This window comes from Falco cherrug, chromosome 3 (assembly GCF_023634085.1).
Source record: "Falco cherrug isolate bFalChe1 chromosome 3, bFalChe1.pri, whole genome shotgun sequence".
NCBI lineage: Eukaryota > Metazoa > Chordata > Aves > Falconiformes > Falconidae > Falco > Falco cherrug.
This window is the reverse complement of record NC_073699.1, coordinates 33,833,465-33,977,643: the sequence shown is the minus strand read 5'-3', so window position 1 is coordinate 33,977,643 and position 144,179 is coordinate 33,833,465. Positions and strand designations below refer to the sequence as shown.

Sequence of the window (144,179 nt, the reverse complement as noted above, 5' to 3'; positions counted from 1 at the left end):
GTCCCATGCTCACTTTAATTTCTCAGCTTGGACCCTGATCCTGCAACTGGATCCTCCTCAGCAATAAGCATTAATATATGAGAGAGGACCACTGCAGGTCCTCTCCCCTCTGCTCCTTTCCTCCCAGACTCCCTGCACATCAGAGCTCTCCTATGTGAGGCTGGCAGCCCTACTCCCCTGGTCATTACTGAGGCTGTAACCTTCAACAGGACAGACCGTGGTGCTCCACTGGCACATATGCAGCAGCTCCTTCGCTAGTCCCACCTGGCACAAAGCAGGACAGCCTGGCTATTTGGAACCAGGGAAGAGGGGGAAAAGTATTTTGCTGGTCATTCAGATCTAGGAGGGACTATAAGGACCTGAGGGAAGAATTCCCTTCCACTGTTCCCTGAGGGTAGTCATCCCTCTGCTATACACAGACCCTTGTGTACGAGAATAAAACCCCTTGCACATGGAATAGGAAACCACAGCCTCTGGTCCAGCAGTCATGTCTGTCTGCCAGATTTCTGACCCCAGACATTTCAGAGCAGGACTGAAATCCTTCATCCTTGGAAGATGACTTTTTCTCTTTTTTTTCATTAGACTTGTATTAGCCGGCCATATATTCCAGACTGCCTGAACAGTTTGTTTAAAATCCGTAGAGACCAATGAGTCAAATATCAGCTCAAAAATGCACAACCTGAAAGCAGAGGCTTAAAATGGAGACAGTTTGTCAGCAGTCTCTTCACTTCCTTTGGCTAATAATATGATTGCATTGTAGTACTCATAGCATAAAGTCTTGTAATGACATTACCGGAATTGCTGTAGAGGCTTAATATATCAAAAGGTATATTTATTTTAATGCTAACATTTCTGCTACCCATACAATTGTCTGTCAAAGTTTTCATAATGAACCTATTTTTCTGCTAGCATATGAGGGAAAAGTAGTAATTTGCTAGTTTATTTTTGTGTTTCCATATCTCAGAATCAGATTAAAATTCACTCTTGTACTATAGGATTTGAATTAATGCATGAGCCCTTAATTTACCTTTCCCATGTGCAAAATAGGAATATTTAGCTATGATACATTTAATATCCATCTTTCAAAAATGCTGCTATAAAAATATACAACAATTTGGAAAAAGAAAACATAAGAGGCTCCAAACTGTATTTCAATTAGAGGATTATGCCAAAACACATAATATCATATCACTAACAGTGCTACACTAAAAAAAATAAATCAGATTAACTGCAAAACCAGATAAAAAGTACTTCACTGGCCCGTATTGTGGTGCTTGAGTTGGATGGCATTCGGAAATCATGCTTGCTAAATGATTGAATAATACAAAAAAAATCTTTGTTGGTAAAGAACTAAATTTACATTAATCTTCTAGAAAACCAGAGGCCATACCAAAATGGTGATGAATGAATATTAAAGAAAAAGTTCAAATTAAATACTTTAAGTAACTGATACTTCTGTGTGTTAGTGGGATACAGCTCATCTGTCTTCAGCTCACTCAAAGTTACTCTCAATCTGTAGCAACTCAGGTACCACCAGATTGCCATTTACCTCCCTTGTACCTTAGGACGGGCTGAACTGCCTCTGAGACCCATAAAGAGGGAACCCAGCAAACTAGTTCAGAGTAGTTTAGACCCGTGCTTAAAGTGGGTAGAAAAAAAGATTAATTGTATCTAAAGTCCTCTACATGGTAACACTGATGGGAGCTTTGTCAGCGGCTTCCAGGGGGACCTGACCGTCATAGTGTGGTATGACCAAATCAGTGAACTTATGGGAAAGGAGACTGGTCTAGACTTCAGATATGTTTTTCATTACATGGCAAAATTCCTCTGGTTCTCAAAGTGACAACTGCTGCCAGGAGTGATTTTTAGTTTTCAAATTATATCTGGCAACATCTTTGCCCAGATTTCAACTAATCATACAGTGGATGTTTAAAGGTAGTTTTTAATTCTGTAATGGATCTACCACAAGACTTTTTTTGCTATGAAAAGTGCTGAATATAGACCACATGCCACTTTCCCAGACAGATGAGTGTACAAAAGACTATAGGTATCACAAAGCATCTTAACTTTACCCAAAGTAGTAACTGGCTATATTGAGTCTGGCTGAACCCCATAGAAGCCCTCATAGCGCTGCGCTTGTATTGGTGTCTAGAAAGGTGATGATAGCAAGCCAGTGTTTTGGCTGCTGCTAAGCAGTGCTCACACAGCATCAAGGTTGCCTCTCCATCTTCCTAGCCCCCCCCCCCCCCTCCCACCTCAGTAGGCTGGTGGTGGGCAAAATCATGGGAGGGGACATAGTCAGGACAGCTGACCCAAACTGTCCAAAGGGATATTCCATATCATATGGTGTCTGCCCAGATATAAAAGCTAGGAGAAAGGAGGAGGAAGAGGAAAGGGGGGGGGGGGGGCGAGGGCGGGGGGTGGTGGCATTCATAATTTATGACGCTTGTCTTCTGGAGCAACCACTACACATCCTGAAGGCCTGCTTCCTGGGAAGTAGCCAAACATCGCTTGCTGATAGGAAGTAGAGAATAACATCTTTTTCTTTCCTTTGCTTCCACATATGTGACTTTTGCTGTTGCTTCATTAAACTGCCGTTATCTTGACCCACAAGTCTTTTTTCATCTTATTTTCTCGCCTCCCCATTCTGCTGAGAAGGGGAGTGGTAGAGTGGCTTGGTGAGCACCTGGTGTTCAGCCAAGGTCAACTCACCACAGTAGTCAAATTCAATTTACCTGCAATAAGAATTTTTCCAGAAGTGCTAGTAAATTTTGAGGGAAGAACTTTGTAAGGAAAGCACACACCCAGGTACACCCGTATGCATAACACACAGCTATAGGTGCTTCTTGGAAACTATGCACTAAGCTATACAAACACACTCAAAACAGAATATACTCTTCTGGATGAGCTGCTGGCCAAGCTGGACAAAATATCCTCAAGTAGTTGAGTTTCATGAAGCAGATTATATGCTTCCACCGTTAATTCAGCATGTGTAGCAAAACCATCCAGAGACAGCACAATCTTACCTTTTGTTCAACAGTGGTATCTGGAGGCCAGTTCTTAGCCTTCACCCTCTGCCCCCACCAGGTACCTTATCCATAGTGCAAACTTGCTTCTTCCGTGTTCTCATTGTTATGCCTATAGCAGCTTTACCCAGCTCTCCAAGCTGAATTTCTTCAAGGACTGTGAACCTGTTTGCAGACTGTGTTTATATTTCCATTTTCCTGTGCTGTTTTTTGGAGGTTCTGCTTCACAGGAGAGCAGAGAACGTCCACCTCCAGGTTCCAGTTCTCACAAATAGCTCTTGCAAGCTCAGCCTGATAGCATGTCTGACCAGTCATGGTCCCAACATCCTACTAAGGTGGGGGCTGTGAGCAGCAATGACCACTATTACTGGACCATGGGGTAGCAAGAGCATTTCTCTTATTCCTACAATGCCCTTCTCTCTGCAACTAAACCTGAATCAAGAGAAGGGAATGAGAAAGCACACAGCTAAGGACAACAATTTGGCCACGACTCTACTGCTGGGTTTTAGTCCTTTTTTCCTCCCAGAAAGCTATATCATGTTTGTGCGCAAAGGAGAGGAGGTCTGTCTTTACATTACTGCCACATCAGATTGATGGATATCTATTTGCCCCTTTTCATGTCATCTGAACATGGGGGTCCGTGAGCATCATGGCCTTTGCAGAGCCTGTACTGGGTCCTGATGCTCTTTATGAACCATCCATTCTGCTATCCCAGTAAGACATTCCCTCAAACAGGCCTGTAGAGAACCAGTGCTGTTTTGGAAACCTGGAAGTTTCTGTAAAAGAACTCGGTACTTTAATTACTTGTATCTGAGGCAGTTCCTGAGCCAGGGCTTCATTTTCTTACACAATAAGGGGTGGAGAAAGTTTTCAGAGTGGAAGTCATGAGCCTCTCCCTTTCCCTGTCAGGGTCTGAAAGATGCCCAATAGCCTCTGTGACTCACTGTAATATTATAAATCAGTGGGCTGTCATGATATTTTCAGATGCCTGCTGTCAGTAACAGAAGAAATCTGTATCCTGCCTGCAAGCCAGGAAAATAATTCAGGAAATGCATGGTGCATTTATGGAGAGTAGAAAATGTTGTAGAGTCAAAATTTTCATTTCAAGCACATCCTTAATTAACATTCATACATCAGGTATTAACACGCACATCCAAGCTATTCACATATTTTTTAATCTTTCCAGTGCAGGTGCACCAAAATCAGTCTGGTTCCTCTTCCCAGCTCTGATACTATTACAGAGAATATGCAATTCCCTTAGGCAGCTAACAGGAGCCAATGACACTTGCCTCATGTTAAGGTGCTCTTTTAAAAAGAATACCCTAGGAATAAATGGATGCCATCAGAGCTGGGAGCTTCCTTTAGGGAAAAATTATTATAATGACACTGTATGTACCTAAACATACCAAAAAATACATGTGTAGACAGGCATAGACCAGAGAATTCTTTGAGCAGATCTTCAGGTAGTCTGTGGACTACCTTCCAAATTACACATTTAGGATTCCTGGGCAATCCAGAATGCAGAAAATGTACTGGTTTTTCTTTCTTACTTGATAGAAATACATATCAGAACACAAACATATTTCAGTTCCTTCATTTACATAATGCGGTCATTTGGAAATGGTTTCTTTCATTCATCTGTAATCTTTATAGAGGTTATGAAGTATAATTTGGAATGCTAAATCAATCTAGAATTTATAACTATCAAAATTAAAATCTCCCACTGTGTACTGAGAAGCAGGACCTTAAACTCAGAGATATTTTAAACCATAAAGCCCTTACAAGTGTGCACAGGATCTCGTCCAAGTCAAGTCCTCCTACAATTCCTCAGAAAAGTTCATAGAAAAGAAGACCTGAGACATTCCATATATTCTTTCTGACAAGAAGCCTGCTGCAGTTCTAAATTCAGTAGCAAGACATATAATATGGATTTTCTACTCCCGTCAGAATTAGTGGGATAAGATGTCCCTTGACACACAAGTTCTGTGCAGTGGTCTCCCTTGTCTGGAGCTTGGGGAAAGCAACCCTATGGCATCTAGTGAAGTTGATGGGAGTTTTGACCCCAACATCACTGTTAAATATCTTGAGTTTACTGCCACTGATACATTCCATGGCCTAAGCGAAGCTCATGAAGTCTGAAAACTTTTTAAGCGAAGTGTGTGCAAACATGTTTATATCCTCAGCATATATATGTTTGCAAAACATATATATATGTTTGCTTACAACATACGTCCCAGCAAAACAAGTGTTTATGTAGAGAGATGACTCATCAAATACCTGAAGGGTTAATATGTAGGTTTGAATTTTGTATTTAATCTTAAGAAGTCTTCTGTGCAACTATTACTGTTAATAGTTGTTATTAACATCAGTAGATGTTATTAACATCCAGCTACAGGGGACTAAATTTGCTGCTTCTGGCAGCAGAGAGAAGCATCTACTGTTGTCAGTGTTTCTGGGAACTGTATTCCTGCTTCTGAGCAGGGTTTTGTTTTGTTTTGTTATGCTTTGCTTCACATCTTTACCCCCTGCTGCATCCTGTAGTTTGTTTTACTTTATTCTTTCCTTCTTTTTTAGTTTAATTAAGTGAATTGAAGTGAACAAACAAAGCCTCAGATACTTGTAAATTCCCAGCTACCACAATACTGAGCATTCCAAGTCCTTGGAAATTGCTTTTTACATCTTTAATTTGCTGGCTGCATGTAATAGAAGTGTAAGCAGGGTCTGTCCCACAGGATTATTTGACAGATGAAAAATGTGATGCAATAATAGTGGAATAAGTAAAATAACAAAGCAATGAAAGAACAGCTAGAGAGAGCAGATTATTTGGGAATGGTTTTATGTCATGTAGCAAGGAACACTATTCTGATCCCTTCTAGTTGGCAGACGTTCTGGTAGGAGAGAAAGGTATTTATATACATTTGACACCTGAATTTTCAATGCACCAGGAAAATGATTAAGATAAATACATGGAGCCAAGCATGTCCAATTAGTGATTAGTCACATCCACTGTTTTTTTCAGCAGTCATCATTGTGCTAACAAAATCCAAACCAAAATTTACTATTGAGTAACAGAATGGACAACCCTGGATATTATATGACCATTGTAATGATGACCAAATGAAGGAAATTATTTTCATCTTCCATATATGGATTAGAAAATACAAAAAGCCCCTAATTCAGTCATTAAGTATGCAAGGGACTTTTAGTATGACAATGGTTAGAGGGAACAAGAAGCTGGAGGGCTGTTCCACAGACAAGGGTCAATAAAGTCATATATTTGTGCTGACAAGGAACATCTGAAGCAGTATCTGCACAAGCAGACAAACCACTAAGATGCAATCTTAAAAAACATGAGTGTTGCATAGGTCTGTCCTTAGGAATTGGCAGTACTGACCCGGGATTTCACATGCTACTCTGTCTGCTGCTCAAGCTGTAGCACTCACAGAGAGGGGCTTCACAGCCATGCACATTTTGAAATGCTAAGTAAACAACGTCAGAGACTTGAGAGTCTCCAAAATAGGTCAAAATGTGACTGTGTTGAAAAAAAAGGGGCTACATTAATCAAGGAATATTTATTAGCCCCAGACAGCTCCTGTCTGGTAAATTGGTTAGGAAAGATAAACTGAAAAAGAGACCTGATAAAAAAGAATAAAAAAATCTTAAACATGTCTCTATAACACTACTGATTTTAACTAAGGACAGGAATTTGTCTTGAAGAACTGAAACTCTGAACTTTGAGTTCAGAGTTTGGCAATCTGAAAGAAGAGAACAGAAGGTGAGAAGTGATGATTATTGGTAAAATGAAATAGATACAACATTTGAGATGGAACAGCAGAGGCTCTTTGAAGAAAAACTGAGGATGACTGAAAGCTGACAAGTTGGTAAAAACAACCTGTGAAGTAAATAATCTCCAGCATAGTAGATAAGAGATGGCCATAAGAGCATCAGCAATGTCAGTACTTTCTCAGACTGCAACATCTCAAGGTGACCTATGCAACAGCATGAACTGTTGTGATGGGGAGCTGATTTGACTTTGGACTTAATTATAGCATTTATATTAATTATTTTTCAATGATAAATAAGAGTCATTGAAAGAAAATATATAAGGTAAGAGTTTAGTCTGGGGGTTTTTTAACAGCTTTTTATTTGGTCAAAATAGAGCTTAGTGTGTATCTTAAGAAATGCCTTTAAAGCATTATATACATTCAAAAGAAAAGTAGCTAAAATTTGCTGTCTACACTATTATTATGTTTGATAGATTCAAAAGAAAATGCTAGAACAGAGAAGGTAAACCAAAAATTCTGCCTTTAGAAAGCACTCTGAGAAACACATAATAGGATGAGGACATGAACATCAATGAATCATCTTGAGCCGCCTTGGAAATGTAATGCCACGTGAGGGCTCATTTCAGCTCAAATGGCTCGAAAGGTGATTGCTGGTTCCTCAGCAGAAAGAGAATAATTTTGGAACAATAAAGCTTGCAAAAGCCTGAAGACCAAAAACTTATTTTCATGCCTGACATAATGAAACCTTTATCTAGTATCTGTTGTCTGACCTGCCCTACTCCTGCAGACAGCAACATAATAACGTTGTGGAAGACCCAACAGGAACTAAAAGCCATATGTATATGAGAGAAAATCAGAACATCTAGAGTCTTATAATTTTGATGCCATTTATTCATATTTCAGTAAACTGTTATTAGGCACTATGAACCTATTTAATATCTGAGGTCTGGCTCCAAGATCATTATTGTCCTTTCAAAATGTTATGCTGGTTTCAATACCCACTGAAACGCATAAGCAACCTTGTTCTTCACTTGGATCTTTTGACATCATTTTCTCGTGCCGGGTTATAAAACTTTGAGCTGTTACATTTTGGAAAATAAGATATTTTAATCATATCTCCTCAGAATTTCTACTGACAATCTATCTTCACTTCTATTAACACATTATTTCAAGACCAGACAGCTCTGCATCTGCTTGTTTTCTGAGACAATATACAGTGCATCCTCTCATTAAATCCCAGAAGTCCTATCCTTATTTAGAAGCTGATACTACCAATGTAGAGATCCTATTGTGAGACCTTTATTTCTTCCAAGATTGATTATGGTAACTTTTATTACATAAATTCCTAAAGCTGTCTGGCTCCATTTATAGTCCCGAATGACTCTTCTTGTCCTTAAAGCTGCAACACATTCCTACCTTGCTAGGGATTTCTGTTGTATAAAGAGAATGCTCTGGTGATATATGAGCACTTGAAAACCATACTATCTTTCCCAGGTTTTCATGTTAGTTTTCAGCCATTCACTGATTTCCAGCTCCTGGTCTGGCTTCTTGTCCCCAGATACCATTCTGCCTCAGGGTGCTACCTTCCTTTGTTTCACTCAAGCATGGAAAATACTTTCTGATAAGTCACCAGGTGTGTAACACCACACTATTAACACTTCAGCCCCAAAGACTCACCTGAATATATCAGCCTTGGTGCTAATACTTTGAAGGTCTAAAAAATACTGCTCGGACATTCTGGAGGCGGTCTGAAGTGTGACCTGGTACCTTTGACTAGGGCTGCATTATGAAGGTGTCTGGCCCAACAGGAGCGGATTGGTTTGGCAAAGCAGCTGCACTGAGAACCCTTTTCTGGGGAACTGAGAAACCTGCTTTCAAGGCAGTGGGAAGATACATTTGGAAATGGCTGGATTCCTTTCAACTGGCAACTGTTTAGGTCACTGATAATCATTCATGGCACTTTTCACTGGCAACTCTTCAAAACAGTTCTCTAGGGAAATCTTCCTGGTTGTCCCTGTTGCCAGGTGCGGTCTCTGAGAAACTTCCACCTCTGCAGATCTTCTATGTTTTTTTTGGCTTTTACTAGGTGGAAAAGTGTCAACAGAATATTTTTTTTTTCTTTGAAAGGTGCAAAATAGGTCATTAAGCTGGTGTTGAAAGAGTCCCTTGCCACCAGGTTTTGTAGCACACAGTCTCAGCTGTGTCTGTCTTTGTGGAAGAAAAGACACAAGTGTTCCAGATTCTCCCTGTGGAGAGGAGACAGGGCTTCAGACTGCTTCCTGTGAACCTGTTGTTGGTGGTTGTGTCAGAGTGGTTGCTTTGTGTGTTTGGGTTTTAGCAACAAATAGCACAAAAACTGTACTTCTGAGGCTCTGAGTTGGCTTTATCCATTGCAAAGACCGGGAGGACACTCCACCAGCATCCGGAAGCGGGAAGCCCAGCTCTCCCCATGGAGTCACTTATGTCAAAAGGAACTTGCGAGCAGGAAAAGCGCTGTGAAGGTGACGTGCCTGGGCTGGAAGATGTGCTGATTTACTCTCTCATTCACACTTAGTGTTCTAGCCCTGCCATGTTTTTCACCTGCTTTTCACCATGTCTAAACTGGTCTAAGGCTTCAGAGCAGAAACATCTACTTCACTGTTCTCTAATATGCAAATCAGATTGTGTTTACTTCAGCGTTTTCTAATACTGGATAATTTCTGCTTTAGCTCAACTGAGACTAGCACTTACCAGATTAATTTCTGAATTATAGATGTAACCAATGTAATACCCATGTAATTATACCAGAAATTAATTTGGACTATTATATTTAAATATTTATGTGAACATAGTCTCCATCCCCCTCATTTAAATATTTCCTTCTTTGACTTAGATATAAAAGATCCGAGGCTGAAAACAGCCTGATTGTCATTGTACTGGAGTACAGTATCAATTACACTTGGGCTCCCACAGAGAGGAAATCAGCCAGTGTAGGGGGTTCCTTTTCCAAATTAGATTTCTTGGAATACAGAAAATGGAAAAACACATGAAAATCCATTTATTTCAAACATCTGCCTGCATTAGAAAGCTTCCACCGAAATCATAGGATGTGTCATAATTAAATGGCTTGAAAATAATTTCTTGAGAGCAGAAATTTTATATTCAGTCATGCATAGCAGCCCATAGGAGTTTTTCCCTCAAAAAGCTTCTTTGCCTTATGTTGTTATACTCCCAAGAAAACAGGACCCGCCGTGAATCCACAACAGAGTTAAAACCAAAGAGCATCCTAAGGTTTTGTATATGCTGATGGAGGTAACTAATCCCTACATTTCCAGGTTCTAACCCCTGAGGATTTTTTTGGTTGCTTGGGGTTTTTTTGTTGGTTTTTTTCTGTACTATTGGTTAAGTCACATGTCTATAAAATGCTTGCTGGTCACCTGAGTACTGGAACAAAGAAGCACTCAAGTCATGGGGTTTGCCATGGCTCAGACCCTCCTGAGCACAGGTTTCTTCTATTTGAAAAGCAAGACCATGTCTTTCCTTGTGTACCCTTACCCACCATGCCGGAGGTGGTTGCAGTTGCAGAGAAAGTAGATGACCAAGCATTCCTGATATGAATCCCGATTGAGGGATGTAAATCAGGAGCCAGGTACACGTTTTGCAGGTAGTGCATGAGACTGAATGTCTGACACTTAACTGACAGTCCCACAGTCATCATTCCACAGTGCTCCCCTAAGAGAAAAAACACTGCCTTTCCATGTGAATCCCTGTGAAAATCAATATTTTCTTTTAACAAGATCCAGGCCTAAAACCAGAGGTAAAGGAATCAGGAGGAGCCAGGTAAAATGCTGTTTAAAACAACTTCTTGAAATTGCAGTTTACAGTGTTTAAGGATGGAGATTAGCTAAAAGTTTGGGCAGAACAACATTTAGTCTATTTAAATGAAGACACAACACTTTTATGGGTAAGAGGGGATATCACACCACAACTGTGCAACAACGTACTTAGACACTGAAGTTTCCCTCTGTTGCACAGAGATATTAATCAGAGCAGGAAAAAGGAATCTATTTGTCTGTCATCCTTAGAAAGAAGTGTTAAAATGTATAAAAGTTCAATAAACAACTTTGCATGACATCAACACTGTTCAGCTGAAAACCTTCAGATCTTTCAGTCCTGTATAAAGACATCAGCTTTTGAAATGTACATACTAAAAGAAATGCAGAGACATGATGGTTGTGAATACAGAAAACTATTTGTACACAATCAAGTTAGGTAATGGTGCAAAAAATTGCTCTATAAATCAATCAACCCTCTATACTTGTTTCATTAAGGGATAATATAACTCTGGTATCATTTCACTAAAGTTGGCTAAGCTTCTCATATTTGATTTCTATCCAATTTTTTTAGCAGAACTCAGCATTTTAGAAACAAAGGAAAGAAAAAAATCCAGTGCAGATGTACATTTTCATGATGTTTAATGCAGAACAGCAAGGTTGCAGTACATTAGTCATCATGGCAAGCAGCCTATATGGAATATTAACTAAACCTTGAAGAAAAGCTCTATTTGCTCTGAATGCCTATACCAGTGCTTGCAGAACATTTGAATATTCCAAAGTGAGTGTCGGAGTTATCATTAAGTCAGGGCATTACTAGCTAACTTCTCCCCATGGGGAAACTGGTGCAGCTCTGACAGCAATATGTAGCCATACAATCAGACTTTAAGTCAATTTTTGCCTCATATTGCCATCTAGATGTGTACAAGCTTATTCTGAAAAGCTGTGTACAGAACAAGACAGACAGCCATTGATGTTTCCTGGTTCACGGCAACACCTCATTCCTGATTCACGTCCTGCTCATTCTTCTCTTGATCCTGTTAACGACACAAGACTCTTACAGAAGGTGCTAAGCTCCCTCTGTTACCATATAGTTCAATGGGGTGACAGGAGATTTTAACCAAACATGTGATCCTGTCACATTCAAGATCACTTAGATTTTGAGAGATGAGATCATATGGCTCCTTATAATCAGCTTGTATCAAGTTTAAAAGGGTGCATATAACATTTCACGCATACAATCATTAGTCATCTGATATATTAAAAATAAACACACCCTCAAAAATATCAGCTTACCCCCAATCCTCTGCTTTGATAAGGTAAAGTAAAATACATCATACTATTACCCTGGAGGTTCTTTTCTGAAGGATAAGCCACAGCATCTGTTCTCAAGTGTTAAAAAATTGCACAGATACATAATGGATAATTTTCATTTCAACTCTTGGATATATGAAAAATCACGCAAATAAGCAATTGACATGATTATGTTTTTAGTGCTACACAATCTAACAGTTGTAAAGTAATTTTTGGCAATGATGCCATGTTAATTTTCAAGTTAAAGTAGTAAATTAGGTAAATGCATGTTTTTAAACACTGTTTTCTTTGTGTAATTGTATTTTCACTCTATTATGGGTCTTTTATGTCTGTATCCTTAATCCATTTCTACAACACAGTTGTATATATCTTTATTTTGTTCATTCTCCTATGTTTAGTCACTTGCATTCTGACTTACCTTCTCCCTCATGCTGTGATACATTTCTCTCTCTCTACATCATGATGTACTTTTATTCATTGATCTGCTGATCTGGACATAGCCTCTTCTCTATCCTGACTTGCTCTTATTTCAGCCCACAAATAATTAGGTCCCACTTAGTTTGAAGGCAGGTAAATCTCACCACAGAAGGGAGTTCTCCAAGTAGCAAGTAGATTACACAAAAGTTAGCGGGGTCCACCCTATCTGGTATCAGAGACTCCTGAACTGCTGATGAGCAATGCACTCCATCCCATGCTCTCCACCACATGATACAGCAAAATCTGGATAACTCTATTGTCAGAGGCCCATCTCCTACAGGCAAGGACCAATGTTATTTGTGTTTCATGCATTGGTTCATGTACCAGACACTCACATCCAGATTCCTTGCTCTGTGTCCACACTGGCTGGTTCGCATGGCACTCCCAGACTTACAATCTGTCCCATAAATCCTTACAGCTCTTTGAAGAATATGGCCCCAATCCTTAGACTTCAAAGCATATTCCAATCTGAATAAACACATACTGCCTAAATCAATCTCCCTGCACTCTGCAGTTTTACTGTAGTATGTTTGATTTTTTTTTTCTTCCCCCTCCCTCCTCCCTTACTGGAAGCCTTAGAAGCAGGTGTTTTGCTAACAGGAAGAGTGAAAAGACATTCCAGTTTTTCATCTCCTCTACGCCAGGTCAATCATCATCAGAGTTCAGCTAGCAGAATCATAGCTGCTAATGCAGCTACCAGAACAGCAGTGAAATATGTCTCAGGTTAGCTAGACAGGAGAAGGTTGGTATGCAGATGTAGACATGGCTTATAGGTAAATATGTCAAAAGAAGTGTGAAGCAGTAGCTGTTGTAAAATAAGGCAACTGGAGGGAACAGCTGACAACAGAACATAGACAATGAAAGTGAAAAAGGAGAGGAAGAGGGAAGCTATAAATCTGATGAGTTACAGCAGAATCAGTTTTTCTTCAGGTCTTATTCAAGTAGCAAACTTGTATCTTGTTGAATGGGAGGTGCACTGTGCCTTTTTCATACTAGGAAAAGTGGTAAATCTATAATCTTATCATCCATTTGGATAGTTAAGGTGCTGCCCTGTGTTTACACAAAAGCAGCTGGAGAAACAGCAGAAGATTAGATTGGTTCAAACCAGAACAGGGACAGCCTGTAATTATTCCAGTCCTCTGAGCCCAGGCTTTTACTTTCCACGGGCAGCTGCAGGATAGTGACACAGCTGCTTTCAGCCATTAACAGGCAAAAAAGTGATTTATTTTTGGTTTTGGTTTTCTTCTTTTTTTCCCATTTTCAAAACCAGATTGATCTTTGATTGACAAGCATCCAAACCCTTCTGTATCATCCTAGCTCTGTCAGAAAGGGAAAGCAATGAAGTTGACTGATGGGAAGGGAAAAAAAAAGGTACCTGTGATATATGCAACCCAGACAAATAATTAAATATTCTAATTTGCAGCCAGGCAATTTTAGAGCAGGCTGAAGATATTAGCACCCAGAGAGGATTGACAGCATGGGTGACTGCTTCATAAGGAAAGAACAAATCATATGGGTCTACCATTTAAATATCTTTCCAGGGCAACCTTTGAATCAAGAAGGCAATGGATTATCTTGTAGGCTAAAAACTGATATATGGGTTTGAAATATTCCATGAAGAGAAGAAATAGTTCAAGGTCTCTTACCTAAAGACAAGGGTTAACAACCTTTAGTATCACAAGAGACTGACTGTGCAGAAATAGTTTTAGATTGGGATGAAAAGAGTAATTGAAAGAGTCTTAATTTTTTTTTTTTTTTTTTTATGGGTTAACAGCCAGAGTTCATACAGACAAAACAGGTAAGGACAGTTAGAGAAAGAGGTTCTGGGTTTGTAAATGAAGTCAGTGTAGAAACCTTTTCTTACTATCCATTTTTTTTAAAGTGAACAGAAAGGACAAAGAACAGGATAAATGTGTTTTACAAATGCTAGAAACATATGTAACAAGACTGTTGTATTAGAAACATATGTTGAGGGAAAATTATGATTACATTGGAACGACAAAGACTTGGTTAAATCAAGCTATCAACTGGGTGATAAAATTACCAACATATAAAGTCTGCAGATGGGTGAGGTAAAACAAAAGTAACGAGGGAGGGAGCAATTTGCGTATAGGGAGAATACTGAATAAACAGAAATAAATGACACTAGGATTTTGGCTGAAGCAACAGGGAGTATTTGAAGTAAACTGAAGAATGAGATATGGAAAAAGTCCTTGGATCTTGCCAGACACTTTCAGAAGAGAATGAGAAAGCATATCAGGAAATGTTTTTACAGATGAAGGAAGTCTGTATCAGGCTTGGTGCAATGATCATGTTAGGAGTTCAGTTGCCTAGACATTTCCTAGGAAAATATTAGTGGGGGAAAGTAGGAAGGAAGCATGATTATGAAAGTAATACAAGATTGCTTCCTGCACAGGAAAAGGGTAATGTGGATATAGTGACTAGAAATAAAGCAGATATGATGAATACAGTCAAATCTGGGGAGAATAGTACAATAATTAGTGCAATACCCAATCTGAAATGCCAATAAGGCTGTAAAAAGGTAAGTAGCAAATTTATTTTAGTAAAATCAGACTCTGAATGAGCATTTATAAATAAAAAGTAGCCTGAAAGAATTCAGCTCTGCCAAAGAAAACTCAGAAATACTTCTGAGATATATTTAAGAAGGATATATTAAAAATAAAAGCTGTATATCAGGAATTAAGACAGAACAAACACGGCAGTTGTAGGGAAGTATAATGCAATATCTACTCCCATTCACAGAAGAAGTACAGAAAGATTTTGTGGCCAGGAATGCAAGTTTCTAACAACTTAAATGACCTGTGCGCTTGTGCCCATCTATTGTGTTACCCCTGCTGAAAGAAAAACAGAAGGGTCTGGAGTCAAAGAGAAGATAGTGGGCATGAGGAGGGAAATGATAAATGTATAAATGTATTCTCCCACATTTCCCTGCTTCTAGGGAATGAGGTTTACAAATGAGCTTGGGTGCCAGGCACAAAGCCTAGCAGTGATCCTCCACTGCACATCACAGCTAAGCACTCATATCAGGTGTGGGGAACCTGGGTTCAAGACCATGTTTTGTCTAATAGAGGTGGACTCGGTTCTCTGAACAACCGGGTAGCCTGGGGTAGCGTGTTCTTATCTTTTCATTCTGAAGATGATAAAATTGTATCAATGGTAGAGCATCTGCTGTTTGTTGAGTGTTGACTGGGATGTTGAGTATTGAGGATGGTAGGTGATTTGTCTGAGCAGTGACAGGACAATGTTTCAGTGCATGGAATGATTTCAACCAGAGATGTTGAGGAAGTCCTAAATTTCCTATTTCCCTGCAGCTAGTACCCTGTGTTCTTCTCTGGAGACAAGAAGATCAGTTCAAGTTGTTATTCCAACTCAAAGAAGAAATGTGAAGCTGTACCTGCTACACCTCGGTCATGCTCCTTAGCCTCCCAGCAAAGCTGTCCTTCTTCACCTTTGTCACTGGCTCCACAGGGCTATTGCTGAACCTCCCCCTTTGTTCATAGCTCTAGTTCTATTTAAACCAACAAATGCATTGCAAATTCCACTGGAACTAAGGTGTGTGTGGGGATTTACATCATCTGTGGTATAGTAATTTAATATGTACAAAACTCTTTTGTTTCACATTATCCCAGATTACTTCTTTCCCCTCAGAATTGCCACAAAATAAAATGGACAGAAATTATTTCCACCCTCCTGACTGTCATCACCTTTATGCAAGGAAACTACTTTTTTCCCATTTTTATAAAATGTTTGGAGCGAACACACTTGTGCTGATCAGCTCAGCCAAAATCACTTTGCATTCCTGTCTAGACACAGGACTAGATTCTGTCTGAGGCAACCATTCCTAGAGCCACAAGGGATCCAGAAGAGAGCTCCTGGAGTTGTCTAACAGAGGAGTGCATGGGTATTCTAATGATTTCTCCTGTGCAAGTACACTACTCCTTCAGAAATACAAACAGGAATCCTCAGCATAAAATTCTCCTAAATAAGCTGTCAACTTTGTGAAAAGTAATAACTTGGTTATCCAGAAGTTTAAGTACACGAGAATATTCACACATGCAAAGAGTAAAAGTCAGGTTGAATCTTTATTAAGTAACAGTCTTAGTCATAACTGTAGGAACCAAGATCATCTATCTCAAAATTCTTCATCATGCATTAATTTACTGCTATTAACACTCTTGTATGGCTCAGTTGTTAGCTGTTCTCCAGTTTTGAACAATTGGCCTCTTGGCAACTGATAATTTGCACTATTTGTACAATTGGCTGTTATACAGACCTCTAACCAAAAAAGCATATGTGACTTGTATTGACCTATTAAGTCAATTTCCATCCAGTTTCATCCCCACCTCTACTTTAGATCAGTGTATTTTGCATGTCCATTTAAATTCCACCTCACCACTTTTCAGTCAACATCTGTAATAATTTTTGTCTTCCTAAGCAGCTTCTGAAGGTCTCAAGCTGATATCAGGTTGAGGATTAAATACTATACAAATCCTAAACAGATGCTACCGAATACTACAGAAAAAGGAGTATGAAATAGCTTCCCTCTAAGGAAAAAATATCTTGGGGAAGAACAGAAAAGAGAAGACATACACAGATAGGCAACATGGGTCACACAGTCTGGATTCCTGTATTTGTGTGGTGTGAGGTGTGGGTGCATGTACTCTGTCTTGCATCTCCCTTTACGCAGCAAAAGCTCAGACATCCTCTCCCTGGAACAAGTTAAAAAAGAGTATCAGCAGTTTTCTTATACTGAGATGATTAGAACTAATGTTGAGTTTTGAAAGCTCACTGCTCTAAGGATTAAAGCATACTTTTAACATTTTGTATATTTCTTGACATTCATGGATCAGTGTTAGAAGGCTGGTCTCACAGCTGCTATCCTCCAGGTGTCTATTTCTCCTTTCATTTGTAGCAGCCTCACACTCATATGCAACAGACTGGTATTAGCAAGCATTGGTACCTGCTGTATAATTATCAAGACAGGAAAGATCTAAGAAACATTTTGAATGGGTGCTGAGTTTTGTAATGATTGCAAAAAAAAATCTGGAAACACTTAAGATTGTGCCTATGCAGGGAAAGGGATTAGTCCCGGTTTTAAGCACCTCGTAGCATAGAGCCAAAGCATCAAGAAAGAAAAAACCCCACAACTTTCAGGTTTATTTTTGATGATCTGGATAACTCATTATCTCTACTCATTTTATCACTTACAAGGGAGTGTTGTCATTCACTCACATTCCTCCAGCAATGAGAAAGAAAAATGGCAAAAACCATTGGAAAATAATCTCTATAAAATGCAAGTCTTGTCAGGGGTAGTTGGCTTGTCACGTGCCTGAAAACCATCAAATCTTGAAATACTGTCTTTAAAACTATTCCTTACCCCTGAAGAAGTATACAATAGTGACAAAGGCACTCCCCAGGCTCTGAACACCAGCGGGTTTAGCAGTGTCTGAAGTCAGCACTACTACTGCAGTTTGCCTGAGTAGACCTGTTCTCCCACATGGACCCTACTAAAGTTAACAGGGCTCGAAACACCTGCAAGAAAGTACATGAGGACATCAGAATCAGTCACTGCAGTATATTTATATTCTGAATTCAAACTAAGAACTTCATTTTCTGCTTACATTTAAGTGTGGAAATTAATCATTTGGGATTGTAATTATACATATGATGCTCGGGGAAATTATAATAACATCCAAAGTACCACATCTTTAGCCACGTTTTGTTTTAGACATGTTAGATAATGCTTAATGAAGTATTTTACATCCTAATAAAGCTTTATAGCACATACCACCTCCTACTAAAAAATGCTTAGAGTCAGTACCTAAGTGCAGCTTAAAATCAGATACACTCATAAAATATAAACATATTGCATAATTTTCCTACATGTTAGAGCTAATGCAACTTATCAGAAAGGACAGAGCTCTGTGTATTCAGTGCAGTATTCATAGTAATAACTGCTAGTCGTAAAATATGCAAGCTGGAGATCAGGTAATATTTGTGTACTGTGACATTACAGTTACCATAATTTTGATATATGACTAAAATAAATATACTTTAAAAAGATATTTATTTAATATAATGCACCTGCAGGCAATTTCTATTTCTAAATGATCATGGTGGGTTGACCCTGGCTGGGCACCAGGTGCCCACCATAGCTGCCCTATCACTCCCCTCCTCAGCTGCACAGGGAAGAAAAAATATAACGAAAGGGTCATGGGCTGAGATAAAGACAGGGAGAGATCACTCACCAATTACCATCACAGGCAAAACAGACTTGACCCAGGGAAAAAAATATAATTTAATTTATTCACAATCGCATCAGAGTAGGATAATGAGAAATAAAACCAAATCCAAAAATAATAATTAAAAAAAAACATCCAACCCCACCCCTCCCTTCTTCCTAGGCTTAGCTTCACTCCTGATTTTCTCTCCCTCCTCCCTCCAGCAGCGCAGGGGACAGGGAATGGGGCTGGGGTCAGTCCCTCACACGCTGTCCCTGCTGCTCCCACCCTCAGGGGGAGGCTCCTCACTCTCTGCCCCTGCTCCAGCCTGGGGTCCCTCCCACAGGAGACAGTTCTGCATGATCTTCTCCGACGTGAGTCCTTCCCACGGGCTGCAGTTCTTCACAAACTGCTCTGTCTTGGAGCTGGCTGGCATTGAGTCTATCAGACACCAGGGAAGCTGCCCCTGTAAGCACTCCCCATTACCAAAACCTTGCCATGCAATCCAGCTACAGTCTTTCTCTGAGCATTTAATGAGAGGCAGCCAGCTGAATCACTTCCATCAGCCCGAAGCTTTGATTCCTGAACTTTGCATGTAAGTGCTTCATTGCCGTTTTGCTTCAATTTCATAGCAGTGACACTGCAGATGAAGACACCGAAGAGGAGCAGGAATGCAAAAGTACAAGGAGTAGATACAATTAAATGACTTCTGTAGTCTGGTCAAAGACTCATACAAATGTTCTGAAGTGGAAAACATTTCTAACAGAGAAATTAAACACAAAACCTCCCTCCCCTTGTCTTCATTAAGAGCACTATTACAGGTTTTTTTGGGTTTGAGAGTGTTCTATTTTGCTGGCAGCTATTATAGATGAAACCTCACTAGGATCGTCATTAAACGCTCCGCAAGTTTTTCCTTCCCCTGCTGCAGTAGGTACTGGCCTTGCTGGACAGAAGGTACGAGACTGGATGAATCACAGTTTGACTGTGGTTTTAGGGGGGTGCCTACACTGCAGTCACCTTCTTGTTAATCCATAGAGGGGCACAGGAGATGCTCACTCCCATATTTGTAAAACATACTGGGATTAAGAAGCCAATGTAGTCTATTTATTTCATTGTTTTGGTGACATTTCACTTGTAAAATAATCTTCATTCTGAGCTCTACTTTTGCATGTTTAATTCCATAATAAATTATTCTTATGTACAGAGTTCAGCTTTGACGACTTCTATGCACTACTCTGGGTCAAGTCCCTAATGAAGCTGGAATTCACTTCTATGATGAAAACCAGGAAGAAAATATCACAGTTTATCATTTCAATATAAGCCTTAGATGGTGCACAGCCTTGTGCAAGCTCTTTGTCAGCACTTTAGCCCTCAAGTCAAAAATCCAAATTGAAAGCTACCTTGAGAGACATGTTTAGGCAATGTCCTACTTGACTGGGGATAAATTAAAAGTTAAATAATATCTTTTGATTTGGTTAAAAATGATCTTGTTAAGCAGCACTGGCTGCTTTATCACAAGAAATGACAGACTATTTGCTTTAAGTGATGCCTAAAATAGGCGTGAAACTACTTGATTAATTGGAACCATTCGATAGGAAGTATATTCATTATTAACACAAGCAGAAGTTTCCAGCAGTTCTCCAGTGGAGAATTTTGTAAAGAGAGCTTTTGAAGCTTGGGTGGGGATTTCTGCCATTTATTACTACAATAGTGGCAAAGATAGCAGTAAAACTTTATATGATATTTATTCCAGCAGAATAGACACATGTCACAACATGTATGATTATCACCATACTATAAGAACTTTGTAGTTGCTTATAGTTTTAGTAATTTAAGCTGAATCTTGCTAGTTTAGTGATCTGCCTCTGGCTGTAATGTTTGGAAAGTTTCAGCTCATCAGTTTGCAAGAATGGAGGTAGAAAAAGTGAAAAAGTGTTCCCTGGCTGGAACTCTTCCCAGTTGTGTTACAATAAAATTAGTGCTTGAAGCAAGGACTTGGAATTCAGCTGTGGGTTTCCCTAGTATTGAGGATGGGGCTCTTACCTCTTCCATCAGTGTTAGTTCAAATTTGATCAAATCACAGCTGCTGAAGATACCTTTGAAATCATTCATTTGGGTCACATGACTATCAAAAATAAAACAAAACTTTATCTCTTGATAAGTTTTAAACAGAAAGGGAAAATTATCGCACAGAAAAAATACTGCTTTTTTAACATCATGGAATCTTGTGTAATCTTCTCATCTTCTCTACAACTCACCATTCTGTCTTTTTATTTTTATATTTGCCTTTACCTGGGGTGAGTTATGTTGCCCTACTAACATCAGTGAGATTTAACTATTTGCTTAAAAAGCTTGGGTCCAGATTTAACAACTGTCCCATTCTTCAGTGATCATCACACACATTTGAAATGATATTGTTATTATTCATAAAAGAGGTATACCTTGACAAGTGGTACTAGTGTGTTTAAGTCTAAACTCTTCCAGAATGCTTCTACGTGTACGTATACATTCTCTTGAATAATATTTTTATTTTAATAAATTAGAAAACTTTATAGCACATGATCATTGTATCAGGTTTGCATGGCAAGGTTTTGGTAGTGGGGGGCTACAGGGGTGACTTCAGTGAGAAGCTGCTAGAAGCTTCCCCTGTGTCCAACAGAGCCAATGCCAGCCAGCTCCAAGACAGACCCACTGCCGGCCAAGGCTGAGCCCATCAGTGATGGTGGTAGCGCCTTATGGGATAATATATTTAAGAATGAGGGGAAAACCCTGCGCAACACCAGCAGCAGCCAGAGGAGACTGTGTGAGAGCAACAGCCCTGCAGACACCCAGGTCAGTGCAGGAGGGGCAGGGGGTGCTCCAGGGCCTGGAGCAGAGGTTCCCCTGCAGCCCATGATGAAGCCCACGGTGAGGCAGGCTGTGCCCCTGCAGCCTGTGGAGGTCCATGGTGGAGCAAATATCCACCTGCAGCCCATGGAGGACCCCATGCCGGAGCAGGTGGGTGCCCAAAGGAGGCTGTGCCCCCACGGGCAGCCCACGCTGGAGCAGCTCCTGGCAGGGCCTGTGGCCCCATGGAGAGGAGCCCAGGCTGGGGCAGGGCTGCTGGCCGGGCTGTGACCCCACAGGGACCCACACTGGAGCTGGCTGTGCCTGAAGGACAGCACCCCATGGTGGGAACCCACACTGGAGCAGTTCATGAAGAACTGCAGCCCGTGGGAAGGACCCACATTGGAGAAGATCATGCAGAACTGTCTCCTGTGGGAGGGACCCCAGGCTGGAGCAGGGGCAGAGAGTGAGGAGCCTCTCCCTGAGGGTGGGAGCAGCAGGGACAGCGTGTGAGGGACTGACCCCAGCCCCATTCCCTGTCCCCTGTGCTGCTGGAGGAAGGAGGAGGAGAAAATCAGGAGCGAAGCTAAGCCTGGGAAGAAGGGAGGGGTGGGGGAAAAGTGTGTTGGATGGTTTTTGTTTTTTTAATTTGGTTTTATTTCTCATTATCCTAATCTGATTTGATTGTGAATAAATTAAATTATATTTTTTCCCCAAGCTGAGTCTGGTTTGCCCATGACAGTATTTGGTGAGTGATCTCTCCCTGTCCTTATCTCAGCCCACAAGCTTTTCTTTATACTTTCACTTCCCTGTGCAGCTAAGGAGCGGAATGATAGGGCAGCTATGGTGGGCACCAGCCCAAGGTCAGTCCACCACAGAGGGTTGTTATTCTTCTTGAAATTATGTTCTTTCAACAGTAGAACAAAAAAAGAAAAAATGCTTTAACCTATAGCATTTTCTTTCTGAAAAAGAAAACAGAACAACTTATGTCAATGCACAGTCAATCACCATAATAATAGTACCTGTCAGCTTAAGCAGATCAGAACTGAAGGGTAAAAATATATTTTTCCTTGATAAATGATTTGTTAAAGGATGGGGGGGGGGGGGGGGTGGGGTGTGTGTGTGTATAAATATATAAAGGGAACAAGAGGAAAAAGGAATGGAAAAAAAAGACCTTGTGTAAGCAGTACTGGACTCATGGTTAGAAAAGAGGAAGAGGAGGGAGGATGTATTTTGGTTCCCAGTTCTGATGAGGCACCAGTGTACACAAGAAATTTTAAAATAGATGAAAGCTTATGATCTTGATTGAAGCTGGGTATAGACAGCTACAACCCTCATAAGCTGCATACAGTATAGTCTGTAGGCTACTTTTAGATCTGTTTACAGTACCTAAAGTACCTTCCTATTTAGCCTAAAAGTTTCCCAGACTCTTATACCCAAAGTACACTGGGAAAATAGGTATCTTTCTTTTACCTACAACCATCTAAGCAAAAGCAAAGGGCCACCAGTGTTCAAGCCCATTTCCCATGGCAAGGCCTACAGCTAAATCCATATGCAGGAGAATTAAAGATACTGCCCACTTTCCTGTGAGCATCCTACCAGGAGACAGGAGCCCTGGGCTGTACTCTGCATCTCAAGCATCCCATACAAACACTGTAATCTGCACGAGGGAAGGAAGCACGCTTCAGTCCTTCAGCTGAAGCTGCTCCACCATGCCAGCAATGTCAGGGACATGAAAGCTCCACGGAGAGCTGCAAGGGACAGCTTCAGTCCAGCTTAATCATTAACTGGGATTGTCCTGGAAAATAGACATGCTGAGTGGCTTCCTAGGAGTTAGGGGAGCTTAGGTGCTTATGACTAAGCTTGGGTAGATTTAGGCAGGTTGAATCCCACCCATAAATTAGGCAGACTGAATCCCACCCTAGAGAATGTATATTGCTTAAACCTTGAAGAGCTTTCCAGCTTAAGAAACACAGCAACTCCTTGGTGACAAAGACAATTCCAGGGAATTTTGCCTAACCCTGCTGCAGAGTCTGAAAATACTTGTCACCTACACTGCGAAAGACGGTACCCATACATTTTGAACCATAAATGGATTAATCCTCTATCCTTTTGTTTCCAAACACTCATAACTCCTGCTAATCTCTCTCTCTCTTCCCACCCTGCCTGTTTTCTGCATGACTGTGTTTTTCCCTGGTGCCCCTCCTCTCTCTGTGCTCTTGGTGTAGCAATAGGATGGGGTATGGTTAAGGACTGCAGCTGCCACCTGGCCCCAGAGATTGTGCAGCAGTCACCTTCTCACTCACCTGTTGAAATACAAGCCACTTGCATCTAACACATCATCCCAGCCCTCCTGCAGTTTAAGCCTCAGTTTCCTTCCTTGTAAAAAAAAAAAAAAAAAAAAAAAAAAAAGAGGTTAAATATGGCTGTCATACTGAAAAGCTTTTAAAATGTCAAATGGAAGATGCTATAATTGCAATGCATTACATTACAGCTGTATTAATTTCTAATCTTAAACATACTGATTTAGGGGAAAGAGAAAAGAGACCAAGATTTTAAAGATCTCTGGCATTACAAGGATCTACAGTAAGTTCACAAAAATGCACTCCATGGCTCCAATCTCTCATTTAGGAATGTGCTTCACAAGACCCACTCATCAGGTTAATAATTTTGATCTCATGTAAGTGGTTCAAACATTTGACAAATTATTACCAAACTTTTTCCACTGGCTTTGAGTGAGAATGCTAGAAGTTTATCTGAATTTCTAATATGATATGATGCACTTCCAAAACGAAATTTGAGGTTGTTTCCTTCACTCTTTTGTGCTAAGTACCCTGTGGATCATTATTTTACCTGGAGTAGCCCCCATCTCCATAAATGACCCCATTTTGATAAAATAAAATGGAAACAAAAATTGTTGTTTTGCTGGGGGTTTTTAACCTATTTTCTAGGTTAAAAAACATCCTCACATGCCACAATGGTTCTAGCGGTGGCTGAAATAAATGGGGCCCACCTTCCAGCTAACCCCTAATATAACCACGCTTGACAAAGCTGCAGAATAACACATAATTCCTGGTAACTTTTTGCCTACTTACAGTATCTCTTAGGCAATCACCAGAGTAAATCAAACTAATGAACTGCTTAAAAATAAGTGAAGTATCACTGATAATTTTGGTTCAGTGCAGTAAAATTAGGGATAAGCATGAGTTTTATGATTTGGACTGTAAAGTTCCTTTTGCAAGTCAGGGGGCATTTGGTGTCAAGGTTTTGATTCAGATCCTAGTCTTAAATAAACGATTTCATTATTAAACTCGACTACTAAATGAGTCTGCTTTATCAATATGCTCATCCATATTGTAATAACTGATAGTATGAACAAATCACTGCACACTCTGAGAGACATCTGGCAGTTTTGAGCAGAAACACATTACTGCAAGGGAAAAGGTGCCTTTTCAAAATTGGCAGTAGATGAGCTTTTGCTTGCCTGAGGCACATACTTAAACCATTTATATTTCATTTATGAATTGCAAGAGGTGAGCTGCACCATCCTTTTCATGGTGGTCTATAGAGCTGGTTGGGTAAAGTCTAGTGGAAACTTTTCCATCAAAATCAAAATTTCAGGAACAGACAGTGAGTTTTTCAAATTGAACATTGGGAAGTAAGTAATGTGAGAAGTGTGCTGAATGATTCTATTTTAATATTTTCAGAAAAGCATTTTCTTTAAAAAAAAAATGACACTGACATATTGTCTGTGTCACTTTATATTGAAAGAAAACAAAACCAAAATACCTTAGAGGTTTATGCTCACTAAATCATCCAATCCTAAAAGAAACTCCCTCACAGAAAAATGAAAAGAGCTTCAGTATTTTGTAACTTTGTTCCAATATGATCTTAAAGAAGATTTTGAAATTCTGAGTACTGGGAACCTCAGATGCTCCAAGAAAGAAAATTATTTTTTCTCCTTTCCCAACCACAATTCTCAGCACAAATGTGGTACACCGAAACTGTGAAAGTACTTTTCAGGAAAGTGATGATTCCCTATGGAAATCATGCTCAAAGATAAAACAAATTCCTTTCAGAACAAAGGGTTTTGAGTCTATTCTGGAAATAAAAAACATCCTGAGGAGCAAACCATGAATTGAATCAATAAACTCATTTTTCCCAATGGTTGTGAACAAAAGAACAAAAAACAAGAATAAAAGACCAAAACAAAACAAAACAAAAAAACCAAACCAAAACAACAACAACAAAAGAAAAGGGGGGGGCACAATCATATGTTGGTGCTGTTACTTTTCAAGATTTCTTTGAAGTCAGGACCCTGCAAAGCTTCTCTTCTCTAGAAGTACAAGAACTTCATCTTGCCTCTCTCCTCTCCTCTCCTCTCCTCTCCTCTCCTCTCCTCTCCTCTCCTCTCCTCTCCTCTCCTCTCCTCTCCTCTCCTCTCTTCCTCATCCTTGCCCTCACTCTAGCCTTTGCATATCTGATGGGCCCACCCAGAGAGGCAAAAGTATGTAATTTCAGTCTCTACTTATACACTATCACACAGGAGCTTCCAGTCAAGACAACCTTCTTTGTGACCATAAATAGTTCCATTTTTCCTTCTCATTATTCATTTTCACACCTTCCACTAGCATTTCTCATTCCTTACCTTTTCAGCACCACATATACAGTTGCCCTTTAAAAGTAAACACTGAGTTTGGCCAAAAAAAAGAACATGAGGTGTAAAGGATGGACTGTGAGATAATAGTGATTACAAAGTCTCTATCAACAAAAACTGCCTTCATGATTGCATATTTTCAGAATGTTGATTGCCATTGAAGTATTTTCTTTACACTGAAAAAATTAAACCTGTTAAACTTGAAGCTTACAGGGTTTTGCTGAAAAATGCAGTTTACAGTGATATCAAACTTGCTGTGCAATGAGCCTGATCTAAGAAAGACTTTCCTCCACCTTAGCTGGAAGTTTTAAGGAGATGGATGTGGGTGTGACCCAAGCAGTTTCAGGCTAGATTTACTGAGGAACTAATGCATCTTCATGACTAGCCAAATTTTGTGTGTCTCTGTTAAGAGCCCCATCTTACTCAGCTCCTTGCAGCAACATGTTTGTTATTTATAGTAGACATTGCTCCTATTCTCCATATCATCTGGTTCATCCAGTGAGGAGAGACACTGTACTCAAAATATTCAATCAAATTGCAGTATGTGGTGGCATCCCAGTATTTTGTGTCCTTATATTATATTGGGCTTGCTGAGCTCTAGAAGCAGGTTTTGTTCTGAGCCTAACTCAAAATCAGTTAGCACTGATTATCCTTTTAGATCATAGTTCTGTGATACTATTTTTTCAAAGCTTCTATGTCAAGTTACTTTTTCTTTTCATTGTCTTCACCAGCACTCTTCCCTTTCGTTCAATAACCCTCTCATCCTTTACCCTGTGTTTTGTATAGGGATGAATCATCAATGAATCATTTTTCACTACCATTACTATTGCTCCTTTCACATTAACAAGTTGGGTTTGTTGAATTCCTATACTTGATAAGGTCAAAATTTGCATGCACCTTTCTCCTTATCCTGGTTCAGTTGTTACAAATGCTAAAATGAGTATTATGCCCAGAATCATATTTCAGAAATGGGATTTTTTTCTTTCTTTTTTCCCTCTAATCACAAAACAAGAAAGAGAATGAGAACCTCTTTAAAACTTCCACACTTTTTTCTGGAAAACAGAGAAACTGGGGGCAAAACCTTATCCCACCCAACATTGGTGGGAATGAGATGGGCATGAACTTTAAGGATGAATTCTGACAGATGATATCTGCCAGTATCTTGGAGTATTTACAATCCAAGATTTTTGGGACATTACCTGTTTACACATCATGATAAAATCACAGGAGAATTATCAAAATGTGGCTCAGTGTTGCAGGAAGAACTTGCTGTGGCTCCTAAAGAAGGTCATTCATATTTTTGTCAGGAAAGACAATTTCCCATTTTCTCTCTCATTTTATTGCCTGAAGATTAGAAGCGGTATTAGAAAACATATAATCCTTAGAGAAACAAGATTCACTTGCTGCAAATGATCTGTCTGCTCATTTGATTCAGGCCATTTATGCACAACAACTGCTGTGTACAAAAATATAAAATCCCACATGGATAGAGGAAAGCATAGGTAAGGGAGAGACTTCTGGTCTCTCTCGCCCTGTGAAGAGAAGTAATAAGGTAGAATATATACAGGAGGCTCAAACTGTCCTGAGACACGTACTGATTAACAACATAATTCATTTGTATTAGTTTTGTTGGTCAGATTCCTCTCATGCTTTTCACAATGTAAAAAATGTCTGTAGATGCTCAGAGACAAAAAAAAAATGTCCTCAAAATAATGGGAATGAGAATCTGGTAAGCTCAGAATTTTCCTATGAACACAGCGAGAAGCTGCTCTTTCCCCCTGTCCTTTTTGTAGGTGTATACATACGCTGACTGACACAGGTATGAATTAGCTATACTCATGAAGTGGCATCTGGAGAGTGGGATTTTTCAGACGTAACAATCTCAACTGGACTGGGTTCCCCAGCTATAAATTTGTAAGTCAGAAAGTAACACTCATCGTCTTCCCAGAATGTCTAATATTGGACGTGCTGTGCTTTTAACCAGCAGCTGTACTTACATCAGCATGGCTCAATAACCATGTGCCCTCACAAGGCAACCAAGCAATCTGAACCCAGTCTTTGTCTAAGTTATATAGGTCATCTCATTTGCATCTTTCTCTTTCCATGGTTTGGGTACTGATCTGAACATAAATAATGCTTTTGATTTACATAAAGAAAGGCTGAATTGAAACCTCCACTTCTGTTAGCCCAGATATTGTGGACCACTGTTAAGTATTCAAACAGGTCCAGGAGAAAGTTAGTCATCTGGATGAGTATTCCAGAGGGGCCTGAATTAAATACAACTTCTTTCTTCAATCACAGACCCACAAAAAAGGATTAGTGAAAAGCTGATATATCAGGAAGACTGGTAAGTAATGTATTGGTGACATGGTTTCAAAGTTATATGATGCCATTTTATGAGACAAGATACAGTAGTAGCTTAATTGGAATAAATTGTTCAACATAGCTGGAAATAAAAGGTCAAGGAGAAATGTATTTTCCTGAGTGAACTGGAGTGATTAGAAGGAGAAATAGGAAGGAACAGAGCTGCCTGTAAAGAGATATATCATATATATTATGATAAATATATATATTATCAAATATATAATTTATAATAATTCTTTTGCTTTCTGTCTCTGAAACATTCTCAATTTTTTAAATTCCAGACACTTTGACCCTTTATGTCTGTGTAAGTGCTGTGTTAAACACATACTGATGTAAAATTATTTTAATCATAATTAAGCAAGTTTGACTTTTATTCTGCAGACTATCTTAAATTTAGATTTAGGTTTTTGGACAAGACAAGTATTTAAATTAATACAGTAGACATCTTTGAGAAGTCAGTGAAAATAATCAATTCATGCTGATGCTGCCTTCAATTATATTTCACGCAACTATGAGTCAGTTTCTGCTTTATAATTGCTTAAGTATTACATGACCCCAGAATTTCTTTATCATATTAGTAAAATCACATATATTAGTTTCAATCATAGAATAATTTGGGTTGGAAAGAACTTCCAGACTTCATCTAGATTAACCTATTATTCATGTTTTAACTCACTAGCTGTTCCAATAGTCTGCATTATTTCTTTCAAGGAGACTGTGTGTAGACCTTGACATTTTTCAGGTGTGAACAGGCACAAGCTGAAACACAGGATGTTCCCCCTGAACATCAGGACACAGTTTTTCACTGTGAGGATGACTGAGCACTGGCACAGGTTTTCCAGGGAGATTGTAGAGTCATCAGTCTTGGAGATCAAAAGTCACCTGTATATGGCTCTGGATAACTGGCTCTAAGTGGCCCTGCTTGAGCACAGATTTAGGACCAGGTGACCTCCAGAAGTCCCTTCCAACCTCAGCCATCTGATGACTCTGTGGTGCTGTGATCCTGGATGCCAAAGACTAGAAAACAGCTTTGCAGAAAAGGAACTGGAGGTACTGGTAACTTTGATGCTATCTCTGCTTTTAGCAGAAGATCAGCCCAGATGAGCTCCATAGAGTTGTTCCAAGGTAAATTTCTCTGTGTTTCTATCATATTTTCATAGAATCTTCAAGGAATAGGCTGAAATCTTTCTATTAGTTTTCTACGGGTTCATGGAGGAATGATAGCAGTTACCACTGGAGAATAATTATTGTACCCAAGATGAAACTTCAGGCAGAGAATTATAGATTTGTAACATGTAAACCAGACCAGAGCTACATCTGTAAAGTAAATTATACAGTGCCAGACACCAGATTGCTTTCAGAACAGACCTTCGCATGTTTTTGACCTCTTCCAACTTGCACACTCCCAAATTATTCCTGGCCGTAATGGAGAAAATAGCATTAGCAGGGGACCATTCCCAATAGGTGGCCCATATGCAGCCAACCTGCTATGGAAGGTAAAGGAGTGGAAGAATACAGATAAGGTTTATGGTTCATTTGCCTGGCAATGAGGTTTGCTTATGGAGAAACCATCCAAAAGGACAACCAGAAAACCACAGACTCACCATTCAAGGACAATGTAGATGGTGTTACTTTAGCTTTGCTCTGTCTATTCATCAGACATCAGAGTGTGTTCAGAATATAATCAAAGGGAAAAGTCATCTAGAATACAGGCACACATCCATTAATATTACCAAGTAGCTGCCCATACAGCTCAGTCTGAGCAAAATGGGAATGATCTTTTCTCTGCTTCTGGTTCTTCCTGGCAAGCATAACCAGCAGCTTTCTGCCCCGGTCAATCTTTTTGCTGAGGTTGTGCAGGCTGCTTTGGATACTAGATTTTATTTTCCAAAAAGGTAACATGGTGCAGTGACACCTCAGACCTGTACTGAGGTGGAAGATTTTCTAGGTCTTCTGCTTCACAGCTCCATTCTCCCTTGCATATTCCTTCTTCCCCAATAAAAATATATCCTATCCTCTTATCTCTTCTCCCTGGCTTTGCAGCCCTGTCCCCTCTCTTTGACCAGCTTTGGCTTCTGTCAGGTCCTTTCTAAGTTATTCAAATTCATTTGCAAGGAACAAAAACAACTAGCTTCCTAGTTTTGCTTTCTGCAGCTTCAACATGTTGGAGCTGATACAAAATGAGTAGCAGGACTACATGTCTAGGAGTGAGGCAGCAAAGAAGAGAGGAGAAACAGAAGATGCCCCTTTCAGCAGGGGTTTTGTTGCTGGCATCTGACTTTTTGTAACAGGGTCTGAGAAAATTAATTGTACTTTGCTGGTGGCTGTGCAAGTTGCTGTTAGCGTGCATTCTGTTTCTGTTTTTCAAGTGAAGACAACCATTGTATAATGCAAATAAAAGAAGTATATTCACACCAGGCTCCACAGAGAAACTCGGCAGTTGAAGTTTACCCTCAAAAGAGAATAAAAAATAAAGACTGGCTCTTCTTGCCTGTGTTGTTTTTCTTTGCCCTTTGTTTGCTTTTATGCTACCTGATATAGTTTGTTCATCCAGAGCATGCAGTCTAAAAAAGTTCCATGAAGTGGCCAAATCGACTCAATCTGTTGATTGAGAAGTCTCTGTAGTTATTCATATACATTTCCCTTCCTCATTCACCCTCTTTGCCTTCAGACATTCTCAGACACATGGTTTAATTCAGGTGCTTTCTATTTTATGCTTTGCAATGCATTATTCATAGTAGTGCCTAGGTGACAATGTTATGTGGGAATTAGTCATCTCCTATTCATTGGTTTGCCAGCAATTTGAGTTGTCTGACTCTCAGACTGATTTAGGAAAATACGTAATTATCCCAGGAAAATTTCTTTGAAAACATACAAATGGATTTTTCAGTTCATTAAAACTCTACTGTGATCTCTTTATACATAATCCTTTCAATAAGTAATTTCAATCTATATTTAAATAATGTAAGTCTTTGTAGTTTGCTAGAACTTTATCCAGCTGCTGGAGATCGCTGAATAGATCCCAGGGATTCTCACAGAAACTAACTTTAGTTTACTAAGGCTCATCTTTTGAGGCTGTCTTCAAAGTCAATGGAGCTGCAGGTTTCCAAGGACAAGTCAGAGTTGGAGGCTTCCTTGGGTAGTGTAATCAGCCACTACATTAGAAGTCTGATATGTCTGTGCTTCCTTTGGTAGCAAGCTCAGACACTCAAGGGGTTTGACTCAGACTTTTATCCTGCAGAGATGTTTAACTAGAGTCTCTTGCAATTTATGGGCTCTGGGCGAGTAGTTATCTTGCATCTGCAGTATCCTGTACCATGTGTGGATGCATGATCTTGTATCTTGTACATGAAAAATCAACAGAGCAAGTTACTAACATATAGGGAAATGTTTGAGCCAGTATTTGTTGTCTTCATCATGTCTCAATCCATTTCATTGTTTGTTGTGGTTGACAGAACTGAGGCACTGAGAGTACATATAACATCAATTAAATCATGCAAAAATTGGTGAGGGGATTCAGAAAGCTTGGAGTCTTACTGTGGAAGATGATCTAAGTCCATAGAGTCCTATCATGTTAGGAATGGATACCAGTACAAAAGCAGCAGGTATGACCATCTGAAAAGGTGATCTCTATGGAAATACACTAGAAAAGTAGTTAAGAAATTTGAGGTCATGAATCCAAAAGGTGGGAGTCCTGAAAGCATGATATTTTCAGTCCCAAAAATGGGAATTGCTGGACTATAATAGTCCAAACAAGCCACTAAGGGAACAGACTCCCCCCATAAAGGAGAAAGAGACTAAAGGGGTGGGGGGGAGTGGGGGGAGTTCCCTGGTATTGATATGCAACACTGGACACTGGACTTCAGACTGGAGAAAGCAATGGGAAAGCAAGATCTTGGTCTCAATCCTCTCTATCTTTGCATGTACACTCAGAGAAGAACAGGGGAGTCAGTAAGCGGGACAAGAAAACATGCAGAATTATGGTATGGCAATCAATGAACACAGAGAAACATTTTTTGAAAACTTTGAAATGAGAAAGCTGAATAGGTACGTATTCATGGGAGATACAGAGCCTCAGTAATGGGTTGAGGATTAGGACAGGTCTTAAAGCATTTGATAAAGGGATAAATCGCGATCTCTTTCCAGGTGGATAAAGGTGACTGCTCTGTCAGATTTACTCCTGAGGATGAAATGTGGCAAACAGAAGAATAAGCAAGAGGAAAATATTTGCTATCCAAAAGGCTTGGAAGGGCTACTTGCTGCAAACTAGGACTCTGCCACGCCTAGGACTGACTGGATGAGGGTGGGTTTATGTATTTATACCTGCTTCATCTAGATGTATGGGGGAACAAACACGTAGTAATAAACCTTGTCTGGGATCTTGCCTTTCTACTTTCTCTTCTTGTCAGTAGTTGAAGATCACCCCCCTCCCTTTCAAGTGAATGAAGCGTCCCAGCTCTGATCTGCTTCTAGTTATATCAAAATAGGTCACCTGGGACCCAGTGGAAGAAGAATGTTGATACACTTTATATATATATATATATATCAGTTAGAGGGCCTTACAAGCCATGTGCCACCAGTGGTGCTTAGGATACACATGCCTTGCCATACTCTTGTCATCTGGGTATCTGCACAAAGATGAGAGATGGCAAAATAGTAAGTGATACAACAGTAACTCCCTCTAAGGAGCTCGTGGTAGCTGACCACTCAGTGTCACTCATTCTGAGTCTGCCCAGCAGCTGAATACATGGAGGGATGTCAGATCCTAGATCTTCCAGAAAATTTTTAAAAGAGCAGGTCAGATCAATGTTTTTGTATTACATTGTACTTAAGAATAAGCAAAGTATATCACAAACCTGTCAGAATGAGAGATTTTATATATTCATTTTTGGGGCTGATTAAGATTTCTTTTAAGTTCCTGTAAAGGTCTACTTTTTTGTTGTGATTGTTAGGAACTATTATTTTTCATTCAGATCTATGGCACCTTTTTTTTTTTTTTTTTTTTGTACTGTTCAGCTGCATGGAAATAAATTGTTTTATTACTGAAATGTGAAAACAAGGATTATCTCACTGGGGTATAATAAATCTTGGTTAAAATACAGATTATTTTTGTTAATGTAATGATTCTATGTTTTAAAAATGTAAAGGTTGTGACAAAAATCAACAAAAGCCAGGAAATTCAAAGTTAATGTTGAATTGTGTCCATAAAGCACCTCATTAAGCCCAGACATTGTATCCCATATGGAATCATACAGTTTCCAGAGACAAATGTAATTTTTCATAATACAAGAGTGTGTTAAGGACAGAATCAGTGGATGTCGCTGATCTAGCAAAAAAATAATTCTAGTGTTCACATACTCTGTAATCCATGAGAGGTGGTTCCATCTGGATTTAAGCAATCAAGCACTCTTCTTAGCATAAACTGGCACAAAAAGCCTGAAAAAAACCCAGCCTTGAGTTCAGTTTCAATGCAAGGCATGTAGCAGGGGAGCTTAATGGTGTCCATCCACTGTGCCTTGCTAATAGTCACAATTTTAGAAAATGATTTCTTGGTTTAGCATCAGAACTGTTTGTATACTTTGTGTTGACTTTCTTAATGAAAAAATAAAGTATGTAAAAAATTGTCTCTTATAGCAAGATCTCAGTCATCAAGCATTTCACTGATGCATAAACAAGTAAGAGCTGGAGCCCTCCAAGTTTGCCTGCAGAATCACCATAGGGCTGACAAGAATCCCAATGCTTCCAGAGTTTGTAACTTGAAAGTAAACCCACACCATTCACTCCCAAGCCATTGCACTAGACTTTTGATGGCTTTTTGAAGACAGAATTTCCAAAATCCCCAGGGCAAGTCTTACACTTTTTTGGATTTTTCTGGAAAATTGGGGTTTGTTTTTTGGGGGTTTTAGTTGTTTTGTATTTGGGGTTTTTTTCTTCATTTTTCTGCTTTGTTTTGTTTTGTTTGGGTTTTTTTGTGGGAAAGAAAATAGGAAAATTTAAAACGTGGAAGTTCCTACCATACAACATGTCCCAAATACATATAATTTGGGGGTTTACTTTCTTTTTTTTTTTTATCTTGCAGAAGTTAAATTGTGAAAAAAAAAAATCAGTTTGTGTCCATTTGTGAAACACACGCAAATACTGCGTAGCTCCTCTGCTATCCCGGGAGTGTTGTGCAGCACGCCAGCTTAGCAGGGCAGAGGGGAGCTTTTTTAATTAGGCAGAAGTGCCGGATAAAATGGTTTTGTTTTCCAAACCTTACTTACCTTACCGTGTGGATTACCTGGGGAGTCTAAAGCTTGGAAAGTGTGCAGTGGTCTGCAGTGGAAAGTGTGCAGTGGTCTGCAGTGATCTCAGTAGCAAGCAAACATGTGATGCTCCCTGAGTGCTGCCAATGCACAGAGTATAGAGTGTTGGCTGATGTCAGGCTGGGAGGAGAGGCTGTGAAGTCGTGGGTCAGGGTCATGAGCACAACATGGAAGCCAAGAGGAGCTGTTCTTCTTTATGGAAACACAGGGACTTCCTGGTCTGAGCCTGAGCAGGTAAGGTGGAAATGAGCCTCCATATGTTGAGCTGGAGCCAGACCCCCTTCTGGCAGCTCATCCCTTGAGGGCAAGGCTGCTGGGACACTATCTTAGCTTCTGGAGGGAAGAGAAAGCCTTGGAGGCATGCACTGGCCTGACAGAAAACCCAGGAGATGAGGCAGCAGCAGGAGAAAACCGGGTATGCTATTGGCACAAAAGAACTAACTGAATGGCTTCAGGAGGACATGGACAGGAGCTCCATGGGAGGAAGAACCCTCTGTCCCATCCAATGGCAGTGGATCAAAGAGGTGAGGTGTAATTCATATGTATATACTGGAAAGCTTGAGAGCATTTCTATATAAAACAAAAAGCAACCAGGAAGAAACAGCTCAGTGTTGTCACTGGAGGAGATAACGCTCATACCATGCTTGTAGAGTGGGGGTAGCCAAACCGCACTGCTCCCAGAGACCAAGGAACTTCAAGCAGAGAGGATTAGAGGGCTTTGAACTGGATGCCTGTTGAAGAAAAGAATAAAAAGAGAAGGGAAAATATTCTTGTTGCAAGACATCTGGAAACCCCAGCTGTTACTGACCTCTTTCTAAAAACCTGGGAGCATTGCAATATTTCACCTTCCACTGAAATTCTCTGGCTTTAGTCTGGATTTAAAAGTGTTTTTAAGACTTTCCTTGGGGATTCAAACATAATGTGCTGAGCAACTGCACTCTGATTATAAAGATTCATTAAGCTGTCTAAAATCAGGAGCCCCAAAACTGAAGTATCCAAAATCATCAGTCACTTTGAAAATTTAGGTAATCTTTTCCCTGTCTTTTCTCTTTGCCAGCTTAGACCTCTCCTTGATCTATGGCCCTTTTACATTTTTCCCAAGCTAAGAGAGATTAAGCTGTAAGAGAAGAGCCAGATCTGATTTAACTGTCACTCAGAATCAGCAGCTTCAGGGCTACGAAGTCTGCAAAGCTCCTTTGAATTGACTGTCACAAAGGCATTTTTAGGTGTCAAGACCTATGTTTGTTACCTTAATGTTTTCTCGAAGAATACCATCAAAGCATAAGCTTTATCTTGGTTCTAAGGTATCTATAAACTAACCTAACCAACAGGTACTTTAATGTTGTTATTGGCTTAATCTTGATTTGAAAAAATTCATTTGACATTGTTTGGGATTCATTCCATGAAAAACAAGATCAGAACACAGCCTCTCGGTACCTGTAAATAATATATCATGGACAGATTCAAAATGATTCTGCTCGCACTTTGAGTCTGCTGGCACAGTCTTATAAATTGATTAGTGGTAGCAAGCAGATAAACACAGGGTTAGTGCTGAGGTACTGCTTCAATCCAGAGCTCATTTGCCATCACTTTTAACATATGTTTAGACATGCTATGTCCCCATATTAAAACTCTTTTGACCTACAGGCCTAAAGCAAGATTTAGGCTGAATTTAAACACCTCACACAGCAATTTTTTCCACCAACTAAGGCTCTGAAGAGCTCTGAGAGTCTCTAGGGCTTCCCTCCTTAGACTAAATGTTTCCTACTTTTTCCTCAGAACTGCCCTAGATGCAGTGACTTGGTCCTTTGCCCTTGCTTACACTTCACCAAGGTCTGGACAGTCAGCACCGGAGACGCCCAGGGCCATGTCCATACCCAGGCTACAGAGCAAGCCAGGGTCAATGTTCAGTCTTTGGACAAGGTACACCCAAAAGCCCAAATCCTCCCTTTCACTTCCCAGAATGGGAAGTCGATGTCTAAATTGTCTCTTGGACACTGTTCCTGATGAATGCTATTCCTCTGGCAAGGGAAAAAACTCTTCCAAAGAGCATGTTAATAATTAAACAGCCCACTTGACTGCAAGCAAGTGCCCCTTCTTAAGTGGTATAGATACAGCCTTAGACAGCACTGCAAGGGGGCAGAGAGGTAAGTGCTTAGTTTTTCAATGCACACTTTTTAATTCAGTTTTGTATTTCAATATTGTAATCATGTCCTGATTTTCTGACATGTTAACTCCACAGGTCCCTCTCAAGGATTTTTTTTCATAAAGGTACCCTTGTTAATTCCAGTCCATAATCGGATAGCTCAAGCTCCTTCACTTATTCCCTTTATGGTCAGCAGGTTTGAAAATCACCTGATTTTTATTTCAGTGACTAAACAGTGAACCCGAACCTAACTTCAAGCACATGGATTTGGATATTTTGACAACCACTGTCTGTCTTGACAAGTTCTTGACAATAATGTTATTACTTCATCCTGCTGAACTAGCAAACTGACAAATAGTCCTCTTTCTTTCAAGTCAGTGCCAGAATGCTGATTCTTTACTAGAAAGTACTGAGCTAATTATAGCCATGTTTAACATTTATTAGCTTAATCTGAGATTTAAATTTTATTGTACTTTTAAAAATGTTCCATTGTGCTTAAGCAGCAGTTAGATAACTAAGACCATAATCTCATTGAATAGAAAGGTACTAGACAAGGTTTTGCAAGCAGGAATGATTGGAAGAATTCAAAGTAATAAGAAAATCTTTGTCCTTTTAATTTGATCTCAAATCTTGTCATTGCTCTGACTACAAAATTTCTAGGTAAATGAAAAATGTCACTCACTTAAAATACCAGGAAAACCAAAATGTTCTGAATTTTGCAGGTATGAGAATATAATAATTCCTCTTGTAGTTTCAGTTCAGCATGATCATTCTTTCCTTATCTAAACTGTTGCATAGATCTCTGCATTCTGAGACTATATTCTACCTCAAAAGTGGCTGAATTTTAACAATGGATGAAATAAGCCATTACACAGTTCGTGTGTTAAAGTGCTCCAAGACCCTTTGGGAGAAGGTATTATATATATGTACCAGAGGTATTATTTCAAGGCAGCAACTCTGCCAAATGTTAAACTGAGACTGAAGTGTTACAGCTGAGTTGTTAACCTCTGGAAAGAGGGGTTTAAACTGCAAATGCTGACCTAACCTTACCTCTGGGGGAGCAAATAGTAATAATGAAAAATTATGCAGCTTTCACCTCCTCTTCAAAGAAAAAATAAAACCTAAACATTTTAAGCTTCATTTTATACTCTTTTCCTCCAGTTAATTTAGACAAGCTTGTTAGCAAAATAATAGTTCCTGTGCTTAGTAAGCAGTATTTCAACTTTCTGACTCCCATTCAGCTGGAAAATCACAAGGTCAGGTTGCTTTCATCTTTGATTTGTAAGTAGAAGAGAATTCTGCTCTTGGCCTTCTCAGTGCCTTCATCAGAAAATACAACAAACACAAAAGATAGACATGCCAGACACCAGTAGGTCCCAATATATAAAACCACAGAAGCAAGCAAGTAGAAGGGATGGAGGCGAAAGATGACAGAAAAAGTATTGTTTCAGATTTACAATCTTTGGTTGTTACCTTTAAAAGAGAAGGAAAAGACAGAATACTCTGCAGTTATGTAGAAGGCCATAATAGACAGAAAGAGAAAACACATCCTGCTTTCAGCAGGCAGGGAGGAAGGGAGAGGCTGTCCAGCTCCACTCAGAACAAACTTTATTTATAAACTCTTGGAGACAGGTGTCACAAAGCAGCCTCAAGTGGTGGGACTGTATTTATTCATTAAAAGGGGTTTTCACTGCATCTAATAAATGCTTTATTTCTACTTCTCTAAATATAGCAGGATCTTACTTAAAAATTAAATGTGAGACTCTTCTTGAAACTCCTGGTAAGAGGGCTTTAACTACTGATTACTGAAATACAGGAAGATATGCAAGAAAAAAGATTATTCAGATGACAGTGTTTATCATGCTCTTTATATTTTCCTCTGAGCTGTCCCTGTTATCAGAAATTGGATAGTTTGATAAGACAAAATGTGATAACTTTTATGCTTTCAGACCAGTAGAAAGCAAAAAGGAAGCAAAGTAATGCAAAATAATTACTGCACCATCTACATGGTCTGTGGCCCTATCAGGTTCACAAAGGTGCTACACAATTTTTCTCTCCCATCTTGTCTTCCTCATTAGATTCAGACCATGAATCTCTTCATTTGGCCCTTTGCAAGTAAATTAGGACACCTTCCCACTTGGTCTTCAGCAAACTACTAATGCAGTCCAGCTGTTTGGGGTTTTTTTCCCCCCAAAAGCCACAGAAAGAGCTGGACAAGGGTAAAAAATCACAGCTACAGCCACAGACAGACACAAGAGAAGAAAAAAAAGAGCAATCCCATGTACTACATTCCTGCCATGGTTGCTTCTCCACTCACACCACCTACGATGTCCCTTTCTGCAGTCAGCCCCTCAGCCTGCCCCACTGCAGGTGGGCAAAGGTGGGGCAGGACTTCACCTTCGAGCTGTGGGGAGCGATTGTGGTGAGTTGACCCTGGCCGGATGTCAGGTGCCCACCAAAGCTGCTCTATCACTCCCCCCCCACCACTCAGCTGGACAGAAAAGAGAAAATAAAAAAAAAGGCTTGTGGGTCAAGATAAGGACAAGGAGATCACTCACCAATTACCATCACAGGTAAAACGGGCTTGTCTTGGGGGAAATAGTTTAATTCATTACCATCCAGATCAGAGCAGGATGATAAGAAATAAAACCAAAACTTAAATACAACCTTACCCTACCCCTCCCTTCTTCCTGAGCTCAGCTTCATTCCTGGTTTTCTCTACCTCCTCCCTATCCAGTGGTGCAGGGGACAGGGAATGGAGGTTACAGTCAGTCAATCACACGCTGTCTCTGTTGCTCCTTCTTCCTCCTCAGGGTGAGGACTCCTCACACTCTTCCCCTGCTCCAGCATGGTGTCCCACCCATAGCAGACAGTCCTCCATTAACTTCTCCAATGTGGGTCCTTCCCACAGGCTGCAGTTCTTTACACACTACTCCACCACGGGTCCCCCCCACCAGGTGCCGTCCTTCAGGCACAGCCGGCTCCAGCGTGGGTCCCCCACGGGGTCACAGCCCGGCCAGCAGCCCTGCCCCAGCCTGGGCTCCTCTCCATGGGGCCACAGGCCCTGCCAGGAGCTGCTCCAGTGCAGGCTGCCCGTGGGGGCACAGCCTCCTCTGGGCATCCACCTGCTCTGGCGTGGGGTCCTCCACAGGCTGCAGGTGGATATCTGCTCCAGCATGGACCTCCACGGGCTGCAGGGGGACAGCCTGCCTCACCGTGGGCTTCATCATGGGCTGCAAGGAAGTCTCTGCTCCAGCACCTGGGGCACCTCCTGCCTCTGCTTCTGCACTGATCTTGGTGTATGCTCACATATTCTCACTTTTCTCTTCTGGCTGCAATTTGTTACACAATTACTTTTTTTCCCCCTTAAATTCATTTTCCTAGAGACACTACCACCATTGCTGATAGGCTTGGCCTTGGCCAGAAGTGGGTCCATCTTGGAGACAGCTGGCATTCATTACATAGGGGAAGTTTCTAGCAGCCTCTCAAAGAAGCCACCCCTGTAGTCCTTCCGCTACCAAAACCTTGCCATGCAAACCCATCACAGTGATGAAGTATAGCTCTTGGAGGGCTTCAGGGAGAAGAAAAACACAAACCAGAGATTTAAAACACACCCTCCCTAGCAGAATACTTGCTGATATATTTTTTTTGGGGGGTGCAGAGGTTTGAGCTTGCCCCTTTACCCATTTACCATGGTTTATTTATCAAACAGTGTTCCCTGGTTTAAGAAAGCATGACCCTTTTCTTCCAGTGTGTGACAATATCTGAGCAAGAGAAGTCCAGCCTCAGAGGTTGGTTGGCATTTTCTGTCACTAGTCCTTAGGTACGGATGTCTCTAATATGCTCATACCCATAGGTGGAAATCGTGGAAACAAATCATGGTCTGCAAACTTCTAGTGCCTCAAGAGACTCTAGCGCATAAGACCAGACATAGCTGGTCCCTGGAACAATGTCCCTACTGCAGTGCTTTCACCTCTGATTCAAAGGTGAAGATGCATACTGAGTGGATGGTGAGAAGTTTTGATGGCTTACAGTAATCCACTGACCACAAAAATTTGGGGTCCATGAAAATGATCTGTCAGCTTCAGACTGTTCTCTCCTGGAACTTATCAACCCAAAATTGGAATTCTGTGCTGCTGCCAACAAGTCCAAATAGGCTTCCTTTGTTTTCCTGGCCTCTATGTAACCATGCTATCAAAAAGCAAATTAAGGTCAGAAAATCAGAAGGCAGAAATGATGAGTAACAAAGGCTGAAGATGTATAGTTCCAGTGGGAAAATGAATTGTAAAGACCTTGCAGTTAAAGACTGCAATCAGCATTCAGAGGCACCCTGGAGGTGTGCTCATGAGAGCTGGAAATATTTCAAAAGCTTTACAGCATTAAAATAAAGCTATCCTAAAAATATAGCTATTTTAAACAAAACATACTGAGGAAGAGGTATGAAGAGTTTCAATAATCTTTTACATATTTATATATGGAGAACATATTTTTTCTTTCTTTGAAATTATACTTGTTTAAGAAATTGTCTATTTTACTGTTCTAAATACAATTTTCAAAATTACCATGCAACTTCTACTTGAGCTGCAAAATTTTGAGAGATATTTCATAGAAAATCCAGAAGTATTTTCTTTTTCTTCCAAGCCAGAGCAAACCAGAAATTTCAAAACCTCCAGATTGAGTGTGAAATGGATATTGCAGATCTACACAGCTGCATTCACATTTCAAAATAATTATTCTCTGTGTATGCTTATCTGTGATGGCCTAATTTTGCTATTAATTCATTTACTATTAGTTTCCTATCTGCAGAACAAATGCAATTAATGTTCTGGCATTTATTCATATTTTATGATCATCTCACAACAATTAGAAGTTTTCTCATTAAATAATGCTTACTTCATAAATATTTTCAACAGGGTAGCATATCAGAACTGAAAACAAAGCAATCAGAAGATCATCCATATTAAGGTGATGACGTCTTGAGATTTTCTCCTGATTATTGTGCTTCATAATGATATTTCTAAATTAATGTGTATGTGTGTGTGTTAGATGAAATATAATTAAACACTGCTTCAGAAATGGATGCATTATTTCACATTGGTATTACCAAGTTTTTATACATATGTATTTTATTTTTATATGTAGAAGACTAAATTTCCTCCAAATCCTGCAGGTATAAGTATGAAGCATGTGCATATAAAAGGGGATGAAGGTGTGAAAAAATGTAAATATTTTTAAGGGAGATATTACTGCACGTTCCTGTAGGTGTGCAATGATCTTAATTGACCACACAAACTGACCACCGTCAGTAGGTGTCGTAATAAATACCATTTCCTGATTTTAAGTAAAAGTAGCAGGCACACTTTTCACTCAGTTTTTGGTGATTCTGGGATAAGAAACATTAGAAGAATTATGTTGTTTAGGTAGTTATTAATAATGTAGAAAATAACCCTAAACAGTCAGACAGAACAGGCTCCTAAACATGTTGACAGCCTGGAAATTTTCCAAAACCACTGTTGTATGCATGTTCTTACCTGCACCCACACAGGACTTTGCATATCTTCTCAAGACACTGGATTTTTACTCAGTCTCCAGGACTCTGCAGGTTGCAGGAATACAGGTTATGCTTTGCCCCAGAAAAACAAGTGTGACACCAGCCTACCAAACACCAGTCTTTGAAAATGTGAGTTACAATGCAATATCACTATGACTTCATACAGCTATTGCCATTTTCTTGTTCCCATAACTGAGGGTACACTCAACAGCAAATAGTAAATTAGGGTTATTTTTCCACTGATTTGGAGGAGCATTCTATCAGATTGTTATTATTAGAATGTTTCACAAACCAGGCTGATCTGCAGGATGAATAGACATTTTTATCCTGCCAGGACAAGAGGACAAAAGAACAAAAAAATTCTAATGACTTTTCAAAATCTCAGATAAAAAGTTTGAATAAAGTTTTGCTTTTTGTATATATTTTATTACTTTACTATATTTCATCAATAAAAACAGTTTCTCGAATTGTCCATAATTATATTTAAATGGAGGCACTAATGTAACATTCTGTTGGCTTAAACAAATTGTTCATTTTTAACCCCTAACCTCAGACACAAGCTGCCAGGGTAAAACTGCATTGTCATGTGGCAATTTTTTAAAACATTGATAGTCTCAGATTATTATTCTTGATTTTGATATAATTATTTAAATAATTCCTGTCCGTCTAGAATATAATATTTCTGGGTCATCTCCAGATTACACAAGACAGTTGATTTAGTCTCATGCTTGATTGTGAAAAATCCCTACTCCCCTTTCCGTTCTTTCCATCTTCTCCCCTGCCAGGTAAATCACATTTTTTTAAAAAGGCACAGTGTTATTGGTTGGGGTTTTTTTAGCAGATCAGAACTAAGACGATTCATGAATTCTGAATATCTAATTTCTATACTTTTTTAGGATAAAGAATTGTTTATAGCAAAAGACTGCATAAAGTGAAATCTTGGTCACACAAAAATGACAGCAAAATCAGTTTTGGCTTTTGTGAGAAGGAATTCTATGTAACTCTTGAGGAAAAACTCTGAGTTTCAGTATTCTTACCCTAATTAGATCCAATCTTTCTTCTATATAACCTTACTATATACACTAGCTGTAGATTTCCTTTTCCTTGATTTCCTTGATTGAGTCAGGGAGAAGCACAGATAACAACCACTGTCTATTAAAACACCTTTCATTAATTAAGCTGTAACCGTTAACATAATTAAACCATTATTATTAATAGCAAACATCTCTCTACCCAGTGCATTCACTTACTTCTTATGCAGTTCACTCTCCAAGTACTTGGATTTCCTCAATTATCTGGTTGGAGTTAAGGCATGAACCCCAGCTGCAGAAGCAACAGCTCATCCAGATGTGCCAGTGGCTTCTGGGCTGGTCTTCAGAAAGATCCCAAGACTCCCTCATCCCACCAGACATGAACATCACCCTGTAGTCTTTCTTTGCAAACAACAGTCTCCACCTTCCCACACAAGGTCCAAATCATGCAGCTCCTTGCTGGTGCCCATACGTGCTGGTGGCTTTCCACACTTTTGGTCCGGCCCTTGGTGTCCCGAGCTTCTCTGTTCTTGCAGATCCAGCAGGACTGCTGGCCTCTGGAGCTCACCAGTTCCTGGGACAGTCACACATTCCTCAGCTGGTTACCCTTCCACTCTTTGTCCTGCTTTTGTTCAGTACTTATATCTCTACCAACGTACATGGGTAACCACAGAAGGGACTGCTACAGCACCCTATGCTCACAGGCCACTTGTGGAGCTTCCTCTCCACAAAACAGTAATAGTTATTTATTATATGTGTGATACACATGTAGGAAACAAAGAACCTGCTAATATGCTATAAAATATGTTACAACTTTGAGCCTGGCATCTAATAATACCTACAGGTGGTAACTGTACAAGTTTTAGGTTATCTCACAAGATTTCCTTCCAATAAATGCTGTATATTATACCTCCACAGTGTTAACTAAAAAAAAAAAAACCACAAAACCAAACAAACAAAAAAAAAAAACCAACCCATTTATTTCCTGTGGCCAAGCTGAATAAAACATAAGAAATAGAAAAGAGTTTAAAGCAAATTTAATTTTTATACTTATTTCAATTTCATTGATCTAGGTTACTGTTATCTGTGAATGTAACTTAAATAATAACAACAACGTGATAGTAGCAATCAAATCAAATTATGTTAGGTGATGTATTTTCATATTTGTCAACCCAGTCATTGCCCTCAACTATTTCTCCACTATGGAAACTCTGCTATCCTGCCAATATCTCTATATTATCATCTCTGTTAAGACAGGAAACCAGAAATAGATTTGCCATACATAATCCAGTTATGAACCTGCTTTATTGGAATGAAATACTTTAAATCCCAGTGGTTAGCAAGATGCAGACCTTCAAAGTATTCACTGTTCTGAGGCAGACTATCACCTATACTGACTTCAGGTCAGTAAGATTTTGGTTAAAAAATCTGTACTTAAGGAAAGTGAAAACAACATTTTCTAAAAGAAGAGAAGGTGGCTTATTTTTGAGAAATTATTTTTATTGTTGTTGCTTTTATTGTGGGTAGTTGTTTGGGTTTTTTTAATTGGCAATGGGGGAAAACATTTCATTGTAGAGGAATGAGGCTGGGCTAATTAGCATTGATAATATACAGCTGTGGGTTGGCTTCATGGTTGTCAAGTTGGCCGATGTAGGTAAGGTGCAGGTGTGGCTGGTTCTGTTAAGTGGTTGAGAGCCAGTGAAGGGAGAGCAGCTGAGGAAGAAGGGGAGAGAGGAAGAAGCAGAGAAAAGAGAGAGAACACATTCCCTGGAAGAGGTGAGATGAGGAGAAGGCAGCAGAGGGACTGACATGAAGAGTGTCATGTATGCTGGTATGAGGTGGTAAAAGACCTTGTTGTAGCTGGCTAGTTTGGAGAGTGCTGTGACATTTCATTGGTTTTAATATGAGTTCATTGCAACTACTCAGAAGCTGGAATATCAGGGGTAAATGCAGCAGTAAAATAGTGAACATCATTAAGCAGATCCGATTTGGACAAAATCAATATGTCTTCCCTATTCTTCATGCAGTTACAGAAGCAAATCACCATGATGGTATGATGTCAAGCATGTCAGAGTCACAGTATTTGAAATGTGCTAGAAATTGTAAAACCCTTCTCAGGTGTTGTTCCGTCTTGTTAAGGATCTGTGATCAGGAAGATTTCTCCCCTTCTCTTTGCTGCTTCTTCTGGCTGTTTCCCACAGCAGAATTCATTAAGAAAACTAAGAAATGCCATGAACTACATTTAAAAGGGAAGCATCATCTTTACTAACTGTTCCCATCACAAAGCATTTCTTTGCCTTGGAAGAGGACTGTTTTCCTGTTGGCTGCATGCAGAGAATGGAAATGGGGAAAAAAATGAAATTGTAGAAACATTCTTAAAAAAGACATACATTGTACAGATTCCTAAAAACCCTTCCAATTATCCAAAGATTTAATCAAGCATTGTCTGCTATGGGCATATGTATGTGCCTGGGGTATCCTCATACGCTAAGCATGACTAGCAGCTCTACTTGCACTGTTAGTAGCTGCTAAGCTCAAGAAGATGCTCTAACCAGAAAGATAAAAGTGTTCCAAGTACTGTAATGGAGTTGCAGGGAATGAAGATATATGAAGTGTGAGAGGAAAAGCAATATGTGTTAAGATTTTGATCCTATGAACTGATGTGGTCTGCAATCACACTGTTAGAGCTGTCTGACTCTTTAGGCAGTCTAGTCCCGTTGCTGGAGCCCTGTAGTATGGCATCAAAGTGATCAGTGGTAAAATGGGCAGTAAATTGTAAATATCAACCTTTCCTGCTGGTTTTACACTTTGATAAGAGCTGAGATAGTGCTTTTCAAATAAAATATATTTTTCCTTTCTGCACTTCAGCATTTTCAGTTTGGAAAAGCCTAATACATTTCAGGTCATATAGCTTGCTCCCTAAAGTGAGATATTTACTAATTTAGAAGCTGCTATCAAAAATAGCAAGAAATAGGAAATGAAAGAGAGAGCAAAACAGTGAGACCTTTCCTGGCACAATAATCTCTAAGGCTTTGACCCAGCAAAAAATCATCTCTGCTTAATCTTGAACATGCTGGCAAAAGTTCCAAATAAGATATCAGGAAAGGCAAACGTATTTGTGCAGTGGAAGAGTTTGTATTAACTTATCACTTTGTAATTTACTGAAAAGGTTACTTTATTTGAAATGATTATTCTTTAAAAGCCATAGTAATTTTTGTCTAACTAGAGAGGGAGACAGAGTCAAACACAAGTGTCTTGACAACACTTTCATCTGACAGACTGGAATTGGACTGTAGGTAAGACATGGTTCAGGATTCCACTTTCATTTCCCTTCAGTGTAAGTTTCACTTATTAGTTATCTTGGATTCAAATGCATTTAATAATTTTTTTAAAAATTATTGTTGTACTAAGTAAGCACTAAACTAGTTTCTGTGAAGTATGTTGAGATCCCCAGGAAAAAAAGCACTATCACAAAAAAAACCCAAAAGTCAATAAAATATATTTAAAAAATATTAATAAACTCCAGTAATGATGACATTTTGTCACAGAAATTCTCAGTCCTCTGTGCTGCTCCCATACACAATACAGTATTCAAATAAGATATGCAGCTTTTTACAACAAAATTTTGCATTTTCAAACATTCTTCTTGATTTTAAACATTTCTCATATTATACTTGACATGAACATTCTTTTTCTGCTTTTTCTGCTCAGTTGTTGGCAGCTGTTACAGTGCTGTAATCTGAAAAAAAATAAAAGCTTGCAGAATGGCTAAGTATCATATATTACATGTATTCCTTATTTGGTGAAAATTATGTTAGGTGAATGTACTAATTCAGAAGGCAAACCTGATGCAGATTACAAATAAGGAGAGTGATTTTAGCTAATAGAAAATAAAATCCTCAGAGCTATACTGAGTATACCATGGAAACACAGGTGTACTTTTCCCTTTAAAATGAAAGTGAACAACTATTCTATATAATTAGTGAGATTGTCTAAATGCACAGTTTTACCCTCCAAACTAAGGTCTGTTTACTATCTTAGTTTTTTTTTTTTTTTCCTCAAGGAATTAGAATATGCTGAAATTTTTGAAGCTAAAGCACTTCCTTTTTGTCTTAATGTAGAAACTGTAGGATTAGCTGCCTGAAAATGAACCCATTAGATAGTAATAACTTGATTACAAGCACTTAAACTCCCATACATATCCAGGTTGATCAGAGGTTCTACAAAATTAATTTTCTACAAAATGTAGAAAAAAAACATTTACTGGTCCATCATGACAATATCTTTGTTCTAAAACAAAAATGGAGATCTGCAAGCACCATCACGTGAATTTGAAAGCTTTGTTCACCTTTATTAGTAACGTGATATGCATATATATACTTATACCTTGACAAACTTTCAGCTCTGCTGTCCTGAAGATAGTTGATTGCTGCACTTTCTGCTTGTTATCCTCCATATCTTGTGTCCATCTTCTTCTTGACTCCGTCCGCATATCATTGATGGAGTTAGCTACACCGCGTCTTCCAGGAGACGTCTGGTCTCTGCAGCTCTCTGACCTATCACTCATTCTCTCCATTCCCAACACTTTAAGCTTGTGGTGGAGCATCAAATAGCTGCTGCTACATACTTGGTATCTTCCTTGACATTGTTCTCCATTAAAAAAGACAACTCTAATCAGACTATGGAAAAAATCCAGCCCTAAGACTCAGACAGTATACCAGAGATGAGGAAAATTTCAAGCAAACAGTGAAGCTCAGGATCCCACCTTGGCTTATTTGACCATTATTAAGTTGCAGGAGCCAAGTGTTTGAGCTCCTTTAGAGTAAGGATGTTTCTAGCCTTCAGCTCTGGCCCTGTGGGTTTTGGTCCTAAATGTCCTCTGCCACTGCTGCCTGCTGTTTTCTAACAAAACGGGCAACTGTTCCCAAATTGTCTTGCATCGGCAATGTTTGGGTAATGCGTCTCTATTTCATGGAAGGTATACCTAGAGAGAGAATACATAATGAACTGTTGTGATGAGGCATTTATCTCTGCAACATTGAGAGGTATAACTTAAGAGCGATGTATAGTAGCCATGAAGATAAATAGCACGGCAGGGCAGAGTATCATGTATAAAACATTCCTGGCACTCTAGGTTCCATTTCATTATTAGATTTTTAAAAAGAACCATTTTCTTGGTTAGTTTCCAGACCTAGCAGTCACAGAGGCTAATTTCAAATTGCTTGAGGCCTTGGAAACAAAGATGCATTTTTGCAAACACTGACTTAAGTGCCAATAAAAAATGTGAGCAGGACCCACCCAGCCCTGTAAGGGAATTATACACAAGAGAGTTTTTTCCCCTCACAAACCCCCATCTCCCCCCAGTTTTTTCTGTCATGCACCAGCATTTACAGGTTAGCTTTCAAAACAGCAAAAATATTAGGCAGGAAAAAAAGGTAGCTAGCTAGACAGATAGACAGATTGCCTCCTGTAGTGAGCAGTTTCTTTTGATCCGCATGTGAGGTCCTTCCTCTTTACCTGTCTCCACTGAGATGTCCCCTGGAGTATATTCAGGAAGGATGTGGGACAAAAGCAGGAAGTCCTCAGCAGATCAGCAGGAATGGTTAGGTGTGTAGGTGTTAAAGATTTAATGAATTTGGGTTGCTTAGCCTAAAGAAAAGGAGTCTGGAGGGAGAGCATGGCAGTTACTAGTATGCATATCACTACAATAATCTATAGTAAGGGACAGAATAAAATACTCTTCATGTTCACAGTAAACAGGAGAATCTTAAAAGACAGCATGAAGGTTCAGGTTAGATACCTGGAAAACCTTTGTAATGTAATGGTAGTAAAGCACCAGAATAAGTTACTGGAAATGTGAGATTTGCACTACTGAAAGTCTGATGTGAATGTTTATCTAGAGATAACACAAATGCAATTGACTCTTCTTTGGCTCATGGAGATTGTGAAATCTGCTAAAACCCTTTCAGACCAAGTTGTGATGTGTTAAAAATGCCACATAATAAATATACACCCAAATCACCCAAATGCTAGTGATAAAGCAGTACAAATATAAAATTAATCATTCAGCAGAGCATCTTATCCTGGAATTGTTAGCTTGCTGCTTTTTTTTTTTTTTTTTTTAGATTGTGGTACCAGCTGGCAATAGCATGATAATATATTTATCCTCATTAGAGACAAATGTGTTATTTTATGGTTAATTCAGTATGTAGACTTTAGACCCTGTGGAGTATAGTTCAAGCCTCTGTTTTGCAACAGAATCTGTTACTTCAGTTAATTATTTGCTCTCCCTGAACCCTAGTTTTTCACCTGTAGAAGGAGGACAACATCTCTCCTACACTTTAATTATTTACTGTAAGAATATGTGGAATGAAGAATGGAAACCAGCTGCTTCCAGGGGTGGCCAGACACTTTGTTTAGATAAATAAACTCCTTGGGAACAAGGAATGTGAAGTTCTCATTTTATGGGTAGCATTATAATGAATATCAGTTATTTAATATTTCAAGACAGTAAGCACACCAGATGTAAAAAGTTGTTGAACCTTAAAAGTGTTTCTTGGACCAAATGGCTCTAATGGCAATTAATTTGCTGTGAATAATTATTTTCAGCCAAATATATTTGGGTTTATGTCTGTATAATTTGTATGTACTTTTGCAGTGAGGTAGATGAGAACTTCGGAATGGCATGGAATAAAAACAAAGCTTTCATGCCTCTAAGGAAAGCTCTTCCTGAAATGGTCAGAACCACATGGCTAAAAGTTTCAGACTGGCTCTTTACCCACGATCGCTCAGCACACCAGCTTGCCAAGCCAAAGTACAAGCCTTCCACTGGCGTTAGACTCCCACTACCTAGAGACTGTAACAAAGTCTTGCTCCTCAAGTTCCTCCCCTGAAAGTGCAAGTGTAAGAACTGGATCTCCCTCCCCCAGGGGAGGAGGCTTACCAGGAACTCAGCTCAGACTGTGTTTGATCTTACGTGCAAGGTGATTGAAGTGCAACACTCTGCACAGGTGAGTGTTGTCTCTGTAAGTCCTCCCCTTGCCTCTTCTCTGTGCAGCAGTCTGGCAGTTTCTCAAGTTTCCTTTGCAGTCCTGTGAGCTGAAATTGGCCCTCTTCTTTGTTCTTTTTTCTCTTTTTTTTTTCTTTTTTTTTTTTTTTGGTAGTGTTAAATGTCACTTATTTAAGGATCTGTAGCCATAAAGCACTTTTTAGACTGTTCCTTTTTCTCACTTATGTTTACAGGGAGTGGCATATGTATTTTTAACTAGCAGCTATAAAACCTATAAAAAGACACACGGCTTAACATTTTAGCTGAAGTACAGTGAAAAAAGAATCTGTCTTAAGACCCTTGTTACAAGCTTGATCTATTTTTCTACTACAAGATTACTAATAAAGTAAAATATGTCTGTTTGTAAAGATTTGATTCAAAAGGAAAGCATCAGATTTTTAACAACTACATTCATTTCACTGAAGACGTCCCCCAAACCAGTATACTCTTGCCCCAGACTTGACAGAAATAAAAAAATGGAACACTTCTATTTCACTGAAAAATTTATAACTCATTCTGGGTTTGACGGGCTTACCATTGACAGCTTTCACATTGTTTAACACCTTTCAGGATGTCACTATGAGCCTTACATATAGACCAGATAAAATAACTTTTCTTCGCTGATGTTCAGTCTTGGAGCACATTCAGCGGCTGCTGTCATAGTCAGACCCACAGTGTGAGGTAGATTGTTCTGCATGTGTCACAAACGCGCACTCATGCCTACGCATGTGCAGAAGCCAAGCCTGTAGAGAAAGCTGGATGACTCATCTCTAGTGCTTCTCATTTTTTTGCTAGCCAAGTTGGATACAGGGGCCTCTTTTTGTGCAAAGACTTCCAGGACTGTTGTCATTATCCTCCACCTCCTCTCTCTTTATCACAACACCTTTACTCTTTTTTTTTTTCCAATATATAATTCACATAAGCTAGTTTGTAAGTATTCCTTATTTTGTTCCAGTCATGTGGTGGTGTTCATGCCATACTCAAGTTATATGAAGACAAATGTTCGTACAGAAATTGATCAAAACATCTTTTGGTAAAGTGAGACGAGTCTGGCTCACTGATTGTCTGAATGCTACAAAACCAGAAGCTCTAGATATTCTTCAGAGCTGGGATAATCTGCCAAGCAAAAGAAAACCAAAACCTCACTTAAAAGTCATATATGAATCTTTACATAACATACAGTCTATTTTTACAAGTACTATCTAAACAATTTACACCTTTTGGTATGGTATTGCATAAAACCAGTAATTCTGAAAGAATTTATCACTTTAAAAAGTTGTGTTCTATCTTAACAAAAATAAGGAAGAAAGTTATTACTATTTTAAAGTCTAACAGTCTGAAGCTAAGAGAAATTCCAACCCAACATCTGATATAGTTCCTCAGGTTCAGTGAAAACTTTTTTTTCTGCAAGTCATTCCATTGAAATCCAGGGAATTATGGGCAAGGGGGGGTGGGGGGGTGGGGAGGGGAGGAAATGGTAGAATAACATGCATAGTTGTTCCAGAATCAGGAGTATAACCCATACATGTATTCTTCACTATCAAGTCATTATTTCGTCCAAACAGATCACGTGCATCCATATAACTTTGGTGTGTCTCTTAAGATTAATTTCGTATTATCTGTAGTGAAATATAAAGTATGTTTCCACAGTTGAACATTCAGAAGACCTAATTTTATAACCATTTGAATGAGCATGCAAGTTTAATTGTCTGTCTTTGTGCTTGTTCATTGCCAAGCAAACTTTTGGTAAGTGTCCCATGACGTATTTCAAATACTTTGCTACAACATTAAATATTTTTGTGGTACCTGAATATTAGTGGTGTAATATATTCTCATTTATGTATTTACACGATTTTCTTTCTCACAGCGGTTCAATACAACTTTATTCAATTAGCCTTTTCTGCAGGATGTTGCCAACATCTGCATTCAAGAAATCTTTTGACAAGTAACATTACAATGTGTGTTTTCATTTGCACTGGGGAAATAAGAATTGCCAAAGAAAATTAGGAAACAAATAAAAATAGTCATCTGTGGAAATAAAAACGGTCATCTAATTGTCCAGAGAAGAATCAACCAAAAGGTGTATAAATATAGACAAGGTGAATTATGTGTCAATTCAGTGAGTGCTTATTTCCACATATTTAACCAAGACATTAGCTGTAGAAGTACAATCCTTTCCAAGGCTTGATGTATGGCTTATCAGAAAGCTGCTCCAGCCCCTGGAGCACCCCCTGCCCCTCCTGCACTGACCTGGGTGTCACTCCTCTCTCCTCTGGCTGCTGCTGGTGTTGCACAGGGGTTTCCCCCCATTCTTAAATATGTTATCCCATAAGGCGCTACCACCATCACTGATGGGCTCAGCCTTGGCCAGTGGCAGGACTGTCCTGTAGCCGGCTGGCATTGGCTCTGTTGAACACAGGGAAGCTTCTGGCAGCTTCTCACAGCAGCCACTCCTGTAGCCCCCCCACTACCAAAACATTGCCATGCAAACCCAGTACAAATCACAAGTTGAATGGGTTCTTCTTTGAAGGCTGTGGAGCCAAAGTAAAAAACTAAGCACTTGAATTCAAATTTCTAGTACAGAGCTAAAGATGAAGTTTTGAAGTTTCTCAAAGTACTTTTCTTGAACTAATCTGAAGCATCACCTCAGGTGAAAAATGACATTAAGCCAGATGGCATAGCTGTAGAAGCTGTATGAGTAAAAAGAGTCCCAGAAAAGGAAGTAAATTTAAATGTTGAAGAATAAAAATAGGGGAAAAAACAACTACGAAAAGAACTAAACTACACTACATAAAGGTTTGAGTAGTGCCTTAAGTAAAATTCAAGCTAGTGGCTGAAAGAAGATAAACAGTGCAAGAAAGTACCGGGGTTGGACATCAGGGGATGAGAGATGCCACTGTACCATGGCTGGGGTAGAACGTGGACCTCCCCACCACTGACCAGTTATGACCTCACCCTGGGAATGTACTTACAGTCTGTCATCTAGAGGTGAAATTTTAGCTATACAAAGTGTTATACTCTGGCAGGTGGATCACTTGTTTGAAGCAATGCTTGTCTCTACAGTGACAGCAAATCATGAAAGTGAGATAAGTGTGTGAGTTGGAGGTACTTCCAATTCCTCTTCTTGAAACATAGCTATAGGTATTTGATTTCTTAACACAAAAGGCAATCACGTCACAAAATGAAGATGAATGTGTCTCTATATTTCTAACATGCAGGTGTTAAAGTATTTATTTCTCAGTGTAAACACGCATGGTGCCTGAAGTACAGCTAGTTGCAGCAAGTTGATGGGCACCAAGCAACACAAAAAGGTAATCTGTCAGCATTGCCAGGCTGCAGATTCAAGGCAGAGCACCAGCTGCTAACAGGTGTTTTATACTATAAACCATTATTCGTGTTTAGCCTCTCCCCATTCATTGCTGAGGAATAGAAAATATGATGTTACCATTCCTTGCAAACTTTTCAGTTTAAATCCCTGTTATGGTTCTGTTACACTCAGCGTATATTGAACTAGAAAGTACAACACAGAAGCACAGGTGCAGAGTTTGCTGAAGTATGACAAAAATGGACAGAAAGTTATACAAGCTGTGAGGTAGGTATAGTTCATCTGCCCAAGGTGGACAGGTCAACATTCAACAGAAAGAATGAAGGTTATGGTTTCACGTGGCCAGGGGTTTCACTGTCTGAAAACACAGACTCTAATGAGGATTTCTGTGAAAGAGAGCAGAGACGAACCTACCTTTGTCCCTTGCTCTGTACTAAAAATGCAAGATGAAATGCAGAAATTAACATACACTGCTGCAGGTTTCAGCCGTCCCATTCCTCCACAAATGAGGAAAAAACCAGCCCTTTTAACCAGCCCTAGCCTTATTTTTGACTTACAAATATTTGTCTCAGCACTAGTCTTGACTTTTAAATAAAAACAACACAAAAGAGTTAACAGATCAAAGAATCAAGGGGGATTATAAGTAGAAGAGCATTTTATTGGGGGGGAGGTGGTGTTCAGATAGGCTATTAAACCTTTATTTTTTTCAAAGTGAAATACATTCCTGTGAAAGTTCTCTCTGTTAACACTGCCCTAAGATAGGAATTAATTTTATTTCATTAAACATTTCTTCCAGTGATATACACAGTTATAAAAAATCAATAAAAATGGTCACTAAATAATGGTTGCTAAATGGTGATTACAGAAAAGATTTTACAAACAGCAGTAGACTCAAGAGGTCAGGAGTGAAAAAAGAAAGAGACCATTAAGCTAAGTAGGAACAATCTGCATGAAGCAGCAGTACAAAGTGACCCTCGTAAATGTAAAAAAAATTAAGTGCTAGGTCCATATAATCTAGACAACATTTTAGTACTAGAAAAAAAGTTTATAAATTTTGTACACCACTGGAAGGAAATTTATCTCCAAAAGCACTGACAGGACTCATCAAGTCAATGTTGGTCTGACTGTCTTAAATCAACAAGTTTTTTATTCAAGTTAACAACAACCGTTTTTTTAAAAATTATTCATAGCTGTAAGCAATATTTGATCACATTTTAGGACAAACAGCGTACACCATAATGGCCATTACATAACAATCTTAATTTTACCAAAGCTTTTAATTTTGTTTTTTATTGTCAGAAACTTTCAATATTCAGAGAAAAAGTGTCTGACTACCCAAAAAACCCACCTAAATAAATTCAAATTAATATTAACCACCTTAAAAACACACAAAAAAAGGACATCTTTGGAATGATCTTACTTTCTAGTATTATTGTATGTTCTGTTTTTCTTAAGACATCAATATGTCTTAGGACTCAATATTTTATATATAATGCAATTAAAATTTTAAATCATGATAAATATTTTGTTTATGCTAGATGTGTAAATTTTACTGCAAACACTCAGCTAGACATCTTATCACGTAAGTCCTTCCCTATCCAAGACTAGAATTTTCCATTATTGGAAAGAAAGGGATATTTCTTATGGATAAAGTATTGCAGTTGAGTCTCAAAATATCTGAGTTCAATCTTCAGATTCTCAGGTGCATAAATCTGTATTGAAGACTTACCAGAGCTATTTAGTTTACCTGTTTCAAGTTAGACTTCCTCGAATGAGAGCTACCCAGGCTTTGAAATCATATTCAAGCTGCTGTGGCTTCATTTATACCATCTTTATTTTCATTGCACTCAGGCAACTGAGGGAGTACCTTTGCACAGTATTAAGCTGAGGTACTCTAAGGATTGTTTTCCAAAGAATTGTGAGAGTCTTTCTTTGTCCTTCCTATAATCCACTGTTGGAACAGCTGGATACTAACAGAAGACTGCAGGCTTTAAAGTGACATTTTGGTGCTTGTGTTGGTGCTTTATTTGTGATTAACCTATACTACCAGAGTCAACTATTCTGAATTAAAAACACCACTTTGAGTGAAGGGATGTGCTTGTGGGCCTAGGATCCTGGACTGGACACAAACTCTTCCCGGTGGAACAAATCGACTAGTGCAGCCTCAGGCAATTATTTAAACACTTTATATTCCAATAAATCCATCTGAGAACTGGAAATTATATTTTTTCTTCCCCACACTTTATATGTCTGATTCATTCCAAGCTCTTGTAAGACAAAAAAAAAAATCAGCTAGTATATATGGAAGAAATTTCCTAATTAACAGTTTTTAGATCAGGTTTTGAGACACAGGCTTTTTTGTGTGAGGAAACAGTCCAGTACATTGGGACCTGTGCATTGATTCAATGTGTAGGAGCTTATGTATTGAAGGTAGTAAATCATCTTCATAAAGAGGTATTACAAAAATTTTCAAAGTATTGTTTACCTTCTCTTCCCTATAACAATACGGCAGTTTCCCTAAGCCCAGGAAAGAGGAACCACCACGTCAATTTTTGCAATGCTCAGTTCAAACTACCTACAGGAAAGGGAAGTGATTCAGCATTGAAAACTGCTGCTGCAAAAAGTGTGCTACAAGAGATCAAACTTGACTGTGTCAGTTCAGTATATGCAATTGAAAAACTGCAGGAGGGAATTAGCAAGCACAGTCTAAGCGAAATATCTAATATTTCAGACCTATCTGTCTCTGGATATTGGAAAACTCATTACTGTCACCCCCTGTAAAATAGTACAAATTTGGTAAATAAGAACCCTTTGTCTATCCTCGCATCTCTATATGCCATGCAACAGCATTGTCAGATAACGGCAACCAGAGGTGAAAGTAGAGATCCAAGCCCAGGACGTACATGTTACGTACATTGCTACTGGTAATTTGTTCATCCACTGCCTAAATAGCTGTAGTTCACATGATATATCAAAGCTGCAATACACACGGAATCAACACCCCTCAATCCCACTGCTTCTATTCTTTTCATACAATTGCAATTGAGCCATTTATCTGTAGACCTGATGATGGCTTTTCATATCAATATCACTCAGCTCTATATGTGTGCTGCTGAAAAATTAGTTATGAATGATTGACACTCACCTCTGTGGGAAAATTACTTGGGGGGGCAATTTGGGAAAACTGGGACCTAATAGAGGCATAGTATTACAGAAGGCTTTTTTTAGGGTAAAATACAGCTATCACTTTCAGGATGGTTGGCACACATGGAATCTACTTTACCGCGGCTCCCTAAGCAGCACACCCTGCCAGCTCAGCACATGCTGATAGGGGTAACGGAGGGTGGAGTGGAGCAGACTGTGGCCAGGGTCTGTTGTACTCCCTGCTGGAACGGGAACTTGATGGCACCACAGCTGATGAGCTGCATAGATAAGCTGCATAGTGAAGCTGCACATTGTCATGTGAAGAATCTATGAGATGTTTGCTGCTCAGCCAACCACTGTGGCAAAATTACTTTCCTCAGGTGAAATAATCTCATTGTAATACCAATGCTTACCTCCATCTCAAAGTTACCTGCCTCCAAGGTTCTACCACACGTCACTGGGCAGGTGATACCAGTCAGTAACAACAATATGTATGACTAGAGTCGCTCAAGTTCCACCTACATGTAAAGAAAATAACTGGTCCTGGACTGAAATAAATCCAGAGGGGGGGGAATTGTTGTCTAAACTCCCGAATTACCAAATGCTGATTTCATGTTTAAATATATACAAATCTGTGAATAAAGTTAGGTCAAGCTGGCGCACTCTCTAAAGCTGTTACGAATGAAGGGACCTAACCAAGGGAGTCAGCCTTAGAAGGATGAGAGACAAAGAACATAGTGAAAAGAACACCGTTATCTAAGTTACACAGAAAGAAGCCTTCAAGTCTAGCTATAAGAGGAGACCAGCTGAAAAGGTGTTGCAATCCACTGACATCAACAGAAAATTAGTGGAAAATAGGACAAAGGTAATTGTGGCAGTGGCAAATTGTGACCTCCAAGTCAAATAGCTCCCCGCAAAAGACACCAAAACCCTGCTCGGAGAGCATGCACAGTTAGTGAAGAACTTTAGTAGTGCTATTTGAGGATGCGTACTAATTTGTGTTAGAAGCAAGAAACTATCCTGTGTCTGATGAATATGCAATGTACTGTGAAGTATAAAAAGTAAGCAAAGGAGGGGAGAAGTTAGGGAAAGCTCCATCGTAACTTCTGGGATCAGTTGATGGGCTGAACCTGTCTTCTCCCCCATAGGGACACCTGCCAGGTAAGAACTTTATTCTATGACTGACTCATGCCAGCTGTTATTAGTGTGTTGTTTTAAGCTTGCTGCTTGCTTTGCAGTCAGGGTATTATCACCGGCAAACTTGGAACCTTATTCTGTCACAAACTTGCATTTTGTATAATTAAAGATCTTTAGCTGAAGTTCATTTTGTATAAATGTCCAGGAATTTGGGTAGCTGTTATAAGGGTTTTGACTCAGTGATGCTGTCAGCAGGGGTCCCTGAAAAGGTTACTCAAATCACTCTCCAATACAGTGGGCTGTCAAGACACAGGTAGTGGACAGGCTGGCCAGAGATAAGGGTCTCATCTTTCTTGGGAAACTGACAGGCTGATCAAATATAAAGGGTTCAAGGAATCCCCCCTTCTTAACGTGACAACCTCACTGGAGTTCATGCAAGACTTCTATTAACTATTGTGGACCATAGTATAAGGTAGTTTTACTCTTCTACCAATGACAACTAATGAACTCCAGCCTACAGAAGAAACTCCTCTTATTAAGCTCCAAGGACATCAGTTTGTATTTGTGTTCATTTACTTTTGGGGACATGGCTAGATTAGCTTTAGTCTCTGCCCTGTCATTATTGTGTAGTGAACTCACTTATGCTTTCCTGTGTTCTTTTTATTTATACAGCTGAATATCCTTTTGCTATTTGTTTAATTTCCTTTACAAAGTCTGGCTAGACTGACTTTTGGCATGTCTCATTATCCCCATACGTCTTGATCTTCTAAACATGATTGCATTGCTGAGCAGGACTTTTTCCTTTTCCTGGTGGGGTGTATACTTATTCGTGTGATTTGTTTTGTGCTTTTTATTAAACCAGTGAGATCCAGAGCCCTATCCTAAAATTTTCCCCAGAGTTCAGAGTATAAATTCCACACAGTTTTTTGTCCTTTTTACACAACAAGATTTCAAGTCTCCAGTTGCTACTCCTTGATCTTTTCAATGCAACTGACTTCACAAATCTTAAGATGTTCATTCACACCCCAGCTGCCAGCTGCCATGATACTTCCTCAGCAGTCAGAAAACAACTCCTGGCCACACAACCAATTGAGATATGTAGTAACATCTGACAAAATGCATGCACCAGCTCACCAACAGATGGCTTATCCTCCACTGCCACCTTCTTTGCATTGCCCACTGGCCCTAGTCTTAGATTCCCTAATAATTCCCTAACAATACTCACCCCATCTAGCTGGTCTTTCTGCTAGTTTTGAACAGATCTCATGCATGTCAGCCTGTCACTGTTCAAAGAAAGATCCACAGACCCAAGTCTGTTGCATACTCACTTATGAATCTTCTCTAAGAAATCCACATATATAATATCTCTCCTTGCCTATATTTTCGGTCTTTAAAATATCAAATTCATGGTACTTATGGTTTCAATGTCCTGTCAAAACCCATAAATTTTGATGATTAATTCATGTCATCAAATAGAGCTCTTTCTATGCATATCTATCTGCAGCCAAAGAGGACAATTCATCATCCCCACAAATCGCTGACCTATTTTCCTGACAATCCCTAGGAAATAAGTAATAGGTCATATTAACTTAGGTCATGTTAGGGAAAAAGGTCATATTACCCATCCTTGGATGCCCATCACTCTATGACTGCTTTGCAAGCACACCCTGCCATGCATCCGGGGTGTGCTGGAGGTGGTTTGTTCCTTTTCAGCTACCAGCTGCTTCCTGACCTTTCTGACAAAAACTTAAGTCTAGTGAGCACTGCTCCCTTTTGCTGATGCTATTTTTCCTGAGCACTGTCGCCTGTTCTTGGTTTGATGAGTCTCCTTCACCTCTTCCTGCTCTCTTTTCAGGCTTGCACATGGAAGTCCTTATACACTGTACGTGGGGGGTCCCGTCCTTGCCAGCTGACCCCCTGGCTCATGTCCATGCTCCCTGGCACTGCTTCAACACCCGTTAATGTTCTTTTGGCAGCTCACCCTGACATGCATATTGGTGAATCCCTTTCACTCCCAGGAAACAGTGAGGCCAGAAATGATCCTGGCCACAGCCAAAACAATATACAGAGCAGCCAGGAGTGTAATTGACCCTTGGCTCTTTCTAACACTGTGCAACACGCATGAGTTGATGTTTTGAAAATGCCCTGTACATTGGGCCGCACAGTGATGTGCATTAGAACAACTGGAACTACTCACTTAGCAGGGAACAGCCCAGGGGATTCAGGGTCCGAAAGGCCACAGCAAAGGTATGTATTTAGATGGACTGAGGGGGTTCCAGTGCTCTATAATCAGTCTTGAGGGATGTAACTGCTATGGCGAAGAATTAGGCTGGTAGGAGGAGTAGCAGTGTCCAGGCATGCAAACTTCACCTCTGCAATCATTCTATAGCTGCAAGGATGTCTTGACAAACAAACAAGGCTAGGCTACAAACCAACAGAGTTGCTTCAGGCTGCAAGAGAACAGTGGAAAGAATATCTGGAGAGGTGCCCATGGCACCAAAAGAAAAATTTTACAAGGTATTTTCAAGAATTCTTCTAGCTGCGCATACTGCTGCTTGGCAAAAGTACTGAACAAATCTTGCAGCCAATCACTGTTAAAATGTCACCATCTTTAATGCAAATAGGTTTACTTAGTACACGACCCCACAGGAAGTGCAAAAGTGGATTATTGACTCAGAAAATAAACCTAATAAGCTTTAAAATACAGCGAGAACATTAAAAAAAAATAAATCACGCTGTAAAAATTTCATTAGAAGCAGTACCTTCTCAAAATGTAAAAATTTTTGGACAGTAAGTACTGCAAAGCTTTCATTATCAATGCCATTCTTATTGTTTGTGCTGTATAATTATGTTTAAGACTAGAAAAGTAAATGAGAAGTACTCAGTGAACCCATTAAAACAGCAACATTATCTGAAAAACAAATTCTAATAATGTATAAATTTAAATCTCATAATAATCTCATAATAGAAGAACTATTATTTCAGCATATACAGTGCTGGCATGGGGTGTAATTTAGCTTGAATCCAAGAGGTCTGTCAGACCAACCAATGCCCTGAGTGCCTTGATAAACTAGAACAGATGCATAATAAGATAACTCAGACAGCTTCCTAAAGTTTCATCTGCCAGTGGGACCCACTTGGTACAGCCAGAGCCCTTTGCCAAGTCTACTTTCTCACACTGTATAGATGGCCTTGCTCCAGTAGCAGCTCTCATCTTCTATCCAGCTGCTACACACAATCTCAGAAAGAGAGTTTTTATTATGCATTAATTCCAAAGGACTACAAAGAACAATAGGACCTGCTAACTACTCCCTAGCAGGTCGTTCAGCACTTTTAGAAGCCCATTTTTAAAGGCTTAGAGTTGGCAAAACTCAGCTCTGCCCCCCCCCTCTTCACACAAATGGTTCAGTGAACCTTGAGCTCAAAAGAATGTGAGGGCTCACATCAGAAATCAGGTTTAGGATTTATTAAACTCTAGATTTTTAATAGAAAATTCTGACACTGTAGAAATACTGGTTTTCTTATGGGTAGTTCTTGAAATCATTGAACTTTGCAATTTTCTTTAGGAGTTTTTCTACATGTACATTTCCGTTGCAGAGGCTTAACTTCTCACTTGAATTGCTCCTCTAAAGCTAGCCTAACCTCGAATGAGTCATGCTGTGAGGGTGAGGAGGCATCTGAGATTCAAGTGACTTGGATCTGCTGTCCTTGGCCATGTATGTCTCTTATTTCTAGGAAGCTCATCCCACAGTTCTGTGCAGTGCAGCAAGCCAAGGTTTTCTATCATTTCTATGCTGAAATATAGTAGGAGGACTTTTTTGAACTTTCTAGAGGGTATTTAAGCCTCTAAGTTTAGCCTGAAGAAAAGAAGGCTCTGGGGAGACCTTAACACAGCCTTTCAATATTTAGAGGGGGCTTATAAGATGAAGAAAGACTTCTTGCCAGATCCTGTAGTGACAGCACAAGGGGCAATGGTTTTAAACTGAAAGAGGGTAAATTTGGATTGGATATAAGGAATAAATTCTTTACAATGACAGTGGTGAAGCACTGGAACTAGATGCCCAGAGAAGCTGTGGGTGCCCAGTCCCTGGAAGTGTTCAAGGTCAGGTTGGCTAGGGCTTTGAGCAACCTGGTCTAGTTGAAGATGTCCCTGCTCATGGATCATCCCTTCCAACCCAACCCAATCTATGATTCTATGATTCTTTGTTTCTATGATTCCATTTATTTGTGAAAAGGTGCAAAGGACTAGCAATACCAAAATACCAGCTTCACCTAAAGAGCAACACAACTTTGTTAGAAGTACTTACACTAGGATTTAATATACTCTCTTTTTCTAGATGTCAGCTGTTGCTCAAACACGCAATGTTGCCTAGAAAAAAAAATCATGGGGACTTTTCATGGAGTAGGACTCACATGGAGAATCAAACCTCTGAAAAAGGACAGTCAGTCCTAGAATAAACAGTTCCATGAGCCTTCATTGCAAGGGTCCTTGCAATTGCCTGTTCCAAAGGATTCAGTGAGACTCCCCAATGTGCTGATGAATTCTTATGATCCAGAAATTTGCTTTGTGCAGTACAGTAGGCAGCCTTTCAGGGTCTGTACTGTGATGACATGATTCTGCATGTTTCTGACTGGATCCCATACATATTTATTATAAGTCTTCTATTTTGGTATATCCCAAAGTTGTCCTTCAGATTTGAGAGTCCTGTGTCTCAAAAATTTGCAGATTCTTTTGATATATTTTATGCAAGTGATGCATATCTTGCATTTTTTAATATTTCCACATTCATGTTCAGATTATTTCTGTCATCTACAGAGAAAAAATTCAGCGTTCCATTAGCTTGGAGGTTTCTTTTTATTGAAAACACAATAAATAATGTCTTAAAGTGAAGAAATAATGGTGTAAACATGTATAAATCCTGATTATTCAGAAACATTCTGAATTTATTACTTTAAAACTCCCAGGAAGTAAAAGAAATTAATTTGGTATTTTATATTAATAAACAATTCTATTTCTTTCTTACTTTGGCTACTCAATACATGTAAAGAGTATGATTTTGAAATAAACTCCTTAAATGTAATACATTAACCTACATTAAGACAGCCTTTTGTTTAATTAATGAAATTGTTTCCAAATACTCCACATTTCTTACTGCAACAAATCAGCATTGTCCAGACACAATAACTGGAGATTACACATGCACATATACTCCTGGTTAAGCACCCTAAAAAAAACCCAACACACCACAACTTGAATTTCTGTTTCAGTACCCTACTGCATTAAACTGGCTGATTCCATATTTTGGGGTTTGTGAATCTGAGATGTGATAAATTGGATATAAACCCTGTCCCTTTTATAGGTCATGAATAGGGCACTTATTTTTGTTATATGATCTCAATCCTAAGGTGAAAGACATTGTTCCCTAGTTTGATGAATTTAGTGAAAATTTTGCTTCTATAGTGAGCATGGTGAGCATGGAGACAAGATTTCTGGATTATAGTCTTGGAGGCAACTAAATTAGCCATGACATTTTATGAGTTCTTTCAGCATTACAAGGCTGGATTATGGTGAAAATTAATGATTTTCATACCAGATCCTTCAAATCAAATACTGTTCACCTAGTCAAAAGTGAGTTAATTTCAAACTATGTACTTTCTCCAATCAGCTATCAACAGACTCCAGAAAAACAAGTTTTAAACTTGAATATCAACGAAGAAAAAGTTCAAACACTTTGGAGGAAAAAAAAAAAAACGTTTTAGTACGGGATTTTTTCAGCACAAATCCAGACATGTGAAAGATATTTTTATGTCCTTTTTATAGTAAGTTTCAGAGTGAAGCCAACCAATCTGCAAAAATTGCACATGTAAGTGAGCAAATATTCCTGCTATTGCCTGTGCTGTTTGATCTCACAGTCTAGAAGAGAAGCAGAACTATATTTAATGACTCCTGCAGCCAGAATTTCGATTTAAAAAACCATCCCTGAGCTCTGTTGTTCTTTGAAATATGAAACCCCCATCTCATTTTCCTGCTCAGAGAGCTTGAAACTGATGACGTCAAGATCCTTCCATTAAATCGCTGACAGGTAGCCGGCTGCCAGGATTCCAGACGGGACCCAAATTCACAAGGCGTCAGGGATGGAGGTTAATGTCCACACACAAGTCTTATAACAGCCAAATACAGAAGAGAAGGTTTTCGAGAAGCAACTTCCACAAGGATGTCAGAAGCAGAAATTAGGGAATGAAGGAGATATGCTTCAGCCCCTTGTACTTCCATGGTAGGTGATGAAGTCTATAATTAAAAGCAGTCTAAGGATACTGTTAAGTGACAGAAATACTGGAGACAATTTGTCAGCACCTGGATTAGCAGGCCCACAAAAATAAATTATTCATGGGTTGCTTATGTGTTATGTCACCATCATGAAACAGTTTTGTTAGTACTAGCTTTACTGTTTCATTTCTTGGGCTGAATAGCAGATTTGTCACTCCCACAAAAACATTCACATTTTCTGTTTAAGAGAATCTGAGATGTGTCACTGTAATGCAAAAAGTATAAATATTACTTTTTTGGGAGTTTTGTCTTTACCTGTGTAAAAAGAAGGAGTCTTCATGTATATTCCTATGTTGTAGCAGTGAGTGGTAAGACAACACAGAAGCCAAAGCCCCTTCAGGTGCTCTTATCCCAGTAAAGTCTCACACAGGTTAATGTGGGACAGATGATAATAGAAGACTGCAGAGCTGGTCAAGAAAAGAAGATAACTGAGTCCAGAACAAGAGCAGTGCCAATAAAGAAAAGTAAAAATTATAGAGTTTATGGGCACTGAATGGAGTAATAGGGAATTGTGTATCTATAGAAGCAAAGCAGGAGAAAACAGTAAAAGCTTTCACCAATGTTCTGTGCACAACAGTGATACTCTTGTGCTGGGGTGGAGCACAGCATGATAATAAGGAGTTTACCTACATTTCCTGTTTAGCACTCCTCCATGTTTTCCCCTGCTTCATGTTCGTGTGCTTCAAAAGATAGGTGACACCAGTTTATACTAGCTTGAACTTACTCCTGCTATATCCGCTCTGCAAGTATCTTGTTTAACTTGAAATGCAAAACCATCTCACATTCCAGGACCTAAATGTCTACGCAGATAGTGTAAGAAGTGAGCCAATTGCTGTTCAGATGATGAGTTGTGATTTCATAAACATTTAGTGATAGGAAAGTTTGTTTGTATTCCTGTCCTAGCCCGTCATCTTAACTAAATCTAAAATTTCATCTATGATATCCTTTAACTATGGACATCTCTGTTTTATAAAGATGAACTCTATTTCCTGAAAGTGCATGGTGAAGCATTGTGTTTTCATGTGCAATATCTTGATTATATTTTGCAAAGAGGGATTTCTGTCTCTGCGACATTGTAACAAAAATCACATACCATGTATGAATGCATCATTTAAAGTTGCGTAGGTTTATGGCATACTGTGACAGCTTTTTCTCTCCAGAGTCCGCTGGTCGTTTGATAATGGTTTTAGACCTTGACATGAGTGCCTTCAGGCATTTGACCTACACGGGACACCTACCAGCAAATTATGTTGACTGTAAATAAGGAAAAAACATACATGAAACATAAATCTTCCTTTCTTGCTAACAGAAGAAAGTGGTAAAAAGTGTCCTTGATTACCGATATACAGAGAACCTGAGAAACCAAAAGGCTGTTTGCAGCGATATGGCAAAATGCTGATGGAAAATCACTTTGGCAGCATGTGAGGAAATGGGGAAGTGAACAAAAGACAAAAGAAACAGTCCATGTAAAACTTCCTGCTTGCATAAAAATCCCGGCATCGACCTTCCTATCTCTATGGAAATTGCAAGATAAATAGTTTAACCCTCAGATTTATAATTTTTAAGTGACTAAAACTTATAAAATGCTTCCAGAATTGAGGGGTCATGTATGCTAACAGGCCCACAGCATGACACTAACACAAGATGGGGAATGCAGAAGTGCCATAGCAACGAGGTGTTGGTAAAGGTCTTGTTTGAAATATCATGTACTAGGCTGGTCATCTATGCTCAAGAAAGAAAAAATTGAACTGGAAGAGAAGCAGAACCTATGGAATTGATTAAGTAAAGAGAAAACCATACAATGAGGCCTTGCAGAGTTTCCATTGTTTAGCCAAGAAAAACAAGAGATGGAAGAGGATACAAGGACTCTAGAAATATGTCTTTGGATGAATATCAAGGAGAAAAAGTATATCTCAAGCTAAATAGAAGCACTAACATAAAATCAAATTACTGTAAACTGGTTATGAATAAATCTATTCTGGAAATTCCTGATATTTGAACAGCAAACTTTTAAGAGTAGCCACATAAGCTATGGGAGAAAGTGAAGCTAAATTTGTTTTAAGATGAACTTCAGAAAAGAAAGAGCTGTATAACAGAGAAAATGTCTGGGCCTAGGAAGCTGGTGGCTCACTTCAGTCCTCTAGACAGAGGCAACTAGTGCCATGTCCTCGGACACTGCTCCCAGCCTCCAGCTGCCAGCTCAGGGAAGTTCTTCTACAAGATCTAAGTAGTATTTGCCAGACGTGCAGATTTTTTTATCTAAGATACAGCATCTCAAATGGCATTAGGCGACCATGTGTAAGCTTCTGAATCAGGCTGTGAGCATGGGCAATCAGACTTCAGATATGTCATGTGTTACGTAGGCAGAGACTTATCCTAAGTACCTGGATCTTTATGAGCTTGTATTGCATCTATAATGTGTTCTCAGGGCTTTTTACTTGTCACATTTGGAGGCCAGGGAGGATTTCCACATGTGAATGTTCTAGTTTCTAGGGGAGGCAGATTTTGCTTTCAGCTTTGAAGCTGAAAATGTTCACCATAGCTGAGGGAGGAAGTTTACAAGATACATTTGAGGGTCACATTGCTTCAGGCTGTTGCTAGGGGTTAAAGAAAATACTGATCAAGAGAGAGGTTTTTCTGCCCAGTTTGGTTTAAAGGGTCTTTTTTCTCTTGCCTTTCTGTATAGAAAGTAGTTGGTCTTTGAGGACATTTTGTTTAACAGATACTATGCTAGTCCAAAGACTGGAGATGTTCTTCGTTTCTTGCTTACGCTTCCCTTGGCACAGCTGTGACACAGCCTGCATAAGACTATAAATTCAGTACAGGGTGATGGACATGCTTTGCAGTCTAGAGTGTTAGGTACATGTGGAATCTCTGCAGCCTTTTGAACCTGAGATTTTTCCTCGGTTGCCCACAGTTCTGGGTGTTCTGACCTGGATGAACCGGACTGTACAGATCATGACCTAAACTGTCTTTCCCAGCCATATGCTCCTATTTTTATGTCCATATATGTATAATCAATCACAATCAATACTGAATGCTGGGAGAACTTGCATTAGGCTGCCCTGAATTTTCTGTGAATTCTAGCAGTACGTTTTTTTACACTTATTAGCTCACTCCTGGACATCTTTCTCCATGTAACAGAATAAATAATTGTTATTTTATTTTAGATGTTCAGTGTCTTTGTTGTGGACTGCTTCTTTGCAGGAAACACCTCAATGATTATTTTTTTATATTATTTCTTTCTTTTTTAATAGAAGTCACATACATACTGGGTATACTTGAAAAATTCTCAGGAAGGTGCATTGCCACAGTTGCATATTTGAAAGTGTCCACACAAGTATAAAATAGCTGTATGCACAGAGAATGTAACCTATACTATATTAAGCTGTGAGCATTGCATGTGCCACCTGGTTGTTTTACCAGAGGCTCATATGTGATTATGGAGGAGATAAGTCTAAACGGCGAGGTAGAATTAAAAACCAAGAAATAAAACATTTAGAGATACAATGTTTCTGCAAAAAAACTTTCAACATACTTAATATCTGGGAGATGAATGGGAAAATGTATACCTGACTACATTTTCCCAGGAAAATGAAAACTGGGATGTCAAGATCTTGGCCCTTTGAGTTCAAAACTCCCTTCAAGAGAGGAGACTCTGGAAGCAGAAAGACAAAGCTACTTCCTGAGACAGCATCTGTGTCAGGAGGAGACTGAATGTGAATCTGAGTTGTCACAGGAATGAGATGCTGAGTCAGAGCACCCTTATGGGAAATGCCCCAGTTTAGGATGGGCTTGGGTTTGCCAGGAAAAGTGAGCCAGCACGTAAGCCATGATGCTGATCCACCATCATCCTCATCTGGGTGTGATGAAGCAGATAGCGATCCTGGTGCAGAGAGCTGTAGCTATCTTTTCCTGTATCTCTGTCATTAGTCACAGCTCCCACCTGGGACCTGGTAGCTGACTGCATGTGAACCAGGCCAAAATCAACAGACTAGCTACAATCACAGAATGTAGGAATATATTAAAGGAAGCTGGAATTACACTAGCTGTCACTTCTCATATTTTAGATTATTGCCCTGTAACTGGGAATAGAGGCTGCTGGAGCTGAAACAAGTGTACACAGGTACAAATGTTTCCCCCTGCTCATCTGTGTTTTAAGCCTTGTTCAGGGGTAGCTGAAAGCTCTCTTTGACCTTGCCCTGAAATGGGCTAGAAGTGCTCACTGAGGTCCAAGAGACCTCAGCTGCTTACCTTCTGGTGCCAAGTTGAGATCGAGACCCTGACTGAATCCACATGTCTGGACTTTTTGGTCATTGACATGCTAAATCTGGATAAAAATTTAGTATGTCAGTAGGTATGTTGATGACAGAGCTCGGAATTAACTTTCAGCCATAAAACTATCATAACTTCCTATGATGCAGAGAGGCAGGGCAGAGGGAGTCTGAAGACAGCTGTGGATGGCTAACAACTGGACAGTGCTGAGCTGTATGTAGGAAGATTACAACATATCCAGTGTGGATTATTTTATTGCTGTTTTCTTATGTCATGCAGTGTTACTGTGAACAGTATCTTGAAAAGCCTGTTAAGTCACCGTCTGTTCCTGCTCGCAGTTCCCAAGAGAAGAACAGCAGGTACAGCATGTAACCCAGGCTTACTGAAGCAATGTCAGCTTAGCAATCAGGCACCTAACATCCAAGCTCTCTTCCAAAAGTGTAAGAGCCACTGCATTCACTCCCAGGCAAGTGACATCCCCTAAAGTCACATTCAATCAGACAGTGGTATGGGTGGAAGGACAATATACTTTATTTCAGAAGTTCTTTTAGCTTTGTCTTAGCAAAAGACTGGTAACATTTCTGTTAACAAAGCTTACATCTCATCTTTTATGGATTCATTGCATATTTATATGCTTTGGTGCCTCTTCAAGGAAACTGGTGACACCTCCTATTTTCTTCATGATAGTTACATCAGTTTTACAAGACATGATCAAAGAGCTTGTCTTTAGCGTTGTTTCTAAGTAGAGCTTTTGTTATTACATATCCTCTCCAGAAAAAACAACTTTGTATCTCCTGAGAATGTAACAGGTCCACAAAACCGTATCTAATTGCAGATTCAATGTAATTGGCTTTCTTGTGCATTCAGTGCACCAAAGCACTGCTATCAGGTCTGCTTTGCACCATGTTCTGGTGAAAAGAGGTCCAACAGAAGAGTTCCCTTCCCTTCAGGAATACAGAAACAAACAAGGGAGTTCGATAAACACAGGCTGGAGATAGAAATAAACTTTTTGGAGGTATTCTTCCTTTCTCGTATCTGGGAAAACAGGGGTCAGATCATAGGTAGTATATTTGTTCCTGTTAGTTCATTTTCGTTTTTCCACAACCTGAATTGTCTTTCTCCTCTTTCCTTCCCCAGGGAGGTCCAGCCTGTGAATCCCAAAGTAGTGCTTACCTGATTATTACTCTCCTACTACCATCCAGAAGGTTAACTACTAGAAACATAGGTAAAAGAAGGGCAGTGGTATGGCTCATATTGTTCTAACACCAATTAAAGTCAGTAGAAAGACTTGCACTGACCCCCATGTTTTGGTGAAGTTGGACTTTTATAGCTTGAGTTTGAAAACTGGTCAAAGAAAACAAACTGCAACTTAAGATCTGACATTGTGTAAACCAAAATCAAATACAAAGCAAAAAAATCTTTGAAACGTTAAAAAAAAATACCCTTGAATTAACTGCTTGGAATTAAATATTGTTATAACCGTATTAGATATCATATGTGGCAAATTTCTTTTGTCCATTAGTAAAAAATCAAAATCAATAATGATTTTTTTAAAAAAGAATGGACATTTCTTATTCCATTTGGCAGAACACTGAGTAGCAGGCTACTTGCACAGGCATGATCATCTCACAAGTCTTATTTTCTCTAGTGCTACAGTTGTCCTCAAATTTTGATTTCAGGGTACCACTTTCCTCAGACCTACATCCCAGGCCTTACTGCTTTGCCAGCAACTGGTTGCATGCATCAGTCTAGGGAACTAAAGGCCAGTTTCTGGAAGGCAGACTTATGGAAAACAACTGACAATGAATCCCTGAAGTTAGTAGGTGTTAGTCATTAAAATTGTTCTTAATGAATGAATCTCACAACACCGAAAGTAGTACTCACCAGACAATGAGGGAAGTGGCAGGATGTACTCACACAAAGCATAGAAATGACATGACAAAAAACACCATCTAGGTTGTAGCAGCATCTGCTTCTGCTCATTCTAAAGAATTATAAAGGGTTAACATTTATTGCAACGTAATTAAGCACAGAGAAAAATAGAAGGTGATAAGCAATGTTTGCTTCCACATGCCACAAACAGAGACAAGATACATAAATACAAAAGGGAAGGGTAAGTTGCAATGAAGGTTAACTTCTCACAGACCTTAATGCATGCGTAGATGTTCAGGTCAGATCTCTTCAATCAGAGACAAATTATTGAATTTAATTCATTTAAGCTATATCTAACCTCAGCAGATAGTGTTTCACAAGGAGAGAATCTGGGAGGTAGAAGAGTTGACCACAAGGATGTGATGTCCACATTCAGTTTAAAGTTCTTGCTGAAAACTAGATCTAGTCTGATCCCACTTGTTCAACACCCATTAGCAGTGGGAGTGCAGGTATCTTCCTGCAGCATTTCTACCAGATTAGTTTTATTGAAAAAAAAAATAAAAATCCAGTCTGCATGCTCCAAGACCAATTCATAGGGTGAACTCTGAGACAGCAAGGAATTGACAAACTCTCTTTTGATCCAAACTAGAAAAATAAGTCCATTGATGTGTCTACCTCATGTCCATAGTGTTTATCCAGATGTATCTTTTGGGCATTCACATCTGTGAGACTACATTCCCAATCTCCTTCAATTGCAAAGTAAGATACCATTATTAAGGTATTATAACACAGTAGCTCTTGCATTTCGTTGGCTGTGGTTTTCTTGAAGCCCATAAAACAGTCATGTCTTCCTTTCTGCTAAGAACTTGCCTGATTCAGCACCTGCTGAACTCTGTGAAAGTCCTTTTGGTGACTTCAAGCAATTGTGGAACAGCCCCCAGGTAAACTGCTCATTCAAGTGCTTTGAGTTGGATTTTCAAGTGAATTTGATTGTTATTCAGTAGCGCTGCTTTGTCTCAGAACCACTGCTGGACCTATTTTATATTGGCAGGAGCAAAGATTCCTTCTGCTCAGAAGCCAGGAGATGGTATAGAGCCAGCTGCAGTTTCTGTAGTTCCAGCACTTTTCCAACACCTTCCAACACCAACACCTTGGCACCTGCTGCAGCAAAGTCTGACCATAGGAACAGGATCAGTTATTATATCTACTTTTCTCCACAGTAACATCTTTTTTCATATTTCCATGACTAGGTGTGTTTGGTATTGCCCTTTATTAGCCCAAGTCTGGCAAAAGTCTAATTTCATAGCCAGTACAAATACCATTGAAATTTAATGAAGAGTCAAATATTCACCTGTGTGAAACTCACCGTTACTCCATGCCTCATGTTGGTCTGTCTAATGCTTTTCTTCCCTCTGTGTCCAAATTTTTACATCATTACATCGTGAGGCATGTAACACAGTAAAGTACCGCCAGCAAAAGCCACATCTCTGTCCATGGAACATATTCCTTTTCACTCAGCAGTTTCTCTGCTGCAGCAGGTATGGTTCATATCCTCTGACTGAAAAGCAGGTCCCTGGAGGAAAGTGGCTGCTGCTCATAAAAATACACTGTCAGGCAAAAATGATGCATTCTTTGGTTTTAATATTTAGTATGATCCCATGATGACCCCCAGCCCACATACCAGGAACTTCTAACCTAGATGATGTTGGGCAACAGAGAGAATTGGTTAAACAAATGGGGCTTTTTTTGTTCAGCAAGTCACTCCCTGTGTGTTCTACCACTGAGCTTTTTTATTGCAGAGTAGGTTTGTTTGAAGTAAAACTGACAGAAAATTTTGTGATAAGATAGTTGTTTGTCAGAAACTGTTGATCTGTCCAAATAGAAAAGTATGACTGAGAAGCACTCACACTACTTGTAAAGGACAAGGCTTATCTGGTCAAATTCAGACGGAAGACAGATGTTCACTGACCTTAAAAGAGTTTCAGGCAGGCACGTGGGAGTAAGAATCCAACCATGACGTTCTTGCTTTGCTTATTTCAGTCCATGGATCTGAACCTCACACTCCCACACACCCAGCAGGTTTTCTGCTTTCTGGACTATTAAGTCATCTTCCCTTATGCTCTCTCCAAACAGATAATGCAGTTAACCATGTGAAGTGGAGTATGTCCAATACGAATGACTGAGAGAAGCATGGAGATTTACTCAATAACATGTTTCAGATGTTTGGTTAAAATCTACCCCTCCAGGATTCAAACACCTTTCAGTAATATCCTACAAAAAGGTAAACATGTCAAGTGAAATGTAGACAGAAAAAAAGACTGAAGTTAAAATTCTTTGGCATGTTCAGAGATCTAGATTTCCAATATGCCAGCTCTCAAGATACTTCATAATATGGGATAGATAGGTCTGCCACCTTCTACTAGCAACCTGGAAATGACCTAATGTAATTTCTAAGTATAATATCTGTACACACACCCCAAAATATAAAATCGGCACAAGAAATCAGAAAGGGAAAAGGAAAATAGTTTTTCATTGTGTTCTTGCATAACAGTTTTCTGTAACACAGGAGTGGGACAATCAGTAATGTTGTGCACTCACATAATCCTTTGAGATCTCATATTCCTTTAAAAAAGTTAATAAACTCATATCTGTGGATTCCTTGAGGTAGGTATTTTCCTCTTTTTGAAGATGAGAAAAATGTAGTATAGAGGTAGTAGGTTCTCCATATCAGATAAAAGGTCATTGGCAGAACCACAGAAAGAACCTGTATATATAGCCCTCAGCCTTACCTATGACATTATCCTTCTCCATAAAGTATTCTTCCTTCCAAAGGTATCACAGTCAGAGTTGAATGGAAAGATGCTCTTTCACCTCATCTACGTTGAGGTTTCTCCTTTTCTCCTGTTACATGAGATGGGTTCAAGTACTGCCTGTGAAGCAAGGGAGAATTACCCAGATCATCTAGTCCTCTGTTTTTAAAGTGTATCCCTAATCAAAGCAATATGAAGTATTTTAACCTTGGATCTCCTTTCCTAATGCTGAACAGGCTCTACTGTACACAGGATATATTTGGGTGGGGTTTTTTATTAACAGTTTTTTCATTAGAGCATCACATTTCAGCAAACTATTTCAATTAATTCCTTTTTTCCAATGAAAAAACATTTTGCTGAGAAATTTCTAAGCACTTGACTTTCAGAATAAGTTAATAACCTGGACTTAAAACCTGAATTCCTTCCTGAAGGCATATTTCATCCTCTCAAGGATTTGATCTGCCACATAAAAAAAAAAAAAACAACTGGGAGTAGCACTAGAAATAACAATGGTTTATCATTTGTATTTTGTTAGGAAAGCAATTTTATTCATAGCAAAAATCACCTCGGAACTTTCTTTTGACTGCAGTGACATCTGCTGGTAGTCAGAAAAATTCTGAATATGAAGTGAGAATAAACATGTCAAAAAGACACTAGGTATGGGGCCTAGCAGCTTGACTTTTTATTTCTAAGTAGGAGAGCCAAAAAACCCCAGACATTCCAGGGTTCAGGCATGTATCCTCCCAAGGACTTCAGGCTTGCTCATGTTTCTTGATGTAAGAAGAAATGGTCCAAGTGGAGGAGCCCAGGTTCAGCAGTGTTTTAAAAGGCAAAGAAACCTGATTACCTGATACATGGGAAGCAGGGGAGCAGCTTGTTGCTCACTTTCTATTCCAGAGTGAACGAAAAGAAGGGAAAAGACTGCAACTTTTCCTGTGGGAAAAAAAGAGGGAAGAATTTAAGAATGCAGAGGGGTCTACAGAAGCAGCATCACTGGTAGAGGTAGAGGTAGAGGTAGAGGTAGAGGTAGAGGTAGAGGTAGAGGTAGAGGTAAAGGTAGAGGTAGAGGTAGAGGCAGAGGCAGAGGTAGAGATAGGCTAATGCCTAGAGCTGTCAGACATCTCCCATCCTGAGGCATTGAAATGAAACACAAATAGAGTGAAACTAGTACAGTGGTAAGCTAAAAAACTGAAACCCTGCACAGATCACCCTTGAGCATCTAAACCACATCTCCTGTTTTCTTTGTGTGTGCCCATCCCCTCAATTGGATTCTTGATGCCATTGGGGATGTTTACATCTTCCTGCTCTTCGCTAACACAGTCCTTGTTCTGCCTCTACCTTTCAAAGAGATAGTGGGCACCTAAAAAATACTATATAGGAGCTAAGGATTTGTATAAGACACTCAGATAGGTATCTTTCATTGTAAATTCTCTTTAAATGTTTTGTTCTTTTTGGATTTAACTGTAAATTCATAACAAGAAGCCTATAAGATACATTAAACTTCTGCAGCATCACAAAACATGATTTTGAAGCAACATGATGTATAGTAACACACTCAAAAGTTATTTATACATAAGGATCCCCCTCGTTTTATTTGTCAAGCAAACAGAAAATCTTATATACTTTAATTACACTCTATTTGGCAATATGCACAATGGAGAAAGTATTTTAAAATATGTCCTTTTCTTAATAATGCAGAATAATGGTATATAAGTATTTTAAAAATCAGTACTGAATATATTCAGATATCAAATACTTACTAGGTCTTTCCAAAATGACTGAGAAATACATCAAGAAATATTGTCCAAAGACAATAATTTAATGCTAGTCAAAGTCAGAAAGCTGCATTATCTAATGCATTAAATTATTCTGTTACCCTCTGCCTTTCAGTTAAAATCAAGAAGATGTATGTTGATAAGGACAGTGGGTCATCTCTCTGGACTCTGTGATCTTCCACATTACCCAGGAATCTATCCTGTAGCCATTTGGAGAAACACTGGGAGCAAATGAGTTATGAGTCATGTGAAGAAGAAAAGGCATGACACAAATTTTGAAATTAAATGCAAAGGGAAATGACAAGTACTGGAAATACAAACTGCCTAATAAGCAACTGATAGTGAAACAAGGCAAATGCTGGAAATGGCAAATAATGAAAGAAGACAGATACTGCGAAGAAAACACAATAAAAGAAGAGAATTAAAACAAACACAGAACTAATGGTATCATTGATCCTAAGGAATTTTGAAAGGGTAGAACAAAAATACTGAAACAAGCGAAGCTCTAGGGAAAATGCTAAATTAAGGCGAAGTACAAAATAAGAGATCAAAAGATTCACTTAGAGGCTTGAACCTCTAAGCATCAGAATTGTCATTTATGGACTCTGACTCTGTCCACTGTTTTTTGTGTAACTTCACTATACTCTATTCTACTCTATTTGTTTCCTGGCATATAAGTACATGCAGATACTGTTTCCAGGACTGTGGAACATTTTTAAGATCTTTGGCCATTGTTTTAAATGTGGTCATTCAGTCTTTAATTTACACCTTGAGTAATCTTAATAAGCCGCAGAAACTACACTTGCTAAGCAAGGCAGAAATTTCTCCAAGTTCATTTATTGATTCTTCAGAAAAAAAATAGAAGGCAGCATAAAAATAAAGATGAAAGGCCACAGACTCAGATGAGATATATTATCAGTGCAGGTAGATGGGCTTCTGATTTGTATTAGTTAGGAAACTCACATTGAGGTTCTGTCACTGTAAGAGAACTTCTGAGTGTGACATCTGCTAAGGGGGCAAGGTCTAGGGAAGAAACAGATTTGTAATTAAAAGCATTATTTACTCAGCCTAACCTAAGGCATCTTTGTCAGGCATCTCCTCGGAGTCACGTGTGACTGGAGACTGCATTGACTTTACACAGAACCAAGGGAAGATACAACAAAACTGAAAAGGCTTAGAACTAGCTACGCCAACACTGCTATGAAAAAGATTACTAGTGTGAAACTAATATACTAACATGAGAATACTGGACATCTCAAGGAAAAGGTAGAAATTAGCTTTCCCAGCTCTCATAGTCTTGCCTGACTTCAGTACAACTAATCATGGGATATTAATGGCATAAATTCCATCCTTTAAATAAAAGTTGGCAGCATTGTAGAGCCCAGTTGATTTTAGAGGACAATCATGAAGCATTCTGAGAACAGGTTCCCTCTATCTTAATGCTGCAGTTATGCGTCTGTGTAGCTTTATATATAGGCATAAACCTAAAAATTTATAGACGTGTCTGACGGAACAGACTAGGAACTGGAAATACAGATTTTTTTTTCACTTGCATTAAAAATATTTTACATTGTTGCTTCATATTTTCAAAGAGCCTTCAAGTGAAGACCATCGTCTAAGTGAAGTAATCATGCAAAAACTGAGTATATGTAAGAATCAACTGCTAAGTGTAGCCTGCAAAGAAATGTATCTTTTTGCCCTTTTACTCTATTTTACAAGCAGTTTTGGTTTCTTGTCAATATAATTTGTCAGTTGAAATGTGATATTTACCAGGATATTTACCTTACTAGCTTTTCTGGGACTTTTAAAAAAGTTTCAGGTTAGAGGGCAGAGGACTCAATATAAAATATAAAATGTTTCAATAGTAACAGGAATTTTCAAATTAAACAAACAAAATGAAAAACAAACCATACATTTTGAATATGGGGTCACACTTTAAGCGGAGAAATATCATGACTGATTCCATATTACTGGCAAACAGGTCTTACCCAGAGAAGCAGGTACGATAGGATTCCAAATTTTTGCTTCAGTGTGATTTATGATCATATTTAAAACAGAACGGAGAACAAACTTGGAATATACTTTAAATTTATTTAATAAGACACTACAGCTTGAAGAGTAAAGACAGAACAACCTGAAGATGTTGAGTTACACCAAGTCTAGCTGTAATTTAATAGACAAAAAAATGTTTTTACAGTTTAAACAACAGGGAGAAAAATATTACAAAGGATAGTGGCTATTTCTGAAATGAAAGAGATGTTCTGTTTAAAGGTTTCATCAGTTGAAAATGTGGTTCTCTGTACATTAGAGATGACAGAAGGTCTAAAATCAAATTTCTTCAAAGTAACAAAGAAATGGAAAGATTAGCTTAAAGCCAAGTTAGTTGCTTATTTATATTACTTTCCTATTGGACCACACACTGGGCTGATTCTAGCTATTATTCCTAGTCATTCCCAAGAAATATGGGAACCATGCATGATTAACCAGACCTTCAAAGGCAAAATTACCAATGACAAGAACGATTCTGAAGTTCTGTAGAATCATCTGTCCTGTATACCCCCGTGGTGACAACTTCCAACTGTATGCCTTGGGATCCAACACCCTCTGTTCAGCAACCCAGACATGCTTTTGGGTCACACTCACAACAGGGCAAGCAGAATTTGTAAACCCATAGAACAGACACAATGTGGGAGGCACCACTTTCTCATTTAGGTTTTTTGCAAACTATGTACCCTAAAATGACTAAGTTTATCATGTATATTTAAAATTATATTTAAAATGCAACTAAGAGTAAATATTAATTTAGAATATATAGAAAATTACACAACTAAAACAAATAATATATAAACAAGAACCAGTGATAGGTTCTAGATTTGTGATTCATGAAGGCTGACTTACTACATCATAGCTATAAACGTGAATAAAACAGTAAAACTGTCATCAAGACAAAAGAAACATTAAAATTATGATATTTAAATAAGAAAGGCAACTACAAGTAAGAAGACTACAATGACAGTTGATTTTCCTAAAATTTACAGAATTTTTTTCGTACAAAGATTTTCAGTAACATAGTTGCTTCCTGAATCAACAAGCCACCAAGAGAAATTTGTTTGTAGGTTGTATCATCACAGTCAGGGATTATAATACCATGAAGTCATCAGCTAAAAAGTCAAGAGATTACTGAAAATTCAACCTTATTTTACTGATTTTTATAAATTTTGTCTCCACCAAAGTTATGCATTCAGAGATTTTATCTTTACCATTGATTTAGCCTCTATATAGAAAAGGTTTATCTATAATTAGAGATGCATGTAACACCAAATTGCAGTGATTTCAACCCTGTACAGGTTGCCTTAAGCAGCCAGATACTGTGCAATACAATCTGTCAATACTTAAAAACTAAAATCACAATAGATTTTGTCCCTAGAAACAATAATGAAACATGGGATTAACCTAACAGAGTGATTTCCAAGGCTAAGCATTTACAAGTTTGCATAGGGGTGAGTCATATAAAATTAGTGCTCAGCTCCATGATTCTTGACCACATCAAACTTTTTCTATGTGCTGAGTTTGCACAGCCAGACAAATGTACATGGGACTCCCTGCTTGCACTCTCTGTTGTATAATTTGTTTATAAAAACATAGACAAACATGGCTTCAGTCACGGTCTTGTGTAATTCTTGCAAATTCCCTGCTGCACAAGCCTTTGAAAATATATCCAGAAAAGAAAACGAGAATATTTAAAATGAGCTGAAAAATTACATCTGAGAACTTGCTGCAGCCTAATATGAACTTTTGTTGAATAATGATAGTGACTACTTCAATCACACACTTTGAAGGGGATAAGAAAAAAGAATGAAATAAATTATGGAGTATATTCTTATCTTAAACCCAAAGAAAAGTTTACTGTGGCATATCAGATGACCAATACCTTCCATATCACTACAAATATTCTCTCACATGAATGGTAATAAAACAAAAAAATCACAAGCCCCTTTGTATTTCCTTGTGGATAAATTCAATACAGAATTAATGCAAGCCAAACCAAAGATGGCATGTCAAGACAAAAGCATTTGTATTTTAGTCATAGCACTATGCCTTTTCTCCAAAGATCTTGATGTGCTTCATAAACTTTAATTAATCTTCACAGCACGACTACCAGTCAGGCAGAAATTATATAATTTTCAGAAAAAGCATGGCATAGCCTTTATTCCTTATGCCTCTGCTCTGAATACATACTGCATTTTTTCCACTGTGATATATTGTGGAAAAATACATAATAGCAAAGCAAAAGGCCCCAGTGGACCCAACTTTTGTTAGTTTAACTTTCTTTGCTTGTATTTCTTACTTTTTTTTATAATAGCTTACATTAACTGTTCCCTTTTTTAACTTTATTACTGAATTCATATATGTGTGCCTAAACTGAGGTTATGGTAAGACATGTTTCTTTTTTTCTTGTTGTTTGGCGAGGGGGTGGGGGGGTGGGGGAGGTTTATTTGAAAAAGTGATAGTTTAGATTGCATTATTCCCTAGAATCAACTATGGAAAATACACATGAGAAAAGTGCACAGAGGCCATCTAGATTTGTAAACGAATTGCTACAGGAACTGTACTTTTCAGAGCACAAATCCTCTTTTCCTACATTTGCATGCACATAGGACAATATGACCACATTTTCTTTCGGAACAACTGAACACCTTGATAAAAATATGATACCACATTAATAAGTGATCCTCTCCCTCCTTCAGAGTGTGCCTTAGGGTTTATGCTTCATTTAAATACAGCGCTATAAAGCAAGCCACTGCTTCTCCAGGACAGACAGAGGAAGTGAGGGGGGTATAAACATTAGCTTTTTGCTAATTGCAGTTGCAATTTTAGTGATCCCATGATACATCTGACAAAAAAACTCCATCTGGAAAAAGGGCTTTGGATACAAGCCATTTGAACTGAAGTTTGATATTGTATCTATAAATAAGAAAACCACTTTTACAAAATAAGAACAAACTGCTGGGTTTAAACAAAAGAACAAACATTTTAAAAGGGACACTAAATGATGAAAGCGTATGTGATCAACTCTCCTAGGTGTGTATGGTTCAGAGAGACAACTAAAAACTGTGGCTGAAATGTGATACAAATATAAATCAGAAGACTTTACTGTGCAGTACTAAAACTTTATAATAAATTATAATACTTGAAGAGGTAAGAAGAGGATCCACAGGACTGTTATTAAAACATGGAGATGGGAGTTATTGTGCAAAAAAACTATAAAGCCCAAGAAGAAGGCATTTGTGATAAAGAGGTCAAAGTATTTCACAAAAAGATTGAGAGACTATGTATTGTCCCAACTTATTTAAAGTACAGAAGATGTTAGTATTTGAAATCATGTGGAAGACAATGTTTTCTGAGATGCATCAAAAATAAAACAAAATCTGAAATGGTAGCAGGTTTTCTCAAAAGGATGATATAATTAGTTTTATAATCCTGCCACGGACCCTCCTGGTGGGGCATGGTCAGTACTGTCAGGTTTACTTGCAGGCCAGGAGGTGCCTCTGTCTGAGGCTCTCCTTGGTGTTATTCAGTGATCAAGGGAACCCAGAAAAAGCTCTCTTTCTAGTCTTTTTATGGAAGTCTATATATTTCAATGTTGATTAAAAAGTTATCTATAAGAATTTTTAGTTTATATCTAGTTATTGCAGCATTTTCTGAGAAAGCAGCATGCAGGTTTGTGTCTGTATGTTTGCTTGTTTGCATTATTTTTTCCTTTATAAATAAACTTTATGACTAACAATTTCAAGGTATAATTACTAAGTTTTATTTTAATAAAAGAGATTACCTGTAAAGCTAGATATACCTATCAATCACGCGTAATTTTTCTAGCAGGATATATTTAACTTCAATGTCATTAAATAGCAATAACTGTGAAGTATAAATTGTTAGCAAAGGAATTAATCTATCTGTGAATCTGTATTTATAAATCTGTTACCTATAAAGTTTACTTTATAATGGAGCTTATGGCTGTCACAAAACATCCCTTACCGCCCTTCTCCCTTTCAGATGTACCTGCACTCCGAGTCTGTGTGGTGCTCCATCAAAAGTGTCACTTTGGGTTATGCAGCTTTGCTGACTGGCAGGAACTCACTCCAGCGTGAGATAGCCGCAGTGAAATACCACCTAATTGGGAGCGTCACTGCAGTGGGGACAGCTGACAGGCTGAGTCTTGTCCAGTGCAAGGTAAGCAGCTCCCAGCCCTGCCACTTGCCGCAGCAGCCAAATCCTGCCAAGCTAGAAACATGTCCTGTTCTTCTTCTTCTGACATGTTCGTCACAGGGTTACTGACTGCTTGCTCAGCTGCTTTGCTAATGCATACGCATGAGCTCGCAGGCTTGCAGTGTGGCTGTGCCAGAAAGGGGAGCATGCTGCAGTGGACTCGTGGATGCATTTATATTTGCCCAGCTCTGTAACTGCATCAGCACAGAGCTGTGCCCCAACACATCAGCCTTTTCCTCCACTGCTGCAGGTAGCAGTGAGACTGAAACTGGAAATACAGAAGTGCCATTATGTCCCTTTCAGTAACACCTTTCTTCATATTACTGAAAAAAAAAAAGAAAAAGTCTCTCCCAGTCTTCAAGTTCTTTAATTTTATGACATGAACACTTTCTGCCTACAGGTATTTTGTATCGCATTATATGGTTTGCCAAAATATTATTTTATATATGTATATCCATTTCATTTTAAAATCCTTTTTGCATGTAAACAGAAAAATTAAGCCGATTGCTTGCAGGCCCCAGTCTGAACTGAAAAATTTATGTGTCCGGATTCTAGGTATAAGTTATTTACCAGCTTAGCCTCTGTACAAATTCGATTGACCCTCCTGAGACAGTTTGGCTGCTGAAGAGATAATAAGAAATCACTAATATTTTTATAATCTACACAATTTTAAAATATTTAAGAACATGCTGTCATGGCAATAACTGCTCATGTGATAGCAACTCCTAAAAATACTCCTGAATTCATTATATGGTTAGCATATATGTGATTCCCAAAAGAACCATTTCTTAGAGTATTACTTTTGAGGGCCTACTTCCAGTGCATTAACGTTTTTGATGCTATAACATCACTGGAAGAAAGTCTGCTATGAACAGAGACATTTCCTTTGCAGAGAAGGGGAATCTAACTGATTTACATGATCAAACCCTTTTCAGTCCCTTGGAAAATCTGGTACCTCATAAAACTATCAACAAATTTGTTGTTTTTTATCAACAAAAGCAAACTTTCATCTATTTCTATTAAAAATGTCTTTAAAATCAGGCCAGAGTCATGGTTTCCAAAATGGTAGATTCAGAATTTAACTCACAGTAGCACTTACTCAAAATATTCAGGGAATTCTGCTGCTTTATTGGCATGCAGGATAAATTAAAAAATTGAGATCTCATTTAAAAATTGGCTTCCACAAGTATATTCTGATGTTCACCTGGAACAGCATGACATAATTTAAGTGTGATTTTTATACACAAAGACAGAGCTTCAAAGCAAGGAATATAACTCCATACTAAATCATCATCAGTGCTTCACTTGTAAAAAGTTGCTTGCCTGAGCATTGTGTCAGTAGCTTAGTTATGTTCTTCTGCCCGATAGATGTGGAATAGTGTGTAACACTAAGACACTGTTGCAGTATAAGCTTGCCCAGCACTTTTCTGTTGGCAAAGTGCATTAACGGTAGAGCTGTCGCAAAGTATCCTGAGACAAATGTATATTAATAAGAATTGTCAGGTCTTGCTCGTTCATGGTGACTTTCTTTTTCATTTCATAGAAGGGCAGTGATTAATGAAACCTCTGTATGTGGTATATGACTAGGGAAGAGAAGCCCAGCTTTCCAAATACAAGCAAGATCTCCTCATACGAGACATCAGGGATGAGCTGTGACTCACCAGCCAGAGAGCGAGGAGCGAGCGATGAAAAAGAAGTGGCTCATTTGTTGGAAACAAATTGCAAGAAATCACTGCTCCAGAACTGGATCTGCCACCTACATGATGTATGAGCCTTCAGACGCAGATGTCTCCTGAAGATATCTACAAACCGTACTCTAAATTAGTTTTATACCAGAAAAGCCACAATAATTCAGCTTTTCAGGACTGCCTTATCACAGTCCACCCATGTGACAGCCCTTGGACAAGATCCTCAGCCTGCTTTGTTCATTCTGAGTAAATGGGTTGGAGCAGAAAAGGTCCTACCAGCTGCATGCTTGCTTATGTGAAGATTGCTGTAAGACAAGTATGGTGGCTATGCAAGGTGTACAGGAGAAGGTAGTACAAGAATAATGGAGGCAGTGTTGCAGCACTATCCAAACTAGCTGGCTGCAACAAGGCTTTTACCAGCACATACCAGAAGCCTTGTTGCAGCTGGCTAGTTTGGATCGTGCTGCGACAGCAGAGCTACAGAATACAGCCACTAACATTCGTACTTTGCCGTAAGACTCAGGTCTGCCTGAATTTCAAAGGGTCCTCATCTGACTTCTGAACTTAAAGCATTCATCTTTTCCAGGCACCTGGAGAGCCAGCGAACAGATTTTTACCATGTAGCTCTTCAGGAAGTCTTGTCCTTGAAGAGATGTGTTTCATCAAACCACCACAGTACTTAACACCTTTCCCTCGATCACTGTTCCTGTTTTGCAAGCCTCTGTGGCTTCCAAGCTGTTCTGCCAGTGATCAAGTAAAATGGAAAATCCAGAAAAAAAATCCCACTCTTCAGGATATGTCTTCTTTGGCAAAGGCAGCACAAACTTTCTCATATAAGCCTTGGCATTAAGGGGAAGAGAAATACAGACCCATTTTTTCCAAAGCTAAACAAGGTTCCTAGGAGCTCAAGCTATGCTGGCAGAGAACAAACTGTGCTGACAAGCAACTAGTCTTCAAGACTTCATGCATTTTCTGAAGAGGCCATAAAATAAATACCTGACTCAGAAAAATGTATATATGTCTGAAATCTCTTCACCCTTTGTAACCCATGCATTTTCAGGGGTTTAGGCAATCATACCTAAATGACCCTGCCTTTCAGACACTTGCTCCCCAGGTTTGCAGGGTTTCACCTACATAAGTACACTGAAGACTTCTCTTAAATCTCTTTCTGGCCCCCTTAAGCTGTCTGTGTTGGCCTGACATTAAGAAATATGGCATATGACCCAAGTAATGCAAAAGCTGCATCCATCAGCATTTACTTTGATTTTCCTTTCATAAACAAATGCAAATCAGATAATACACCACAAAAGAAATAATATCTGAGCAATTATTTTAAATACTTTCCACATCTTCTAAGCACAAGTACAATTTTTAATAACAATTTTTGGCTAAATTACCTAAGCTAACAGTAACTTTGTCCAGCTGCTCTACCAAACTGATAGGTGCTCTCCTCTGTCACTGTAAGATATACATGAAAACCTCAAACTGCATCAAATAAACAGCTCTGTGAAAAGTAAAATACTGAAAGATGCCTTGAAATGTGCTTGTGTATGAGAGATAATCCCTAAAAATATACTGATATATAAAAACTTCTGCCCATGTATCTGTAATGCAGATGGCACCTTAAATTAGCTAGCTCATATTTTAAAGGGATTCTATGAAAAATAAGAAATGCAGATCACAACATTTTATTATCTTTATATTCTGTGAGTACTTGGAGAACATGCAGAAGAAAAATCTATCCCCGAGAGTGTTTTAATAAAGCCGATTATTTATACAGTTGTTTGAAAAGATGTGTCATACTGCTTATCTGAAATGTCACATTCACGTTCTCACCAGTATCAAAACACAGCTAACAAGGATTTTTCAAGCATGAATTTGAATGACTATAGTGACATCGAGTGGCCATCACCACTAACTGCTGCTGTGTTCTGCCATGAAACCCCTGTTATAATGGTAATGCCAATGTGTTGACTTCAAATAGTGTGCAGTGCTAAATCAACTAGTACTGTTCGTACAGCAACTACAAAGGTGAATTCGTTATACATTGTCGATGTGCAGTTTAAATTCATAGTCAAGCGTTCTAAACATAATCCTGTGTACAATGTAGCAGAGCCCATAATATACTGACAAAAGCACAAGCAGAATACAAAGGCAGAGCATCTGCCACAGGATGGGCTGCACCCTTAAAAGGTTGGCATCAAAAGCCTGAAGAATATGGCCCAAACCATACAAGCATTCACACATGTGCATAACGTCAGGGGTGTGACCAGCACCAAATTCTGTGGCTAATTTCTGTCTCCAGAAGTGCTCCCTCACCACTTGGTCCTGGTGCTTGCTTTGGCCCTGTTCAGCCCCTAAGCTGACAGGAGACCCACTCACGCCCACATGCCCTTGCTCTTCGAATACTTTATACCTGTGCAAAACCATTTGTGTGTGGAGGCTAGATGGGTGCCAGAGCACACCCCCCAACCAGTCCCCTTGCTCAGATAATCTGAGAACCAGCATAGTGGTGAGTGCTCCCATGCCTCAGAAGCCAACCTTGGTGCAGCCGATGAAGTCACTGAGACTAGCTGCATAATTAATCATGCACATAAGCATTCAACTGGCTGGAGCCATATGCTTGGCATTTTGCATGGCAAAGAGGGCTTCACCAGACATCAGGAGGACAAAGATCAGGGATAAAATGAATGCTTATGTTGTCTTTTTTGGTGCTTATTGAATCCACATTATGTTCCTGATCTGTTGCTTCTTTCTTCACCCCCTTTCCAATGCCCATGGCCACAGTATGATAGAAATTCTACTAAAATTCTTCATATTTTTCAATGCTCTGTTACTTCTTTTTAATAGTTTTATTTCTACATTTAAAAGCACTCCTCCTTACTGCCTTTGCTGCTTACATGTTAAGGGTGTAGCCTTATCTATGAAGGCAGACATCTCCTGGCAGTGACAACCTGGCAGAAACCACTGGAGCTTTTCAAAGGTTTGGGTGCACATGCATAGCTCTCACCCAGAGCACATCTCAGATAATTATATACTCTCTGTTCAAACATACAACCATATCATGCCCTGCATCTGCAGGCCATGACTTTAACAGAAGGCTCTCCTCAGTATCTAGAGCTATGTTGAATGAACATGCTGAGTCCAGTGCAAAGACTTTGATCTTCAGATTTCAAGGAAGGAGTGAGTGGTATTTTGTCTGTAAAATGTGCAGCAACTTCTGCATGTGGTGTGAGACTTTAGAGGAATTTGAAGAACAATGCAGGAAAGGAATTTCTTTTTATATAGTTGTAATAACAGCCCATGTGGATAAAGCAACTCTTTTCTCAAAGGCACATGGTGTGCACAAAATGTCCTGGTTCATTTGTTGTTTTCTTATTATGATGTCCCCAAGTCATTATTCACGGATGTGCTATATTGGAAAGAAACAATTTCCGTAGCATTCCTGTGATAATACTAATTAAGACCATTACACTAATGGATATTTGCAAGGGAGCTTAAGCAGGCAAAAAACACTGGTGGGCTTTGGTACGTACACAACAAGCCAAGCTATCGGATGTCCTGCAACTGGGATGATTCTTGCATGGACCTGCAACAGTGTCCTGGAGCATCCCAGGGGACTGACAGAGGTAACTAGCACAGGAAAGAGGGAAGATGGCTCTGAAGCTGCCAAAGGATGTACAAGCTTGCCTTTTGTGGTGGATTGACCTTGGCCAAATGCCAAATGCCAATCTGTCACTCCCTCTCCTCAACTGGAAAGGTGAGAAAAAACATGATGAAAGATGTTTTTCTTGACCTTGGGTCAAGATAAAGAAAAGGGAGATAACTTAGCACATACTGTCAGGAGCGAAACAGACTCTACTTGGGGAAAATGAATTTCATTTATTACCAATCAAATGAGACTATGATAATGAGAAATAAAAGGAAATCTTAAACCACCTTTTCTGTGCCACTTCCTTCTTCCCAGGCTTAACTTCACCCCTGGCTTCTTTATCTCCTCCCCCCGACCTATGCAGGTGGATGGGGAATGGGGGTTGCAGTTCATTACACATTCTTTGTGCCACTCCTTCCACCTCATACTGTCCCCTCCACAGAAGACAGTCCTCCACAACTTCTCCAACGTGAGTCCTTCCCATGGGCTGCAGTTCTTCATAAACTGCTCCAGCGTGGGTCCCTTCCATAGAGTGCAGTCTTTCAGGAACAGACTGCTCCAGTGTGGGTTCCGCACAGGGCCATAAGTCCTGCCAGAAAAAGCTGCTCCAGCCTGGGTCCCTCTCCACAGGGCCCACAGGTCCTGTCAGGAGCCTCCTCTAGCATAGGCTCCCATGGAGCCACAGCCTCCCTTGGATGCATCCACATGCTGCAGTGTGCGGTCCTCCATGAGCTGCAGACTGGGTAGGTGCTCCACCATGGAGAAATGGACAAATGGGAGTAATTTCCAAAATAACCTTGTAAACTTCTGGACGAAGAAACACAGCATTGAGTGGGTGTATCACATCCTCTATCACCCACAAGCATCTGGAAACACTGAGAGATACAATGGACTGCTAAAACTATGTTGAGAAAGTTGGACATTGGGTCATGGAAACACCAGGATATAGATTTAGCAAAAGCAACATGGCTGGTTAACACCAGAGGATCTGCTAACCATCCTGATCCTGCAAACAAACTCCCAACATGCTGGGGGAGGAGATAAGGTCCCCATAGTGCACACAGAAGTGGCTGAGGAAGGCAGTGTGGTTTACTCCTCCCCTGGGAAAGGCAAACCCATTTGTGGGATTATCTTTGCTCAAGGACCTGGATGTGCTTAGTAGGTAATGCAGAAGGATGGGGACACCATCATCTTTGTGCTTCCTTGGAGAAAAAATAATCCATGGTGCGAGTTGTATGTTGTAGGGAGTCATGTAGCAGGAACGATCTCAACCAACAAAGGGTGAGATTCAAAAGGACCTGGGTGAGTGCAACAATGACCAAAACCAAGCCACTGTTGGGGTCCAACAATTGAACATGCTGCTGCTACTGTCCTGAGAATTCACCTTGATAGATGAGGGCCAAATCATAGCCTGTTTTTACAAACATTTGAAGGAGTGGAGGAAGCCCATGGAATAGGAGAATAATATCTATCTATTACGGGACAGTTAATGAGAATGTATAAATCTGTATCTTCGGTACATAGTGATATAATTAAGATATAAAGAATCAATAACAGAGGCTGCAACTAAAGCAATGATTAACTCAACCTATTAAATAAGCTCACTGAGATGTAACAAGCTTTCTGAGACACCTGGGATATAATAATAGGCAAGAGAAGTGGGATAACAGAGCATTATGGTCAAACCATATAGCACAGGGAACAAATGAAGTTATATAAGAACAAGTAGTGCACATGTTCCCCAAGAAAGTTCAGTTGAAGTTCACCAACTTGCCAGCCACCAGGAGTCTCAACAGACTCCAGGATAAAACCCCAGGAGCTAAGTGTGCATGTGCAAGTGTCTTATGCATATGTAAATCATTTTTGGGAAGTAGCTATAATATGTATTAGATTTTGGTGAAATATGATGAATGTGTGTTTTGTTGTAAAGTGAGGACGCTGGTCAGATAGGTGTGTATGATCTGAGATACTAATCTCCATGCACCCAGCACTGCAATAAAGAATGCCTGCCTTCTAAACTTGGAAAAGTCTAGAGGGTTTCCTTTGTGCTGGTTTTTCAGTATCACTAGTATAAGCTGTATTGCTAAGAAGGGATTTCAGTAATGAGAATTAGATACAAAACAATGGTTAGAAGATATAAAAATGTATTTAATTATGTGGACCTGAGGGTGACACCAATGGTATGGAATAAAAATGGAGATTGTAGTAAGTATGGCTGGAATGCAGTCAACTTTCTCATAGAAGTCCTCATAGTACTTGCTTTGTATTTTTTAGCTAGAAAGATATTGATAACAAACCACCATTTTAGCTACTGCTGAGCGTCAAGGCCACCTCTCCAAACCCACCACACCCAAAGGCCAGTAGGCTGGGGCTGGGCAAGATGTTGAGAGGGGACATAGCCAGAACAGCTGACCCAAGCTGACCAAAAAGATATGTCATACCAAATGGTGTTGTGCTCAGCAATAAAAGCTAAGCGAAAGCAGGAGCTCCCCTCAGAGAAATGGGCCCCAGGCCCTGGCAGCAGCCAGCCACCAGGTCAAGGCTCAGTCTTCCTGGTTGGCACTACAAGAGACACCCCCCCACCAAAAGCCACAGTGCTGGGCAGCAAGGTGACATGCCACATGTGGTGGTGGTGCTCTGCTCCAGGTGCCAGAGCCTGCGGGGGAAGACTTGGTGCTTCCTGGTAGTGCCTGCAGCTGGCTGCTGGAGCAGAGTGGCCACCTGCAGCATGCCCTGGAAGACCTGGAGAACCAGCTCAGTGCCCTTGAGACAGAGAGCTGCCTCCTGAGAAAGACAAGGTCTCCAGAAGTGTGCAAGGAGGCAGAGAGGCTCCAGCAGAAAAATGCCAAGCTAGCTGCCCTCACTGAGCAGCTGAGAGAAAGACGCAGGTTTGCAGGACACCATCAAGCACCTGATGAATACTCCAGTGCTACTGCCTATCCAAAGCTCTGCTGAGGAACTAGGCATGAAATAGTTTCCTCAACAGAGGACTGAGGAGAGGAGAGAGCCTGCTGGAGCTTTGCTGGCACAGAACTAGCGCAGTGAGGTCTCCTCATAGAAGGCAGCTGAGGACCTTCACACCCAACTGGCTGCAGACAGAGGACTCTGTTCTGTGAGCACCCTCAGCCAAAGGTGTGAGGACTTACCAAGCAGCTCACAGAGATAACAGATGAAAACACCAGGCTGGCTGAAGAAAATTCTCCCCAGAATTTTCTGGGGATGTGCTGGGCAGAAAGGTTGCAAGATGTGCTGGGCAGAAAGGTTGCAAGATGAAAATGCTGACCTGAAGGGGCAACTACTGCAAGTGGCAGAGAAGAGAAATTCTGTCATCCAATCCTTCAGCTCTCTTCAAACCCAATGAGAAGATGCACAGCACAAACTGAAAGCCACGAGTGAAATGGCAGAAAGTACTCAAGCAGAAGTAAAAAGGGAGCACAAGGGCACCATGCCACTGTTTCGAGCCCAGGTGACAGAAAACTGCAGAATCAGTTTCAGAGCCCTTCGGAGCCAGCTTGGGCAGAGGACAGTCCTGGGTCCTGCCTTTTTGCCGAGGACCCCACAAGTGAGATGGAAGAAACAGTAACAGGCAAACAGCCCATCATCCTGCAGGTTCTGGGGACAAAAAGGATTCACATCCTGCATATTTCTTCCGATATTTTATCTTTATTTTGAATATATACAGCACAATTACTACAATATAAATACTGTCAGTTTGAAGGTCATGTTCTAAACTAATTTGTATTTGATGATCTTTAAACCTATTCTTTACAAAAGTTTTGAAAATTTGGTTTTGATAAATTTTCTGAGATATGAATCTATACTAGAGATTTACTTATTGGAAATATTTACACAGAAACATATTTGCTGTTTACCAAATCAAACAAAATTTCTCTTTTTAATTGAAGACCACAAGGTGGCATGTGAAACATACAGTAAACATTATTTAAAGAATACAGTAGAAAACTAGTATGCAGTTCTACTGGATGGCTATTACCTGAAAAGTCAAACAGTTTTAAGAAGCAATCTAAATTTTTTGTGGGATTTTGTCTTTTTCAGTCCAAGCTCTTTGCACTGGAAAAGGAATAAGGTGCACAAGCCTTTTATTAACAAGGAGGGACTGTTCTTTCTAGTTTAAAAGTACATTAGGGCATTCCAATACAGACACTTCATTCTGCAGGTCACTTCAAATGCATTCCCAAACCCAAAAAATGTCTTTCTGCCCCATCCCAACTACCATCTCAGCCTGTCTGTGCTATTTTCCCCTGTTTGATGGTTAGCTGTGGTAACTCCAGGCCTGTAAATCTTTAGAGGTATTTCATATATTGACCAAGTGTCAATGATGGAAGACCCCACAGAAGAGGCCCATGTGTTCCTGCCTGGAGACTTGGGAAATGGTCCTACAGGCATTCAGACAATCTGAACCTGTACGACTGGTGTTTGGTACCTTGTGCATGCAGGCTGGTATACAGGGTCCTCATTTAATACCTGCTTTATATATATATTTTTCATTAAAATATTCCACCTTCATTGCTGGGTTATTTTTTAAAGATTTTTTCCAGAATTTACCCTCTCCTAAACTGTTACATTTGTGCTAAAAATATGCCTTACGTTATTCCCAGATGACACATGCTAATTACGTATATAAACAGGAAGAGAAGGCAATGTGTTTATGCTCTAAAACTGAGGAAATGGTTAAGAGGGTTGTTTGATTTTGGCTTACTATAAATTCCTCAAGACATAAGTACTGTTGCTAAAAGCCATAGACCTTCAACAGAACACTCATCAGGAATTACCTGCTCCCAAATGAGTTGCACTTACTAACAAAATGACTAAGGTTCGGAACATCAGTGAATGGGGTTGAATGTTGTAGTCCACAAGCACTAGGGAGGATTTATTTCTCTCTTTGGAATAAAAAAAAAGTATTACCATAACCATTAGTTTTATACAAGAAAAATTACCTTTCATTAAATGAAAGCGTATCTGTTGGAGATGGTTCAGAGTCACAGAATTTGGGCAAGACTTGACTTTGTTCAAGCCTGAAGGATTTCAAACCCAGAGCTGGAAACTAGGGCTATTGCTTCTATGGAGAATTCAGTCTTGTAGCGTACTAAGTATGCTCAGTTCCTACAAGTTGTAGCTTCTCATTTAGGCTGCATCTTAATTTGATTCCAAGACACTTAGGTGTTATCAAATAAACACGCTAACTTTTTACCCTTATTGAAGTGCCAGCAAAAAAAACCAAAACAAAACAAAACACTAATGTTTGACATCTTCAGCCCCCACCTGACCACCTGGTTCTATGCATCCATTTGATTATCTAGACCTCTCCTTGTAGTCTTGTAGTAAAGCAATGAATGTTATCTTGCATGACTGTCATGACTGAAAGCTTAGCAGCTATTTGGAGAGAATTGTAGTGATTCAAGCAACAGGGCAGATTTCCAGCAGATTATGTACTTCTGGGAACTGTAATTACAGACCTGAGAGATTTTTGACACTCTAGGTGGTGCTTTGCATCAAATCTGCCACGGTTGTATAACAGTTTAAATTTAAAAAGATAAAGGGAGAAAAATAAATTTTGCTCTAATGCACTGCTGAAAGTAAATTTTTCAGCTTGCTCTCAGCTGAAATAATTCTGGAGGAAACACCAAGAACATCAGCATTTTAGACTGAAAATGAAAATAAAAGTTAAAACTTAGAAGTAGGGGGAAGGGAGAAGCTGAAGCATTTGAGGAAATACCCCAGCCTAAAAAACTTAACATAGCCTGATTCTGAACATAGCAGACAACTGAATACCTGATACTACCTGTGCTAATAAATTAAAAGGTGTCAGGGAATCCTCCCAGGCCCTGGCACTCAAATCTGCTGCCAGAAGATAGTTTTGTTAGAAGTCTAATCCCTTGGGAGAATAATCCCTTTGGGTTTATGAGAAATATCACTTTTCTAAACAGTCTGTAAGCTTCAGGAATTGGACCCAGTAACTATTATGAACAGGCATTTCTGATGCAGATTCTCTGTTTTGGATGATTAACAGTCATCCCCTGCTAACTGGCCTCATTGCTAAGAAATGGTCCAGTACATGTTTAATTTATTAGCATGGATTCAGCACCTAGGACGCACCCGGGCTGCATGTGGCCCCAGAAAATCCAAGGCAGCATGTGTTGAGAAAGGTACAGAAAAGCACCACAATGTTACTGTGTGCAAGCAGAATCCATCAAAATCTCCCACTCTTTCCCTTCCTCCTTCTTTATTGAGCATTTGTCTCTGCATTACTTCCACACAGATAGCTTCACTGGTTTCATGCAAAGCAAGTCGCTAGGAAGAGGACTGGCATCATAAAATTGCCTATGTCCCACAAGCAAGAGGAGAAAAGAGGAAGCTCGGTGAAAACAGCCAATAAACGGCAAAATGACTCTAGCGTGAGGTGGCTTTGTTAAACTGCTAGTGCTGAAATGAAGTATCATTTATCTTCACAAAAGCACCAGTTTATCCTGACATTATACTTATGACATGCCATCACCAGCAGTAGCACAACACGGAACTAAAATCCCTGGTGACTCACAAGTATCGTACTCCCAAGCGCTCCCTCCCTCCCTCCAAATGTCTAGAAAAGCTCCTAGCATTTTCTGCCCCTTGATTCAGTCAAGCTGGGTAGTGTCCCCATATTGCAATAGCTGGATACAAGTACCCTCATGCAGATCTCTTAATGCAAAATTGTGTCAGCAGTCATCTAAAACAAGAGGTAATAATTTTCAAAAGAATTCAGATGTCCAGGAACAGCCCAGCTAGTGTGTGGCACATGTTAACAAGGAGGGGTTGGCCAAGGCTGGTAGGAGACTACACAGATGATTGCAAAGGGTGTTGGCTCCCACGGTGCTCAACTGTTGTAGCCCTCATTATTAATAGATCTGAGCAAGTGTACCATTGTATTACCAGGGTGGCAGCAGGCAAAACAGGATCTCAGCCAGAATCTAAACACCTAATATTTTGTTTCAGAAAATATCAGGACCAGAAATGATTTCTCACTGGTAAGAACAATTGAAAAAGTTACTACCACACTCCTTCAGTCCTGTAATGTAGATAGCACAAAAAATGCAGACAAAATGTTCTGTTTAAAAAAGCTATTGCAAACCAAATACCCATTCTCTTTTCATATAAAGCTTGGAAAATCCACCAAAAAACCAAGGACAAAGGCACTGTGATTACTGAATCTGATCACTTATTTTCTAAACCAAGGTCCTTTATACAATCCTAAATATACAAATAAAATTCAGGGACTATCAAGAGTTAAAAGAAAAATAATGTCTTTTCCCCAAATGTTTCAGAATATTTAATAGGTAACAGGGTGTGTCGTGTTTAAGTCCAAGAGTAAAAATATACTAAAGTTGTATGAGAGATATAACGGCTAAATGTGTGAGTCCATGTTCTGACTATTGCAATGTTTTTATATTACTTCATATGATCATGTAAATAATTTTATCTAGGTGATACAGATTAGTGTATTTAAGATTAGCATTTTCCTGTCCTCAGGTGGGTCATATCCAGTAAATCTTGATGATGGATATTAAATGTTACATGTTCACAAGAAATTATATTTGTGACCTGGACAAATGTTCAGTTATCTTTACAATACATAACCACTTTCAATATTTGATTTTAATCACTTACCATTTACTTTTTTACTACCTTGCTAAAAGTACGGCAGCTTGCTTTACAACCCTCCCCAAATTTTGTGGGCAAGATAATAATTCCATTTTGCTGAGCCTGTCATTTAAAAACCTGCCATAAAAACAATCCTACTTGCAGAATACCTGTAAATATCACCCAAAAGAAGGGGAGAAAAAAAAAATCTAAAAAAAACAAGGAAGGGCCCTGACATGCCAAAACATGCCAAAGTATAGTTGTAGTTATGAGGCAGGACAGATGGTGACCATCACAGTCCTGGTACCACTGTTTGGTGGGAGCTATTAGTAGCTGTCCTCTCTGAATAGTGCATCACTTCATATGGGAAGCACAGCACAGCTGAGGTGGAAGAATATGATGCACAGTTAGATCTCTTCCCAGCTCTTTTTCAGATAGGTCACAGCTAGCTGACATATCCAGACTGAGATCCATCCTTAAGCCCAACACCCAGTCATACCCTAAGTGTTGATACAGCCCACTGGTTTTGATAATCTTCCACAAGTCAAAAATTCAAAGAAGGAACCAAGAGGCAGCTGTCTACAATCATAAGGAAGAACTTTGAATATGAAAAGTACTTTTTTATTTTTATGTCCATTAGATAACAAGTAATGTGAAAGTCACAGCTTGCTGTACCAGGTCATTTATCACCTGACATAACGAGACAGAGGACAAATTAAAGATTACATCACCTGCTCCTTCAAATGTAGCAGCAGCATTGCTAGAAACAGTGTAGCCTTAATTAGGCCCAAATACAGTTTATTGCATAAATAACATATTAAAAGGTGATTATCAGATAATCTACCACTTCCTTTTATTAGTATACTACGCATCTTCTCTACTGTCAACTGCACATTTCAAATTACAGTCCGTTAGGAGCTGTGCTTTGCTAAAGCCCTCTGCAACAACAAGCAAAGCTTTCTGACATGGTCTGACAAGCCAGCCCCAGGAACAGGACAAAAACACAAACCTACTTCTTCCCCAGTCCCATGCTCAGGCTCTGGGACCTAGATTCTGACTTTCTGATCCGCATTCTTTCTTTATCCCAGGATTATTCAGACAGAAATAATCAAGTTAATTTATCCAGAAAATCTACTTGCTCACTGCTTTAGAATTTATCACAGATTTAACTCTGCAATGCAATTCCAGAAAACTGGGGTGGAAAATGCCAGTGCTTTGAGATACAGATAAGCTCATGTTTCTTCTAAGCATTGTATCGCACCACCACCACCAGACAGGAACACACAAATTAGCACTAGCACAAGCAGCTTCACTACGCATTGTCTCCATCACCCTTCTTTTCTTGTAATGACCGCACCTTTGAGGAGTCCATCACATACTCTTCACTGGCGAGGGAGCTGCACTTCCTCTGTGACTGAAGTTTGAGCTGCCACTACGGTTGGATAAGCAGACAGATGTAGTTTTACAAGAAAATGCTTATTTTCTCAATCTTCAGCATACTGAAAGCATAAAAAACTAAGCAGAGTGTACCATTTAGCCACTGACTATCCTTAAATCTGCCATTGATTCTTTCTGCAGGTCACTTTGCACACATTACAAGAACGGATCCTGCTTACAGTTAGAGATACCAAAGGGATTTAAAATAAAAATCAGTAACAATGAAAACAATAATGTTTATCCTATAATGTATAACATTTTATATGTGATGATCTGCTGAAACAAGTCTTACACTGATTGAGAAATATAAAGTGATTAAAATCAATTGCATGTAATGAGTAGTGAGTGTAATGCAGGTCTCCCAGATATGAGGCTACGACCCAATTTCTAGTTGGAAATAGAAAGTCAACAGGTATTGTTACATCGCTTTGCCAAACACCATTACAATATTGTTTTAAAGTCAATTATATAGTTAATCTAAAAATCAGAACACCACATATAATACTTCAATTGACATCACATCGTATTTTAGTTTTACAAGTTAACAGTGTCAACACAATCTCAACAATATTTTAAAGCTTTAATTTGCACTGAAATTACTTTGTATTTCTGCTGCAGTTTATGCCACATAACTTCAACAATGAAACCTTTAAGCCTGCTGTGATGTCACTTATGGAATTTGAGAGAATGCCTTTTAATATACTAATGAAAATAAAGAGGGGTTTCCAGAAGCAGTAATTATTTACTCTAGTTTTACCCTCAGAAGCCCCTCTTTGTCTAGGGAGCTCCAAGTCACAACTTTGTATTTTTGGAACTTCTGGTTTGGTGTGTCAAAACATCACAGTACTACAGCCACAGAACTCATCTCAAATGGAGCATTCTTCTGCCCTTACTGCCCTTACAAAATTCCTAAAGATCTGCAGAAAGAAGTAACTAACCACTTATTCCTGTTATTCACCCTGTATTCCTTTACTGTGGTGAAAATGTCAATACCGCTTCCACTCAACTCACAGAAACTGACCCCGTGCTGTCTTAGCATGGTGCAAAACCCACTGACATAAGCGGAAACTGACCGGCCCTTTAGCCAATACAAAACAGTATACTTTAGAATATATACATTGTAACAACACGTGGCAATACTCTTGGCACTGTTACCCTTTATAATCACAATATTTTCCTAAGTGAATACACTTAGAACTACAAATAAAAGTGAAATCAACCAGTACAAGGCAAGCAGATGAGCAATTTTTTTTTTTTTTTTATCTTGAACTTTTTAGTATAGTGACATTCAGAATCTCATGGGAGGGAAATACCGTAAGTATGTATTTGCACAGTGGCTTTGTAGTACATGCCTACAGTGTGTGTCCATTACATATTATTTTCTTTAGGAAACAAAATCTTTCTTATGTATCAAAGTTGAAATAGTATGATAAATAGTACTACTGACATGGTAAATAGAGAGAAGGATATGCATAAACAGATACCCAAAACCTGTGTATTGCAAACACTGCATCACAATTACACGTCTGGGAAACCACCTAGTGTGTCCAAAGGACGCAGGCAAAATGAAAACTGAAAACACAGTAAGTCAGTACTTGCTTCATGCAGAGTATGTTAGTAGTGCTGCATCATTTGGAAGATATAAACTGTTCAAGATGTAAAAAATTGGAAAAACATAGCAAAGCTGTCTAAAATACTAGGACCTAGAGAGAACTGAAAAATAATTGCCATGCCTTGAAGCGCGTGCTGCGAAATACTGCACGGTATCCTAGCCTGAGAACTTAGCCCCTTTCCCTCATTCTCTGGTCTATATCCACTACAGGGAGAAAAGAGGAGAGGTGAGAAGTCCCGGACTTTTAGCCCAAGATCCATACACATGGGAAGGTGAGGGATTTGTTCCATTTACCTCTATTTCATCCTGCTTAACTGTCACTCCTTGTCAAAAGCTACAGGCTATTAAATTAAGGCATTTTTTTAGTCTACGAGAACTTGACTTGGTGAACAGGCCTTGCAAAACCTTCCTTTGTAACCCTCACGTAAAGCTATTGCAAACTCATCAGCTGATCAGGCAGCTGGCTCTGAGCCAGGGCAAGGGTGAACTTGCGCTTTCTGGAAATTTCGAAATTACCTTTTTGAAATGCCGCTATCATGAAAAATCTTCCTAGGACAGCCACAGAGAAGACAAGCGAGTGCAAGTGCGAAGTCTCCTCTCCCTTCACCTGAGCGATGAACACCCCACCCGGAGCGGCACAAGCCACAGCTCCGGAGGGCGGCGCTCCCTGCCGGGCCCGGCCCTGGCGTCCCGCATCGTTTTTCGGGAAGAGAAATGGCACATCCCCGCCCGCCGCCCGGACGGAGGGGGAGGTTCCCCCCTCTCCCCCGGGGGATACCTGCCGGCACGACGCCCCCGCTCCCCCGAAGGAGCAGGCTGCTGCCCCGACCCTGCGCTCCCGAGGGACCTGCGGCTCCCCCCCGGCCCCTCCCCCCCCGCCCGACTCATCGCGGCGCTCCGCCCTCCCCGAGGCGGGCACCCGCGGGACGCCGCTCTCCGTGGGGAAGGGCCGCGGCTCCCCGGCGGTGCCGAGGGAGGAGGGGGCTGCCGTCGGGCTGGGGAGGAGGCGCGCCGGGGCGGGGAAGCGGGGCGGCAGTAGAGGCGCTGCGGGCTCCGCTGCGCCCTGCGGAGAGACGGCGCGACCGCCCCGGCGGCGGAGTGCGAGGATGAGCGGCGGGGATGGCGGAGGCCGGGCGGGCGCCATCAGCTACGCCCTGCCCTCCATCCCCTCCAACAAACTCCCGGATCTGCGTTTTATCAGCCGCGGCGCTTACGGCACCGTGTCCGCCGCCCGCCATGCCGACTGGAGGGTCCCGGTGGCCCTCAAATGCCTGCAGGGGCCGCTGCTAGACAGGTAACGGGGGGGGCGGACACCGCCGGGGTGGTGGCCAGGGACCGAGCAGAGCACACCTCTCCCCTAAACCAAGCAGGGGGTCCCCCGCTCCTACACTGCCCAGGTCACTCGGTGAGGGCGTCCCGTCGGTGGGTAACGCAGCCACGGGTGGTGGAGCCCGGGCTGTGCGGGCATGGGCCGAGCTGCCGCGGCGGAGGTGCCGCCGTGGGTTTCTCCCGTTGGTGGCTCACGGACGGGGTGTCTTGGCAGGCAGCGTTGCTTTAAATCCAGGGGTAAAGGACGTCCCGCGGTGGGTGATTTAGCTTGAGCCACGAGAAAGCACATACCAGCCCCGGAGCTTCCTCACTTTCGGTTATTGAAAATGGGTGGCTTCAGGCCCAGCGTGGCAGACACTAAGCAAGTTGCCACTTTTGAAGGTTTTTTTCTTCTGCAACGTGCGCCTTGCTTCCCCCTCAGGGTGGGATTTGCACAGTTCGGCTTCGTTCTGGGTCTGTTGGTCGCTAAACGTTTTGCTGAATTATCACCAGGATACTAAAATACAGTGGTTACTGTAGATTCGTTCTTTACAGAGAGAAGACAAGGAATGTATTACTGTACCCACTAGAGATTGCATCTAGCTCCTAGAACAAGCTTCTCTGAGACAATACATGATAGTTTCCTTTTTTTGTTTCTTTGGTTGGTCTTTTTTGTCCCGGTTCTCACAGTACTGAGAGAAGTTAATTTAAAATAATAGGCTTGTAGGCTCCCACATACAACTGATACTTTCCATTAGTTCTTCAACTATTAATCCTTGTGTTCCCAATTTTCCTGGGGCTCAAGTGACAAGTTTATTACAGGTGCTGTCACCCCATGTAAGGGGGAAGCAGGTAATAATTTTTCATCCATCTCTGTCTCATTCACTTCCTATAGTGCCAATTTTTTTATCTTACCAATGCAAACTTGCCTCTTCTTAAGGCTATCTGAAGCCTGCCTCTTACATCTTATCTAGGTGTCTTTAATCTTTACTGCCTCAGGTTTCTTTGATCTAGTATTAGCTATTTAGGCAGAATAGCTTCACTCAAAATAACAAGGCTTCTAGTCTTGTGACCTAGCGTGCTAGAATATAAGATAACTTGTTTTAAGCTATTTCACCTCTTATTCCCCAGGTGTGTATACACAAGCTTTATCTCTGAAATCTTGCCAAAATGAAATGGAATCTCAGTTATGTTTTTAAGCAGGAATACAATGTTCTCTGATAAGTTTATTGATGGGTTTTTTCTTTAATTTAAATGCCAGCTTAAATCCCTGCTAATCAGAACAATGTTTATCCTCCCAACTCAGATGGGAGAAAACAACAAATATTATTTTTAGCCTTGCAAGAATTTAGGTTAGCAACATCTAACCCATGAAATTATGATGAAAAGGGCAACTGAGGTAATCAAAATAATTTAGACACCTACTGTACACCATGCAAAGCTTGGAAGCGCTCTAAGAAGACCAAAACCTGTAAGAAATGCGTTATACTGGTGTGTCTGCAGCAAGTGATTTGTCGGTTACATAGTAGGCAATATAAAATGCCACCCTGTAAATGCTGTCAAGAACCGGGAAGAGTTTGTGGTGCAGTTAATTCCTTAAACAGGAAGCCTGCATTGTGTTTTCCCAGAACCTGGTGTGTGACCAGCCAAAAAAGCAAAGCTGGTTGGGAAGCTGTTGTAGGCTTGTACTGATTTAGGCATTACTCAATGCCCTCCTGGTATAGAGCAGACAAAGGTGAAGTGACTTACAGACACGGGAATAGACCTCACCATGTTGCAACTCTTTTCCAGGCTACAGCTGAATCCCATGCAGATATGCCTCACAGTCTGGGAAAACCCCTAGCTGTCTCAAACCTAGTCTTTTCTGGACAGGAAGAAGGGAAGGAGTTATGTCTTTGCCCCATGCTTTTCTTGAAGGCTGCCTTTTCACTTTGACCATTTCCTAGAGTTTCCTGTAACAGAAGCCTTTTTCCATCACATAGATAAGGACTAACAATTGCCCTTGATTTCACATCCTTCTAAGTTCAACGTTTTCCTGTCCTAAAAGCAGCAGGCTTTAGTTCTCCAGGCTTCCTCGTTTCCCCATGTGCCCTGATGGCCTTTTCTTTGTGAGGGCTAGATCTACGTTGATGGGTCCAGACTGACGTGAACTCTTTGGTGTCTGCCCTGGCTTGATGGATGCATGCCAGCTCTCACCCAGGAGGTGTATAAGCACATTAACATGGCACTGTACTTAGCAAATCACGATTGGCACAGCTCTGGTTTGTATGCAACCATGCCCTAAGCACAGCTGTATTGCTTTTAAATCAGACGGGCTCATATTCAAAGGATCAATCTTAGATGTGTTGTAAAAGTCCTGTACTTGCACCTATACCGATCTCCATTGGTATAAAATTAAATCTTTTTTTCTTAGAATTAACATATTCATGGTCCAAGTATCCTCACTGTCAGCAATCCTATTTTTTTCAAGAACATTTGAGATATAAGGCATTCCAAATAGTTTATCATTTTTAGGGATAGAACCATAATCAATCTTCACTAAAACTTGGGCTTCTCAAATCCACATGCTACAAGGTCTGAATTTGTAAAGATGCATCTAACTCACTTTTATGAGGAGGTTTGATGTAACAGAAAGCGTTCACACAGCCACATTCAGACATCCAAACAAGAGGCTGGTCCCTTCCTGCTTCCTGTGCAACCAGGGGATGTTTTTTTCCAGATGATGATTCAAAGCAGGGGCCCAATTTGAAGGAAAAATTTATGTGAAAACAAAACATAATTGGTAGTTCCTTTTCCTTCAGAAACTGAAGGTACATTTCTTTAGCCCATATTGTTTTAGTGCACAATTTAAATGGTTGTAGAGTTAGGAGTATTAAAATCTCCGCTCAGTAGAAGATTAATATTGAGCCTCAGCGAAAACTTGGGGTTTGAAGATGGCCAGTAAAATAGGACAAGTATGGCTGGTTATTACTGTTACGGTTACACAGGGTGGTGGAAGTTGGAGTTCTGACTTTTTCCTTATTTAGTGGAAACATGGATTAAATGTGTGATGGAAGTAGAGATATTTGTGTGGTAAAAAAAACCTGGGGAAGCTATCTTGTATTTGCATTTGCAGATTCTAATTTGCCTTACAGTATCCTGTAATCAAAACAGCATAGTAAGAATAAAATGGTGAAAGGTGGTGGTACTGCGTATAGGTACATAATTTTTTAAAGATAACATAGTGAAACCAAGATTTGTTCTGAGTTTCCTAGTACAGGTATGGTAATGTTTTTTGTTTGTTTGCTTGCTTTTAAGTGATAGAAGCCACCTTCTAAAAGAAGCAGAGATATTACACAAAGCCAGGTTTAGTTACATTCTGCCAATTTTGGGAATTTGCAACGAGCCTGAATTTCTGGGGATAGTAACAGAATATATGACAAATGGGTCATTAAACCAGCTTTTACATGGGGTAAGTGTACTTACAGTCTTAAATACAATGCCTGGTTGTTTTGAATAGATTGTGATTTCCATACTTGAAGTAATATAGTAAAGTGTATTATTAATAATATTTCAAATCAAAGGACAGTCATTATCGCTAGTAGTTTTTGGTGCTCAGATGGATTTTCTGTACCCCAAAAAGACAACAAAACTCAGCAGACTTTAGTTCTATTACACTTTTCCTTTTAATGTCATAACCTATAACTGGCTTCATGTTGAATTATTATATACAATCACTTTTCAAACCTCTGCTGTTCTCAAATTAGAAGCTTAAATACTTATGCTTACTTCAACCTGGGTTTCAGAATTATTGCCAGTGTAAACATCACACAAAGATAAGTATTTTTTCCCTGAATATGAATCTTTATTAAAATAAAATGAAGACAGATATGGCTATTTCTACCAGATGATACTCTCAGGAGTAAGTTCTCCTGTGCTGAACTCTCAGCTGCTCCAATTAACTTGGTCTGAGCATCCAGTGTTGCTACTGTAAAGCTACTGCATTTGTGTCTCAACAGCACTGCAGTCTCTTTTGTACCTTTAATCAGTACGTGTTTTATGCCTTAGAGAGCTCAGCTGTGTTTTTCATAAAGGCATTGGTGTCAATGTAACTTTTAAGATGCCAGTTGAGTTTTACTGCCTTTTTCTTGGTGTATTAATATTTACAAAGGTAGTTGTGGTTTTTTTTCCTTGCTGTATTAATATTTATAAAGGTAGTATTTTGCACTTAGTTTCACCACAGCCTCTTTTTTTCCCCCAGTGTCAGTCGAAGATATGATTCTTACCGTCCTTTGTGTAGTATTCATAATCTGTGGGTTGCAAGTTTCATACAGGAGTTCATCTGCAAATCATACTTTCATATGAATGAGTAATGTAGTAAGTGTAATACATCATCTATAGCAGTTATGAACTATTACATGAATGCTAGGGAATGGAAACATAACACTGCATGATTAACATTTATGTATTTGTTTTAACAGCTAACCGGTCTTAATGCTTAGTTACAATTTTTTAAGGAGTTCATATAATGTATGTTTTAAAAGTTTACTGCTTGTCCAAGTTACTTTCTTCGTATTATAAAAGTCTTTGTGTTGTGTTGTTAGATAAGGATGGAGGATTATATTCTGGTTTTGTGGTTTTATCTTGGCAGAAAGATCTATATCCTAACATTCCCTGGTGCCTGAGATTCCGCATTCTTTATGAAATTGCATTGGGAGTAAACTATTTACACAACATGAATCCTCCACTGCTGCACCATGACTTGAAAACCCAGAATATTTTGCTGGATGATGAGTTTCATGTCAAGGTAGAGTTATTTAATTCTTATATTCTTCAGCATCCAGAATGAGCAAAAGTGTTTGAATTATTGTAGAGGAAGAAGAGTGAGGATGCAGCCATACAGAGGGGTTGTAATTGTATGCCAGATGTTTTCTTCTATCCTTGCAGACAGAACTTTTGAGTTTTTCTTTTGAAAATTCTCCTTTGCTCAAATGTGGATTCTATCCATCTGAAACGATGCGAAAGCCAGAATTCAGGCTGTTTCTGCTATAGCAGTAGGTGATACTCAGTAGCAGTGACACTCTCGTATGACAGCCTTCCAAGGGTAGCTCCATCTGGCCCTTTCGTGAGAATAGAAAGTGTTCCTGTCTGAGGTACTCAGACAAGTTAGTTCTGGGGGACAGTAGGTCAAATTCAAATGTTAATACCCCATTTTATATTTATCATGCAATATGTACATATATGTTCTGTTAGCATAGTATGAGAACATGTAAAACTTAACTGAAATCTGTAACATGTTGGCAGATGGCTTTTGTGAAGCACCAAAGAGCAAACATACATGGAGAAGTAACATTAGTTTAAAACTTTAATTCTGCCTTTTAAAATAGCACTTCCATGATATGAAAAAGGCACTAAAAGTGCATCTAACGGAATGGTTAGGTGCTTCCGTAATTGCAAGAGTCACAGGGACTTTTTGTAAAAGATCCTCTATTTTTAAAATTGATAGGCTAGAATATACTGTTCAAGTAAATAAGAAATAAGAGATATTTTACACTTAGTTTATATTTGAATGGCAAATGCTTCGGTTCTTACTGAGATATGAATCTATTTGTGAGTCCTTTGAGCAAAGATCAGAGATCCAGAGCTGATTTCCTTTTTCTCCATTGCAAGCACATTTTTCTTGGCAGCACGGTGCCTTACGTAGCTTTGTCTCCACTCACACCCTTAGCAGGTCATACCTCCTCCCACTCGCTTGTGCTGGTATTGCCATCTCTCAAGCTTCCTGATAAACCTGACTGGCGAACTGGTCCAAGTAATTTTTTTATCCATTCTCTTTTTAATCCCAAAGAGCATTAGTGTGGTCCCGTGCTCTGCCTGACCACATCTAAACAGCTGCTTTGATGGAGCAACTGAAGGGAAGAGGTTAACTCTTGCGTATCTGCCCTGCCTCCTGTAAAGAGTCTCTGGAAGACTGTCTTTAGAGGGTTCAAGTGGGTTTTTTGGGGGTGAAGCAAGATTGTCTAAATTAGGACAACTGTCAGGAAACACAAGGAAGGTCATCATGCATGCCAAATAGAACAATTATTGCATTGGTATAAAAGTGATACCATTCATAGGGTGCTTCTGGCTGTCCCAGCTACTGAACGAGCAAGATAATGTGACTTCCTACAGTGAGAAAGGCTTGATGAGAATGAGTTGTAGAGTAAAAAAGGTTATTTTTCACTGTGGATGTCGACTGTATGTTTTCCTGAAAGCTTATTTCTGTTATCTTAGTTGCCACAATGCTTGCAGAGCCATCTTTGTTGAAAATGTTTTCACTGTCACACAAATGTTGAACAAGTGCAGAGCTCGTAGTTAGCTGCTTATCTGTCTCCCTTGTATGCCAGACACTGCAACTCAGCCAGAAGGTGAGTTATGGCTGTGTGTCTCCCTACTAGTAACCTAGTTTGACATCTTGCACCCTGGCTTGTAGATGTCTGAGAATGTAAACTGCAGTCAATTAATTCTTTATGTGGAGGAACTGTAAACTCTATAGGAAAGGACAAGGCCCCAGAGTGCACGATAAAGAAAATATTCAGCACAGAATTTCAGAATATCAAATGAATTAATGGAAGATTAATATTTCATTGATTTGGGGGTGAGGTGGAGTACCCCAAAGTTTTCTTGTGAAAGCAACTGTCTTGGAATACCTGCAACCTAAGTTACATAGAGCTATTATGATTTATACTGAATTTGTGCTTTCTTCACAACAAGGGAGCTAGAAGTACTCAATGATTTTTTTTTGTTTGCTTTTTTTAACAAAGGAAAGTTATTTTCTTTATACAGAACAGACTTTCATAGCAGATTCCCCAGCCATATGATATATGAGTCCTTCCTCAAAAGAACAACAGGATAGGGCAGGGCTATAGGGATAGCATGAGTCATGACCTGGAATGCTTTCTGGACTGAAGCCAGTGTTTACTGTTGCTAGGACGACCCACATACTTTTTGTGTGTTAGGTTAAGGACTTTAAGTGACCCGTTCTTTTGGGCATATTTCTGGAATTTCTAACAATGGTCAGCCAATAATTCCAGTTTTCTTCTCAGAACAACTGATTTGTCCTTTCCAGATTGCAGATTTTGGCATGTCAAAATGGCGTGTCATTTCCATGTCGCAATCACGAAGTGAAACTTCTTTGCCAGAAGGAGGGACAATTATCTACATGCCACCTGAAAATTACAATCCCAGTCAGAAAACCCGTGCAAGTGTGAAACACGATATCTACAGGTAACTCGTGGTGTTCTCAAGTGATCTTTGCAATTTGAATTCATATTTGAGTTACTGAACTTAGATTTTAACATATTCTCAGCAATTTTATTATTTTTGGTAGTAGCACTATCATAGGTGTATAAACAAAATGAATTGGGGAAAAAAAAGAATTAATTGGTAGCTGGATTTAATGACTCATTTCTTTAGGAAACACCATGACAAGTGTAATGCTCCAGAAATTAAGTTAGAACTACAGAAACAGACAGAGGAGGCTGGTTTCTATAAATGAGTGTACACATACAGACAGTGTAGGGAAGGAAAAAAGCTCTTCACACAGCTTGATGCACATACCCTTGTAATTTGTGCAGATCAGTTAATATAAATTGCAGAATATACTTTGGGGAAAGAAAAAAACATAGTTTTGGGAAGAAGTTAGGAAAAAAACAGGGTAATGGGGTTGGAGGAAGTATTTACAGAGATCTCCTTAAGGAATAATTTACTTTATGAAAGTTGAGGTAGATCTGTGTCAGTTCTGAGTAGTAGAAGTAACAGAACAGGAAGGAGTAGAGTGGTGGAGACCCATCTAACAAAACGTCAATTGCTCTTAGGATATTAGTTACAATTAGTTAATCTGAAAAGGCTTCGAGAGCTCAAGGATTATTTGAACAATCATGGAGGTAACTGTCCTGTTGTTGTGGTTTAACCCCGTCCGGCAACCAAGCACCACACAGCCGCTTGCTCACTTCCCCCCCACCCAGAGGGATGGGAAGAAGGATTGGAAGAAGGATCGGAAAGGAATGTAAAACTTCCAGGGTTGAGATAAGAACAATTTAATAGGTAAACAAAAAGCTGCGCACACAAGCAAAGCAAACCAAGGAATTCATTCACTGCTTCCCATGGGCAGGCAGGTGTTCAGCCATCCTCAGGAAAGCCGGGCTCCATCACACGTAACGGTTACTCAGGAAGACAAACACCATCATGCCAAATGTACCCCCCTTCCTTTTTCTTCCCCCAGTTTATATACTCAGCATGACGCCATATGGTATGGAATACCTTTTGGGCTAGCTTGGGTCACCTGTCCTGGCTGTGTACCCCCCAAATTTCCTGTGTCCCTCCAGCCCTCATGCTGGCAGGGCCCAAGGAACTGAAAAAGTCCTGGATTCAATTTGAACATCACCCAGCAACAACTAAAAACATCAGTGTACCATCAACATTGTTCCCACACCACAGCAAAAACACAGCACTGCACCAGCTACTAAGAAGAAAATTAACTATCCCAGCTGAAACCAGGACACCTGTGTAAAAGGAGATTAAGGAGGCATGAAGAGGCATATCTCTGTGACAAAGTCCATCTCTCTATTGCACTCTACCACCTTTACCTTCAGCTTTGACAGGGTTGTATTTTGGTGAGAGATGTATCAGTTTCAGAGTGTCTTCCTGACTTCCAGGGAGACCACTATTTCTCTTTAATTATCCCTTACTCTTAAGGGTCACACAAAGTTCCTGGACTTTCCTGTCTAAAGAATAGAGATGGTAGCATACCTGCTTTCCTTGCCCTTTGATGAGAAAATCTGGACTAGGAAGACATTGAAAAGGAGTAGTGTATATTGTGTAACATACAGAAAGTATGGCTGGTGGCTTAATGACTGAGTGGAGATGAGGAAGACGAATGTTTAAAGAAAAAAAAAATGTGTGCAGAAGAATAGCAACCAAATGAAAGAAAATAAGAGAGAAAAGATCAGTAGAAGGGCTTAGAAAACTGATGAATTAGGAAGAAAAGAGATTATCTGAGAAGAAAGAAACTGAGACATCATAAAGAGGGAAGGCAGTTCAAGGCAGGAAGACGTGAAGGAAACGACCACCAGAAAGGTCACGCAGGAAGATCTGTGCTCTGGATCATAAGGAGATGCTATGAAGCAGAAATAAGAAGGGAAAACACAAACAGAAAATCAGCAGGAGTTGGTATGCTGCAGTGTTGTAGAATTAAGAAGACAGTCTTTAGTTGTAGAGAGATTCTAAACTGAATTAAAGGTTGGATGTCTGATTAATTGTCCACAGCAGATGCAGCTGAATGTTGTTGAGATATCAAAGTTAATCTGTGAGGAAGGATCTTTCTTAAAGAAAAAAATTGTTCACACAACAGTCAAGCAGCATCAACTTTTACTGCCAAAAAAATCAGTCTGCATGAATTCTCAGGAATGCATCAAAAGCAGGCTTTCTAACAAGAAGGACTGCTTTTATTAGAAGTTACCTGAATAAATTTTATCAGGGGTGGATGTTAAAATATGAATGGAATAAGTAGTTAGGAAAGCTCAATTTATATGATTAATTTTAAGCATCACTTACTTTATTCTTCCTTAATTGTTTTGATTCTTCCTAATTGGTAGCTGTTGGATGATATCATGCTTAGAGGCAGTTACATGTAACCTATATGCAAAATTTTGTACTTCTTAGTGGTGCAGGAAAACACTATCTTTGTGCAGTTATTTGAGTAGTTCAGCAAACATTTATTCTGATAAGTGTTAATTCTTTAGCAAAAAAATAATTCTTTGCATAATTTCATTTGTATTGCTTCTGTGCAAATTGGATTTCAATTTTTTTCAAGTAAAATGTTTAAAACTTTTAAATCCATTTTAAAATTGATTTACTGGAAACAATAAGGGAGTAGAGGTAAGTTTACAAGGGTATGTTTGACATTGGAAATTAGGTTCTTATACAGTGAAATATTTTTGCTCTCTCATTTTAGTTTTAGAACTACTGGTGTTATTCCTGACACCAAATTCCTATTCTTAAATAGGAAAGCCAGATTTGAAGGTTTTACATCACTGTATTTCTTTTTATTTATCTTAACTGCATTGATTTTTTTTTTTATAAACAAATTCAATGCTCGGCAGTCCTGGGTTAATGGTTGGACTTGATGATCTTAAAGGTCTTTTCCAACCTAAATGATTCTATGATTCTATTTAAATGAAATAATCTGATCTTATTTAAATTACAAAGTTGCTTAAACTTACGGGTTTTTTTTACATATCCTGATGACTGAAGAGAGTGACTAGTCTACTAAAGGTGGAGCAGGTTTGTTTTCACTGAACCAGTTCCCATTCATGTTGAGGTGAATGGAAAAAAATGTCACTGGTTTGAGTAAGGAGATGTGCGTTCAGTCTCCTAGCTGTAGTTCAGGGTGGTGTTCTTGAAAGTCTTTTTTGTGAAGTGAATGCTGTGTGTAAGTGACATCTCTCCTTATAGAGAAGATTGCATATGTTGAAAGCATGTATATCTGTGGGGGAAGGTGGAGGGTGCTTCCCGAGTGCAAGTCTTTATCTTACCTGACTGACTTTGTGTTGGGGTAGAAGCGTGGGTGAAAGCCCTCCTCCCTGCTGGTACCCTGCTTCCCGTGGGAATGTCAGAGTGTCCATCTGGACTGGGGAGATGCCACAGTATTGCAGTTAGGACAGAGCAGCCGGGACTCTGGAGCACACTTTAATTTGCATACTGACATTTAAACTGCATATACGTAATTCACAATGTATTAATAGAGCAGAGCTAATACAGATTTGGAATAGGAATTTACATGCCATGTACTTTTTCTGTACTTAATATTATTAATTACTTATAGTTGAAGCCACTGGTTAAAATTCCTGCTAGTTTCCATATATTCAGGTCATCATTGTAGTTAGCTATAGTCAGTTCTATGCATGTATGCAGGATCATTTTAGCAAAATGTTTTTAGTAAAATGTAAAGCTGGGCAAACTGTGTTAAGTGTGAGTAATCAAAATCGTAGAGTAGTTTGGGTTGGAAGGGACTTTTAAAGATCATCTAGTTCCAACCCCTTGCCATGGGCAGGGACACCTTCCACCAGACCAGGCTGCCCAAAGCCCCATCCAGCCTGGCCTGGAGCACTTCCAGGGATGGGGCATCCACAGCTGCTCTGGACAACCCCTGCCAGGGGCTCACCGCCCTCACAGTTCAGAATTTCTTCCTAATATCGAATCTAAATCTACCCTCTTTCAGTTTAATCTGAAATAACTTCTACACTTTTTATACTTTAAACAGTTATGCAATTATTATGTGGGAAGTGATGTCAAGGAAACAGCCATTTGAAGGTAAGGTCATGTCTTCCTTTAATTTATTTTTCCAGCTTTACTTACAGGCTAAACCTGAGACCTGGTACCTGGGAACTTCATTTTAGGGGTTAATTCTAATGATTCAACTTGTAAGCTTGTTGAAGAACACTTTGAGTTACTTTTCAAATGAGAGTTTTTCTGTATTTTTTTTTTTAAATTAGTGTTGTTCAATAAATTAAAATAATTTTTTTAAATAAAAAAGTATAGTCTTATTTTGGCGATGTATAAATACTATGTCTGCAAACTAAATTATTCCTCCTATAGTAAGCTATTTATATTGCATATATTTCTAATGACTGTATGATGTCTATTTTGACAGAAGTTATAAACCCCTTGCAGATAATGTATAGTGTGTCACAAGGACAGCGACTAGACTTAAGTGAAGAAAGTTTGTCAATGGACATTCCTCATCGAGTGCTCATCATCAGATTGATAGAAAGTGGATGGGCACAAAACCCAGATGAAAGACCATCGTTCTTAAGTGAGTTTACATTTCATAATAAGAAAATATTTGTAAATTGCCAGATTTCTGTTGAACATGGTACTTACAGAGCAAGATTACAGTCACAAAAGGGAATGTTAAAAGTGTCAAGAGATAGTATGTGCTCAGTTTTGCATATGATAAGGTGCTTGTCTGCTTCCACCACATCTAGAAACAAACTTTTATGAATGGAACTATGTGTGTGCCGTAAAACCAAGTTGTTAGAGATGACAAATGCAAAAGACTCCAGCTAATTTACCTGTACAAAAGCAGCATGCTTTTTTTAATTACTTGGACTTGGGGTTTTTTGTTTATTGTTGAAGGGAACTTTTTTTTTTTTTTTAAGAAGGGAAGTGTAGAATGAGTACTGTGAGATTTGTAAGCAAGCTGGCAAACACACCAACAAAACATTGCATATCAGATAAACTATACTGACTTCATCCTGTGTTTGCATCTTGGTATAGATCTTTTTCACTGAGAGTTTATATTTGATTGCTCCACTGTCCAGATTGAACAGGTACTGGATGAACCCACTTAACTTTCTCTTTCCATCTTTCCTTTGTTCAGCTTTTTGTCCATGAGATCAAATATAGATACTTCCAACCATTTTTACAGTGGATTGCAGAATTTAGAGAATAAGACTGAAGTGTGAGCTTGTAGACATTAGTGTAGTGTGAACTAGAAAAGTTCTGTTTTGCTTTTTGCAAACCTGTGTTTCTTGCACTTAACTGACATATTTGGTGTGTGTTGAGTCCAAATTTATCCTGTGTAACAATTTCTCCTCAAAATGCTTAATTCTGTGGTTACTTTTGGTTCTTCTTTGGCCATTGCATAAAGGTAATTCCATCAATATTGGCAGAAAATGATTAAACTGTGAAATTTGCTCTTGCAAGTGTTGCTATCATCACATATATCAGTGTAGTGAAGCCAACAGTGGTTCCTCCACCTGCATTGCCGTGCTTGTTTAATTTGCATGTGCTTTAAAATCTTCCTTCCTTCTCCTTTAGAAAACGTGAACCTAATTCTGTAGGGAAAACTGGATCACCCTGGAGAGGCAAAAATGTAGACGGAAAGTATTCAAATTTAGAACAGTACAAATTGCTCTGGCTTAAACAATTCTGTCTTTTAAATTTCTCACTGGTTAGGTTGAAGATGCAATGACCAAACCTGAAATATCAGGGTTTGTTGGTTCTTGTGGGTTTATGGTTTATTTTGATTTTGGATTTTTTGATGTTATGAGTAGAGAGGTCCACAATCTTAAAGTTACATCTGTAGCTTTGGTGAACAGAAATTTGTTTACTATTTTGAAAGCCTTTATAGGTATACTCCTTTGAGTGGGAAAGTGTTAGAAAATTGCTGTTCAGATAGCTTAGAAATGTTTTTGACTCCATTTTTTGGGATCAGTTTGGCAAAAGACAAAATGGAGGCACATCTAAACACATACAGCATCTTCATGTTGCATTTACAGTCCAAAATGATTTACATGACCTTTTTTGAGGCGTTCTTATTTCTGCATTAAGAACATTTTGAAATGTCAGGTTATGTTTGTGTGAGTCCGGTTTGTGTGATTTTAAGTTGTGGATTATTTTTTTCCCAAACAAGGAAATATAACCATTTATAATATTTTTCTAAAATGACAAAGGATAGACACATCATAATATTTATTTATGTATTCTCATTTTCTTTTGACAGTTAAGCAAAGCAAAATAGCAATCAAAGTCTGTGGTCATGTTGAAGGGCTAATTACCTGGGATGTGAGCTAACTTGGGTTCTGTTACTAGTGCTGCGTCTGTAGTAAGATGTCTTTGAAGAAAACATGCATTGCTTTCTCCTCTACTTTACTATCACAAAAAGAAAGAGGAAGTTGCAGAACTGTTGCAAATTAAGGGAAGTAAAGCTCACTGGGAAATTTTGCAATTACCGTAGTACAGGGCAGAGAAAACCAAAACACCAGACCTCCCCTTTTGTTAAATAAACTTTAAATGGAAAACCTCGGTTAACCTGTCTGTTCTCCTTATAAAGAAGAGATAACAACTACTTATCACCATGTTTCTGCATGTACTTGGAATATGTACCTACAGTTTAATTATAATCAACAAGAATTAGCAGTGCTAGTATTTCAGTGTGGAAAATGGATTGCCAAACCTGTAAAACTCTGTTTTAGTCAAGAAAATAAGAATTCCAGTATTGAATGTATATCTTGAAGATGCTAGTGGAAAAAAGTTAATACAGGAGAAGAGAGGTAAAATTGTAGTAAAAAATAAAAATATGTTAATAAGGATGCAGTGTGACAGAATGCTAGCATGGTTAACAGGTTTTGATGAATCAGCAGAATCCATAGAAATGCAATAGAATTGAGCTATGCCATTACCCTTTCTTGAGGTTTTGTTGTATCTGAGCACAGTTTCAAAGAAAACATTTTTATAACACAGTCATCTCAACATTTGAAATATTTATCTTTATAAACCTTTAAACATTGGAAAGCAAGGGAGCATAGCACAGGTTGTAACTTACTTCTTGGACTGTCATGTGCTTCCCTATGTGAGCAGATGATTTTAGCTTCTCTGAATTGCTGCCTTTGGTGAAAACAAGGACAGTATCATTTGGATTCATTGGATGTGATAGGTCAGTGCCTTGACTGTCCCATCTTCTCTGGCCCTGCCTCACAGCATCTGTTCTGGATATTGCTGTGGTAAGGGTTTGTTTGTTTATTTTTCTCATGTAGATCTTTAATACCTCTGGTGGAGTGGGAAGACCGTGACCCACACTGAGGTATTGTGCTGCTTGGTCCCATTTAGCTAATCAAGCTTGTTGGGTCTACCTTGAAACATGGCAAACCCACCAATCTATCCATTACAGCAATGTAAGACTTGCTGTCTGGCACAGTCCCAGATCTCTTGTGATACAGAGTGCCGAGGTGGCCAGATCAGCACAGGGCTTATTTTGGTGATGTGAAACTGTTCTAACAGGTGAAAGCAAGAAACTTCTGTTTAGCAGCATAAGTGGTTTGATGTGTATCAACAGATAAATTACTTTTGTAAATGTAAGAAAGTACCTTTAGCAAAATGAAAACTTAATTTCCACTTTAAATCATTCAGCAAAATACTATTTTTTTTTTAATAGAATGTTTAATAGACCTTGAGCCAGTCCTGCGAACATTTGATGAAATAGCTATGTTGGAAGCAGTAATTCTGTTAAAAAGATCAAAGGTAAGTGGCTTTTGTTACAGTCATGAGTTGGTCAAATAAATTGGTAATATTTGTTTGCTAAAAGAAATGTACTCTCCTTTGTCATTTATTCAATCTTGTATCTGGCTGAAGCATGTGTTTGTATAAAGCTATCATCTTGTCTTATAGCAGAAATTTAATACAAGTAAATATATCTCTTCCAGTCACTGTATGAATCACGATGTATTTACAAGAGTGGAAAGCAAGCAGATGTGGAGCAGGTATCTCTAAATATACCTCTGAATCCCCAAGAGGTAAATATTTTACGTATTGCATTCAGTATGTCAGCATCATTAAAGATCCTGAGAGCTTAAGGGAGGGTTAACTTAGTAAGGAGGAATCGGTCTGCAGTTTACTTTCCTGTGCAGTCAGGAAAGGCATAAAGTGCATTAGTTGAGCTGGGATGTAACAAATGCATAGCTATATAGGTTAAAATAGTAAGGGGTGGGTAAGCAGAAATAAGAAGGGCGTGTTTGGTATATTCTCTAGATGTGGGAAAGCCAGCGCTTTGAGAAGGAATGCAGCACACAATGTCTGCAACTTGTAAGAGATTGTCTTCTGCTCCCTTACACCTCTGCGGAGCTTGATTACATAGGGTCATATAGATTTGCTTTTATATTTCAATTCTTAGTGCTTCTGATTTTGGTTCTTACTAATGGTTAAACTCGTATATGAAATTGCTGTCAGCTATGGAATAACACAAGTATTAGGATTACACGATTTCTTCTGCTTTACTGCATTTTGATTGTGCTGTCTATTGAGCAGGGAAAACAGTGATGGGAAAGTACTCTGTAAAAAACCTGCAACTTTGTATTTATTTAATGTGCCTTTTCAATATACAACTGGAATCATTCCAGGAAACACATTCTGGCTCCATACAGTGTGATGCACTTCCCCTTCGAAGCATCTCTCCAGATATATCAAGATTCAAGTCGGTTCCCAAGTGCAATATCCTGTCATCAGGTAGAGATACTCATGAGTTTAAGTTGCAATTGCAACTTTACCCTCCCGCTGTGTCATGGCATTTGCATAGTAGAAAGTTGGATCTCCGTATGTCAGAAGAGAGATGTGTTTTGTAAACATAGTGCTCTGGGTAAAAAACTAGAGTATTTGAGCTCTGATTTTCTGTTTCTGTCACTTGAGCAATCCCCACAGCTCACAGCTTCAGTTTTCCCATTCATGGTCATGAGTGCAGAGATAGCATTTACTTGTCCCTTCAGACTTCAGGCAGTTTAGTTAACCATTTGTGAATTAATTATAAAGATAAAAAGGCTAAAACATTTTGAGGCACTCTTAAAGATACATAAACTGAAAGTTTTTAATGCAGCCCAGCCTCTCAATCATTTTTAATTCCATTTTAAAAAATGCTTTAATAATTAGATTCCTTGCAAAAATACCTGCACAGACCTTTCATAGCTGTCACCTTTTCTGAACAAAAGTTGGGAAAATTCTGAGACAAAACGCCATTTTAAAGTTTTGCTGACATCAGAAGACAGAAAAATGCAATGAGACCCAGGTGGAATAGCAATACATTGTGAAACTAAAACTGCACTTAAGTTTCTTCTCTTGAAAGAACACAAACGTATATTTCAAAAGAATGGATATCCTTTGACTTTGCAGGGAGCAGTGGTGTGAAAGCAGACAAGGCACTTGACTTCTGCTGTAAGTAGGGCATCAAAAAGTGTGCTGAGGTGCTGCAGGCAGGTTTTTTTCTAGCCCCTGTTTGAACATGTCCACAATTCTGGACTTGTACTCAATGTACTAGAGAGATATGTAATTTTTCTTCCTTGGAATTCCTGCTGTATTTACGAAGCTTAAGGAATTTGAGTTACTGGGGAAAATGGCAGAAAGCAAGTGCAGTGTAGTTCGGCTGTACCTCAACCCAAGCATTTATAGCATAAAAATCTTAAAGATGAAGAATAACTTTTGGCTACCAAGCTTAATAGGAATGTTGTGATGAATTTTAGAAAATGTAATATTGGCTTGAAAATGAGCATGGTCTCTAAGTGTAATGAGATAAGATAATGATAAATATTAGCCCTTCTTGCTGCTGGTTCCTATTAAAAATTGTCGTGTTTACCTGTGGAAGTCATTGATGACATTGTGGTGGTACAACTATCTGACTGATCAGTTGGTGATCTTTGTGTGGAGTCACTGCTTAGACTTTGTTGTATGTGTGTATAGATAATGTAAAGCTTGTGAAAAAAGTGCCTACACTATTTTATGTCTATCTATCTATATATATACACTATATGTAGTATATACTACTACAGAAGAAGTGTTTGTTATTTCTTTGCCAATATCTATGTCAGGTAGTTATATAACAGAAAGCAAAACCGACATTCCTCTTACTTTTCAAAATCAGATGCAATTGTTTCAGGTGAAAATCTGTTCCCAGGTAGCTGTTGGTAAGAGATGCATTTGGCATGGCACCAAGGCAGGAGTTAATACTATAGATTTTAGTTTAGTTGTTTTTTCCACCAATCCAATTAGAAATTTTTTTCAGAAACTTGCTCCTCCAGAGTTAAGACTTTTCTTCTAACTTCCAGCCTCCCTTTTCCTCTTTTTTTTTTTTTTTCCTTTCCTCTTCCCTAGCAAGCTTATACATGCACTTTGCTTGGGCATTTTTTTAAGGTTTAAATAGATCTTTCCCCTCTTCTCCCATTATTTTTTTTCTGATATAGAGAGTAATTCTTTAATACACTTTGTCTTGCTAGACAAACAGGATACACTCTTTTGAAGTCCATTTCTTAAATAAGCTTCTTCATTCTCCTGGTATCCTACTACTCCTTGTGCATGTTCTAACTGAAGTCATTGAACCGTTACCAGACCTCTGTACTTAGTATCCTGAAAGAATGGTGACAAAAGTTTTCTGTCTCAGAAACCCCTGTACTTTATATACCTTAGAATTTTATTTCTCCTTTCTCACAAGATCCTTCATTACATAATAAACTACCTAGGGTTTTTTTCCTTATCTCAATTCCAAACGATTAGCCCCAGCTTGAAGCAGAAAGTCTGGATCTCATATTTTTGCTACTGAATTTCCACTTCAACTAGGTTCTTTCTGAGTAACTTGGATCAACCTGTTCTTTCTGAATAACATCTGCAAATCTAATTAGCATGTTTCTGTTTGAGGGAGCTGGAGTTGTTTAATCTGGAGAAAAGGAGGCTCAGGGGAGACCTTATCGTTCTCTACAACTACCTGAAAGGGGGCTGTAGCAAAGTGTGTGTTGGAGTCTTCTCCCATGTAACAATCGGTAGGATGAGAGGAAACAGCTCAAGTTGTGCCAGGGAAGTTTTAGATTGGATATTAGGAAAAATTCCTTCAACAAAAGGGTTGTCAAGCATTGGAACAGGCTGCCAGGGAAGTGTTTGAGTCACCATCCCTGGAGGTATTTAAAAGATGTGTAGATGTGGCACTTAGGGATGTTGTTTAGTGGTGGAATTGGCAGTCTTAGGTTTACGGTTGGACTTGATGATCTTAAAGGTCTTTTCAAACGTAAAAGATTCTGTGATTCTATGATAGTACTTTTTATGCTATGGTCTCTGATCAAGGTCATTCTACCATACTAGTATAATCCCAGTAGTTTTGTCTGTAATGTTATTAAAAATCTGCGTGTGCCTAGAGATCTACAACAATCTATCCCAGCAGAGCTGTTTAAAATCCTTTTCTGAAATGATCTTTCGCTCAGTGGTTGTCTCCTAATCCTTTCTCATTCATGCAGTAGAAAACATATGCTGCTTCACACTACAGAGAAAGTTCTGCCCAGCTTTCTCTCCCTTTCATGAAATAAAGTACTAGTTACTATGAGTTCTAGTGCACTGTTTTTTAAATAATGAGAGTGTCATTTCATTCACGTTATCCTATTCCTGATCCATGTACTTATAGCCATATTCTTCTACAGGTCAACACTGATCTAGGAATACACCTTCAGGTTCCCCCATTGGACAGGTACCTGTAAATCCCAAGTTGTCCATAGAGTTACCTCTTCTTATTGTGTCTTTAGATGTTCATCTGGATTCATACATTTGCATCTCTGGTTTTTAGTTAACTCTGAAGCTCTTTATCAAATGACACTGTGAAAGTCTGTAACGAAAACTGTATGCAGAATTAGGCATATGTCCTGCAGTTTGTTGCTTATCAGCTATTTGTCATCTCCTCCTTAAGTAATTCCTACTGCTGTTTTCATATCCATCATCTTTTTCTGCTATATAAAAAAAATCCTAAAAATAGAAACTATTAAGTTTTTCTCCCTTCCTTTGCACAAGTTTACGTGAAGCTTTCTTGAAGTCATCTGCAGTTTTGACAGACTACCAAAAGCTTCCACTGGCCTCCCACTGAATGTTACAGTTGCTTTTCATGTTCTTTCCCTCCACCTGAAAATAAAAGAAATATTTCCACCTTGATTACACTGCCAAACTTCATCAGTCTGCTTTCATGCTGACTCCTAGCTGCCTCTCCAAAAACTTGAAGGAGTTTTGTTCTTCCAGTCCCTGCAAAAATTTTCTGTCAGAGCTATTTTTTTAAAGGTCACATCTACCAGATTTATCCTCTCAATGTTCTTTTAAAACAAAAAAAAAATGCCCAAACCCATGGTCAGGGCCTGGTTAAAAGATAAGGGACATGAATGTACTCAGAACCTGAGTGTAAGGAATAATGTGTTGTATCTGATGTGAATTTAGGTTGTTTATTACTTGTTTTATAGAGTTCCTCTAAACAGTCTCCGATGGCTGTATTTTATTTCAACATAGAATTAATACAGCTCACTCTCCCCTTCCCCCCCCCCTTTTTTTTTTGTTTTAAGATGGAAATTCTGAAGGTCTACAGTCTCTCAGCCGTCAGAGCACAGATGAAAATATCTCTGTAACTCAGAGTGCCAAACTTCTTGTGCATCCATACGATTATTTTCCCTTGCCAGAAAAGAGTATTTCAGATGCCTCAAATTCTGCATCACATATGCTGCGGACATCACCAGTTTCTTCAGGTACAGCAAACACTGATTTAATTCCAAGACCCACAATAAGTGTCCTAATGTCAAATAAATGTTTGTATGAAATGCAAACTGGTACTGTTGTTCATCTGTAAAATGGAAACAAAGCATTTTACAAATTAAGAGTGCAGGTAATTCTGTCCTTGTAGCCTTATATTACAAAGTAAAACCAACATAAAGTGGGGCACCTTTTCACTGTGTGAATCCTCAACTTGAGGAAAACACACAGGAAACTAGTGTTATTTTCAGTAAAATTGAATAAAAGTGCACTTGGAAAGTGAAGTTACCACCTCTGTCTTTTTAGTACCAGGTTGGGCTGAACCCTGGAACAGGTTGCCCACAGAGGCTGTAGAAGTCCCATCATTTGGAGACACTCAAGGTTCAGCTGGTCAGGGCCCTGAGCAACCAGAGTTATCATTGAAGTTGCCCCACCTTTGTCATTTATCTGAGGCCATTATACCAGATGACCTCCTTGAGGCTTCCTTCCAACCTAAATTATTCTGTGATTCTATGATAAAACAAACACTAACCACCAAATCTGAGAAACTGGAACATTTAAAATGTGGAATATAATAGTGAAATCTTAAAAGCATGTTTAGTAGTCTAGTGTATTTCTGACCAACTTTTTTTCTGAACAAGTTTTAAACAGCTCTTTCTCAGCTTGTTCTTTGTTCTATGGCACTATCTGTTGACAGAAATTTACAATACTTTTTTTTTTTTTTCAATCCTCTTCAATCTCAGATTTTGTTTTGGAAACCATACAACAGAATGTAGCTCATCAGTGGATCCAAAGTAAAAGAGAGGAAATTATCGATCAGATGACTGAAGCATGTTTGAATCAGTCACTGGATGCTCTTCTTTCAAGATTTTTACTCATGAAAGAAGACTATGAACTTATAAGCACCAAACCTACAAGGACATCAAAAGTACGACAACTGCTTGATACCTCAGATAGCCAAGGAGAGGAATTTGCCAGAATTATAATACAAAAGTTGAAAGATAACAAACAGCTAGGACTTCAACCTTATCCAGATGTATCTAATTCTCTAAGACTGCATCTTTAAATTTATTCTTTCTATATGAAACCATGTGAATATTTTTCTTACAACACAATTCGTGTTTCTGTATAGTAGTTTTATATCTGTACTGCTTTGTCTTTATTGTGCCTTTGCTGAGTCTCAGAAATGACACTGAGTTCGTCTAGACTGCATTTGGTGAGTTACCAATTAGTCAGTTGGAGTGCGGTCATAAAGCCAAACACCTGACACTTGTTGCCTCAATTCATAGAAGTATTTTGTTTATACATGACAAATAAATGTTTCCTGTTTTACACATTTTCTCTTTATACCTATTGTCATGTTAAGAAGGGGGTTTTCCTCCAATCCCTTCTATTTGATCAGCCTGTCAGTTTCCCAAGGAAGATGAGACCCTTGCGTCCGACCAGCCTGTCCACCACCTGTGTCTTGACAGCCCACTGTATTGGAGAGTGATGTGAGTAACCTGTTCAGGGACCCCTGCTGACAGCATCACTGAGTAAAATCCCTTATAACAACTACTCAAATCCCTGGAGATTCATAAAAAATGAACTTCAGCTGAAGATTTTTGTTATACAAAATGCAAGTTTGTGACAGAATAAGGTTCCAAGTTTGCCGGTGATAATACCCTGACTGCAAAGCAAGCAGCGAGCTTAAAACAACACACTAATAACAGCTGGCATGAGTCAGTCATAGAATAAAGTTCTTACCCGGCAGGTGTCCCTATGGGGGAGAAGACAGGTTCAGCCCATCAACTGATCCCAGAAGTTACGATGGAGCTTTCCCTAACTTCTCCCCTCCTTTGCTTACTTTTTATACTTCACAGTACATTGCATATTCATCATCATATGCAGGATTGGTTAAAAGTTTCTCGCTTCTAACACAAATTAGTACACATCCACAGACAGCACCACTAAAGTTCTTACTAACTATGCATGCTGCTCAAGCAGGATTTTGCGCTCTTTTTGAGGGGGCTATTTGAGTTGGATGTCGTGATTTCCCAGTGCCACAATAACCTTTGTCCTGTTTTCAACTAATTTTCTGTGGATTGCAACACCTTATCAGCTTGGCCAGAACTTTCTCACTTGGAGGCTTCTTTCTCCATAATTTAGATAACAGTGTTCTTTTCCCCAATCTGTTACTTGTTTCCTAAGGTTGACTCCCTTGATTAGAAGTCCTTTCATTCATTATTTTTGATGACTTTAGAGGGTGTCAGCTTGACCTTATCTTTGTGCACAGAAACGTTTAACATATAAACACTAAATCAGAGTTTGGTAATTTGGGAGTTTAGACAGCAATTCCCCCCTTTTGGATTTATTTCAGTCCAGGACCAGTTCATTTTCTTTAGGTTTAGGTGGAGCTTGAGTGACACTGGTCATACATATTTTTGGTACTGATTGGTACACGTGCCCAGTGACGTGTGGTAGTACCTTGGAGGCAGGTAATTTTGGGATGGAGGTGTGCGTTGGTATTACAGTGAGATTATCGCATCAGAGGAACACAATTTCACCACAAACGTTGACTTAGCAGTGGACATCTCATCGGCTGCATAGTTCCATCAAGTTCCCATTCCAGCAGGGAGTACAAAGACCCTGGCCACAGTGTCTCTGCTCCACTCCACCCTCCGTTACCCCTATCAGCATGTGCTGAGCTGGCAGGGTGTGCTGCTTAGGGAGCCGTGGTAAAGTAGATTCCGTGTGTGCCAACCATCCTGAAAGTGATAGCTGTATTTTACCCTAAAAAAAAGCCTTCTGTAATACTATGCCTCTATTAGGTCCCAGGTTTCTCTAATTGCCCTGTCAAAGTAATTTTCCCACAGCCCTGATTAAGCAACATGGTGCTCAGTCTCTGCTCTTCCAGCAGAGAACACATTCCTGCAAAGCAATTCTGTTGCCAAAATGTTTCTTTATGTATTATAATGTATGTAACCACAGACTAGCAGGCAGCTGGAATTGTGCAGTCTTTTCAGGAGGACTTTGAGAGCTCTCAGGGATAAATAATCATCCTTCATAGATAAAAGTAAAGCAACTCGGAGGCCATTTATTCCAAATACTTGTCATATACTTGCTTTGAATAGTGTTTTTAAAAAGCACAGCCATTTCTGTGTAAACATTAATTGTAGACCTGCCTTTATCACAAAAAGCATGTTTTTACAAGATGTTACTTTAAAAGGAAGAAATAGGAGGAGCACTGACAACAGAAAGGTTTGAATTGTTTTTATTATTGCTTTGGGTCACTGTGGGTTACAGCATGGAACGTACAACATGATGCAACCCTCCTGCTTGTTTTCCAGTTGGAATGCTGAGGCTGATTGGAAGGGTATCTGTGTTTGAATTCAATGATTTCTCTTTCCTGTCAATCCACTTTCCTGGATTAGTAGCCCATTCTGACGAAGTCCTGTTACCTGACGCCTTCAACTCAGTCCAGTGTCTTAGGACTCTTGATCTGCTGTTATCAGCTCCTTCCACATGCCCTTTGACATACCAATACAAATTTTTGCCTTACTATCGGCCTTGTTCATGAAAAACAGAAATCCCACGTTAATGTTCTTGCATTTGTTAACTTTTTGCTCTGCCCAGAGGACTTTATTTTCTGGATATTTACCTGTTTTGGTAGCTATTTTGCTGTATACCACACTGCCTTTCTAAAAGTACTTTATAGACGGGGCAACATATTGTTTCAGAAGACAAAGCAGAATACATTGGGTAAGTAATTTCTTTCTTTGCTTCTTTTTTGTCTTAGAAGTATTTTTTAAAGCTTATTTAGTTAAAATAAGACCTTATTTTTACACATATTTTATATTTATATACAATTTATACAAATATAACAAATTTATATTTATACACAGATCAGATCAGCCTGTTTTGTGTATGTGTCATGTCACAAATTATTAGAAAAGCCACAGATATATAATTCTCTGGTTAATAAAAATAACTGAGTTGATAAATATTTAATAGTGAGTATTTAAAAGAAAATATATCAAAAAAAAAAAGGAAACTGAAAAAATATTAGATTGTTTGAAATGAAATAATACCTAGGATTTTCAGTTAACTACCACTCTTTTCAAATTTAGCCACTCTAAAAATCTTTCTGGTTTGGCAGGTTATGCCAGAAGTATAAAGGTCTTCCTTGTGTACAGTGTTAGTAAAGTCTCATTGTGGCTTTCTAAATTAACAAGAAGGAGTTAGACTGCATTTTTTTCACATTAACATCTGGGAAAGTGGTGTTGTTGATTTCAGTGACACATGGATGAAGGATTTGGTTTTGATTTCCCAACCTTCCTTTTGTCTTATGCTATCACAACTTTCTAAGGAACAGAGAGCAGCTGCTATGTAAGCTGCCTGCTTCTGCCTGCTAATGACCTCAGCTGAGGTTGATTGAACAAACCACATGCCAGGAGACTCTGGGATCTTCTTTCCTGAAAGCTTTCATTGATTTTAATATTCATGCTACTGCAATAAAAGTAGCAGCTAAAGGCAAGGCTAAACCAAGAATAAGAGTAGAGAATATTCATTTTAGTGTTAACCTACCCGTCCTGGTGAAACAGGTGTATGCTTATTTAGAGCAGCAGCTAGAGAGTCACTATTCAATTACAGCAGCCTTTCTGCTAAATGAAGTAAAGATCCACCTACCCTCTGGTAAGCTGCTACCTTCTCTTTTTAATACCTTTCTTAGATTTGGACTACAGTGGCTTCTCTTTCAAATATCCTTTATGATTTCCCTTAGGGTGGGAATGGAGTGCTGGGTGTGGAGCAAGTCCCTCCTATGGGAAAACGAGCCTCTGACCACAGTACTGCAATTGGAGCATGCAAAGCATTAATTGAATGAACACTTTTATAAACATAAAGTTTAAACACCAAAAGGAAATATGCTTGTTTCCTACTGAGTGGGATATGTTTTCTTCAGAGGAGATCAAAGTGGAGTTGTTGTTGTTGTTTCGTTATTTTATTATTATTGCTAAGAGTGTTTTGTTTTATGCTGTTCCTTCATAATGCATAATCTTGCTTTGTTTGCTTGATCTTTCTAAAAGAAAAAATGCTCATTTCCTACTAAGGAGGATATGTTTTCTTCAGAGGAGATCAAAGTGGATTTGTTGTTGTTGTTTGGTTATTTTATTATTATTGATAAGAGTGTTTTATGCTGATCCTTCATAATGCATGATTTTGTTTTGTTTGCTTGATCTCTCTCACTGGAAAATGTTCAACAGTATAATCTGCCATGAATACTCCCTTTAAGACCTGACAACGCTCATGCTCAGCAATGGTGTTTTGAGGTTTGATATACACATTTTTGATCATGTTGAAAACTGCTGGCTCATATGATTTCATGTTCCAGTAACTATTATATGGTTGTATATGGTTGGGTTTTGGGGGGTATTTCGGTCAATTTGCTACCTGCAGGAGAAAATTCCCCAGGGAGTGTACTTGGAGAAAATAAGAGATTGCTTGTGACTTTTAAAATTAGTTTCTACACTTATATTGATTTCTAATACATAATTAAAATATGCTAGATTTTGGTTTTAAATATAATCTTTAATGTCATTAATTTTCTAACTGAAACTAGAAAACATTAGGGGTTTATCATTTTTATTGTCTGGTTTTACTTTGCTGTATGTGGCAGTAGAAACTCACTGCCACAATCACCTAAAGAAAAGTCCATGAAATTATCTGAAATAATATTAAGGAGTAAATTCAATGTCCAGCATGTTCCAACATCTTTGATAGGAGATGACTTTCTAAATGCCCTCAGTTTCCAAGGGAATCTGCTGAAGGGAACAATATTTGGTCTCTGAGAGAGATTCTCTGATTTATTTACTAGTTCTTCTTGAATGAAAAACTGAGAATTTCAAAATGTCCTAACAAATAGAGGCAGCTTGGTCCCTCAATAAGTCTATGGAGCAGTTCATAAGATGTCACACTTCCATAAACCCCGACCAAGCCTTGCTTAATCATTTGGCAAAAGTTAATTACCTCCTCAAGGAGGAGGCAATCACTCATGAGGCTGTAGATCCCTGAAGGATGGGCAGCGTCTGAGAAAATCCTGCCCTGCCAAACCAGTCCTGCACTAATTTATGCAAGAATTGTTTTTTATTTCAACTCTGGTTTTCAACTACTATCAAGCTGTTCCTTTATCCTTCACTTTTCTGTATGACTTCTGGCAGTGGCTTGACTAAAAAATGAGCTACTGGGAATTACGTGTATATGGTATTTATTGTTTTAATTTCTCAGGTGTCAGTCTGCAAGTTCTTTTCTGTTCTTTGGGCATGCAGCTGGGACGTAAACAAAACTGCAAAGGGTTTAGAGCTGTTATGCCTGTCTGTGCTCTCAAGGCATTATGCTTTTTCTCTGAGAGGAAAATTTTCCTCCATTTATTGAAGGAGTCCCTAAGGGAGAGCAGGGCCTGCATGAAAACAGGGTTCTGAAGTTCTGTAGTAGAGATCACTTGCTGACACAAGGCACAGACAAGTGTTTGCAGCTGTTTCGTTTAGTCTGCTGCAGCCTCTGGAGCACAATGGCATGTTGATGCCTGTCTGGATCTCTGATTTCCAGAGAGCAGTAGCTCTTTCTGCTTGTCACAGTCCACGGAGACCAAGACAGCAGGGACCTTCCTTCATGTCAGGAAGCTTTTATGTCTTGCTTTTCAGATTTTATAGACATGAGCTACTAAAATACCCATTCTTATATTTTTGATGCCATGAAGTTTTATTATTGCAGTAGGATTAGCCTTTAAATACTTAACCATGCTAAAGCAGAATGCCAGAATGCGAAGAACCTCCCTTTTTTAATTATTGCATAAATTAAATCTTTCCGTTCTTAGGAAGTCATTCTGAATTCCTCTCAGCTAGAGGATTCACCATAAGGATTTGTTACGTATTATAATACAGGATTTTCCAACTGAAAATGGCCACCCCTCTGTAAGAAGTCAGTTTGTTACAGCTCTGATGCCCTCAGCCAGCATGGAAGCCCTCCCAGACCTTAGCTCATACTGGCTTTTGGTCGGATTATGTGCACCCTCAAAATGTGACCTATAGAAATGCCTAAGTGACAGAGCAGTCGTGCTTAAACAGCTAGGCTTCTCAGCTTAAGCTTTTTGGGCCACCAGTTCAGGGCCAAAGCAGCAGTGGTGGTCCCAGAAAGGGGAGATGGTAGTATAAGGATGAAGTGACACTGGTGACAGTAGGGCAACAAAATAGCAGAAGCTATAAATGAGGGAAACGGTTAGACCATGGCAACAGACACTGGGCGTATCCTCAAATTGTTTTCATCACTGTCTGGATTTAACAGCAGTAAATTCTTTACACGATCAATAAAAAATTCTTATCCTTTTGCTGTTATACAGGAAGATCTGTACAGGAGACTATTTCCTATATTCTGCTACTTTGCTAAATAGCGTGAAGACTTTGCTGGGAACTAGCATGAGTCCTGCTTCAGTCAAACCTTGTTTATTTAAGGAAGACATAGTCCAGGATAAAGAAATCGGTAACAGCTATCAACATTGTGACCCCGCCAAATGAAATCAGTGTGGTGTCTTAGCTTAGTGGGAATATTGCTGTTGGCTTGGAGGGGGCAGGACACACACACACAGAGGCATAAGCTGTTCAAAAGATTTTATTCTCAAATTGCTACTTTCTTGCGGATTTTCAGCTGATACCAACGGGGGTCACAACTAGAGTGAAGTTAAATATCTTGGTTATGGAAACTGAATCTCTTATCCTTTGATTCTCAGGCTGTGCCTGTTTGTGGACTTAATTTAAGGTCTGCTTAAAAGTTTTGCTAATGTGACATCTCTCAAAGTACAGAAGTTTGAACTGTTTCTTCTTCCATTTGTTTTTCTTTCAGAATGGTTTCATCCACTGTCACTTATTTAGGAACAAAATATTTACCTATACAGCTGTGGTTACACATTTTTAGAGATCCAAAATAATCATTTGTGAGCACCAGAGAGAAGAAAAAATAGGCAAAACTTTGTGTTACTTAAGAAAATAATTTAACCTTTAACTTTGTGCTCTCATGAAAGCTATAGATTGCAAAAGCTCTACTAGATTCAAGTAGTATTGGCAGTTTAAATGCTCAAATTCCCTTTAGCTACCAGGTCATCCATACTAGACATCAAAGTTCAGGTTTGATATCATGTACACAGGTTACCTGTACTAGTGAAAACCTGCAAATTGCATTATGTATCCTACTTTACAGGAAAGTAACTTTACTTCATTCATCAGTGACACTTCTTTTCAGGAAAAATGATAGCCGTTGGTTTCGACCACTACTTGCATAGCTGCACATTCACATCACCTCAGGAACAGCTGCATTTTAAATTCTCGCTCCCTCTGAGCTGTACCCACTTAAACATTTGTGCATTTTGGCTTAGAGCCAGAGCTCTGAATGACCCACATTTAAAAATAATAATAATAAAAAAATAAATAACACCCACATCAGGTATAAAAAGCACAAATTGGTTTTAAAATGGCTCTTCTGCCAAAGTAGTACTAACACAAGAATTCTGCCCAAATTTCTAGCATGCTGCTGTCCTGATGCACTCTCCGGACAGCTGTGATCACAGGAGGGGGGTTCTGCAAACATTTCACATAGCCGTAGGAAGTAGAAATGGAGCCAGGAGGTTCTGGAAGTATTAGCTTGTATTTTTGGGGGGATGGTGTGGGGGGGGGGGGTGTGTGGAACATGACTTCTTTTCCCTCCTTTCTTTCACACAAGCAGAAAAATTGTGTTAACAGTAGGAAACTGGGAATGCTTACCAAGAATTTTAAAGGACAATATGTGACGGATGTATTGGATGCCTGAAATTCTTCCCACCAGGCCAAGGTGGCATTTTTTATTCTTAGAGGGATAAAGTGAGAAGTCAGAGGAGTTACCTGTGTGTGAAGAGGAAATCAACAAAAGATGGGAGACTCAGCAGTCATGCTTCAACACCTATGGCAGGAATTAATATTTAACTTTACTCCAGTGTTCCCATAGTGCTCCTGCAGTTAGAGAAAGTGCCACTGGGATGAGAAAAGCATTTAATCTTTAAAGAGAGTTTGACAATTTTTAATCTTTAATCCTCACCAGGACTCATTAGTTATTTGATCAACTAGAAAACTGAGTTGCACCAGAAAAAAAGCTGGAAAAGAACACATGTAATTATACGTTATTCAGTGTTTCTAAACCAGGCAGGCTTTACAAAGGAAAGCAAGCCTCTTAGGAAGTTTGAGGAGGGCAGGCTGTTTGTTTTAAACTGGCCACTGATCCACATTTTAACACCATAAATTTGTGATCAAAATGTTTTGGCCAGTGTCCCATGGAGGAGTTTTGTTCTACTCAGAGAAGTTGGCTTTAGTTTATAGTATTTTGAGGAAGTTCTCTTTGGAAGTGTTTTAGAGTGTGTGTGAAGAGGGGAAGGGAAGGAGAAATAAACTTCTGAGACAGGCACTGAAAAAATCCATTGTTCTAGGTAAGCATCGTTATGAGTCAGCAGGACCCAAGAATTGAGACAGTCACTGCAGTCCCAGCTGTTACATTTCCCTTCTCCAACCCTGAGGACCTCAGTCCCGGAGGGGTGCGAAGTGTGCACAAGGCTGATTTATTGATGGAGCTATATTTGATGCAGTTATGTTGTTTTTCCCAGCTTCCAGCATACCTGGAACCTGCCCTGCGAACACTGGCATGGGAAGCTTCTACAGTCACGTTTTGTTGGACTTTCTTATAAAAAAGTGTTCCAGGAACAGTGTTCAAAACTCAATCCCTATGCATGCTTGTGGCTTCTACCCAGAAGTCAAGTAAGGGTAATAACTACACAAGCTGCATTATTCACTGCAGCACCAATTTCATCTCTAGGAACAGCTAAAGCTCTTTTCTTTATCTTCATATTAACATTAACCTCCTGAGTCTGGAGGGTTTGGGTATCTTTTTCTCTCTTTTTCTCTTGGGTTCCTCAGCAGATAGTTTTCAGATGGATGTGATTTCATGAAACAAATAATAATGAAATAAAGAAAGTTCTTCCTGGGATGAGAGCAAAATTTAGGGAGAAGTACACCTGTAGGGGAAATTCCAGCTATATTAAAGAACGTTTCCAGGGGTACAGTGTCTCCTTCTTCCCTAAAATTACTTCAATAACATAATGTAGAATTACAGTTTAAGACAATAATAAAAGTGAACTGAGAGTTCATGAAAGCTTCAGGATCTATAATTAAGGACAGTGGCCTCACATTTCTCCGTTAAAAAGGTATGGAACAGTGAAAGTTAAGAAAATTCACTGGTATGTGGTTTCTGGACTGTTTCTGGACTACCAGATAAAAACAGGCAAAATCACTGTTCTTCGTACCTGTAGGAGCCCTTCTTATTATGATTTGCATCCCATGCCAAGTTCAGCTGCAGCTGAGCCTTGGCCTTCCTGACCCCATCCCTACATAGCTGGGCAGCATCCCTGTACTCTTCCCAGGAGCGTCCCTGCTTCCATTGCCTGTGCGTTTCTTTCTTGCCCTTTAGTTTGACCACCACATCTCAACTCTGCCATGCAGGTCTTTTGCCTTCCTTTCCTGATTTCTTACACCTGGAGAACGAGGGCTCTCATGCTCCATGGAAAGCATCCTTAAAGATCTGCCAGCTCTATTCCATTCCCTTGTCCCTGAGGCGAGTTTCCCAGGGGGTCCTATTGACTAACTCCTTGAACAGCTGGAAGTTTGCTTTCCTACTTAAATTTTAATAAAGTATATAAAGAATAAAGAAATCTCACCTTTCGCATGTGAGCAACTGTGTTGACTTTAATAAAACTTAAGGATTATTTAAAAGGAGCAGGTATTAGTGCTAAAATTCAAAAGCTGGTGTGTTTTCTCTTACTGTCATGAAAACAGTAACCTTCAGAAAACCATTGTGTAAATTTTAAACCAGGTATTTTATTCATTTTAATAAATCTAGGTGGTCCTGAAATGATGAAATTTGATTCTGTTTTGTTCCTTGAAAGAGGGTTGGTATCTGGAAAGACAGTTTTGAAATATGCTTTAAGTGATGTAAAGCATACAGTGCTCCTCTCATGCATGTTCTTTTTTTCTGCAGGTTCCTTAACATTTATTAATTGTGTTAAAATGTAGCGGGGAGCCCTTGTACACCATGTTTTCACATATGCAAAAGTTATGGCTCTTATCTTGGTGATATCTGTTGGCCTTTACAAAATTGGTAAAGGTAAGAATAATTTTCATTCACTACTTTTGAAAATGTACCAGGTATGAGTTTCATAATCTGTGCAGGAAGATCAGACTACGTAAGGCTGACATATGAAGCATTGTTTATTCTGGAAAAAACTGTCATAGGAAGATCAGAGGAATTTTATGGTTTGTTAAGTAATGGGGCTTAGTTATTCTTCTACCCTTAGTGTGACAAACCAACACATGCCAAGTTCTGTGTTGCTCAGGCTGAATAGCAAATAGCCACTGGAGTAACTAGTGCTAACTAGTTTAGAGCCAGCCTTAGTGTCTCCCACTCGTGCTTGTTAAAGACTAGTGTTGCTACTTGTCCTGTGACAGGACAGCACAGCAGGAATTGCCGGACGTGTCCTTCACATCGTTCCTCACCCTGCCCGCGGCAGCAATGCCACAGCAGGGTCCGCGGGGAGAGGGCCAGGGAGGGAGCGCTCGTCCTTTCCTCCACTGGCGACAGGGCGTGCTTGTTCCTAGAAGCAAGGGAAGTCCTGTGAATCACTGTGGTATTGTAAGACATCACAGGACAGATGAGCCACTCAGCAGTAACTGGATGAACGGAATATGCTGAAAAGCTGGAGGCTAGTTAATTCCAGTGCTACAGCTGATCTTTGCATATGGCCATAAATTTGATTTTATTACTTTGGGCCTCCGGTACAATGAAGTCTCTTCCAACTCTAGCTCTGCTGCTTAGTTACTAAGGTTTCTTCATTTTTCTTTCCCATTAAAATCCTAAATAGCCGTGGTATCTTTGGTCAGTTGAGATAAAGATGGTTTCCCCTCTTCAGTTTAGAGATCGTCTTTTTCTGCTGCTGAAATCAGTTTAGAAAATCTAATGAGTGTGCTTGCTTTTCCATGTCTGCTGGCCACCTCCTTTCCTTGGCTGCAGTTGTATCAACTCTTACACTGTAAACTGCCCCAGCCTTTAAGAGAACTGTCATCACTGGTTTGTTCAAGTCTAAAGAGACCTGAACAAACGAACTCGGTCCTAGGGGTGGGAACGTGAAGATGCAGAGCAAAAGCATCGCTTAAGGGCCTCGGTTACACGAAGGAATAGTTCCTTTCGTATAGCTGCTGCAGTTTTAGAAAAGTGTGAGTCTGTGATGTCACCCCTATAGTAGCTTTGCCCTGTCCCCATGGTCACAGATTTACCCGTGCTTTCAAACCGCCTCCTTCACAGCTCCCAGCCTGCTCCCTGCCATGCAGCTGCCATTGTGCAGTTTGGCCCAGGGGCCATTCCCTCTGCCCTTGCATCCATATAGCCCACGTGGGTTCCTCGGCGTTGCTTCATGGGGTCAGGCAAGGTAAAGGCAGAGAGGAAACATCATTGTGAGGAACACAAAGGGCTGAGGGCTTTTAGGGGTAGTAAAGATCTGTCTCTGCTTTGTTTAAGCAGAACAGAGCACTTAAATACAAAAAGGGCTGGGAGGAGGAATGATGTAGACTTCTGGAGGAAGCTGTGATTGAGTCAATGCACTCTTTTAAACCCAGCAGCTGTTTTAATGAAAAGTTACAATGTTTTAGCCCTGCTGTATTCCTTCTGATGTGCTCAGATATGCCTCTTGTTTTAAAACACTGTGAATGTATCTGATTATGAATATGAGATACCTTTAATTAAAAAAAAACAACAACTTTTCCTGTTCCTTTTCGATTTTTCTTTTTCTTCCTTCCAACCATTTTTATCTCCAAGGTGTGTGTACATCTCATAGCTTCACCATCCTTGGTTCGAACAGTCTCCTGGTAGTTACTGCTCTTCAAAGACTGATGTGCTTTTGTGGTATCTATAAACTCCTTGGTTTAACCACAGAGTAAAGTTGTTTCATTTTACAACAAAGATGTTACTTTCTCCCCTAATGGAGGTTTCGGCATATTTCTGTCTTCCTTAATACTTAATCCACTTCCATTTATATTAAACAGTCATTTTCTTCTGCAAACTCACTAAGGCTTTTCTTCCCCTTTCCAGAATCACAGGAAAGGCTCACACAGTTTCACTAACATTTCGTTTATACTGCAGCATTCTGCAGGCTGTCATTTCAACTGATTGAGCTAAACTACAAAAGAATTTTGAAAGGAAAGATTTTTTCATGTCTCCTTTCTTAATTTTGTGTAATGCCTTGGTGGGGCAGAGCATCCCACTGAGAACCATGCCTCCAGGAGTTGCCCCTCCAGTGGCTACTAATTCATCTGGTGAAAATGAAAGCACAGATACAAGGAAGAAATATGAGACAGATTCAGGAACTGAAATTGGGTTTTCTGAGTGCCTCTGCCTGGCTGCCAGGGCATAGCATGACCTCAGTATGGCTCCCTCCTTCCGTAGGCTAGACAGCGATGCCAGGAGACAAGAATGCTGTGAATTCTGGTAGAACTGCAGATCACATCCAAGTAACAAAACACAGGTAAACATCTTCTGCTGTCTCCCTATACAAGTGTAGCTGTCTGAACGTCTGACTGAAACTTTCCTATTTGTCAAGTGAAAATATAAGCTATGCACTTTTAGAAATAGTAACGAAGCCTGAATTAAGTGGATTTTTACTTCCTTTTGGTTATCTGAGACTTCTATGTAATGTCCATTTATGTCATAATTCTTAAAACATAACAGGCAATTGATATCTGCTGTTTCTACAGGAGAAACAGAAAACCTGGGAGCTCCATTCAAGGGCTCTGCAACTAACCCAAAGATGATCACGCTGGCTCTCTGCTCTGCCGCCTTCTCCCATGCGGGACGGGACATGCTCAACTATGTCACTGAGCAGATGCAGGATCCCAAGAGGTAAAAGTGTGCTTTTCCTTTAAATTGCTGAAGTGTCCTGGTAAGACAGGTGATGTCAGACAAGCCACTCTTATTTGTTTCTGATTGGAAATTAGTCCAACTGTTTTCTCTGCAAAAACCTTCTTTTTTTCAAAAGAAGGAACAAGTATGACAGCTCTTTCTGATTATTGTCCTCACTCACCTGTTGTATCATACTGATAATTCACTTGCCTGCATGTATGTAACACCTTAGACTTTAAACCAGAATTTTTAAAACAGGAGAACAGATCCCTGCTGAAAGGAGGGAAAAGCGTGGGTCCATCTAAAATTCCCCACTTCTTTTCAGTTAGACAGAACAATTATTTTATTTTTCCAGGACTGGTTTTGCCACCTGTGAAGTAAGACTGTGTCAGGTTTATGGCTGTTTTATCCTGTGATCTTCAGCATTACTGTTTATGGGCAGAATGTTTAATTTTGCTGAAGATGAAAGGTTGAGTGAAACATTAAAAAATCCATAGTAGCACTGAAATATCATCTCTTCCCCTCTGTAGGAATGTCCTGTGGGAGCTCTGTGCCTCACCTACTCAGCCTGATATAGTCCACCCCGTATTGGGACATACATAGGTTATGGTTAGGAAAAAATGCTATGATCAAAAAAACACCTGTGTGCATTTAAGTCTCATTGTTTAAGTGCTGTCTTAAATTTCTTCATATGAAAGACAGAATATAAAATTACAGATATAAATGTACGAAATTTTCTCTAAAACTTGTGACAGACCCGCAAGCAGCCAACTAAGCTGCTTATGGAACTTTTCCACATGTGGCTGCAAATTATTTCGTAACCCCACAATTATAAAATGATGGATTACAAAAAGTGATGGAGGTATCCATTCACAATGTTTGACTCTGGGAACAATCTTCTGTTTAAATATTCCTTGATTAAAAAACATGACATAATTTTGCCATTTTCCTTTGCAGGAATATTGCAATTTCAATGTCTGTTGTGACTATTATTTACTTGTTGACTAATATAGCATACCGTGTAGTGTGGACTTGTCAAGTCTCCTCACAACTGATGCACTGGCTCTGGTAAGTTGAATAAAATAATTAAAACAAAAGTCACTTATGGATGATACTGCAGAAAAATCGCTGGTAGCATACTTTTTGGTGAAACAGTTGAAATATCTTGATGCTGAAAGTTGTCGCTTTCTTTTAAACTTTGTTTTCATGTAAGAGTACCAGTATATTAGAAGGCATATAAAGAACTGTTGTGGTTTAACCCCAGCTGGTAATTAAGTACCACACAGCTGCTCGCTTACTCCCCCCTCATCCAAACGGATGGGGAGGAGAGTGGGAAAGGAATGTAAAACTGGAGGGTTGAGATAAGAATAATTTAATAATTGAAATAGAAGAAAAATGAAAGAACAGTAGTAATGACAATGATGATAATAACAGTTATAATGAAAAGGAGGAGGGAAAGAATAAAATCCAGAGGGAAAGGAAGAAAGGAACACGAGGTGCACAACGCAACTGCTCACCGCCCGCTGACCCATGCCCAGCAGGTCCCCAGGCAACCCTCTGCCTGCCCCGGCCAGCCCCTCAGGTATATATACCAGGCATGATGTCCCATGGTATGGAATTCCTCTTTGGCTAGTTTGCGTCGGCTGACCTGGCTGTGTCCCCTCCCAGTTCCTTGTGCCCCTCCAGCCTTTTCGCTAACAAGGCCTGAGGAACAGAAAAGTGTCACACCAAAGCCAAAACACAGCACCCCACTAGCTCCTAAGAAGATAATTAACTCCATTCCAGCTGAAACCAGGACAAGAATATATCAATAAATCTGCTCTTGTAAAATCCTCTTATATGCTCTGTAAATCCTGCTCCTAACAGTACTTCATTGTAGAAGATGCTTTTGCCAGGGCCAGGCAGAGATTGAGCTATGGAAAGTCCTGGTGGTTTAACAGCCAGGGGTTTGTTTGCTATCATTCTAATATAGAGTGTGTGATGTTTAATGCTGCAGGATCACAGCAATATTTTCAACACAAAAATGTGCAGTGAAAAGCTTTTTAAAACCTGATCAATATTTTATACAAAAGTACAGTTATAACTCGTGGACTACTATAGTCAGTATTTGTCAGAGTACGTTGAAGTCAACACATCTTCTCTCATTGACTTGACCTAGGCTTAGAAATTTTTTAAATCTTTTTTTAGTGTATCTACCATTTTTGTTTTGATATTGATCAGTTTTTCCAAATTCTGATTTCCCAGATCATTATCAGGTGTCATAAGGAAGCATGGGCTGTGACACTATATTTGGGCTGTTGTGTTTTCATGAGAGTTTCTCAGGATTGTCCATATGCTTAATGTAACGGGCCTTGCTATTATTTTCATTTTTGTTACAGGTGTTTGGCAGTGAAACCCTTAGTTGTGCTAACTGGATAATTCCTATAGCAGTGGCCATGTATTGCTGTAGTGGCTTAAACTCATCAATGATTACAGCAGCAAGGTATGAAATATAAGATGTATTTTAAATAATTGAAGAGATCATTTATGATTAATCTGCATTGTAAAAGTGACGCAGCAAATTTTTGCCATGTCCGGTTGTTCATTTACAGTGGAAGTACTGTTAGGATCTGACGTTTCTTCTCATGAGCACCACCAATTGATAAACTAAAGCCACTTGAGAAGGGAGGAGCGTGTACAACAGAGTAATAAAATCATTAATGCTGCCTTTGTCAGAAACCTACAAAATATTCCTTGGCTCACTCTCTGGTTGAGGTTTTTTATTCTTTTTTTTTTTTTTTTAGGCCTTTTTATGTTGGAGCTAGGGAAGGACACCTTCCTGACAGTCTGAGCTTGGTTCGTATAAAGTGCCACACACCAGCCCCTGCTCTCGCCTTCGGTGTAAGTGACAGCCTGGCCCCGTGCCTGGCCGGGGCAGCCGAGGATCTGTACCTGGGCAGTCTAACACCCCACCTCTGCCTGGTGTTTCTCCTGGGCTTCTCCTGCACTGCAGAAATCTTCCTCAAATGCCCACAACTTAAAAAACTCATTCAGGGTGGTGGTGGTGTTTGCCTCACGAGGGTTTTTTTTCAGTGGAAAGAGAACGGCTTAGTTCACACTCGTGCTCTCTCAATAAGATTAGTGAGGAATAAATGCAATAGTATTACTTAGAAAACAGAGAATGGCTACACGTGTAACAATAGAGACAGGAGTTATTTAAGTCTTTATGTGAATTTTCAGAGTGTCACTGGAGAAGCACATGGCAGGAACATGTCTCAAACCCTGCTGGAGGCTGATGTTGCGGGACTCTTCTTAGGAGTGAAAAAGCAACCAAAATTAAATTTTCACCATTGGATGCCTATAGCCATATTGATTTCTTCCTGCTGTCACTATACAAATGAATCTTGTGACACAAACCTGAAGAACCATGACGTATACAATTGGTGCAAATTATTTTAATAAATAATCCTTAAATCTAACAGATTATAAAATAAGGGGGAGGATATGCACAAAAAAAGAAGGTGAAATCATTCAGAAGCATTTGACTGCTGTTTATTTTATTTGGTCTCTTCTGTTGCCCTGTGTTACACATGGTTTATGAACAGATTATCATACCAGTCCTGTTTGACATCAGGTAATTTACTAAAAGATCTAATCTCAGTACGAACACCTTTCTCAGAGGGATTCTGTTTGCACCAGTAAGATGAGCTATACTGCCTTAATACACCACCATTCACATTTTTCACAGTGGAATTTTTTTCTGCTCCTCTGTTAAAAGAGACATTAAATTCCTGGTGTTTTAGGTCTTTCCATGCAGGCAGTATAGCATACTTGCATAATAGCCAATTTACTCTAATAGTCTCAAAGATGAGTGGGCTGTGAGAGCCTCCAACGGTGAAACTAAATTAAAAGTTTGCTTTGAAACTGAAGCCAACCAGAACAGCAGAGTAAGCAGCTGCCTGAGAAAGCTTCTTGGCAACTTCTCCATAGTGCAGCAGAGTCTGGGGCTCCTCATCTGGCCACTTTAGGCGGGTTTTCTGCTGGTGCTGAAACAACAAGTCTGACACCTCTTCAGCCAAATGTGCTGGTCTCATTGCTGTTTAAGGAAGAGATACCAGCATGTTTCACGTAGAATATTTGCAGATTTCTCAGAGTTTTAAGTACATCCTTCTTGCAAGGACTTAATCTCCTAAATCCAGACAAATATATTGGAAACAGGCCATATTATAACTTTACTACCTCTTTATTTTTGCATTAAGAAGCCTTTGTTTTTATTATCTCTAGGGCTTAATAACTTTTCTTTATCTCCTTGTGGAAAATGTTTTCTTCCTCATTCATTACTACTGCTTCAACTACTGGAGCTGTGTGGGTCTGTCTGTTGCAGGACTAATGTATTTGAGATATATGCAGCCACATAGACCACAGCCTCTTAAAGTAAGTAAACGAGAGGAAACAAGCCCTAAAAGCCATCGTATGTATGTGTTTATGTGATACTTAATACCACAACCATAACATTGCCAGTTATGTTATAGACTATTTATCAGCCACAGATATCCTTTCAACATACAAGATAAGAATCGAAGGAGCAAACCCATTTGAGTTTCCACAAGACTATTCTGGTACTGTTGCTGTGACGTTGAAATTCTATTTACCATTTCTTTTTCCTTTCATTCAACCTTATAACTATTTTTATTTCAAAATAGATGAGGAATAAATAAATGTCTGGGTTTCTTATTTCATCCTGGAACAACCCCCTTTTGTATTGTTCACAGCAGACCTCAGCAGAGCTAGTGACGGGGGCTCCAGAGAGCTTCGCACTGCTCAAACTTACATGACTTAACAAATTCAGCAAAATTCCTCCAAAACCCATAAATGCCCAAAATTTTGCTCATGCAAAGGTTCAAAAGCTTGAATAATCAAATATATTTTGATTGTTCCCTCCCACTGCATAGTGGTCATAGACAATAAAATGCAAGTTTATTGACTGACTGTAGAAGAACATCTGGCTATCAGTTAGGACACTGCACAAAAAAAAAAAGCATGGCTAAAACTTTTTTCTAGTTTTAGTCCAGTGATTGTCCAAGAAGCAGGGGTGGAAACACACAGCTTCGCCCAGGCACACAGAACCACATGCTGGCTCCCGTTTCGCTGCACTCTGTTGGTTCTGTGACCTGCATTTTCATTCTGCAGTGCTGCAGTAAAAATTACGAGAAATCCAAATAAACACTCAATCTAAATATTTAAATATTTCTTCCTTGTGACTCTCTCTTCCTAACCTTCTGCACAATTTTTAGCCACACATTTTTTTTTTTCCATTTAAGTGTAACATCCTGATTACAAAAACCACATGGTTCAAACAAAGGCATAAAATATGCTAAGCACCTATTGCTAGCAAACTTTGCAGTCTCCTAGAGCAGACCAAATCTTCCTGAAGCATGTTCACACTTCATTTCCAAACATTCCCCCCAAATATTTGGAAGATAAAGATTAAATCTTGCCTTATTGGCAGTTTTGCTACTGACTCTATTAAAGCCAGGATTACAATCAGATTATAGATAATGACTGTTTAATCCCTATCAGCATTTGCCAGTTTAGTCAACGTCACAGCTCTGCATGTGCTTTTTCCTTCTCTGAAATGTAGCAGTTGGTTTTCATCAATTTACAGTTTTAATCCTTATAAGAAAAAAGAAATGTTTATACCTGTACCTCTCAGTATTCAAATGTCAGCTCCTGGACTTCTGAAAAAGCTCATTACCATAGCCGGTGACGAATATTTTAGTGAAAAATAAACCCATAAAGGAGTTGTTACAAATTTCCTTATTTGTGGTATATTTGTTAAGTATCCAGGCAAAATGGTTGTAAACCAGTCCGTTAGTTCTGTAGCATCAACATGGTAATTGAAAATCTAGTTGAGTTAGTTCCCAATCAAAATAGCTATTAAAAATCTGCAATTTAAGTTAGAGGGAAAACTACCCATTACTGCTTAGTTTTAAAGCACTGCTTTTGAAGATTGATCTCTTATTAATTGGAAAGGAGTTGAGCTTGTGCAGGCCTGAAAACAACAAAATGATGAGATACTCAGGTGTGTGCCAAATCAGAGTCTCCCAGCAGCATACACAGAAGCTAGCAAATTGTACTGACTGTAGGAAGTCAAAAGGTTCAGTACATAGCAGTCATGCAGTCAATAGCTGTATTTTTATTATCAACATGTCTAACTTTAATCTGCAAAACATCTGTACAATATTTACTGCATCTTTTAATAAATGTAGGAATACTTTTTGTCTCCACAGGTTAACCTCTTCTTCCCTATATACTGTTTATGTTCCCTTTTCCTAGTGATAGCTCCTCTCTACAGCAACACAATCAATTCCCTTGTTATCGTTGGTATTACCCTTTCAGGCATCCCTGCACATTATTTGGGAGTCTGTCTTTCAGTTGAAAAATTACCTAAACATCTACAGCGGCCCTCTGGTAAGCAATGTCATCTTGTCCTAGTCAGTCTCCTAAATCCTTGAATGCTTGGTCAGAAGAAAGGAAGAAAAATTTTTCCTAGAATTCTTTTTCTTTATGGAGTCTTGCTATGCTTTTGTAAATGGCATATCTGAGATCATCTGCTTCACCACATGGTCCTGAAAACAAAACCACACATACCTGTACAAAACAGTCCAGTATGTGGATATGATGCTAGTTTGGTGTTATCCCACATTCATTACCCTTCTGCAGAAAAGTTATTTTCAACAAATTATGCCACTGTAACTGAAGTGCTTTCACTTTCCAGCAGAACAACCTGTTGTGGAGCACTGTAAGGGACTGAGTTGTGTTCCAGCTAGCATATATTCAGGGAAAACATGTTTTCATAGTGTCCATTGCCTGCCTAGTAGTATCAAAGGTGTGACCCCATGAATCACACTGATTTTTTTCTACAGTGGAAATTATTTAAGGAATTCACAAGGAGAAATTAAACCCTGCTGTCTACAAAATCCCTTGAGCCCCTGCCCAACCCTTTGGCCTCGACAGTTCCTGCTGGCAAGGTAACCTTCAGGTCTCCTGAGCACGCAGAGAGCCTCCAGCACTGGCTGCCTGGTCCTCATGTCACACAGGTGGCTGTTGCACGATACCCAGCGCAGGCATGTGTGGACAAGTGCACAGACTGGACAAGTGCCCCTGTCAGTGGGTGCCATGAAAGAAAAGAGAAGAACGGGGATAGTTCTCTTGAAGTTTTTCAGTGTGGCACATGGGAATGTGCAATTAGCCCTAATTCTTAGTCTCCCAAAATGAAAGACACAATAACTGCCATTAAAAAAAAGCCATCAGCCTTGCAACCTGGACCATAAAAACAGTCACTCCAGCTCTAATATGGTTTGTTGATATGTAGCGCCATTTGTTATCCTTGTCGGCAAGTTGTAATTCCTTTCTGTAATTGTATTTCAATATAACATACATTGTTTCTAATTTGCGTTTCATCATTCCTATTCAATTAGCCCCAATAAAGGTAATTTAATCTTATACAAGTCCCTGTAGTTTCTAGCATTATTGTCTTTTTATTGATGTCTTCCCAGAAAAAGAGAAATGGAATAGGCAATCATCGCTACTTAAACCTTTCTTTATTCCCTCCCCACATTTTAAAGAAGTCATTTACAGGACTGTAATTTTGTGCATCTCCAATACAGTGTTTGCTGATAGGGCTCCTGTGAAACCTACTATTTGCATTTCAATGCCATCTGCTGTGGCAGTTTCCTTTCAGCGGGATTTTCTTTTGACGCAAAGTATAAACAATAAAAACACACTACATTAAGTTAAAGACGAAGATATTAGAGATGCATGTTTTGCTTTTGGGAAGCCACTGCTTTTGAGCACTAAAATCCTTTAAGTACCACAATCACAAAACACAAAGAGGAAAGAAGACCTACGGCATACTTTAGTTTGCCCAGCTCAGAACATCCCCATGTCCTCTTCACACACACAACACATGCCTCTGTTACAGTATAGCACCCTCTGATCCTGCTCTACCGTTGTGTGGAAATACTGCATTTTGGCCCCATCTCTTGCCAAGCAGTGGTTAACAACAGAGGCACAGTCCCAGACTGTATCAGGGCACAAAAAAAGTACAAACCCTACAAGTCAGTATCAAACCAAACATGACAGGCTTTGCCTCCACAGAGCTCAAAGTCATGCTTGGTGCTGAGCTACATGTCCCACCAAGACAGCACTATACCATCATCCAAAGTTTTCCTTGCAGAACCAAAGTTCCCAAGTGATTTGAAATACCTGAGGTGACACCTCAGGTGATACCAGCTGGCAGGTGCTATGGGGAGTGTAATAAGGGCTGCAGGCTAAGGCCATTTGCATCAAGAATTTGGAGCTGAGAAACTTCTTTCTTTGTTTGTTTTGTTTTGTTTTGTTTTCCCAAAATCTCTTTTTGCATGAATCTGTTCACTTTCTGGGTATGATGCACAAGCCTTCATTTTCTTTCTTTCTGGACAGTAGGAAAGTAGTAGTCAGGTGCAAGGTTATGAATGTGATTAATGTTATTAAAATTCTCTATGGACATAGGAATCCCAGAAATTTTAATGTCTGATGTTTCTTCATCTCTTACAAATTATACATGTAAGTCTATTGTCAAATATCTAAAGCAACTCATAGACGCTGAAGTGTTTTAAATAAACATCTGATCCATAGCAAATACTGTAGTTGTGTGGTTTTAAAGCATTAAAGTGGTACTATGAATGAAATTTGCCTGCCTTACATCTTGCAAGCTGGTTTGTCAGGAGAGCAATAAATGTCTAACTCTTACTTGTGTTCTCTGTAGCACAACAGAAGAAGCATTTGTGGAAGGAAAAATTTCTAGTTACTCCAGATGGGACACTTTCTCACTACAGTTATGAGAAATTCTTTACCCAAACTCTTTCTTCTTGTAAGAATAAACACTTTTTTTTTTTACATTATTCACAGATGCTCAATTATGCAGTCAAACAATAAACAGTTTTACTTTTTCAGAGACAGTCTTGGCATGCAGGCAAAGTATCTCATCATTACATAAAATATCAGGAGGCAGCTGTTCGACATCTAGTTTGTCAGCTGGCATCTCTGTGGTAGAAGGGACTGGGGTATGGATAACACTGGAACCCACTGGAAGCTGTAGGCCGTGGAAAAGTGCAGGCTGTGCTGCGATGCATAATGGGAGCCTGGCAGGCTCAAGGGCAAGAGACCCTGGAGAACAGCCCACATGCAGAGCTGGGAAGGGTCTTTCAGGGGCAAAAGCTGGGGCAATACAGTACTTGGGAATAGTACTAGCTCTTCTTTAGGAATCAGGAAAATACAGGATTCTTGCTTTATATGAAGAATCATAGTTCTTTGAATAAAAACAGAAGAGAATTGGTATGGTATTCCATTTCTGTGTCAGCAAAGGAAAAGAGAAGTTGGTGTTGACAGAGGAAAGACTATCAGCTATAGAAAGTCTGCAGATGCCAGGGCTTTGCACCAGCCTGAAGAACCCTAAGGGCTGTTTTGTGCTCCCTGGCTACAGAGGTGAGAAAATGCCTTCACACATTAGGTAGGAAGAGGATAATGAAGTGTGAAACAACCTGAGAGATGCAGGACCTGACACTAGGCCAGGTCACAGTTCTGTTACAGGACAAAGTGCCTTTGGCACGTGTATGACTTGAAACTGAAGACAATTCCTAAATATCTTTTCCTGAAATTTACTTTTATTGTGTAACAGGGACTTCAGAAGTAATATTGCACAATCTTTCAAGCTGCAGTACTGGATCTTTCAAGTCCCTGTTCTCTAGCTGATAAGCAATCAGGTTTTGCAAATCTTCCCATTTTTTTTTCTGCAGGATTGTTTTTTGACTTATGTGGAGCCGCAGCCAAGCAACTCTGTGAAGTGCAAGTGGCTCAAAAGCTCTAAAATTATAAAAAAAAAAAAAAAAAAAAAAAGGCAGGCAAATGAGGAAAATAAACTGCAGATCTAAACAAGATGCCACAGAGTAAGGGGAGAATAACTTCTCTGTCTTGTACATCAAAGGCCTGGATTATAACCACAAGAAATTAGAAGCACTTGTTTAGGAATACACATTGAATGCAATTGATGTCACTGAAAAACATGAAAGACAAACTGGCTACTAAAATGTCTGGTTATTAGCTACCTAGAAAGGTCAGTATTAGTGTCAAAGGAAGGGAGTGGAATTTGGTTTACATGACCAAGGTTTTGAAACAGGAGAGGTCAACATTAAAGCACATGACTGTGAGTCAATCCTCTTCTAACAGGAAGAATAAATGAGAATGAACTGGTTTATGCTACAATTTGATAAAAGATGAGGTAGAAATTAGTAGGTATTTAAAAAGCTGGTCACCCAAAATCTGGTGTCTGTCAAGTGATGGAACTGAATACACTTCAGCACACAAACAGAAGAAAGATTAATTCAGCAATATATTTACATAGTACAGAAATGTTCATTTCACAGAGCCAAAACCAACTGAGCCACACCTGCTGGACGGAGGGCAAAGAGAGTTTAAACTAGGAAAAAAACCAACTGCTTGGGGCTGTTTAAGAGCGTTCTACCTACATGCAGAAACCAGGAAAAAAGGAACATGCAGTGGTTTAAAACTGTAATAAATCCTTCCTCTTTAGAGAGGAAGTCAAGCGAGTCATTTAGAAATAGAAGAAAGGCAAATTTGATGGTAATGACCATAAGTTCAAGGACAAGATGCTGAACAAGACATCTGACGCACTTAGATGTGCTTCTACAACAGCACAAAAGAAGAAATTTCAGAACGTGGTTACAATGACACAGTATGTGCTCAGGTCAAAATACGCTCGTTACAATGATACTGCCTTATTTCTGCCTAGCCGTTGTTCTTGCCCATTCCACGCCATCACATAAGGAAACCTGCAAATTTAATTCACCTTTCTCTTGCTAATTTAGGTCCTGCCTGTCCCAGCGTGTGTGTGGTCATGGAAGCGGAATTTAAAATTTCCAGTGAGGTTACATTTGACTCCACAAGAGGGAGAACTCCTCTGCTTGATGCTCTCGGGAAAGAAAGCGAGCCCGTGGTTCCGAGACCTTCTGGGAGCAGCAGGCTCAGAGCCATGGGACTGTCCCCGCCCTCCTGAGGACAGGCTGCGCTCCAGGGAAGAGTGTCAGCTACATATTCTGAATAATGCTGTACAACAGCCTGCTGCAGATTCAAATGAAGATGAGGTTAAAGTTCAGACATTCCTCTTTCCTTGTAGGATTGCCTTAGTGTCTGCAGCAGAAGACAATTTTTTCTCATCCTGGCAGTTTCCTATATATAACAGCA

General features: G+C 39.4%; 2 protein-coding genes and 1 long non-coding RNA gene across 11 annotated transcripts; 2 read left to right on the top strand and 1 right to left on the bottom strand.

Annotated features, from left to right (window-relative positions):
- Nucleotides 1–44,513: 44,513 nt before the first annotated feature.
- On the bottom strand, nt 44,514–98,323 carry LOC114017593 (uncharacterized). 9 transcript variants are annotated; one of them, XR_008731484.1, is made up of 5 exons: nt 98,061–98,323; nt 74,323–74,408; nt 70,678–73,595; nt 47,923–64,925; nt 44,514–45,860 (listed from the first exon to the last, which is right to left on the bottom strand). It is a non-coding gene; the product is annotated as an uncharacterized LOC114017593 (long non-coding RNA). The 9 variants fall into 9 exon arrangements; XR_008731483.1 differs by lacking the exon at nt 44,514–45,860 and having other exon boundaries at nt 47,863–48,520; nt 49,054–64,925; XR_008731482.1 differs by lacking the exon at nt 44,514–45,860 and having other exon boundaries at nt 47,863–48,520; nt 50,513–64,925.
- Nucleotides 98,324–98,462: 139 nt separating this feature from the next.
- Nucleotides 98,463–120,237, top strand: RIPK2 (receptor interacting serine/threonine kinase 2). The gene is made up of 11 exons (XM_027814177.2): nt 98,463–98,838; nt 102,150–102,303; nt 103,483–103,638; nt 105,940–106,097; nt 110,134–110,183; nt 110,524–110,685; nt 113,809–113,894; nt 114,077–114,166; nt 114,770–114,875; nt 118,718–118,897; nt 119,645–120,237. The coding sequence occupies exons 1-11, from the start codon at nt 98,651–98,653 to the stop codon at nt 119,965–119,967; spliced, it is 1,653 nt and encodes a 550-aa protein (XP_027669978.2). The 5' UTR covers nt 98,463–98,650; the 3' UTR covers nt 119,968–120,237.
- A 7,379-nt stretch (nt 120,238–127,616) lies between these two features.
- LOC102056461 (Y+L amino acid transporter 2-like) lies at nt 127,617–141,540 on the top strand. The gene is given in 8 exon segments (XM_055706142.1): nt 127,617–130,112; nt 132,752–132,896; nt 133,854–133,921; nt 133,924–133,964; nt 135,275–135,378; nt 135,680–135,776; nt 137,160–137,309; nt 139,166–141,540. Coding segments are annotated over 8 exon segments (1,083 nt in total). The 5' UTR covers nt 127,617–129,859; the 3' UTR covers nt 139,391–141,540.
- The last annotated feature ends 2,639 nt before the right edge of the window (nt 141,541–144,179 follow it).

What these genes read in the sequence shown, in the direction of transcription:
- RIPK2 (XM_027814177.2), top strand. Translation starts at nt 98,651, where the DNA reads ATGAGCGGCGGGGATGGCGGAGGCCGGGCGGGCGCCATCAGCTACGCC. An exon ending in GTGAAACACGATATCTACAG is followed by an intron (nt 106,098 to 110,133) that starts GTAACTCGTGGT and finishes TACTTTAAACAG; the next exon opens with TTATGCAATTATTATGTGGG. An exon ending in TGAAAGACCATCGTTCTTAA is followed by an intron (nt 110,686 to 113,808) that starts GTGAGTTTACAT and finishes TTTTTTTAATAG; the next exon opens with AATGTTTAATAGACCTTGAG.